Below are 144179 nucleotides of genomic sequence, written 5' to 3'. Positions count from 1 at the left end.
GGCAGCTAGCAAACTAGAACAGATTTTGGTACCAGAGAGTGGGGTGCTGCTGCTGCAGTTTGCAAATACCAAACATGTTGGAACAGCTTTTTAAATGGATAAGGGGAAGATTCTGGAAGAGTTGTGAGAAACTTGATAGAGAAGGCCTAAAATGCTTTGAAGAGACTGTCGGTAGAAATGTGGACTCTAAAGCTACCTGTGACGAAGCTCTAGACAGAAATGAGGCATGCAGTATTTCAGACTGGAAGGAAGGCGATCCTTGTTTTAGAATGGCAGATAATCTGGCAAAATTGACTAGTGGCTTTGGCTGGAAGCCTGATTTTAAAAGCCATGAACTTGGATATTTAGCAGAAGAGATCTCCAAATTAAATGTCAAAAGTGCAGCCTGGTTTCTCCTCACAGCTTATAGTGAAATGTGAACAAGAAAGAGATAAGCTGAGAACCGAACTCTTGGGTACAAAGAAACTAGAAACTGATATTCTGGAAAATTCTGGGCTTCCAGGAAGGGAGACCCTAGAGAACAGTGCCCCACATGAGGTCTTGACCAAATATGGAGCCAGTCAGCCATTTCAGAGAAAGCCAGGATTGGACGTGGAGTTATCCAGGAAGGATTTATGGAGACTCTCTATGTCAGATGGGCATGATCCAAGGCTACTGCATAGAAAGCCAATGAGAGTGCTGTGGGACCTGTATAAACAGAGCTGCTGCCAGTCTGGACTGGGGGGGATCAGAGAAGAGACATGTTGGAGGAAAAATAACTTCAGATGCAAAACCATGGAGGCTGAGGTCTGAAGTCAGGAAGGCTTGGGCCAGGAGAGCGGACCCACCCAAGCCCGTGGAGAGGGTGAGTTTGCCCCAAATGTAGAAGATGGGCCTTCCATCTCATTGCAATGGAAGAGTCATGCCGCCTCAGGCCTTGGAGAGGGTGTAGCACATTTCTTAGGGTTTGGGGAGAGCCTGGCTGCCACCGCATGGAGGGGTTGAGCATGTGCCCTGGATATGGCAGAGAGCCCGGGTGTGGCCCCGATGCTTGGAGAGGGTGGAGCCGAGAAAAAGGTGGTCTCCCCAATGTCACCCAAGGTTGCATTTGGAGAGTGACAGGCCTCTGTGTAGGCCCTTGGAAAGGGTGGGACTGCTGCTTTCTTAAGCCCTGAGGATAAATGATTCTCAGACTTTGAAATCTAATGGACTTTGCCCTGCGGGTTTTCAAAACTGCTTGAGTCCTGCAACCCCTGTGTTCTTTCCTCCCTGTGGAAATGGGTATATATATCCTATGACTGTTCCGCCTTTGTGTGTTGGCAGCAAATAACTTGTTCTGAGTTCTACAGGTCCAGAGCAAATGGAGAAAATTTTGCCTTAGGAGTGTCCATGCCTTTAATTAACTTTGATGAGACTTTGTACTGATTTTAATCTTGTATTTGAAATGTTACTGGAATGGTTTAAGGTTCTCTGATATTGTTATGGAATGAATGTGTTTTGTATATGGGGAAAACATGTGTTTTTTAGGGTCCAGAGGGTGGAATGTGCTGGTTTGAAAGGATGCACATACCCTAGAAGAGCCATGTTTTAATTCTAATCCCATTTTGTAAAGGCAGCCATTTCTTATGTGATTAAATCAAGAGTGGTTGTTAAGCTGGATTGGATGGAGGTGTGTCTCCACCCATTTGGGTGGGTCTTAATTGGTTTACTGGAGTCCTTTAAAAGAGGAAACATTTTGGAGACTGAGAGAGATTCAGAGAGAGCAGAGAATGCTGCAGCACCACGAAGCAGAGAGTCCACGAGCCAGTGGCCTTTGGTGATGAAGAAGGAAAACACCTCCCAGGGAGCTTCATGAAACCAGAAGCCAGGAGAGAAAGCTAGCAGATGATGCTGTGTTTGCCATGTGCACTTCCAGCTGAGAGAGAAACTCTGTCTGTGTTCACCATGTGCCCTTCTCACTTGAGAGAGAAACCATGAACTTCATCAGCCTCCTTGAACCAAGGTATCTTTCCCTGGATGCCTTAGATTGGACATTTCTATAGACCTGTTTTAATTGGAACATTTTCTCAGCCTTAGAACTTTAAACTAGCAAGTCATTAAATTCCCACTTTTAAAAGATATTCTGTTTCTGGTATATTGCATTCTGGCAGCTAGCAAACTAGAACCGTGATCTTCACCAGTCTCCCAGGTCTTTGAATTATCTTTCTGTGCCAGTTTTCCCAACATCAACTGCCAGATGGGTTCTAGTAAAATCCAGTGGGTAGACAAAGCACAGAGAAGTGACTTCAGCTGTCCTGCTGGAGGCCAGGTTGCTAGCAGAATACCTCAAGAACTGTGTATGTGTGTCTACACCACCCAGAAACACCTGCTTATGCTTAGTCTTAAAGGCAAAGTGGAGAGCTTGAGTGGGGAAGTAGCAGAAGACATTGGCCAAGTTACCTCTCCAGAAGGAGAGGATGCCCTGCTCCTTAGGAATGTGGATTAAAGTTCACAATGCCTTTGTATTGTTTTGGGTGGTGATTTGTTTACTGGCATGTTGTACTTGCAGCAGCATGATCCGCTCAATGGGAGCCATGGCCATCTTGGAGATGGTGCCAGCAATGCTGCCTATCAGGAAGTCCTTGGTGAAGGAGATGGTCTGTTCCATCATGGCAGAAGTGCAGGAAGCAGAGCAGATGCAGGGCCAGGTGGAAGCATTAAGAGCTTGAAGGGTCAGCCTCTGGTTCACACAGCTGCCACTTGCACTGAAAGACCCATTTGTTTTTTCAAGTTCTGCTTTATGGTCACCCAATGTCTTCTTTATATCCTTCACACCTTTTGCCACATCTTCCCTCAACTCACTGATTTCATTTTTTAATTGATTTGGCATGCTTGTTTGAACATTAGTTGTTTCAACTCCTGTATCTCATTTGGAGTGTTAGTTTGTTCCTTTGATTGGGCCATATCTTTGTTTTTCCTAATGTGACTCATAATTTTTTGTTGGTGTCTTAGCATCTGATTTCCTTGATTAGTTTATTCTGGAGATCATTTTCACTCTTTTACCTAGGTTTTTTTTGTTGTTGGCTGGTTTTGTTCTCTATCTATCCTTTGGCATTCAATTCAACTTATTCCAGTCCTCTAGCATAGTTTCTATTTAACTGATCAGAATTTTTAAGCTTTGTTTCTCTGGTTCTTGCCCTGTGTAAATGGAACCTTTTTACCCTGGGATGGGGGAGGGTGGTCCCAGATATGATCAACCACAATCAGATTTTCCCAGACAAGACAGGCCCAGGTCTCAGAAGAAGGGTGTAATCAGTGTCAAGTTTCCCTGAGGATGAAACCCAACAGCCTGTATGAGATTCCTGTGAAGCCTCTAGACTCTGTGCTTTTCATAACCCCCCTAGCAAGTGGTGTTCATCAGCCTGCAGCTCCCCACCCATATAAAGTGTCATGGTGCCTTTAATTCTCAGAAGACCCTGTCCCTGCCAGGGGTATAGCTGAGACAGAAGCTGAGGTAGAAGGAGGGCTTAGGGCTTAGCCCCTGGGGTCTGAATTCTCTGAAGGAGGGCCACCACTTGAGCTGGGCCCTCCTCTCCCCCCCTTACATGGGGAAGATAAGCTCTTTAGGGAATTATATCCTTCACTTGACTCATTACTTTGTCTCTCAGACCTATCTTAACTCCACCCTTGCTTGGGTCCAGGATGACCACTGAAAATGCCTGAGGCTTTCTCTAATGAACTACTTGGAATAGTTTTTTTAAAAAAGGAAAGAAAATGAAATCCCTTTTCAGAGCCAGTCCCCAGTCCCCAAGGTTTGCCTTTCAGGAGCTGGAGTTGATAGCTGGCTCTATGTACTGCTTTTTCTTGGGACACAGCCCTTTTCCAGTATTCTGGGCTTCACCAACTCCAAAAGTCTCATTTTTTGTTTATTTGTTTGTTTGTTTTTTTCAAATCTGACTCTTGTCTGCCAGGATAAATGTGAGAATTCCTTTCCTGCATTGTTCTCAGTTTATTTCTGCTTAGAGCTTGTATTCAGCAATCCAATTTGTTAATTAAAACCACAATTGAAGCTTGGCTGTTGCTGCCATCTCTTGCTCCCAGCATAGACTACTTCTTTTTCCCCATGGGGAACTGCTTCCAACTGAGTCTGCTGTGCCAGTGGGAAAGGGCACAAGCCTCCAGAATTTGGGAACTTTACTACAGTTCTGTGCTGTGACCTCAACCCTTCCACCATTCCAGACTGTGCATGATGTGTGTCCAGCACGGATGTCCCCCAAACAGTTGTTCCAGACAGTTCCTGGCTGTTTACTAGCTGCTCTAGAGGACTAGATAAATTCCACACCTCCCTATGCACCATCTTGTTCCTCTCATGTCCCTTAACAGTTAATGTAAAAATTGAGGAAAAGGAATTACTTCAACCATTTAGCTGTTTGTTTTCTGTATGTCTTATATGCTATTTTGTTCCTAAGTTACACCATTACTTCCTTTTTTTGTATTTAGTTGTTGTTTGTAGTATACCATTTTAATTCCCTTCTTCTTTCCTTTTCTCTATGTATTTTTAGTTGTTTTCTTAGTGGTTACCTTGTTAATTACCATTAACATCTTAAACTGATAACAACCCTGTCTGACCAGTACCAACCTAGCTGCAGTAGTTTACAGACTCTTTACTCTATATATCTTCATCCCCTTAATATTGTTATTGTTCCAGAATATACCTTTTGATATTGTATTCTAATTAACATAGATTTATAATATTGTTGTACATATTTGCCTAAGTCATACAGGGTAGAAAAAAGCAATTACAAACCCAGAGTACAATCACACAGGATTTTATATTTACCTATGTAGTTACCTTTACCAATGTTCTTTATTTCTTCTTATGGTTTTGAGTTACTATCTAGTGTCCTTTCATTTCAGCCTGAAGGACTCTCTTCAGCATTTCTTGTAAGGAAGATCTTCTGTTCAACTCCCCTTCAGCTTTTATCTATAAATGTATTAATTTCTCCTTTATTTTTAAAAGCTAATTTTTCCATAGAAAGAATTCTTCTTGCTTAACTTTTTTTTTTAACCTCTATGAGCTTTAAATATACCATCCTACTGCCTTCTGACCTCTATGGTTTCTTACGATAAATCTGCTATTAATCTTACTTAGAGCTCTGTTATGTGGCAAATATCTTCTCTCTTGCTGTCTTCAAAAGCCTTTCTTTAATTTTGGATTTTGACAATTTTGCTATAATGTGTCCTGGTGTAGCTGTCTTAGAGTCTGTTTTGCTTGTAGTTCATTAGGATTCCTGGATGTGTGTATTCATGTCTTTCATCAGATTTGGGGAAAATTTCTTGCTGTTAATTCTTCAAATAACTGCACCTTTCTCTCTCTGTGTTGTCCTTCTTAGACTCCAATGATGTGTATGTTGGTGTGCTTGATGGTGTCCCACAGGTTCTTCGGACTTTATTCATTTTTCTTTCTTCCTGTTCCTCACACTGGACAGTTCCAATTGTCTTGTCTTCTAGTTTGTTGATCTTTCTGCCTGTTCAAATCTGCTGTTGTTTTTCATTTTGATTACTGTAATTTGTTGTCAAAAATTTAGATTTGGTTCCTTTTTATAATTTCCATCTCTTTATTTTGGTCTGCAACATTTTCACAATTTCTGTTAGTTCTTTCTCATGGTTTCTCTTAGCTCATTGAGCATGTTTAAGACAGTTGAAAATTCTTTTTTTCTTGCAAATGGGCCATACTTTCCTGTTTCTTTATATGTTTTGTCATTTTGTATTGGGAACTGGGCATTCTGAGTACTAAGTTGTATAACTCTGGAAATCTGGTTCTCCCCCTCCTCTGAGATCACTAGAGTTTTATAGTAGTAGTTTTTGTTGTTCTTGAAGGCTGGAGCTCTCAGTCTGTGAGTTTTCCAAACTATTTTTACTCCCAAGTGGGGAACAGAAAGAGAAAAAAGAGAGAGAGAGAGAGAGAGAGAGAAAGGTACTGCTTCTTTAAGACTCCTCTGCTGCTTTTGTCTAAGGGAGGATGGAGCAATGGCTGCCCTCAGAGCCACTACCCACCCCCACCCATGCCGCCAATGATCTGAAAGAGCAAATAAAAAGTGTCATCATCAATGAGACCACACATTCCCAGATTTTGGAGGCCTGGGACCTTATAGCCCATTCTGGCAACAGCAAGCTGCACCCTGGTCCAGGGCTGCCATCCCCATTGCTGCCTTGCCATGAGGCTGGGGAATTGGGAATGGTAGCTGCTGCTGGAGGAGAAAGTTCCATGGTATTTATCACAGTTTAACAGCCTCTTCTTGCGCTCTTTCCTGGATGCTGCACAGTGTTCCACTAGACTCCAAAGTTTCAAAATAGTTGATTCAGACAATTCCTGCCAGTTCAATAGTTGTTTTAGTTTAGGGACTGATTCTTGGGGCTTCCTGCTCTGCCATCTTTCCACGGTTCTCCCCAGCAATAGTTTTTGATAGAGGATCTAATCAAACTAGTAAAATAAAAATGATAGCCTACAAAGTCCACCTGTTCTCCTATTGTTTGTTCATCATTTATTTCACTCCTACTTTGTGTATCTGGAGTTGAGATTATGGTGATTCCCTTGTAGAACCCACATTCTGGTAAGGGCAGAAAGACAATGATTTGTAAACTAACAGATGACTGAGATTTTTTCACATAGTAATGTGTTACGTAAAGAATAACAATTGGATATGGTTTAATCCACACTGTCCAGTACAGTAGCTGCTGACCATGTGGCCATTTAAATTAGTTAAAATTAAATAAAATTTAAAATTTAATTCCTCAAATAACACGAGCCATATTTCAGGTGTTAGACACCCATCTGTGACTAGTGGCTACTGCACTGGACAGTGCAGATACAGAACATTGTCATTGTCACAGAAAGTTCTATGGACAGTGCTGGGTTGAACTCTGTAGGATGCCTGGTAGGGGGGGTGGGACTCCTTTAGCTATGATGATTTGGAAAGGCTTGTCTGAGAAGGTAGAAGAGCCTGATGAGGGATTCCAGAGATTGGGAAAGAGCATTCCAGCTAAGGACCCGCTGGTTCAAAGGCCCTGAGGCATGACATTAGTTGGTAATGATGTTAATGAGCTGGAGAAGATGGGTGCCTACGGCAGTTAAAGAGGTGAGCTGGGCCAGGTCATAGGCCATAGTGAAGACTTTGACTTTTACTCAGAGTGGGATGGAAGACACTGGAAAGTTTTCACCTGGGGAGTGATGTGATCTAACTTAGGCTATAAAAGGATGGCTGCTGCTGATGGGTATAGGATGGATGTGTGTGAGTGAGGGGTAGGGTGGGGTGGGGTGGACAAAGGAAACCAGTTTGCTGCTTGGAAGCTTTCACAAGGGCCCTGGACAACCATGAAGCTGGCTGGGACTATTTTCTCCATTACAAATTGCAGCTTGTATTGACCTGAATAACTTCACATTTTTAATACTTTTGGGCTCATTCTGTTACTGAGATGATACTGACTGGCATAATAACACTTTTGGCATTTTGTTCTGTTTCAAATACTGCTGTTTGCATCAGCTTTAACATGGAAAGGAAGGACTTTTATTACAATGGTGTGCCCCCCACTTTCTTTTTTTTAAGATTTTAACTCATTTCAAAAGTTAAATATCAATGCAGAAATTTTAGCAAGCACAAGATGTGATGGTTGAGTTCATATGTCAGCTTGGCTAAGTTATGGTGTCCATTTGCTTGGCCAAGCAAATACTGGCTGATAAGTACTGTGAGAGTACAGTATTTCCTGAATTTAAATAGTCAAACTGGTTGTATCTATGGCTGATTACATCTATAATCAACAAAGAAGATTGCCTTCAGCAACAAGAGAAATCTCATCCAATCAGTTGGAGTTCTTAGAGGAAAAGCTGGTTATTTCAGTGATTAAAAAGAAGAATTTCTATCTCTACTTCAGCCAGCCAGCTTCTCCTGGGGAACTCATCATCTTTGTCAGAATTTTCAACTTGCAGCTTTCCTAGGAAATATATAGATATCCTGTCTATTCTGTTTTTCTGGAGTATCCTAATACAACAGACGTATAGGAGAAAGAAAAGTTTTACATTTCATAATCCCATCATCCAAAAACAATCATTGTTCTTGTTTGTGTGTATCTTCCAGTTTTTAATACCAATATATTTTCATTGATGTAAGTGTAATTATACTAATCTTGTGATTTTATAACATGATATGTCACTTAATTTTATGCTGTGAGCACATGTGTCAGCTCTGAACTTGCTCTGTGGATGTTCCTAGTGAGAAAATAGATTTTACTGCTTAATCTCTCTTTCTCCATTATAGTCAGTCTACCTTTTCCTTCCCCTGCCCTTGTTTGAGTTTTTGCCTGGATTCCTACCACCCTCTCCCATCACATTTCAGCTCTGTTTGTCTTCTGACTTTGTCCAGGGTCTGCCCTTTCTGGCTATGGACTGAAGGACATGGATTCCTTGACTTAGCTGTTGATGACCTCTGAGAGCCTTGCCTTGGACTCACCTTCAGTCTTTCCACCACTGGCTGCCTTGGGTAGGAACTTCTGCCCTTGTGCTGGCTTGAGGGACCCAAGCCCAAGCTTCCTTGGTCAGTGCCCTGGTTCGGTCCATCTTCTTCTCCCTAAGAAGGAGTTTGAACAGCGAAAGTCTTTTAGGTGGCCCCCAACTCCCTGGCAATTTCTTACCTCTCTGATCAATTCTGTCCACTGTTGTCAGTTACCTTCCTAAAACATGGCTGAATCACATCATGTCCCTGATCAGAGACCTTCAGTGGCACCAAGACAAATCTAAGGTCCTTGGCATGCCACTCAAGACCCTCCAAGGCCTTTCCTGTTTCCCTGGGTGTCCATGGGGCCTCCTGTCTTCCCAACCCTGACTCATCTGCTCCTGCCTCTGCTCTTTCCTCCACTTGCACTGTCTCCTCACCCATGCCCCTCACCTTCTACCTCTTTGCTAATTGAAATCCTCCTCATTTTTATCCTCAGCTCAAACACCACTCTTTCCTGATGCCCCACATTCTCCCCTTTGGAGTCACTCCCTCCCTGGGATCTATGGACATCCCCGAACACCTTGCTTGCATCCCAGCAGTTTACTCACCCCACCTGGTCCCCTCATTGTGGACCCGTGATGCTGGGACCACCACTCTAACCCAGTGTACAGGGCCCAGGCCAGGGCCACACCACATGTCCTCCAATTCCTAACCCAGACTCAGCAGAGTCAGAATCTGTCTGTGCTTCAGTTGCCACATCTACAAAGTGGGCGTAATAAGTGGGCCTCCTTCATATGTTGTTATGAGAATGTAAGAGAAACTGTGTGATTCTTCTACATCTCTCCCCCCCGTGAATCCCCTTGGGGGCAAGAACCACACCACACTCATCTTGGTGGCTCTACCCCTTCCACCCCCAACCTAGCATCGTGTCTGGATATAGTATCCACTCAATACACAATTGCAGAGCTGAACTGTCAGGCAAGACCATAAACCTCTTGTGTGAATAATCCTTCCTGAATTCCTATGGAACCTGGCCTATTTTAGGCACTCCCTAAATGTGTTTTGAATTGGATATGGAAACGTGGTCCTCAGGAACTTGAAAAAATGCACTCATTCATTTCCCCCTGGTCAGGACACTGTGGCCAGGTGCTAATTCATGCTGGTTTCTTTGGAGGAGCAAAGAAAAGTGGCATGAGGCAAAAACGGGCCATATGCCTAGCAGATTTTCACTGAGGCACTTGGCATCTATAATTATTCACTGTTTGCAGGGAAAAGATGGCATTGTAATTTATGCACTTGGCATTCTCACTCTCCTGGTGCCAAAAACCTTCTGCCCCAGTATCACATGATTTTTGCACATTGCAGGAATTGCTTTCATCTCAAATATGTTGCTCCCCCCCCCTTTTTTTAAAGAATAAAGCAGAGCTCTCAAAAGACTGTTGTAAAATGACCTATAAGGCTATTAGAAGTAGCAGGTTTCTGCATGGTGCTTCATGGAAATACCTTTTATCTGTAGCTCTCTACACCGGAAAATGTAACATCACTGAAAACACGACCCAAAGCCGTGAATGGCACACATACAAGGTGGAATGAGGTCACGCGTGCAAATGTGATACCGCTACCTCGGGTCCTCAGATCAGACGCCCCGCAGAACAGGGGAAGCCTGTCACAGTAGGAAACAAATGAGGCTATTTTAAATCCAAATCATGATTAGCTTTTTCTGGATGTTACTAAAGACAATGAAATATGCAGCATGCCCACGTACAGACTTGTACATCGAATAATTTGCAGCCACAAGGATCCATATTAAATTAATTCTGTGGGCATTTATTAAGTACTTACTCTGTGCTTACTGATGAGCTAGGAGGTGTGAGGACTGTAACTGTCTGAGATGGATTTCTCTTTGAAGTTATTCTGTGGCTGAGAGGGGGCGTCTCATGCAAACGAAGCAAAATGCTGGACTTTGTAGAGCTTGGGCCTCTGGACCTCTAGTTCTGAATGGTGCCTGGTCATACTGTATGTGTTCAGTGGTTGCTCTTGGTGTGAATGAATCGGTGGCACCTGCCCTTTTCACCACTTGGTTATCTTATTTGGCCCCTAAGGGCTGAGCATGGTGGGGGGAGGTTACCCTTGTGCCTGCAGGAAGCTGGAGCCTGAGAGAGTTAATGCGTGTCCAAAGACACATGACTAGGACAAGTCCACTCAGACTCTGTGCTTGTCCCATTGTTCCAGGAGGTCGCTCCATGCAGACTGAGCAAATGCACAGAGACCAGAGCAAAGATGGGGGCATGCCTGGATGGGACGGGAGCTGCGAAGAGAGGAGGTTGCCACGCAACACTCAAGGTCGCTTCCATAGGGCCCGTGTCAAAATTGTGGTTGCTAGGATGGCTTTAAAAAAATGTATCATGGTGTATATATAAAAATCATAAAATATACCATTTTAACCATCTTTAATGTATAGTTCTATGGCACTCATTGTGCAACTATTGCCATTCATCCTTCATCAAAATTTTTCATCACCCCAAACAGGAGCTCTGCAACAATTAAGTAGTAACTCCCCCTTCTGGACCCCAGTAGCCTTGAACCAACTTTCTGTTTCTATGAATTTGCATATTATAGCTATTTCATGCAAGTGGAAATGATATCATAGTTGTTCTTTTGTGTCTAGCCTGTTACTTAACATAATGCTTTCTAAGTGCATCCATGTAACAGCACTGTCAGAACTTCATTCCATTTATGGCTCCATAATATTCCATCATTGGGCATACCACGTTGTGCTTACCCTTTCCTTAGGTAATGAACTTTTGGGTTGATTCCACTTTTTAGCTCTAGTGAATAATGCTGCTATACACATGCACGTTCAAGTTTTTGTGTGAACATATGTTTTCATTTCACTTGGAGTCATGGGCTAACTCTGGGTTTAGCATTTTGGGTATTTGGGTTGTTTTCATGTTTTGGCTATTATGAATAATGCTGCTATGAATATTTGCTTATGTTTTTCTTTTAAGAGAGGAGTCATAGGGTTACAGAAAAATCATGCAGAAAGTACAGAGTTCCATATTTTCTCCTCACACATAGTTTCCCCTATTAACGTTTTGCTATTAACTTCATCGTAATTGATGAAAGACTAACTTCATAATTCTACTATTAACTATAGTCCATGGTTCCATGGTTGCTGTTGTTTTTGTTAATTTATTTATAGAAACATATATTTAACCTAAAATTTCCCATTTTCACCACTTTCAAATATACAATTCAGTGGTCCTAATTACATTCACCTTATTGTGCTCCCATCACCACCATCCATTACCAAAACTTTCCATCACCCCTAAGAGCATGTATAAATTTTTGTGTGGATAAATGCTTTCATTTCTCTTGGGTGTACATCTGAGAGTGGAAGAATCATGGTAATTCTATGTTTAACTTTTTAAGGAATGCCTCAAGCTGTGGAATGATCTCTTTTAATGATGAAATTCATTATAATAAAGTTCTTAAATGTATAATGGGGAGGGGTGGGGTGAGGGAGAAGAACTGGGAGTTAAAATGAGGAGAAATAAAGGGTGACGGATACGGGGTGGGGTGGGTGGAAAAATAGCACACTGAGAAAACAGGTCACTCCCTTAACCTCAAGGGCTGGAAGTTTCCGAAAAGTTCAATAAAGTTACAAATCCAGGCTGCTGAGGGAGGTTTTCTGGAGATGATAAACCAGGAGGCAGAAAGGACTTTTCATGCATGATGAAGGTTCTGAGGAGAAGCAAATCATGAGTTGTTTCTCTGGGAAGACAAGTCCCAGCTCCACGGCTCCACACCAGCAGGTGTGACCCTGGCAACCAGATCTGCTCTCCACCGGCCAGGAGGGCCCCCTGCCCTTTACAGCACGCGGCCGAGGCTTCTTGCATCTTTCCTCCCGCGCCTCCCATGCCCCGCAGGCACAGCCTGGGGAGTAGACACTGGGACAGCTTGTATCTTCTTGTTCGATTAGGAAAGCGAACACGTTCTAAAGACAGGCAGAGTTCTGAGCACCATGTGCTCACTAACCACCACCCCACCCCCGATTCTGCCCCTGCAACCATCCCCCCACCCCCGCCTCCAGCCTCCAGATCCAGTGAGATCACCACATCCCTTAAATTCTGTGGGCACCCTGCTCTGAGCTTCTTAGGGGCCTCCACCAACATCCAGCACCCGAAAGCACGTGTGTACAGGCTAATTGACAGCCACAGTGTGCCCAATGCATTAAAGAGTTAAATTTAGTATTATATAAAGCTTTCTTAGAAGCAATTGTTAGGTTAGATTTTCCTACCTTGAAAGGATTTGGGGGTCCCTGCTAGGGCGCTGTGCTTTAGAGGCTCCACTTTGACCGACCTCCAAAGGCGTATGCCTCCTCCAACCCCCCACCCCCCGCCAAAGTTCACATCCCATTCCCTTTAGACCTTGCCTTGGGTATCTGGGATTCTGGAATTCCTTGCCACAAAACTCTAAGCCTCTTTCCAAGGGCTGTATGGACTTCTTTCTGGGTTCCCCCAAAGATGGGCTGCTGGGGTGCACACCCCTAGGACTGAAGCAGGGCCAAAGGGCGACTGTTTAAAGGAAAGTAGTGTCTGAAGCTTGGGTCTGAGGCCTGCTTGGGAGGCTGACAAACATGTGTGCCAGGCCCTTCCAGAAGCGGGGTCACTGCTTCCTTGTATCCTGGCCCCTAAATAAGAGGAGTAGGCCTGCAGGTGTGTGCAACTGTTAAGAGGAAATTAAATTGTGCTGTTACAACCAAATAATTAAAAAAGTGAATACAAAATCTTTCAAATACATTTTATTGAATGGAAGAATTACATTTAAAGGGTAGATTTGGAGTATGTTTTAATATGCTGGATCTGATGTGGGCTGAGGCTTCTCAAACTACCAGTGTTGACAGCTCCTGACAGTCCCATTATGCCTTCCCCAGGATCACTCCTTTCTCTGCCAGTCCCACTGCATCCAGTAGCCAGAGCCACCCTTTAAGAACCCAGGTCTGATCAGGTTACTTCCCTATGGAAGCATCTCACCACGCTGCCTTCAGGATGACATCCACCCCTGGTTTGGCTTCCAAGGTGCTTGCCATCTGTCTTCCATTGCCTTCTGTAGCCTCATCTCTTACTGCCCTGCTCCAGCCTTAATAACTGACTTGCAGTCTCCTCGCTGGATTTCCACAAGACTCACCCTCTGCCAGGAGGGTCACTCAGCCCCCTTCCAGCCCCTGCCACCACCTCACCTCTGGGCTCCTTACCCCGATCTGGTTGACTCATGCTTGGGTATCTTCTTCATCATTCTGGTCAGGGGCCTTCCTTGGCCCCCTTAGCCCTTGTGCTTCCTTGTACAAGCCCTGTCACTGCCCATCACTGTGGCCTCTGTCGACCTGTCTCCCCTGACCTGTGAGCATGGAGGGTACAGTTGTGTTTGGATCACCTCCCTGTGCCCAGGCCCCAGCTTGGAGCTTGCCCAGAATGGATCCACAGTTTCACCCAATTCTGAACAAAACAAATGCATGCATTGTAACACAGCCTGGTTGCTAAAAGACTGAAAAACTAGCCTTAAAAAATGAGCTTAAAAGGGCTTCCTTGGGGAGTGAATGACCCTGGCGTATGAGCTGGTGCTGGGTCACAGGTTGTTCACCATCATACTGGGCCATGCTGGGCCAGCCAGACACACAGACATGACCCCAGGCCTGCAGGTGCCAGCACAGAACTGCCTCATTACCTGGAATTCTGCATTTCTGCTGGCTTCTTCTCAAACAGGCCTCGGCCCCTGGCTGCTGCATTTGAATTGCATCTCTGGTCTGTTTTTCAAGTTTAAGGCAGATGTGCAAAAATGAAGCTGAGGGTCTGGGGCAACCCTTTCTCATGTTGCAGGGGAGAACCCATTCAGACTCAGGGACACAAGGGTTATGTGGGGAATGGACCCATCCTGAGATAAGGTTAAACTGTGTTCACTGGGAAAATGGTGAAGAAGATGAATCTATTAAACAACAAAAAGTTGGAATTATGGGTCATTATTATTATTCAAGGAAATGCATGTTCATGGGGTTTAATGAACTAGAGCCATACAGGACCACTAACAGCCTACCTTGGAAGCTAGATTTAGGAAATCATAATGATTCACTTGTCCTTGGAAGGAACATGTGGCATGTTGTGCTTTCCAAGTGGGCCACATGAGGTCCACCAGCCTCAGGCTGTTTCGTCAATGTGGCTGTAATGTGCCTCCCATTGAGAAGTTGCGTTAACGTTCCCTTCTTCTGACACTGGACAGGTCTGAGACTGTGGCAGAAGTCACACCAGGTGCCGCCAAGCCCAGGGCCTGGAAGGCAGCACAGCTTCTGCCTGTCTCAGGACATTGGTGCTAGGAACCCAGCCACCATATTGGGAGGCAGCCCAGTCCACACGGAGAAGCCCATCAAGATTGGTGCCCATAGCCAGCATCAACACCAGCTGCATGTCCCAGGACACTTCTGAGACGGCTCTCATCTTAGTCGCTGAATGTATGAGAGGCCCTGAGCCCCACCTGCCAGGCTGAGCTCTGCCCAGCCCCAGAACTGGAAGAGAGAATAATACAATCCTTTGGTTAACTGCACGGAGTTGTTTGAAGTGACTGTGTTTTTTTTTTTTTTCAGTGTTTTGTATAGTGAAATATACTATATATGCAGAAAAGTGGTAGATTTCAAAGTACTTTTTAACAAGCAGTTATAGAACAAACTTCAAAGTATGGTTATGGGTTACATTTCACAATTTCAGGTGTTTTCTTCTAGCTGTTCTAAGACACTGGAGACTGAAAAGAAATATCTATATAATGATTTAGTACTCAAACTCATTTGTTAGATCCTATCTTCTCTAACTCTTCCCTCTCATTTGATCCTTCTCCAAATTTTTAGGGGTATTTGGGCAATGATCATTCTTCTCCATGTTGAAAATGGGCGTCAACATTATGGAGAAGGGGGATACAACTAGGTGATAATCTCGGAGAGGGTTGGTGCCTCTGGGTTTCAGGGTTTATCTGGCCTAGGAATAATCTGGAAGTTTTAAGTTTCTGAAAGATGAACTTAGTGAGTGAAATTTTTATAGAGTCTTAGATAGACCCCGGGGTATTCTTTAGGGTTTTCAGGGATACTGTTGTTTGGGGCTCGGCAAACTGTGATAATTGGCAGTATCTAGCTGAAGCTCGCATAAGAGTAGCCTCCAGAATAGCCTCTCAACTCTATTTGAACTCTCTTAGCCACTTATACCTTATGTTGTTACATTTCTTTTCCCCCTTTTGGTCAGGAAGTCATTGTTGATCCCACAGTGCCAGGGCCAGACTCATCCCTGAGAGTCATGTCCCTTATAGGGGGTAGATAATGAGTTTATTTGCAGAGTTGGGCTTAGAGAGAGCAGGGCCACATCTGAGCAACAAAAGAGGTTCTCTGGAAGTAATTCTCATGCATAATTATAGGTAGGCTTAGCTTCCCTGTTACAGAAATGAATTTCATAAGAACAAGCCTCAAGACCAAGGACTTGACCTATTAACTTGGGAATTCCTAATGTTTGAGAGAGCTACAGGAATTTCCCAGATGGGGAAATTTAATTATTCCATATTTTTTTTCTCCAGTCCTCAAGGGACTTTGCAAAATTTTTTTGTTATCTGTCCAACATACACTGGAATGCATCAGGGTATTACATTAAGCTATACAGAATTACAAGATTTCATTCCCTACTCTAGGCTTCATGTGTTTAGGGTGTATAAGTGAACTGGCCAGAAAGTTTAAGTTAGATTGTGTATGACAGAAATTTAAATTTTGAACAAAATTAACATCTCTTCCTTCAGTCTCACATAGAAGGTGAAGTTTTAGAATACAGAGACTGTAATCTTTTAGGGTATATTCTGATTTACCTAAGTGCCAACCAGATTAGCTTCATCCATAGCTCAAATTGAAGTCTGATCTCTTTTTTTTTGCTTCCTTAACAGTTAATGGATGGAGTAATGCTGACTTTCAGAGCTGCAGAACTCTAACTCTGAGTCTTAGTTGTCACACATGTACCCAAAGTTACCGGGAAATACCAGGTTATACACATTGAGCCAGCATCTTAGAATTTAGAAATAATGCTTAAAACTCAGGAACAAATGTGACTGCTGTAATGACTGTGTTTGGGGGTGATTCACTAGGCAGTAATAAACGACCAGCATCATGTAAAAGGTGCTTGTACAACATGAGCCTACCTTAGCAAACACAGTTGACTTAGCCCCAGTTGTCTAAATATGACATGCTTTAACACATATTAGATGCATATTAGATGCATGATTCCACCTGCCCCACTTCCTTATCAGAGAAATGCTTCAAGATGCCTGAGTGTAGAGCACTGGAGAAATTCAGGGCATCACCAGAGCTGAGGCCCCATGTTTGTTATTTAAGCAGATATTATTAGGCATGTTTACCTGGGAAGAACAATCTGAGAAATAACAAATCTGTGGTTTCTATTCTTCTCCCTTTGCAGATTGAGTCTTTATTATTTTGATCCCAGCACCAATCAGGAAAGTGCAGTGACTAAATATTGAAATGCTTGGCTTCCAAAAGTGGCTGAAATATACTGGCAAAGGGGGTTCATGATACAATTTTTATTTCCAGAGTCTCAAGTTATAAACAGAAATTCAGATGCCGCAGGCGTGCATGATGAGGACATATTGCTCTGGGAACAATTCCAGGCACCAGGTTGGGGTGCCTTCTGGGTACAGCACATTGTCCAGTCCCAGGAATCCCTGGAGCAGCCCTGCACGGCAGTTAGTATCTTCATGTTGGAGAGTGGGGTGAGGAGACTCAGAGGTGGATTCAGGTGTTGGGGGCCTGGAGCTCTTAAACTGCGAGGCCCCTCGAAGGAAAGTAATAGGAAAACGATACAAAATTATGAGTACAACATGAGGTCCCAGGGCCTTGGGAGGGGCTGTGTGAGCTAGGGCCCCCAAAGCCTGAGCTGGTTTAGTCAATTCACCTTTGAGCTCCTAAGTGATAAAGCTGGAATTCAAGTCTGCCAGATGTACAGTCTGAGGTCCTTCCGTGACATAGCCTAGCTTTCCTGCACAATGACGAGGAACACTCAGTCTGCTGACACCAAACAACGGACCTGTCACTCCCGGGGAGAGGTGGGCCTGTGGGATGCACGATGGGAAGTACCCTTTGCTGTAAGCGTGCCTAGTTGCAGGGTGGTTGGGCGCTACCAGGGTCTCACTCCTCCTGGGGGGACCATGCCGCATCTGGGAGAACCCTCCTGGTAGGTGGCTGTCATTTGGGGATCTGGGTTCCTAGCCAGTGTTTCTGCTCCACCCTCCTCCTCCCCACCAGCCCCAAGGCTGCTCCGGCTGCTCCACTTTTTTTCTCACAGGAGGGCAAAGGGTATTTGTTCCAGCCTCTAGTTCCTTCCTTCCATCTCTCCGAAACCATTGAAGTGAGAAAGGCGAGGAAAAATGTGAGCTCTGTGACGGATAGGTCGCCTCCTCTTCCCTCTGAAGGTAAAAATAGGTAGCTGCCGTGTCTGCTTCATCTCCAGGGCCCCCATCTGGCTTCGCTGAGCTATGCCCCGAGAGCGCTGGGAAGCTCACGTGGCTCCCACAGTTTCCCTGCCGCCCAGCTGGCCCAGGACTCAAATCCGAAATGCCTCCATGAAAGCAAGCCTTTCCGCTGCTGAGCGTGGCCCTCTCAGGTTCCTCTGGACCAGCCCTGGAGGGAGGTGGGAATCCGGGTGCCTCCTTCTGTAATGTCGGTCCAGGCACCCCGCCCTGGTCATTGTTTGGCTTCCGCAGATCCTGAGTAAGGAGTTTGTGAGAATCTCTTGGGGGGAGCATGTCAAAACGGAAATTCCCGAGTTCTGCTTGGAGCTTCCACCCCAGCAGGTCAGTGGGGAGGTCAGATGTGATCCCTCCCTACCACCTGCGATGCCATCATCAGAGTTTCAGAACCCCTGGTCTAAGCCTCAGCTAAAAGCACCAAGAAGCAGGCTTGGGTTCTTTTGGAATTATGACAAAACTAAGGCTCCTGGGACGTCACTGCTGAAAAACCCTCGCAGGGACCGTCAAGCCAGTGCTCGCTGGACCATAGCCTAGCCAGGCTGACACATGCACTTCACCATCACCATCTCCACAAGGAAGAGTGTGGGGCCAGCAGGTGCCCAGAAGAATGTACAGGAGGCAAAAGAGAAAGGAGACTGGCCTTCACCCATGGGCAGCCTCAGCCTCTGGCCTTTAGCAGTAAGTGACTCCAGTCTTCTAACCCGAACCGCAGCTGGACCCCATGCTGCACCCACCCCTGGAACCCAGAGCTTTCCGGAGGGGACACCATGCCTGGGGGCTCCAAGCATCAGCCCTTTAGTGATCCAGGAGCACAGCAGGTAGCAGGGGAAGCAGGGTCTGGACATCTTCGTGTCTGAGATTCTTCATCTTCCTTTTTAATACAGTTTAACTGAGGCTTAACTGACAGACATGATAAACTGCACACACTTGAAGCTTACAACATGATAAGTTTTGACATATATGCATTCCCAGCATCGGCATAGTTTAAGTATATATTGTGGGTTCTATTTGCTACACTTTTTTTTAAAATTTTTTTATTAATCAAAAAAAAGAAAAGAAATTAACACAACATTTAGAAATCATTCCATTCTACACATGCACTCAGTAATTCTTAGTATCATCACATAGATGTATGATCATCATTTCTTAGTACATTTGCATTGATTTAGGAAAAGAACTAGCAAAACAGCAGAAAAAGATATAGAATGTTAATATAGAGAAGAGAATTAAAATAATAATACTAATAAATATATATATATATATATATATATAAAGGAAAAAGAAAAAAACAAAAACAAAAGATACAAACACACAAACAAACAAACAAAAAACCATATTTCAGGTGCAGCTTCATTCAGTGTTCCAACCTAGTTACATTACACTTAGGTATTATTGTGCTGTCCATTTTTGAGTTTTTGTGTCTAGTCCTGTTGCACAGTCTGTATCCCTTCAGCTCCAATTACCCATTATCTTACCCTGTTTCTAACTCCTGCTGGTCTCTGTTACCAATGATATATTCCAAGCTGATTCTCGAATGTTGGTTCACATCAGTGGGACCATACAGTATTTGTCCTTTAGTTTTGGGCTAGACTCACTCAGCATAATGTTCTCTAGGTCCATCCACGTTATTACATGCTTCATAAATTTAGTCTGTCTTAAAGCTGCATAATATTCCATTGTAGGTATACGCCACAGTTTGTTTAGCCACTCGTCTGTTGATGGACATTTTGGCTGTTTCCATCTGTCTGCAATTGTAGATAATGCTGCTATAAACACTGGTGTGCAAATGTCTGTCTGTGTCTTTGCCCTTAAGTCCTTTGAGTAGATACCTAGCAGTGGTATTGCTGGGTCATAATCCATTCTGCCATTCTATGTCTTTTGATTGGGAAATTCAGTCCATTAACTTTTAGTGTTATTACTGTTTGGATAATATTTTCCTCTACCATTTTGGCTTTTGTATTATATATATCATATCTGATTTTCCTTCTTTCTACACTTTACTCCATACCTCTCTCTTCTGTCTTTTCGTATCTGACTCTAGTGCTCCCTTTAGTATTTCTTGCAGAGCTGATCTCTTGGTCACAAATTCTCTCAGTGACTTTTTGTCTATAAATGTTTTAATTTCTCCTTCATTTTTGAAGGACAATTTTGCTGGATATAGGAGTCTTGGTTGGCAGTTTTTCTCTTTTAGTAATTTAAATATATCATCCCACTGTCTTCTAGCTTCCATGGTTTCTGCTGAGAAATCTACACATAGTCTTATTGGGTTTCCCTTGTATGTGACAGATTGTTTTTCTCTTGCTGCTTTCAAGATCCTCTCTTTCTCTTTGACCTCTGACATTCTAACTAGTAAATGTCTTGGAGAACGCCTATTTGGGTCTATTCTCTTTGGGGTGCGCTGCACTTCTTGGATCTGTAAATTTAGGTCTTTCATAAGAGTTGGGAAATTTTCAGTGATAATTTCTTCCATTAGTTTTTCTCCTCCTTTTCCCTTCTCTTCTCCTTCTGGGACACCCACAACACGTATATTTGTGCGCTTCATATTGTCATTCAGTTCCCTGATTCCCTGCTCAAGTTTTTCCATTCTTTTCCCTATAGTTTCTGTTTCTTTTTGGAATTCAGATGTTCCATCCTCCAGTTCACTAATTCTAGCTTCTGTCTCTTTAGATCTACCATTGTAGGTATCCATTGTTTTTTCCATTTTTTCTTCTTTGTCCTTCACTCCCACAAGTTCTGTGATTTGTTTTTTCAGATTTTCTATTTCTTCTTTTTGTTCAGCCCATGTCTTCTTCATGTCCTCCCTCAATTTATTGATTTGGTTTTTGAAGAGTTTTTCCATTTCTGTTCGTATATTCAGCATTAGTTGTCTCAGCTCCTGTATCTCATTTGAACTATTGGTTTGTTCCTTTGACTGGGCCATATCTTCAATTTTCCGAGCATCATCCATTATTTTCTGCTGGTGTCTGGGCATTTGATCAGATTTCCCTGGGTGTGGGACCCAGCTGGTTGAAAGGTTTTTCTGTGGAATCTCTGGGCTCTGTTTTTCTTTTCCTGCCCAGTAGGTGGTGCTCGTGGCGGTCCTCTGTCTGCGGGGCAGTCAGCCCGGGAAACCGTGCGTGGAGGCGGGGGTCGCTGGCCGCGGCTTGGGGGAGTGCCGGTCGAATTGCCCAGCTGGCCCGAGACGCCAAGCGTGACGGGAGGGCCCCGCTATCCAACGTTCCCAGTCAGACCGGGGAGCCACGTGTGTGGAGGGGACCCCAGTCGCCAGCCGCCCCGCCCGGGAAAACGTGCGCCCCTCGGGTATCTCACCGCAGCAGATTCTCCCTGCCCGTTCAGCCGTTCCAGAATGGGGTATGCTGTCTTTTTGGTCTCTGTCGTGACTCCGGGAGCTGTTTCGTATTGTTTCTGTTTCTTTAGTTGCTTTTCTGGAGGAGGAACTAAGACCCACGCGTCTTACTAAGCCACCATCTTCTCCCGAAGTTCTATTTGCTACACTTTTGTCTGGAATTTTTATGTCTATACATGTGCTGGTTTGAAACTGTTGTGTACCCCAGAAAGCCAAGTGCTTCTAATCCTGATTCAACAGTGTAGGATGGAACATTTTGATTAAGTTGCTTCCATGGAGATGTGACACACCCAATTGTAGGTGTGACTTTTTTATTAAAAGGAGATGTGACTCTGCCCATTCAAGGTGGGTCTGGATTAGTTTACTAGAGTTCTTAAAAAAGCCGATACAGGGAATCATTTAGCATTTAGGAGAAAGCTTCGATGCAGACGTTTGGAAATGTAGAAGTTCGAGGAGATGCCAGGAACTGAGAGTGCTGAGAGGAGCCAGATAGAAACCAGAGCCCAGCAGATGTCTCCATGTGCCTTTCGTGGGATGCCAAGCTGAGAGATGAAACCCAGGGTTTTGCCCCTGAGGAGCTAAGTGAAGGCCCACAGACACTTAACCAGGAGGTGGAAACAACAGAACTGGGAACAAGAACAGTAGACACCAGCCACATGCCTTCCCATGCGACAGATAACGGCCTTTCTTTGGAGTCAAGATATCTTTCTCTGGATACCTTGGTTTGGACATTTTTAAGGCTTTAGAACTATAAACTTGTAATGAAATAAATCCCCTTTATAAAAGCTGATCCATTTCTCATATATTGCATTCCGGCAGCTTTAGCAAACCAAAATTATATGCATGAAGAATATTGGACCATAGTTTTCTCCCCTCCTCCCACCTATCTACTTCCTTCCTTTCTTTTTTGATGTCATTGTCTTGTTTTAATATCAGGGTGATACTGGCCTCATATAAGTTGGGAAAATTTTGCTCTCTTTCAATTTTCTGCAAGAATTTTTGTTGTAGAATTGGTACTATTTTTCTTGAAGGTTTAGTAGAATTCACCAGTGAAATCATATGGGCCTGGAGTTTCCTTTGTCGGAAGAATTTTGAACTACAATTGCTATACTAGGTATAGGGATATTCAGGTTTTCTGTTTCTTCCTGAAAGAGCTTTGGTAGTCTGTGTTTTTCAAGGAATTTGTCCACTTTATCTAGGTTGTCTAATTTATAGGCATAAAGTTATTCATAATATTCTCTCATTTTTTTGTTTTAATACTTGTAGAATCTATAGTGAATTCAGTGAAAACTTCAGTGGTGTTCTCAACTTGTGGCCTGTCCTATGGAATTCAGACTTGCCAATCCCCATGGTTGCTTGACCCAACTCCTATAACAAATCTCACAATATTTACATATTTATATGTACACATACATATGTACATATGTACACACACATACACACATGTATCTTGTTGGTTCTGTTTCTCTTCTATTGTATTAATTAATTTTTATTATTCCATTTTAACTCATTTGTTGACTTTTTAGCTATAAAAAGAGCCATTTCTTGTTTAGTGGTTGCTTTAAGGTTTATAGTATACTGTTTACCTTTATGTGATGTTATACCGCTTCACAAATGGTAAAGTACCTTAAAGTAAAACACCTCCAAGTCTTCTGTCTTGACCTTTATGCTATTGTTACCTATCCATATGTTAAGTGCCCTACAACACATCGTTACCATTCCTTGTTTAAAGAGTCAATTTTATATACATATATATTTGTATGCTGTATGGCAGGGGTCACATTTCATTCTTCTTTCATGTGAGTACCCTGTTATTGCAGCATCATTTGTTGAATTTTTGTTTGGTTGGTTTTGCTTGTTTGCTTGCTTGTTTGTTTGTTTTTTGAGGAAGTGCATGGGCCTGGATTGAACCCGGATCTCCAGCATGGCAGGCGAGAATCCTACCACTGAACTACCCTTGCACCCCCAAGAGTCAATTATATTTTAAAGAGATCTAAATAATAAGAAAAAAATCTTATCTATTAACCTGTATAGTTACCATTTCTAGTGCTCTTCATTCTTTTGTGTAGATCCATACTTCTACTTTGTATATGTGCCAGTTTGAAATTATTGAGTACCCCAAAAAGCCATATTCTTTAATCCTGATTCAATATTGCTGGGTGGGGCCTTTTTGATTAAGTTGTTTCCATGGAGATGTGACCCACCCAGTTGTAGGTGGGGTCTTTTCATTAGGTGGTTTCCATGGAGATGTCTCTCCACCCATTCGAAGTGGGGTCACTTACTTGAGTCCTTTAAGAGGGAACTATTTTGGAAAAAGCTTCAGAGCTCATACAGCCAGAGACTTTTAGAGATGCAGAAGGAAAATGCCCTCAGGGAAGCTATTTGAAGAAGCTGGGAGAGAAAGCTAGCAGACATTGCCATGTGCCTTCCCAGCTAGCAGAGAAACCCCAAATCCATCAGCCCTCCTTAAGTCAAGCTATCTTTCTCCGGATGCCTTAGTTTGGACATTTTTATAGCCTTAGAACTGTAAAACTTGCAACTTGATAAATTTCCTTGTTAAAAGCCATTCCATTTCTGGTAGATTGTATTCCAGCAGCTTTAGCAAACCAAAACAGTATATTTTCACTCTGCCTGAATGACTTCCTTTAATGTTTATTGTAGTGAAAGTTGGCTGGTGATGAATTCTTTAAGCTTTGGTATGTCTAAAATTGGTTTTGTTTTGCCTTCGTTTTTTTTTTTTGACTTTTTTTCTTTTATTGTGAAAAATAACATATATACAAAAAAGCAATAAATTTCAAATCACAGCCCCACAATTAGTTGTAGAACAGATTTCAGAGTTTGGTATGGGTTACAATTCCACAATTTTAGGTTTTACTTCTAGCTGCTCTAAGATGCTGGATACTAAAAGAAATATCAATTTTTAAAAATTGTTTTATTAATTTTTAAATTAAAAAATATGACAAGAAAGAAACACAAACATTCTTAACATATGATCATTTCATTCTACATATATAATCAGTAATTCACAATATCATCACATAGTTGCATATTCATCATCATGATCATTTCTTAGAACATTTGCATCAATTCAGAAAAAGAAATAAAAAGACAACAGAAAAAGAAATAAAACAAAAACAGAAAAAAAATTATACATACCTGTGTTAGTTAGATTCAGTTGTCAACTTGGCCAGGTGAGCATACCTAGTCTTGTTGCTGCGGACATAAGCCAACGGTATGTGAACCTCATCTGTTGCTAATTACATCTGCAGTCAGCTAGGAGGCGTGTCTGCTGCAATGAGTGACCTTTGACTTAATTGGCTTGTGCTTAAATGAGAGATTGCAATGTAGCACAGCTAAGCAGCTCGGCATTCCTCATCTCAGCACTAGCAGCTCAGCCCAGGCCTTTGGAGATGCAGAAAGAAGTCATCCTGGGGAAAGTTCTTGGAACCCAGGGGCCTGGAGAGAAGACCAGCAGAGACCGTCTTGTGCCTTCCATGTAAGAAAGAACCTTGGTGGAAAGTTAGCTGCCTTTCCTCTGAAGAACCAACAAAATAAATCCCCTTTTATTAAAAGCCAATCCGTCTCTGGTGTGTTGCATTCTGGCAGCTAGCAAACTAGAACAATACCATACCACTTTACCCCTCCCTTTCACTGATCACTAGCATTTCAAACTAAATTTATTTTAACATTTGTTCCCCCTATTATTTATTTTTATTCTATATGTTCTACTCATCTGTTGACAAGGTAGATAAAAGGAGCATTAGACACAGGTTTTCACAATCACACAGTCACATTGTGAAAGCTATATCATTATTCAATCATCATCAAGAAATATGGCTACTGGAACACAGCTCCACAGTTTTAAGTAGTTCCCTCCAGCCTCTCCATTACATCTTGAATAACAAGGTGATATCTACTTAATGCATAAGAATAACCTCCAGGATAATCTCTCAACTCTGGAATCTCTCAGCCATTGACACTTTGTCTCATTTCACTCTTCCCCATTTTGGTCGAGAAGGTATTCTCAATCCCTTGATGCTGGGTCTCAGCTCATTCTAGGATTTCTGTCCCACATTGCCAGGAAGGTCCACACCCCTGGGAGTCACATCCCATGTAGTCATGTCCCACGTAGACAGGAGGGTGGTGAGTTTGCTTGTTGTGTTGGCTGGAGAGAGAGGCCACATCTGAGTAACAAAAAAGGTTCTCTTGGGGGTGACTCTTCGGCTTAATTTTAAGTAGGCTTGACCTATCCTTTGTGGGGTTAAGTTTCATATGAACAAGCCCTAAGACTGGGGGCTCAGCCTATAGCTTTGGTTGTCCACACTGCTTGTGAAAATATCAAGAATTCAACTTGGGGAGGTTCCCTTCATTTTTGAAAAATATTTTTACTGGTTATAGAATTCTAGGTTGGCAGTTTTTTTTCTTTCAGTGCAGTATTTTAAAGATACTGCTCTATTGTCTTCTTGCATGCATTGTTTCTGTCTAGATAACTGCTGCTATTCTTATCTTTTTTTTCTCTATACATAATGTGTTTATTTACCTCTGACTGCTTTAAGATTTTCTCTTTATCACTGGGTTTGGACAATTTTATTATAATGTGTCTTAGTGTGGTTTCCATCCTGTTCTTTGTGCTTCGGGTTTGCTGAGATTCCTAGATTTGTGGTCTTCTGGTTTTCATCAAATTTTGAAAATTTTTGGTCATTTTTCCTCAAATATTTCTTCCAAACAACCCTTTCCTTTGGGGACTCCAAGTACATGTATGTTGGGCCACTTGAATTACTGGTGCTCTTTTCATAAAAAAAATATTTTTTCTTTCTGCATTTTATTTTGGGTAGTATCTATTGCTATGTCTGTCTTCAAATCCATTAATCTTTTCTTCTTCAACATCTAAGTTGCCATTAATTTCATACATTGTTCTTTCCATTTCCCACATTGTAGTTTTCATGTCTAGAAAATTTAGCATATACCATCAGTTCTGAATTGGTTTTAATTGATTATTTTCCTCTTTATGTTGTCCTGTTTCTTTGCATACCTGGAAATATTTTATTGGTTGCTAGACATTGTTCATTTTATCTTGTTGGATGCTGGACTTCTTGCATTCTTATAACTATATTTGACCTTTGCTCTGCAATATAGTTAAGTTACTCAGAAACAGTTTGATCCTTTCTAGACTTGCTTTTATGATGCTTTAAGTTGCTGCATGGTACCCTTTAGTGTAGGACTAATTGTTTCCCATTACTGAGGCAAGGTCCACCTGAGTACTTTACCCTATGCCTTGGGAATTATGAGTTTTTACAGTCTTGCTGGTGGGAATGCACTATTCCCAGCCCTCCATGAGTGTTGGGTGCTGTTACCTCCAATTCTTTCAGGTGGGTCTTTCCACAGCTTGGGTATTTCCCCATAGGGGAGCAGTACTCTGTTGAATACTTGAGGGGTACCCTCTGCAGATCTCAGAGGCTCTGTCTCTGTGCAGCACTCTCCTCTCTGCATCTTTGTCCTGACAGTTCTAACTCCTCAGTCTCTCTAGATTCTCAGCTCTGACTCCTAAACTCAAGGAGTCTGCCCTGTTCCACCTGGGCATCCCTTTCTGTGCCTTGTCCTGGAAACTCAATCGAAAAAATAAACTGGGTGATCACGGCACTTTCTTAATTTGTTTCCCATATCTCAGGGATCATTAGGCTTTGTTGCCTGATATTCAAAGTCTTGATAACTCTTGTTTCATATATTTGGTCCAGTTTATTTTTGTCATTCCAGACAGAAGGTAAATCCAGTCCCTATTACTCTAACTTGTTCAGAGGTGAAAGTTGTCATCTTCTTTTAAAATTGAAAATACCCTTCTTTTTTCAATGATACAATTTGTGAAAAAAAATCATGAAACTATAAAGAAGAGAATGAAAATCGCTGCTAATGCCTTCCCTCAGCCTTTGCCACTGTTAATATTTTGGTCTGTAGTCTGCCATCCTTTTTTCGTGTGTGTGCATATGTGTGCATGTAGCAGGGTCATAAAAATCACTCACAATACATCAGATGTGTAAAGAAAATAGAGCTTATTTATCTGCCTACTTAATTAATCTGATCTTTCTTGAGAGGCACCATCTGGTGTAATAAGGAAAAAAAAATTTCTAGTAATCTTAGTGTAATGCAATGATTTAAACAGTTACTTGAGAAATTTATGTGATTTAGGCAAAAATGCTTGACTGATCAGAGTTCTGCCTGCCCCCATCCTTTACCTCTCTGTTCAAGATTGTTCTGCGTGTATGAGGTTTGGCTGTAGGATTTCTGAATCCTCTTGGTAGCTGAGAGAAGGGATTCTCTGTCCTCACATATTCTCTGGATTCTCCCTGATTTTGGCCACAAAGCAGCTGGCCTGGGCTGCTCTGTGGAGTGGAGCCCGTGAGTGGCGACTGCCCATGGAGACCAGATCATGTAGGGTCTTGTGGGCATTGTAAAGACATGGGCTTTTATCACCAATGGAATAGGGAAGTCACTGGAGGGTGTCAGTGCAGTGGCAGGAGGCAGTAGCCTGGTTAAAATGAATTCAAGTGAAAACACAAAGGAAGGCATCAATGCTTTCAAAGAATCTTGCTGAAAGAGGTAGAGGAAGAAATGAGGATCAAGTTCCTTTAACAGAAAATAATGGAATGATCCAGTGGAGAGGGGGAATTCAACGATAGGGTGGTGGTGGAGAGCTGTCGAAGGAAGGGGAAGTGTATACCTAAATGCATGGTCAGCCTTGGGGCACAGCCAATGTTGACAGAGTTGGTGGCACTAATGTTCTCTTTAATTCCAATTAATAAAGGAAATAAGGTCATCAGTTGGGTGTGATGACTTGAAATGGGGGAAGAGTGGATCTGTAATAGGATTCCCAGACTACAGTAAAGGAGCGCTTGGGTTTGGGACTTGAGAATCAAAGCACCAGTCCCCAAGTCTGTGTGTTTTCCTTCAGCCTCTTTCAACTTAGCAGTTGTGGACACTGCTGTAATTAACTAGGACTGAGGTTTCTCTGGGTAAGTACAATGAAGTGAGAGAAAGACAAGGGAGCTGAAGAAGTATACAAGAGAGGAGTGCAATGATGGACCACGTAATCTAACTAGGAAGGGAAGTGAGGACGTTAATTAGATGAGGAACAATTAGCAATGGAAAGACTAAGTAATGGATTGTAGGTCTCAGTGGATTTGAAGGATCATCGACAGGAGGCTGTCTTAGATTCCCAGGCTGCTAAGACGAATACCACCCAATGGGTTGGCTTAGCAACAGGAATTTATTGTCTGAGTGTCTGCTTGGAGATTAGAAGGCTGGATTCCTCCCAGCGTCAGTAGCATTCTGGCTGGCCTGCAGTCCTTGGGCTCCTTGGTTTTCCCATCACATGCAACCTCCTTTCCTTTCTCTTCTGGCTTTTCCCTGTACTTTCCTTATAAGCCCTCCAGTAAAAGGATTAAGACCCTTCCTGATTCAGTTGGGCCCCATCTTAACTAAAAATACCCTCTTCAAAAAGTCGTATTTACAGTGGGTTTGCACCTCCAGCAATGGATCGAGATTAAGAAACTGTTTTTATCTGGGACACATCCTTCAGCCTCCCACAGGGCTCCCAGCAGCGGTGGGTTGGCAAGGGTGGTGCTCAGGAAGAGGCGCTGGAGGTTGGGGTGGGAGGAGCACAGACTGGGTGACATCAAGGCCTAGAGCAGCGCTGTCTGAGAGAAACCAACGCGAGCCGCAAACAGGAGCTGCGTATGTAATTCAAATTCTCCTTCTAACCATATTAAAAATAAAAAGAAACAGGCAAAATGAATTTTAATAATACAGTTCATTTAACCCAATATATCCTAAATATCACCTTTTCAAGTTGTAATCAATATTAAAAAATTATTAATGAGATAGTTACATTTTTTTTTTTGTGCTAAGCTTTGACATCCAGTGTGTATTTTACTCCTAGAACACATCTCATTTTGGACCAGACACATTACAAGTGGCTCGTGGCCCCTGAATTCGACAGCATGGGTCAGGAGAAATGGATCAGAGAGGGGGTGGCCGAGCAGGGGTGAGGACAGGGTCACAGGAGCCAAGTTTATGGAGCAGAGAGGTTCATCTCTGCAGATATGCAAATCCCCCCAAATTAGGACAGGACTGATTTAGAGAGTGACAAGGGACCAGGAGCAGAAGTTGTTTAAGAATAAGGGTGGGGGGCAGGGGTGTGTGTGTGTGTGTGTGTGTGTTGGTGGGTGTTGTTGCTGTTGGTGCGGTGTGTGTGTGTGGCGGACGGGGAAGTCAGGGCTCTGCAGATAACTGCAGCAAGTAGAGAGAGAGAGGGGCCTGTAGAACAGCCTGGCTCCAACAGTGGAGGACCTTGGGAACAAGGCAGGATAATGATTTGGAAGGAACCACAAGCAAGGAGGACGCTGCAGACCAGTGTATGACAGGAGACAGGGAAAACGGCAGTGGCTGGAGAGCTGCGGGGCAAGCAGGGGCCAGTCGGAGCAAGTGCAGGAGAGAGGTGAGGTCGCAGGCTTATGCTCATGGGCTCCAGTGTGGCAAAGGGCGAAGAGAAGGCCCTGCGGGGGGCGGAGGGAGGAGGTACAGCTTAATGGGGATTAGCCTCTGGCCCCGGAGGGATGGCTTTTTGCGGTGCGAGAGGAGAACAGGGCTGTGCAGCTGCGGCTGGCAAAAGCTCAGCCACTCTCCCTCGGGGTGTTAACATTCGCCATCAGGCTACCAGTGGTTTGACAACCGGCTTGCGGAATTCCCGAACATTTTAACAATCGAGTCTGGCACAGCTGCACCAGCCAGTTCCAGCGTGGCGGGGCAGGTCCTGGGGGGTCTCCAAAGCAGATGTTTTCAGTTCCAGCGTGGCGGGGCAGGTCCTGGGGGGTCTCCAAAGCAGATGTTTTGGGGGGACGTGAGCACTGGGGGAAGGGAAGGGAGGCATGTTAGCCTAGTGGGAGGGACTCGGAACTCCAAAGCCACTCTTAACCCTGTGGGTGATGCGAGGAGAAAACAGGCTGCCCCAACAATTGAGTTTTTTTTTTTTTTTTTTTTTTAAAGGAAAGACAGAGAGAAGGAAGGAAGGAAGGAAGAAAGGGAAACATCTTTTAAACATTTTCTTGTTTTATTGTATTTTGTTTTTCCGTTTTTTGTTACATGGGCTGGGGCCGGGAATCGAACCGAGGTCCTCCGGCATAGCAGGCAAGCACTTTGCCCGCTGAGCCACCGCGGCCCGCCCAACAATTGAGTTTTAATGCACACCCCTCTGTACCTTCTGGGCGACGAGCCACCCAGCCGCGGGGCTGCCCCTGAGGCACTGCTCTCTTCCCTAATGCCCTGCGGGCCCCTAGGCAACGAGTCTTCAAGCTCAGGATCTGAAGGCCCCCACTGCAGCCACTCAGGACGACTCTCAGGGTTCATGTCAGTTCTTGGGGTACCTGCCTGGGGGAGCATCCTGAATGCTTGCAATTTTCCTCCCCCTCTGCCCACTCCTCTTCCCTCCTGAATAACTTTCCTGGGCTGCTGGAACAAAGGACCCAACTGGGTGGCCGGAGACAGAAGAAATGTCTTCCCTCGCGGTGCTGCAGGCCAGCAGTCTGGAATCGAAGGGTCAGCAGGCAAGAGTTCCTTCTGGCCTCGTCCAGCTGCAGGTGGTGGCCGGCCGTCCCCACAGCACTGCAAGCCCTGCCTTCACCTCCCATGGCCATCTTCCCTCTGTGAGTGTCTCTGTGTCCAAGTCACTCTCTCTTTCCTCCAATGAAGAACCCAGGCACTGCCCACCTGAAATGAGCATGACCTCATTTTAACTTGATTCCGTCTGCATCTTTCCAAATGAGGTCCCATCTGCCAAACCCAGGCACTTGGGTTTGAGGATATCTTTTTTTGGGGGCAGCTCCCCACATCTCCCACCCTTCCACAGATGTTGGTCCCAAGACACAACCTGTTGGTGAAAGCCCATCTCAGAGTCTGCTTCTGGAAGAACCCAGCCTGCGACACATCACGAGATCACTCTTTTAAGTCTTAGCCAAAGGGACAGGGTAGGAAGGTGCCTCATTTTCACTCGCATCTGCTTTGAGAACCAGTGCAGTTGGGCTGAACTACTTTCTTTGTGAATTACTTCCTTTGCCTGTTTTTCTACTGAGGGATTTGCCTTATTCTTACTGGTAGGAGTTTATATATATGTGTAGTTACTGGTGCAAAGATGTTAGTCTTTGCTTTTCGTGTATCTTCCAAATGATTGCATATCCACTCAGGTTTGAACTTGTGCTACTCCGGCCCACCTCCATCCATACCGCACTTTTTGGTAGGACGTCACCATGTGGACGTGGTAAACCAAGACACTCAGGTACCTTCCTTAACCCCCTGGAGACATTATTTCTTTGCCTGTCATTGGAGATAAGATTAATACCTACTCCATAGGCTAGCTGTGGAGATTGAAAAGTTGATCAAATACTTTCAACAAGTGCTGATGATACAGTGAATGGGACATAAGTGTCTGCTACTATTACTTTTATTTATATTATTTTTTCTTATTGGCTAGGCAGAGTATTACATTTTATGCAGTTGTAGCTATTCTTTATGGGGTTTGCCGCTGGAGGGATGTTTAGAAACTTCATTTGTCTGAGATTATATAAATATTCACCTTCAATTTCTTTCAGCACTTACATGGTTATATTCAAAAATATATTTGAGGGGGTGAAAGGGTAGTTCAGTGGTAGAATTCTCACCTGCCATGCAGGACACCAGGTTTGATTCCTGGTCTATGTACTTCCCCCAAAACAAACACACACAGGCAAACCAAACAAGCACAAAAATTCAACAAATATTGTGGCAATAATGGGATACTCACATGGAAAAATAATGATATGTGGCCCCACCATACAGCATACAAAAAAAAACCCCTCAAATATATATATATATATTTGAATCTTACATCCATATGGAATGTATTCTGATGTGAGGTCAAAGGTTGTATAGTGGATGGATCTTTCTTGAGTGCCTAACATTCCATTAGGGATCTGACTGGTCTCTATTTTATTTATTTATTTAAATTTTATAAAGAAAATTTGTAAATAACCCTTTTATTTTTTTATATCATACGGTTTATTTTACTTTGTCCCTGCTGATGGATAATTCAATCTTTATTATTACAAACAATGCTACAGTGAAATTTTGTTTTGTGTGAATATGCAAATGTGCCTATAGGATAAATATTCAGAAGGAGTATGACTAGGTCAAAGGATATATACATTTTTCAATTTAATACATTTCTGATTTTATTTGCGTCCTCTCTCTCTTTTTCTTTGTTAGTCTTGCTAGTGGCCCATCAATTTTATCGATTTTCTCAAAAAACCAACTTTTGGTTTTATTGATTCTTTCTGTTGTTTTTTGTTCTCCCATTCATTTATCTCTGCTTTAATCTTTGTTGTTTCTCTACCTCCATTTGCTTTGGCGTTAGTTTGCTGTTCTTTCTCAAGTTCCTCCGAGTGTGCTGCTAAGTCCTTGACTTTTGCTTTTTCTTGTTTTTTAATATAGGCATTTCAGGCAATAAATTTCCCTCTCAGCACAGCCTTTGCCACATCCCATAAGCTCTGATAAGTTGTATTCTCACATTCATTTATCTCCAAATAGCTTTGGTTTTCTCTAGCAATTTCTTCTTTGATCCATGGACTGGTTGTTTAAGAGTGTGTTATTTAATCTCTCTATATTTGTGAATGTTCTCATTCTTTCAGAGAAAGTGCTTTGAATAATTTCAATGTTTTTAAATTTATAAAGATCTGTTTTGTGCCCCAGCGTATGATTTATCCTGGAGAATGTTTCATGAACACTAGAGAAGAATGTATATCCTTATGTTTTGGGGTGCAATGACCTGTATTATGTCTGTTAGGTCTAATTCATTTATAAAGTTATTTAACTTCTCTGTTTCCTTGTTGATTTTCTGTGTGGTTGTTCTACCTATGGAGGAGAGTGATGTATTGAAGTCTCCTACTATTATTGTTAAAACATCTATTCCTCCCTTCAGTTTTGCCAGTATTTGTCTCATCTACTTTCGAGCTCCTTGATTGGGAGCATAAACATTTATGATTGTTATATCTTCTTGGTGACTTGACCCTTTGATTAGTATATAGTGCCCTTCTTTGTCTCTTATGATGTCTTTACATTTAAAGTCTGTTTTGTCGGATACTAGTATAGCTACTCCTGCTTTCTTTTGGTTACAACTTGCATGGAAAATCTTTTTCCATCTTTTTGCTTTCAATCTATTTGTATACTTGTGTCTAAGATGAGTCTTTTGTAAGCAGCATATAGCTGGATTTAAGTTTCTTAATCATTCTGCCAATCTGTATCTTTTAATTGGTAAGTTTAGTCCGTTAACATTCAAAATTATTACTGAAAAGACACTTCTTGAATCCACTATCTTATCTTTTTAATTTTATTTGTCAGATCTATATATTCTTTTCCCTCTTTCTCTTTGTATTCATTAAATTACCCATAGTGGTACTCTTCAATTCTGTGCCCTCTTCCAGACCTCCCTCTCCTGTCTTTTATTTTAAGCCAGCAGAACTCTTTTTAGTATTTCTTGTAGGGCCAGTCCCTTATTGACAAATTCTTTCAGGACTTCTTTGTCTGTGAAAACTTTAATCTCTCCCTCAGTTTTGAAGGACAATTGGGCTGGGTACAGAATTCTTGGCTGGAAGTCTTTCTCTTTCAGGATCTTGAATACATCATATCACTGCCTTCTCGCCTCCAGGGTGCTAGATGAGTAGTCTGAACTCAGTTTTATTTGGTTTCCCTTGTAAGTAGTAGATTGTTTTTCTCTCACCACTTTCAGGATTTTCTGCTTCTCTTCAACATTTGACAGACTGATTAGTATGTGTCTTGGGGAAGGCCTTTTTGGATTTATTCTATTTGGAGTTCATTGGGCTTCTTTGACTTGTATATTTATGTCCTTTATGAGGGCTGGGAAGTTTTCCCCCATTGTATCCTCAACTACTCTTCCTAGCCCTTTACACCTCTCTTCTCCTTCTGGGGCACCAATGATTCTTATATTTGTGTGCTTTGTTTTGTCTGTCATTTCCCTGAGATCCAATTCAATTTTCTCCATCTTTTTTGTCCATTTGCTGTTTTGAGTCTTTTCTTCTGTCTCTTTAAATCTGGTGTTGTGTGCTTCTAGTATGTATTTTGTTTGGTCAACAGTCTTTAATCTCTGTGATATCCACTATTTTTATACTTATTCTTTCAAATTTCTCTTTATGCTCTTCTACTGTCTTCTTGATCTCCTATATGTCATTTGCTGTCCCACATAATTTATTAAGTAGAGTTGTATGAACATCTTTGATTAGTTGTTCCAACATCTGTGTCTCCTCTGGTGTTTTAATTTGGTCATTAGGCAGGGCTGTATCTGTCTGCATTGTGATATGCTTAGTGAGCTTCTGCTGTCTTCATGGCATGTAAATATCTTGATTGATTTACTTTGGGAGTTGATTACTTTCAGTAGTCCAAGGCCTTGTGTTTGTGGGGATGGATGTGCAGCAGGGAGCAGGGCACAGGGTGGGGCACTCAGTGCAGTGATATGTGTCAGGGCAGGTATAGGCGCAGGTTGGGATGTTAAGCTGATGCTCGTGAATGTGGGCACCCAGTGGCCAGGAAGTATGTAACTGTGCGGGTGCACTGGTCTTGGGGGCATAACCCTGGTGGGTACTGGTCTAAGGCATGGGGCCCTTGTGCATATGGGTAGAGCTGTGGTAGCAGATTGGTGTTATGCCTTCATGGATTGGGGGCAGATGCGACGCTGTTGCACTGCTCAGCACTTTGTCAGAGCTTGGAAGTGAGACTGAGGGCTGTGTGCATGCGCAGTTCTAGGATTGCTGTAAACGGAGATTTCCAGGGCTGAATGACGTGCTTGGGGGCTTGTGAGCATGCGCGGAGTGTGGTAAACTGATGCGCAGAGCTCAGGGGTGGCAGGGTGAGCCTGCAGAGAACAGGGAGGGGGAGGTAGTACTCAGAAGGTGTACAGGAGAGGTGGGTTGGGCTGCACTTGGGGTGGGGGTGGGGGCCAGGTACATGCACTGGGGGCTGGTGGGGTGGGGGCTCCTGGAGCACAGGGAATGGGAGCAGGTGATGGAGTTTGGGTGTGTGGGGTATGGAGTGAGTTGCTGGTTCAGGGCTGTGCTGGTGAGGGTAGCATGCCCAAGGAATGCGGCCTGGCTTACTTTCTAGTTCCCGGCTCCCATTGGTGCACTCCCGCCCACTCTGCACCTCCATGCCAGGCTCCAGCCTTCTGCCTCTCAGTTCTTCGGCCTCTGCAACCAGGGCTTCCCCATTAAGGCTCTCCAAGATCAGTTGCACTCCCGAATTGCTGCCTCAGTCACTCTCCTGTTCCTTCTCTAACTTTTCCATGGACCAGAGCTAATCTCAAGCTATTATATTGGGCCATCTTCCCAATAAATCTCTTTTTTTAAAAAAAATGCTTTTATATTTGCAGAATTATTGCAAAGTCAGTACAGAGAGTTCCCATATACCCCATCCCCACCCAGTTTCCCCTATTAACATCTTATATGGCTGCTTACTCTAAGATGCACTTGTCACAATTAATGAACCAATATTAATACATTGTTACTAATTAGAGTCCATACTTTATTCAGAGTCCCTAGATTTTTCCCTTATGTCCTCTGTCTGTCCCAAATCCCAGATCCCAACTCCATGTTACCTGTAGTCCTTACATCTCCTTAGCTTTTCTTGGTTATAATAGTTTCTTGGATTGCCCTGGGATTTGATGACTTGGTAGTTTTGAGGAGTCCTGGTCAGATATTTTGTAGAAGGTTCCTCAAGTGCTATTCGTCTGATGATTTTCTCACCGTCAGGCTGGGGATATGGGCTTTGAGGAGGAAGAGCCCAGAGGCAAAGTGCCTTTCCATCCATCCATCAAGGACATCTGGTGCCAGCATAGCATAGCCGGGGGATGTGGGCCTTGACCTCTGGCTGAGGTGACATTTGACACCAAAGAGTTACTCTTCCTACTGCCCCCCCATCCCTCCACCCCCCAACTTCCATACTGCACTGTTTCGGAAGGAAGTCACCTTGTGTAGAGTAGGCCCTGCCTCCTTGAGGGTGGAGAATCTGCATAAATTATTTGGAATTCTTCTGCATGGGAGATTTGTCTCTTCTTCCCCTATTTAGTTATTCATTCAATCATTTATATCAGTATGGACTCATAGATATTTACTTTATACTTTGGGTTATTATCCAATACTATGTTGTTTATTTATTTATTTTTTGCTCAAATTGTTTCAGCTTTTGCCTTGAAAGCTTATTCAGTTTTCAGGTTCTTCCTGTGTCCCTGTGCTGTACTCCATCATTGAGGCTAGTTTTTTCAACTGAGCTCCTGTTTTTTTAGTCCCTGTGTTTGGGTCTGTCTGACCACTCCTGCCCCTAGGTCTTACCAACCACAGTGAGCCATTGCTTTGGCTACTGGAATCCCCTCAACAACTGCGGCCTGGCCCCTACAGGAGTGGTGTTTTCTTTCCACTGAAGTTGCTGAGGGACACAGGACACCAGCCCAGAGCTGCAGCAACTGTCATAGCAGATGTATTAGTTGTTTTTTTTTTTTTTTTTTTGCACGGGCAGGCACCGGGAATCGAACCCAGTCTCCACATGGCAGGCAAGAACTCTGCCACTGAGCTACTGTGGCCTGCCCTTATTAGTTTTTAAAAGCTGCTAGAATATGATATACTAGTGTTCTGGTTTGCTCGCCGCCAGAATGCAATGTACCAGAATGGAATGACTTTTAAAAAGGGGAATTGATAAGTTGCAAGTTTATAGTTCTAAAGCTGAGAAAATGTCCCAATTAAGACAAGTCTATAGAAATGTCCAATCTAAGGCATCCAGGGAAAAATATCTTGGTTCAAGAAGGCTGATGAAGTTCAGGGTTTCTCTCTCAAGTGAGAAGCACATGGTGAACATGGTCAGGGTCTCTTTCATCTGGAAAGGCACATGGCAAACACAGCATCATCTGCTAGCTTTCTCTCCTGGCTTCCTTTTGTGAAGCTCCCTGGGAGGTGTTTTCTTTCTTTATTTCCAAAGGTCACTGACTGGTGGACTCTCTGCTTCTCATGGCTATGTCATTCTCTGCTCTCTCAGAATCTCCAGCTTTTTCCAAAATGTTTCCTCTTTTATAGATTCCAGTAAAGTAATCAAGACCCACCTAGAATGAGTAGAGACACATCTCCCCCTAATCCAGTTTAACAACCACTCTTGACTGAGTCACATCTCCAGGGAGATAATCTAATTAAAGTTTCAAACATACAGTACTGAATAGGGATTAGAAGAAATGGCTGCCTTTACAAAATGGGATTAGGATTAAAACATGGCTTTTCTAGGGTACATACATCCTTTCAAACCTGCACAACTAGAAACAGAATGGCTTTTAAAAAAGAGAATTTTTAAGTTGCAAGTTTACAAGTCTAAGGCTGTAAAAATGTCCAAATTAAGGCATCCAGGGAAAGGTACCTTGGTTCAAGAAGGCTGATGATGTTTGGGTTTTCTCTCTCAGCTGGGAGGGCACATGGAGTTGTTTGCTAGCTTTCTTTCCAGGCTTCTTCAACACCTTCCCCAGAGGCATTTCCTTTCTTCATTTCCAAAGATCTCTGGCTGTATGGGCTCTGTTGGTTCTGGTGGCTGTCAAGCTTTTTCCCAAATGCTTCTTTCTTAAAGGGCTCCAGTAAGCAACCCCACCTTGAATGGGTGGGGACACATCTCTACGGAAACCACCTAATCAAAGGTTACTATCCACAATTGTGTGGGTCACATCTCCATGGAAACAATAAAAAGACCCTTTACCCAGCAATATTGAATGAGGATTAAAGGACTTGGCTTTTCTGGGTTCCATCACAGATTCAAACTGTGAGGTGAGTTACCTGAGGACAGAGCCACCAGAGGCGAGAGGAACCAAAGGAGGCAGAGGCAGAAAAAGGAAGAGAACCAGAGGAACTCCTGCTATGGAGTGCTCAGTGATGGAGCAGATGCGTTTTCTTAGGTTTTGAGGTGGTTGGCATTGGATTTCTATCACTGGTAACCAAAAGAATTCTATTTAGTAGATAAGGTTCTAGATCTTTTATGTGTTCTATGTGCCAAGCCAGCTGTCCCAGCTCTGCTCAGTCTTAGCAACATCAACTGGCCCTGTCCTCAGCTCCAAGCAACCACCCAGCTGTAACCCTATTGTGATCGTCATTCCCTTCCTTTCCAGTGTCCCTCTCTCCATTCCCTCCATTCTCTGCACTCACCCAGGCTCTCCCACCTTCATGTCCATCCCATTTCTGTGTGCATCATCCCCACCCCTCCCTGCTTGGCTAGTTCAATCAGAAGAGAAGCATTTATTGAGCACACAGGGTGTTGGCAGTGGGTTTATAGTCTAGAAGCTAGACAATTAAGGAAGAGTTTACAACTGAGATGATTATGATTGTGGGTCGACACCACTCAGGCTCTACTCCCCATATCTGTGCACTGCCTTCCTGTGTCGCCTTTTCCTAATTTGCAAGGACCCCCCCACCCCCATCCTGGCTAGCCAAAGAGGTGGCATGGGGTGGAGCATTCTGGGAGTTGTAGTTGACCTCCCCAAGGACGCAGGGCTGAATATTGGTCAGATTCTCATTCTAGGGAGATGCTCATGGGCCTGCAGTTTGGAACACTGATGTGGACATTTGGGAAGGAGGAAAGGGTGGTGGAAGAACTGGGAGATATGGGAACAGGTCAGGGGACACCAGGAAAGGTGGGAGGATGGAGAGGAGATGCAGGTGTGGGAGGAAATGGGAGCCAAGGGTCCAGCAGAGTGCCTAGTTCCCTCCCATTGGTCAGTGGGCCTTCTGTGTTCACCTCGCAGCGAGGCCCTCCAAAGGGGACATGGACAGGACCAACGGCAACTATTGTACCGCAGTGGTCAGGGTTTCCCCCACAGACCACTGTAAGCACAAAATTTCATGAACATGAAAGAAGGAAAATGATCAAAGTAAATTTGCACATAAATGAAAAATTGCAAACAACAACTCTGTGAAGAAATGTAGCCCTTGTTTGCTATGGTAACTGGGGTGTGAGCACATTGTTTGTGTCCATTGCTGGGCCTGGGGAAAGAAGTGGCCTGATGCATTTTTCCCTCTGTGGATGCCTTGTGGGTGCTCTCCTGCTGAATGTTCTCACTGGCCCCAGCCTTCTCCTGCACAGCCAGGGAGGATAGAGGCTCAGAGATCCCAGCCCATCGTAGCCTCATGCGTCTTGCCCAGGACTGCTGCCTCTGGCCTGGGCTTTCCTCTCCCTGGCTGCCACCTTTGGTCACCTGTGGCCTGGGCACATGCATCCCTTGAGCTGAGCCAACAGCCTCCTTCAGGATGAATAGACCCTGTCACTGACCAGGACATGACCCCCCTAGCTCTGGTTGGGTCAGAGGGTGCCTTGGCCTCCAGCCTCCTCCTAGAGTCCTGGAAACTTCCCAGATTCAGACTGTGGAGAAGGAAATGATCTTGGGAAACTCGTCTGATCCTGCCAAGAAAAATGGGTGGCGAATAAGGGCCACCAACTCCCAGAGCTGGCTCCTTCTGCAACTGAGAAGTTAGGATTTAGCAAATAATTATGATTACTGAATCATTATTTAGATACTTCTTTTTACTTTCTGGTACATTAGACTAGACAAGTGAAAACCTGAAATTATTAAACTTTAACTCAGCTGACTTGATCTCTGATAATGACTATATAACTATTTAGCCTTTACCTTTTGACCTTGTGATTGTAGAAACTTTGTGACTGACACTCCCCTTATCTGTTTTTTCAACTTTAGAGTCTTATCATCACAAAGACAACCCACAAAGTAGATGTAGGATCTTGAGTCAACTCAGAACTAACGTTTGATTTGTTTTTGGAATGGTTAGCTGAGTTCTAGCACAGCTCCACTCCTTTGCATTTGTAAATTGTAGCTGCTTATACTTGTTGAAATAATATCAACCCCACCTCTCCTTGTCTGAATCTATGAAAACTTTGAACTCCTTAGACTCTAGGAGACAGACTTTTAGGCTGACAGGCTATCTGATCTCCTGCTTCATGCCTAGCAATGAACCCGTTCTCTCTTTGAAGCTCAGTGTCTCAGGAATAGGTCATTTGAGTCAATGAGCAGAATGATTGGTATCAATTTGGAGACTCATGTGGGTCAAAGGGCCCTAGGAAGCGAGGAGAACAACTGCCCGAGATTCTGGATCCCTGGCAAGACAGGTAAATGCAGTCATTGAGCCTCTTGAGGCCGCTGGACTCTTTTAGTTTGGAGGCTTGGAGTATTAGTTTGCTAATGCTGCCAGAAAGTAATACACCAGAAATGGACAGCTTTAATAAGGGAATTTAATAAGTTACAAGTTCACAGTTCTTGTGCTGAGAAAGTGTAAAAACTAAGGCACCAACAAGAGGTTACCTTCACTCAAGAAAGGCTGATGCCATCCAGAACACATCTGTCAGCTGGGAAGGCATGTGACTGGCATCTGCTGGTCCTTGTTCTTGGTTCTGTTACTTCCAGTTTCTGATGCCAATGGTTTCCTCTCTAAGCGTCTGTGGGCCTTCATGTAACTCCTTTGGGACACAACTCTGGGTTCTGGCTTGCTTAGCATCTCATGGGAAAGCATAAGGCAACGTCTGCTGGGCTCTACCTGTGTCAGCTCTTAAGCAACTTGTTCTCCAAGTGTCTGCAATGGCTCTGAGGTTTCTTCAAAATGTTTCCCCTTTTAAAGGACTCCAGCAAACTAATCAAGACACAACTTGAATGGGTGGAGTCACATTTCATCCAATCAAAGTACCACACCCACAATTGGGTGAGCCACATCTCCCTGGAGACAATCTAATCAGAAGTTTCTGCCCCTACAGTATTGAACTGGCTGAATGTGCAAGATTGGATCGGGAGTAGAACATGGCTTTTCTGGGGTACATAATAGCTTCAAATTATTATGGTTGAACCTGGTAACTGGGGTTTTCTCTGTTCTGCCAGCACTCCAGACCCTTGGTGCCTTAAAAAGCTTCAAAGAAAGAAATTGTTTCTAGTTCCAAGGCTGGATATCTGACTGGGTGAGTAAAAGTGTGTTGGGAAGTTAGTACACTGGTTTAAGTGCCCTGGGCCCTGCTTCGAGAATGATCCCTCTTGCTCTGACCTCTACACCTCTCTGTTTTCTGGATACCCTGCTGTAAGGGGTTTGAGGCCCTGACGTGTGTCTGTCTGTTGCATACACTCCTGGAAAATAAGTCATCCCACAATCAATGGAAATTTAATGAAATTAGGTAAGTGTATGATGTCTGCTTAACTGTTACCTTATGTGTAAGTGTTCAATGCCTATTTAATTGTTAACAAGTGTGTTTGGTCTAGTTATTAATTGTTAATTTAGTGTTATTAACACAAAGTGTTAAGCTTCTGTTTAAATTTGTTAGTTGGTGTGTGTCACTGCATTTGTATTATTCAAGTGTTTAAATGTTTATGTGATTACAGAAATTCTTTAAAGTGGAAAATTCAACTTTTAATAGCATTCCTGAATATAGACCTCTGAGCTATATTTTGAAAAATTGGAAAGATTTTAATTATGAGCCCTATGAAAAAAGAACAACAAAAATTGGTTTCTTTCTGAATTACAGTCTAGCCTCAATTCATTTAGAAGCAGGAAAGAAATGGCCTGAGAATGGTTCTATGCTAAAGGATACCGTCTTACAGTTAGAGTTCTTCTGAAAAAGATAACTGAAATGGATGAGATGATGTATACTCAATTCTTTATTGTTCTTCTCAAAAGTATTTTGTGTTTCTGTTTTTTGTTTGTGACTAACTTTCTATTTGTGTCTGTCTCTCTGTTCAGTGTGTATTTTCATGCCTCCAGATGGTAATACCAAATAAAGAAAAAATTCTTAAAGACTTCTATTCGAATTTCTTATGCACGCAAACACACACACACACACACTCTCTCTCTCTCTCTCTCTCTCTCTCTATATATATATATATATATATATATGTATTCCTGGAATCCAAGAGAAAAAGGAAAACAAAACAAAACACCCTCTAGGCACCAGGGTTCAAAACCTTAGTTTTCACAATTGTGTAAACTAACTTGGTCTTTGGAAAGAAAGGGCTGCCTGGAATTTCCCAAAGACAGTAGAGGGCTGCCTCAGGAAAGGGCAAAGAGTTTTCCAATTGTCTGGGTCACAACTTTAAGTAAATAGATTTAATAATTGGAAACAATTAAAAGAAAGGCATGGGAACTCTCATCCACACTAAGGCCATCTTAGGGGTCTTAAATTCTACTGGCCTCATTTGAAACTTAAAAACCAAGTTCACCAGACCAGGCCCCATTCTTTCTGTCCCACCCGTCCCTGCCTCCGGGGTCTAACCAGCTAAGGCAGCTATGGGGGAAGGGTTGGGTGTAAAAAGATAGGTGTGTGTGGGACTTAGTTTAGAATTCTTTCTACTGAGCCTGGAGATTAGAAATGGCAGGCACAGAAGAAATGCTGCAGAATAGGCCATGTTTGTTCTGAAAGAATTCCCCACTTAAAATTATTTTTTCCCGTTATGCCTTTGCAAAGGTAACCATAGAAAACAAATCATTACTAAAACATAAATAGCCTTGGGATAGGAGTAATTGAAAAGCTCAAACTGCCAAATTTCAGTAAGTAAATAAAATTTTCTTAAGAGCTATGAAAATATTTTCCTGGATTTATGCTTGGGATAAATTAGCAATTGTAGTATATTTTCCAGAGCTTGGTAGTCAATATGCTTTTTAGACTGCTCATAACTTTGGGATGTTATGAAAACAGAGATTTTTTTTTTCACCTCCAATAGAAGGAATAAAGAAAGCAAATACAGCTGGAAAAACAGAGTGACAAAGTCTAGTCTTATTCCTGTTTTTATGATTACTTTTTTTATTTTAGCATTTTTTATTGTGAAATATAACACATACAAAAAAGGGACAAATTTCAAAGTACATTTTAACAAGTAGTTTTAGAACAAATTTCAAAGTATGGCATGGGTTACAACTTGTACCATTTCAGGTGTTTCTTTCTAGCTGCTCTAAGACACTGAAAACTAAAAAGAAATCTCAATCTAATGATTCAGTAGTCATCCTCATTTGTTAAATCCTATCTTCTCTGATACAGCTTCTTTTTTTAAATAGTTTTTTTTATTGACACGTATTATATATTCACATACTATGTAATCATCCAAAGTGTACAATCGATGGTTCACAATATCATTATATAGCTGTCATTTATCAACACAATCAACTTTTTTTTGTGTGTGTGAAAAATAGCATGCAATTCAAAGCAACAATTAGTTGTAGAACAGGTTTCCGAGTTTGGTTTGGGTTACAATTTCATAATTTCAGATTGATAGTAGTAGCTGCTCCAAGACACTGGAGACTAAAAGAAATATCAACATAACGATTCAGCGATCATACTCATTTGTTAAACCCTACCTTCTCTGTATAACTCCACCATCACCTTTGATCTTTCTCCCATTGTTTAGGGGTATTTGGGCTATGCTCATTCTAACTTTGTCATGTTGGAAGGGGCTGTTGATAATATGGGGTAGGGGCATGGAGCTGGCTGATGTTCTGGAGAGGCTGGCCCTCTGCATTTCAAGACTTATCTGGTCCAGGGACCCATCTGGAGGTTGTGGGTTTCCGGAAAGTAACCCTAGGGCATGGAACCTTTGTAGAATCTTATATAATGCCCTAGGTACTCCTTAGGGTTGGCAGGAATGGTTTTGGTTGGGGTTTGACAAACTGTGGTAGGTAGCAATATCTAACTGAAACTTGCATAAGAGTAGCCTCCAGAGTAGCCTCTCAACTCTATTTGAACTCTCTCAGCCACTGATACCTTATTTGTTATACTTCTTTTCCCACTTTTGGTCAGGATGGCATCACTGACCTGACAGTGCCAGGGCCAGGCTCATCCCTGGGGGTCATCTCCCATGCCACAAGGGAGACTTTCACCCTTGGATGTCATGGCCCACAGAGAGGGGAGGGCAATGATTTTACTTGTAGAGTTGGGCTTAGAGAGAGAAAGGTCACATCTGTAATGTCAATAACACATTTTATCTAACCCAGTATATTCAAAACATTATTCTAACATGCAATTGAAAAAAAAATCATTTGTGAGCTATCTCTTGCATTCATTTTTTTTTTCATACTAAATCTTCAGATTCCATTGTGCGCTTTTATTTACAGCATACTTTGACTCAGACTGGCCGCATTTGAAATGCTCAGTGCTCAGTGCTACCTGCGTCTTGGGGGCACCTGGGAGAGGAAGAGTAGGCAGAGACCAGGCAGAAGCCAGAATCAGTTGCCTCAGTCCCTTGAGAGGCAACAGAGATCTCCAGCAATTTCTCACTAGCTTGTTCAAAGGAAGGAAATGCGAGGTGTGAGATGACAAAGAGGTGTCGATGGCAGTGAGTGGGAGCCTCTGTAGCTGGGAGGTGACAGTGCTTCAGCCACAGTGGAGGCTGGGAGATGCTGTCATACCAAAGGAGCCTCAGTTTCTGGTCCCCTGAGAGCCCCTGGCTGCCACCCTCTCCTCCCACACTAGAGTACATCTCGTCTGTGGCCTAGGGCGCCATGCCTGGGTGGACATTCTCTCATTTTTTGGCTCCTTTATCCATTCATGCACTCATGCATCCACTCATCTCATCATTCATCCATCCACTCATCCACTCATCTTCCATCCATTTATCCATTCTCAAATGGATTCATTCATCTACTCCCTCACTCACCCACTCATTTATTCATCCATTCACTCACTCACTCATCCACTCATTCATTCATTCAGGAATATTGAGTGAGGGCCCGACAGCTGGGGCACTTAGCAGTGAACAAAACACTCAGAAGTGTGTCTTTGTGGGCTTGTATTGGGTTGGGGGTGGGAGGCAACAAGATAAATAAGAATTGAGAAAGAGATCTGAATAAAGACCTTTGCCCCTTTATCACAGCCTGCCTACCTCACTGGCTGGCCTGGGGTCTCCACGGATAAGCAGGAGCTGGGCTATCTCTGTGTCTCAGAACTCAATGCACTGCATGGCTGAATGAGGGGACAGGGACAGGTGGGCAGCTGTACCTTCCACCTTCTGGCACTGCCTATGGGAATATTGTCTGCAGGTGGGGGTGGGGTATCCAGGGCAGAGAAATCTGGAGAAGGTCAGGGCATCTGGGTCCCCCTCTGAGTCAGCTAATGAAGATGTCACTAGGGGCATTTCCTGGGGGCTCCAGAGAGGGCTTTTCCTCCCTTTGCCAGGAGCTGCCCAGGACACAAGCCAGATCTGGCTTCCAGCTCAGCTTCCTTTGAGTTGCTGGCATCTGTTTGGTTGGCTGCATAAGGGTTTAGTTTAATTTATTTTATTTTACACCCATCTTGGGGGCCCAGGGACAGGTATTGTTTACAGAAACCAAACAAATGGATGGGCCATTAACAGGGGATGTGGCTGGTCAGCTGGGCAGCAATGGCAGGTGGGCACAGGAAGTGGCTCTAGGTTCCCGGGTGCTAAGACAATGATAATAATAAAAGACAAATAAGTAGATGGAACAAGTTCTGAGCCTCCCAGACAACGCAGTCTCTTCCTAAGGAGGAGCAGTTAGGACAACCGCGTAAAAGGCACTCCTTCTCCCATTCCCGCTGCTTGCATCCCCATCCCAGGGCCGGGCCCGTTCCTTCCACCCACGAGCACGCCTGGCTCTCCCCATGGCAGGTGACACTAGACTGGCCTAGCCCAATTAATAAATACCTCCTTGTCTTGTTCTGCACCCCATCTCCAGCCAAGGGGGCCCCACTGCCTCCACGAGCACCCCACATCCCACACTCCCAGCAGCTTTTCCCCAGCCTCCATCCTTGGTCTTTCACCTTTCTACACCCCACGCCCTTGGAGGCCTCAGAGACTCTCATATTGGCATCTCCCCTCGGCCTGTAGCTGCTCACCCAACATGGCCAAAATCGTCTCAGCCTTCATGTGTCCCCAACTCAGCCTCTCATCTGCCCAGCCCAGTTTCCCCTGCAGCCTCCTCATCCTCAGTCCTGAACGACAGCTCCAGCTTTCCATTCGCCGGGCCAAAATTTGAAGTAATCTTAATCACCCCATTCCTCTCTCATCCCATGTGCACTCCATCAGGACATCTCACTGGGTAGACTTTAAAAATACACCCAGAGGGTGGGCCACGGTGGCTCAGCAGGCAGAGTTCTTGCTGGTCATGCTGGAGACCCGAGTTTGGTTCCTGGTGCCCGTCCATGCAAAAAAAAAAAAAAAAAAAATATATATATATATATATATATATATATTTTATAAATAAAATAATTTTTATAAATAAAAAAAATATATATATAAAATAAATATATATATATATACACCCAGAATCTGGCCACTTCCCACCAGTTCTGTGACTTCTGCCCTCCCTGGCCTGCTGGTGACAACCCTTGTCCCTCTAGACCCTTAACCATGGGGCAGATCTGTAAAATGTGGGTCAGATTATATTCCTTTTATCCTCAAAACTCTTCAGTGACTTCTCTCTTCATTTCCAATAAAAGCAAAAGTCCTTTACATGACCCACAAATTTTGTACTGGTCTCGGCTGCTCTCCATGTCTTCTGAGTGCTGCCATTTGGCATCTGCTGTTCCGCTGCCTGGACTGCTGTTCCTGCCAACGCCCACCTATCTAGCTTCCTTGGAGTCAGGACTCAGTCATGCTGGTGCTGGCCCCTATTTAACCCCGCAACCCACCTCCACTGCACCCCCTTTCTTTGTACTTTAACTCCTTCTTAATATGTTAGAAAGTTTGCTGGTTTTTATGGGGGGTGTTTGTCACCTGTCCCTCCCAACTAGCCTGTTGGCTTCTTGCTGGCAAGACTTGATTTGCCTTTTTTAGGATGTGGCCGGGCACTGAGAACTGACCAGCACTGAGTAGGTTTGTTGAGCAAACAGTCACTTATTCTGGGGGTCCAGATCTGAGGATCTGGATTGTGGCATAGTTAGTGAAGGGTGGTGGATTTTTAAAAAAATTGCCTTCTGATGTAACGCAACAGGAAATACACAGCATCACCCACAGGGTGTTCTTGCCCCCAAATCTGAACACAGCATGATGAGTTCATAGAAAAGACAGGGCCAGACAAAGGTACAATCTGAAAAATCCAGAATAAGGAAGCTTCTTCAGGACAAATTGACAAGTTCCTTCAACAAATGAATCACATCCCCACATGCTCCCCAACACACATACAGAAAGAGGGATGGGGAGTCCATACATTAAAATAAATTTAAGAGATGTGTTACCCAAATTGATTGTTTTGGATCTTGTTTGGACCCTGCTTTGAAAAAAAAATATGAGAAATTATATTTATTAGATAATCAGCGAAATTTGAGTGCGATCTGTGCATTTGGTATTATTGAGGAATTATTGTTCTTTTTTGGAATGATCGCTCTCTATAAAGAGTTCTTTTTAAAAAAATTTGTATTTCAGTAACATATCTATAAAACACAAAATTTCCCATTTTAACCACTTGCACGTGTGCAATTCAGTGATAATATGTTCACCAGCATATTGCGCTACCAACACCATCATCCGTTACCCAAACTTCTTCATCCCCACAAAGAGAAACTCTCTAACCTTTAAGCAATAACTCCCTACGTCCCCTTTCCGTCAGCCCCTGAAACTCATACTCTTTCCGTCTCTGTGAATTTGTTGATTCTAGGTAGTTCATGTAAGTGGAATCATACAATGTTTGTCCTTTCATGTCTGGTTTACTTCACTCAGCATAATATTTGCAAGGTTCAACCTAGTTGCAGCATAGATCGGAACTCCGTTCCTTCTGATGGTTGAATAATATTCCCTGGTATGCTTAGACCACATTTCGTTTATCTATTTCTCCATCGAAGGACATCTGGGTTGCTTCCACCTTTGGCTGTTGTGAATAATGCTGCTACGAACATCGTGTGTGCAGATGTCTGTTTGGGTCCCCGCATGAAGTACTTTTGGGTATATACTGAAGAGTAGAATTGCTGGATCTTATGGTAAATATGTTTTACTTTTTGAGGAACTCATAGACTGTTTTCCACTGCTGCTGCACTATTTTACATTTCCACCAGCAATGCATGAAACTTCTTATTTTTGTACATTCTTGCCAATACTTATTTTCCATTATATGGTTATTTGCGTTTCCCTAATGACTTTTGATGTTGAGCATATTTTCATGGGCATACTGGCCATTTGTATATCTTCTTTGAAGAAGTAATCAATTCAGATTACCTTTTTTGTTGTTATTATTTGTTTGTTTTCATTTTGGCATGGGCAGTCTCCAGGAATTGAACCCAGGTCTCTGGCATGGCAGGTCAGAATTCTGCCACTGAGCCACCGTTGCACCGTCCTATCTTTGTAATATTAATTACAATTAATATAATTTAATTGTAAGTTTATATCATTTTTTAAATGATGGCTGTGCTAACAACCAGCTCACATGGCCCTTTGTTGTGTTTAGTCTCACCCTTCTCAGCCCTCGCTGGACTCCATGCCGGCCCCTCTGAACTACTTGCAGGGCCCCAGATTAGCCTTCGCATCTGCTATCCTCTGTCTGAGAATCCCCCATCCCCCTCCAGTGAGTGTTTATGGATCATGGTGCTTGTCAGCGTCTTGCATGTCAGGAGATGCAGACATGAACCCCTGCCCACTGGAGCTGGGGTCTTTTCAGAGCTGGGTCTCCAGGACTGTGTGAAGCTGCTATATTTTGGTGACCGAGGCAGGCCCTTTGGCCAGTATCCTCTTTGCTGATGGCCCTATAGCAGTTCCACCCTTTCCCCCACCTGGCCCAGGGCCTCCTCTATCACCTGGAAAACATTCTTGGGTATTTGCTGAGCCCCCTCTCTGGACACATGCTGGGATATGCTGTCAGCAGCTCAGGGGTGGAGTTCTTGGCAGACTCTGCCCTGGTGATGGATCACAAAGATGACTTGAGATGGTCTGGGATGGGTCGTCCTTGACTCAGGAGCCTGCAAGTACTAGGGGTGGGGGTGCTGGGGAGCCTGGGGAGGGGGTGTGCTGTGCACCCTAGGGCACAATAGATCTTCCACTGTATTGTACCATGTTAACCCCCAAGCATTCCAAGTTAAAGTTTAACATCTTAGATGGGACAGAATTTGCTAGAACAGGAGCTTGAATGCCTGAGAAACCATACAGGTAAATCAGGAAGCACTATGCAGAGTGCAGAACTGGAGACAGAGGGCCTGGGTTTGATCTCACCTTTGAGTCAGTGCTGTGTGACCTCAGGCAAGTTGCTCAGGCTCTCTGGGCTTCACTTGGCACCAATAACTTCTCAGAAAGTGGTTGTGAGGATTCAGTGAACTGATATAAGAAAAGCACTTGAATCAGTGTTTGGCATGCATTAAAGTTTCATTAAGAGTTAGCCTGTTATTTCTTCTGGAACAGGTGAAACTAAAAGCAAAGATGATCATTGCTCGCCCTCTAGTGGCAAGGGCTGTCATTACATCCCAGGTTGTGCCCTGCTGGGTTAATTTTTATGGGACTTCCCAGGACCCAGCTGGGGATCATTCTCCATGGCCCACCCCCCATTTCAGCCCCTTGCCCCCTGCAGTAGGCAGGAAAGAGGAGGATTTGACTGGACAGGTCTCCCCTCCCACCTGGACTCTCCAGGACTGGCTCCCATCCCTGATGCCTTGAGGATGTACCCCCGCGTGACGAAAAAAGCTGCGGCTGAGCTGAGGACGCAGGTGAAGGGGGTCTTGGAGACCAGGAGGTTCTGCTCAGACCCAGCTGCTCTGAACTTTCCTTTTCCCCAGGCTGCCTCTTAGTAACTGTCCTATAGGTTGCCAGGCCCCACATTGGGTGCTGGCGGTACAGCAGGGTTACAAGGGCACAGCTGGGTGTACAAGGGCACAGCTGGAGGAAGACATTCAGGGAGCTGCACAGACACTACCGCACTGTGACCCCTGGACAGCCGAGGCCCCCAGTCTCTGCCCTGCCCTGGGCCTTCCGCACGGCAGGCCTTCAGCACAGGTCAGGGAGGAGTGCAGGCACAGGCACCTGGACCCTGCGTTGAGCACCCAGATGCCGTGCAGAGCCCCAGTGCCTTGTTGCACCAGCCAGGCCTGCAATGGCACCTGGGCCCCCTCTGCCGTGTCCCTGCCACCGTGCATGCAGTTAGGCCCACACTTTCCCAGTTCTTGTCCTAAGTGCTTTACACAGGAAATGCTCCATGGAGTCCTGGGGGTCCTGGCAGTACAATCAGCTCAGTGTGCTGGAGGACGGATTAGACCCAGAGAAGTCAGGTCTGCAGGCCAGGGACACAAAGGCCAAGGGTGCAAACTGTGATTTGTAGGTCAGGAACTAGCTCAGGGCCCAGGGGAGGGAGTCAGGATCTGAGCTCAGATCCCAGGGGTGGGAGTCACAATCAGAACTAAGAATGTAGAGGCCAGGAATGAGGATCCAGCTCAGAGCCTAGTGGGTGGGATCCAGGACCAGATCTCAGAGCCCAAAGATGGGAGAGGATCAGGGAGAATTCCACTCCCACTCAGGGGTGGGAGAAAGGATCAGAGCTTAGAACCTCAGGGGTGGGCCCAAGACTGGGCTCCTCTTCTGCTTCTGCTGGGATGCACTGAGAGTTTTCTGAAACCTGTTTACATCCTTGGAGGACTCATTGCCTATATTTTGAAAGGAAAGTGTCATGGTCAGGTTCATGTGTCAACTTGGCCAGGTGGTGGTGCCTGGTTGCCTGGTTGGGCAAACGCTGGCCTGTCTGTTGCTATGAAGACATGTTATGCCAGCCTGAATCTGTGGTGGACCCCAGAAAAGCCATGCCTTTTGATCCTCATTTGATATTGCTGGGTGGGAGCATTTTGATTGTTTCCATGAAGATGTGACCCACCCAATTGTGGGTGGTAGCTTTTGATTAGATGATTTCCATGGAAGTGTGTCTCCACCCACTGAAGGTGGAGTTGCTTGCTGGAATCCTTTAAAAGAGGAAACATTTTGGAGAGAGTCCCTTTTGGTAGAGCCACGTGAAAGCCAGCAGACACCGCCATGTTCGCTGTGTGCCCTTCCAGCTGAGAGAGAAACGTTGAACGTCGTTGGCCTTCTTGAACCAAGGTATCTTTCCCTGGATGCCTTAGATCGGACATTTCTATACACTTAATTGGGGCATTTTCTCAGCCTTAGAACTGTAAACTAGCAACTTATTAATTATCCCTTTTTAAAAGCCATTCCATTCTTGGTATATTGCATTCCAGTATACAGCAAACTATAACACATGTCATGGACTTAAATCATGACCACACTGGCTGCATTCACAGCTGATGGCATTTGCAATCAGCTAAGGGGAGTGTCTTCTGCAATGAGTGATGCTTAATCTAATCATCAGAAGGCTGTTAAAGAGGATTCAGAAAAGACAGTCACTTCCTGCTTCAGCTGGCGAGCCTCCCCTGAGTGTTTGTTGAGGACCTTCCCTGGAGCTGCCAGCTCACGGCCTGCAGACCTTGGACTGTACATCCTCACCGTTACATGAGGCACTTTTATAAATTTTATATTTACAGATATCTCCTGCTGATTGTTTTTCTAGAGAACCCTAGCTAATACAGGAAGTCGATAAGATTGTAAAAGGAGAATCAGGAGTCAGAAGATAATGAAAGATAGAGACAATGAAAATAGAACTGTGTATTCATGTCTAACCTAATGCTTTTGCATCCAGGGGTGGGGTGGGGTGAAGGAGCATGTTTTCCTGATCCTTAGGATAGGACGGACGTTTTCTCGTTACATTACTGTTTTAAACTCTCCATATACCACGCATCCCCATTATGCTTGCCCTCTTGGGCGACTTTCCTGCCCCGCGCACCGACTTTGATGTCACCCCTGGCTCCCTGCTTCCCTGGCCGCCTGCAGGTTGCTCTGCAGCTGCCTCCCTGTGGAACCCCCATGGAACCCAAAGCAGTCCTTTCCAGGAGCTGAGCCTGTTCCCTCTCAGACCCCACCTCCTCCACTGTCTCCCACGCTCAGTCCCCTCCATGCTATGCTGGTCCCAAATGGGCCAAGTTGTTCTACAAAGTGGGGCGATGCCAGGGCTCTCTCCACCCCCACCTCCCAGAAAGGTGTTTGCAGGCTGGTGGCAGTGAACAGAGCAAGCCCTTTGTCTGGTGCCTGGCACGCAGCAACAACAAGGATAATAATCACCAGTTCTCTCCCACCTTGCAAAGCCTGGCTGGGTGCCACCTCCTCCAGGAAGGCTCCTGATCTCCTAACAGGGCAGCCCTCTGTCTGTGTCCTGTTCTGCCCCTCCCCTTCTGCTGCCGATTGACGTACTCTGGAGCAGCACTGGGTCTAACCATCCCCCACTGGATCCCTACTGCCCAGCCCAGGAGATGTCAGGGGACACATCTTGAGTGATTGGAGTGTCTGTGCTGCCCCCAGATTCACAAGTTTCCAGGGACCACTCCTCCCAGCCCATCCTCCCCACTCATCCTGCCCAGTCTGCTTTGGTCGAAGGAGTGCAAAGCTTATCAATTAGTTCAGGGGCAGGGACCGTTCCGTGGGAGGAGTGAGCAGGTTGAAATGTAAGTTCCCGGTGCAGGTGGAGGGGGGAGGTCAAGCGAGGGCTGCTGGAGGCTGGAAGGAGCTTCTGAATCCTGGGGTGGGGAGGGGGGACAGAGAGGGCTGAGGTTTTGGGGTCAGGGCCGTGAACCCCACACCTGGACAAGGGGCTACTGTATGAGGATGGGCTGGATGAGATGCCCACCCTCCAGTAGCTAACATGACTCTCCTTTTGTGCAGGGGGACTGGTCATACATACAGAAAGAAAATGCTTCATCTGCCACCCTGGCTGTCCCTAGGGCCTCTCTAGTTTACAGCATATTCCAGGTCACAGCACAGACCCCAATTGCCCACTGACTGGGTGCCTGAGGCATTGGCAGGGGCACATATTCCCTATGTTTTCCTCAGGGTGGGCCAGGGACTGTCTTCCTGGGGCATTCCCTTCAAAGATGCCCTCCAGATGCAAAAGGCCCCAAATCCCCTTGGCCTTTCCCTCTCAAGGGACCAGTCCTCCTCCAGAGATGCCTCCACTTCCCTGAATCCCCTTGGCAGATGTTTAGGTGTTGGGGATGCATTCATAGTCAAGGCTAGCAAAGCCCTGCCCTCTGGGAATTTGTGCTTTCATAGTACTGGTGTCTGTTACACTTGCTACTGTAAGTAACTCAACTTGATACACACAGTAAAAGGACTCTATTGGTGCAATACTAACTTCAGGTGTTCTAGTTTGCTAGCTGCCGGAATGCAACACACCAGAGACGGATTGGCTTTTAATAAAAGGGGATTTATTTTGTTGGTTCTTCAGAGGAAAGGCAGCTAACTTTCCACTGAGGTTCTTTCTTACGTGGAAGGCACAAGATGGTCTCTGCTGGTCTTCTCTCCAGGCCCCTGGGTTCCAACAACTTTCCCCGGGGTGACTTCTTTCTGCATCTCCAAAGGCCTGGGCTGAGCTGCTAGTGCTGAGATGAGGAATGCCGAGCTGCTTGAACTGTGCTACATTGTGTTCTCTCATTTAAGCACAAGCCAATTAAGTCAAATGTCACTCATTGCAGCAGACACGCCTCCTAGCCGACTGCAGATGTAATTAGCAACAGAAGAGATTCACCTACCATTGGCTCATGTCCACAGCAACAGAACTAGATGCCTTCACCTGGCCAAGTTGACAACTGAATCTAACTACCACATCAGGTGTGGCTTGATCCAGCACTCATGCCATTGTTCAGATGCTGGTTTCTTTCTCTCCTGTTGGCTCCCATCGGCAGGCATTTTCTATCTCTCTGTCATGGGTGCAAGACAGCTGCCAGAGGCTCACCATCTGCTCCTGGCTCCCCTCAGAGGAGGCGATTTTCCTGACCAAAGGGGAGAACTTCCAGCAAGATGGTGACACAATCTGAAGTTTGAAAGCATGAAACTGACTCTGTTGCAGTCTGGTGGGTTTGGATGGGGAGAGGAGGGGTGAGGGGGGCTGGATCAGAGGCTGTTTGTGGAGATAGGAGCTGGGATTGTCCCGGCAGAGGCAGGGGTGGGTGGGGTGAAGCCAGGTGGAGCTCCTGGGCCCCCCAGTTCCTTGGTCACAATCCCAAAAACTTCCCTCTGTGGCTGTCCCTTCCCTACCCAGTGTGTGACCTCCATCCTGAGCCTCCCTCTCAGGCTCATGGGTCACCAGTAGCAGGAGGGCCCTTGAATACTTCACTCAGGTCAGTTCACTGCTCTTCTCAGAAACTCCAGAGGCTCTCTGCCCACCTGGCCTGGACATGTTCTGTGCTGATTTGAAACTATTATGTACAGAACAGCCACACAGAAAAGCCATGTTTTAATCTTGAGCCAATCTTGTGGGATCAGACCTATTGTTTAGGGTGGGAAGCTTTAACTGGATTGTTTCCATGGAGACTGACTCATCCAATTGTGGGTGTGACTTGATTAGATGGAGATGTGACTCCACCCATTCAAGGTGGGTCTTGATTCATTCACTGGAGTCCTTTAAAATGGAGACATTTTGGGGGAAGCATAGATGTTTGGAGAGCAGACAGAGCCAACACGAGACCCAGAAGTTTGGAGTTGTCCAGAGAACACGCCCCCGGGGAAGCTGTTTGAAACCAGAAGCCAAAGGACTAGCAGACGCCAGCCACGTGCTTTCCCAGCCGACAAAGGTATTCCAGACCCACTGGCCTTTCTTGAGCGAGGGTATCTTTCCATGGCTGGTTGAGTTTGGACATTTTTATGACCTTAGAACTGTAAACTTGCAACTTAATAAATTCCCCTTATAAAAGCCATTCCACTTCTGGTATATTGTATTCTGGTAGCTTTAACAAACCCAGACACCCTCCAACTCATCTTTCCTGTCCAGCTGACCTTCCTGTTCCTAGAACAGGACTTACATGTTCTTGATTCAGAGACTTTGCATCTGTTGTTCACTTGCCCGGACTGTACTTTAATTTTTTTCTGCTTGGGCAGGCACTGGGAATCGAACCCTTGTCTCCGGCATGTCAGGTGAGAACTCTGCCACTGCGCCACCAATGCCTGCCTGTCAGGACTGTACTTTACCCCATAGATTATGCCCTCACTTCTTCCCTGGCCGCCCCATCCAAATAGCTTCTTGGCCCATTGCTGTTAACACCCTTATGCTGCTTTCATGTTTACAGAGCACTTAACTCCTGCTATTACATTATGTACATATGTGTGTGTGGGGTATAATTTGCAAAAAGGAAACTAGTCCCAATTGTTGAGTTTTGCCCAATTTGATAAGCTTTTAATAGATGTACATGGACATGAAACCTCCAGCTCAATCAAGAGAGAGCACATTTCCATCCCCCACCCCAACAAAGTTCCCTGGCCCCCCTTGCATCCCTCCCACATCCTCAGCTCCAGGCGAGCCCCCATTTGCTTCCCCCCCATCTGCTTATTGTCACTATAGGTGAGTTCCTATTTTATTTTAACCTCACTAATTAGTTATCATCACTTCTATCCATCCTCTTGCATTTAGGTTCAACCTCACTGGGTAGCCTTTCCCCTGTCTGTAGCATTTGTGTGCCTCTCGGTCCCCTATAGTCTATGGTGCATTCTCTGAGATTGCCTCTACCAGAGTAATAATAGCGAAATCATACAGTATCTGTCCTTTTGTGTCTTACTTATTTCATTCAGCATTATGTTCTTAAGGTTCATCCACATTGTCATATGCTTCAGGACCTTATTTCATCTTGCTGATGCATAATATTCCATCATATGTATATGCTGAATTTTATTTATCCACTCATTTTTTGATGGGCACTTGGGTTGTTTCCATCTTTTGGTGATTGTGAATAGTGACACTATGAACATCAGTGTGCAAAGGTCTGTCCATGCCACTGCTTCAGCTCTTCTGAGTATATATCAAATATTGGTATTGATGGGCTATATGGCAACTCAATATTTAGTTATCTGATGAATCACCATACGGTTTTCCACTAACAGTGAATAAGTGTTCCAATTTCTCCACGTCTCCAACATTTGTAGTTTCCTGTTTGTTTAATAGCAACCATTCTTATAGGTATGAGGTGATATTTCATTGTTGTCTTGATTTTCATTTCTTTTATAGCCAAAAGATGACTATCTCTTCAGGTGCTTCTTGGCTATCTGTATTTGCTCTTCAGAGAAGTGTCTATTCATAACCTCTGCCCATTTTATAGTTGGGTTGTTTGTTCTTTTGTTGTTGAGCTGCATAATTTCTTTACGTACACAGGATATCAAGCGTTTATCTGATATGTGGTTTCCATATATTTTCTTCCATTGATTTGGCTTCCTCTCCACTTTTCTGACAAAGTTTTTTGAGGTGCAGAAGCATTTGATTTTGAGAAGTTCCCATTAACTATATTTTCTTTTGCTGCTTGTGCTTTGAGTGTAAAGTTTAAGAAGCTATTTCCTATTACTAGATCTTGAAGATCCTTCACTACATTTTCTTATAGAAGTTTTATGGTGCTAGGTCTTATATTTAGGTATTTGATCCACTTTGAGTTAATTTTTATATAGGGTGTAAGGTAAGGGTCTGCTTTCATTCTTTTGGCTATTGAAATCCAGTTCTCCCATGCCTATTTATTGAAAAGACTATTTTGTCCCAGTTAAGTGGATTTGGGGGTCTTGTCAAAAATCGGTTGACCGCAGATTTGGTGGTCTATTTCTGTACTCTCAATTCAAATCCACTGGTCAATACTTTTATCTTTGTGCCAGTACCATGCTGTTTTGACCACTGTGGCTTTATAATAAGTTTTAAAGTCAGAAAGTGTTAATCTTCCCACTTCATTCTTCTTTTTTAGGATGTTTTTAGCTAATTGAGGTCTCTTTCCCTTCCAGATGAATTTGGTAACTAGCTTTTCTGAGTCTTCAAAGTAGGTTGTTGGAATTTTTATTGGTACTACATTGAATCTGTAGATCAATTTGGGTAGAATTGACATCTTAACTATATTTAACCTTCCTATCCATGAGCAGGGGATGTCTTTCCATGTATTTAGATCTTCTTTTAGCAATGTTATGTAGTTTTCTGTATACAAGTCCTTTACATCCCTAGTTAAGTTCATTCCTAGGTACTTGGAGAATTAGTTGCTATTTTGAATGGATTTTTTTCCTTAACTGACACTTCAGGTCATTGCCTGTGTATAGAAATATTTCTGATTTTTCCTCATTAATTTTATATCCTGCTACCTTGCTGAATTTATTAGTTCAAGTAACATTGTTGTAGATTTCTCAGGATTTTCCAAATATAGTATCATGTCATCTGCAAATAATGAAAAATTTACTTCTTCCTTTCCAATTTGGGTGCCTTTTATTTCTTGGTCCTGTCTGATTGCTTTAGCTAGAACTTCTAGTGCAATATTGAATAATAGTGGTGACAGAGGGCATCCTTCTCTTGTTCCTGTTCTTAGGGGGAAAACTTTCAGTCTCGCTCCGTTGAGTATGATGCTGGCTATTGGTTTTCATATCTCCCCTTTAACATATTGAGGATGTTACCTTTGATTCCTATCTTTTGAAGTGTTTTAATCAGAAAAGGATGTTGAATTTTGTTGAATGTACTTTCAGCATCAATCAAGATGATCATGTGATTTTTCCCTTTCAATTTGTTAATGTGCTGTATTATACTAATTGATTTTCTTGTGTTGAACCATCCTTGCATTCCTAGTATAAACCTCACTTGGTCGTGGTGTATAATTCTTTTAATGTGTCATTGGATTTGATTTGCTAGTATTTTGTTGATAATTTTGACATCTATGTTCCTTAGGGAGATTGACCTGTAGTTTTCTTTTCTTATAGCATCTTTACCTGGTTTTGGTATTAAAATGATATTAGCTTCATAAAATGATTTTGGTAGGGTTCCTTTTTCTTCAATTTTTTGGAAAAGTTTGAGAAGGATTGGTGTTAGTTCTTTTTGGAATATTTGATAAAATTCCCCAGGAAAGCCATCTGGCCTTGGGCTTTTGTTTGTAGGAAGATTCTGATGACTGATTGAATCTCTTTACTTGTGTTGGTTTGTTGAGATCTTCTATTTCTTTCTGAGTGAGTAGCTTGTTTGTGTGTTTCCAGGAATTTGCCCATTTCTCTACATTGTCTAGTTTGTTGGCATATAGTTGTTCTTAGTATCATCTAATGATTTCTTTTCTTTCTTCAGGCTCTGTGGCAATTAATGCACTCCTTCTCAGATTTTGTTTATTTGCATCCTCTCTCTTTTTCTCTTTGTCAGCCTTGCTGGTAGCCTGTCAATTTTATTGCTCTTTTCAAAGAACCAACTTTTTATTTATTAATTAAAAAATTTTAACAAACCAAATAAAACATTAATATATATAATCAGTAATTCACAATATCATCACTTAGTTGCATATTCATCATTTCTTAGAACATTTGCATCAATTCAGAAAAAGAAATAAAAAGACAATAAAAAAGGAAATAAAACAAAAACGGAAAAGAAAAAAAAAGATTATACTCACCATACCCCATACCCCTCACTTTCATTGATCACTAACATTTCAAACTAAATTTATTTTAGCATTTGTTCCCCCTATTATTTATTTTTATTCCATATGTTCTACTTGTTTGTTGACAAGCTACATAAAAGGAGTATCAGACACAAGTTTTTCACAATCACACAGTCACATTGTGAGAGCTATATCATTTTTCAATCATCCTCAAGAAACATGGCTACTGGAACACAGCTCTACATTTTCAGGCAGTTCCCTCCAGCCTCTCCATTACATCTTGAATAAAAGGTGATATCTACTCAATGCGTAAGAATAACCTCCAGGATAACCTCTTGAATCTGTTTGGAATCTCTCAGCCACTGCCACTTTGTCTCATTTCACTCTTCCCCCTTTTGGTCGAGAAGGTTTTCTCAATCCCTTGATGCTAAGTCTCAGCTCATTCCAGGGTTTTTCTCAATCCCTTGATGCCGAGTCTCAGCTCATTCTAGGATTTCTGTCCCACGTTGCCAGGAAGGTCCACACCCCTGGAAATGATGTCACACATAGACAGGGGGAGGGTGGTGAGATTGCTTGTTGTGTTAGCTGGAGAGAAAGGCCACATCTGAGCAGCAAAAGAGGCTCTCTTGAGGGTGACTCTTAGGCCTAAATTTTAAGTAGACTTGACCTACTTAAAATAAAATTTGCGGGGTTAAGTTTCATATGAACAAACCCCAAGACTGGGGGCTCAGCCTATAGCTTTGGTTGTCCACACTGCTGTGAGAATATCAAGAATTCAACTTGGGGAAGTTGAATTTCTCCCCGTTCTCACCACTCCCTGAAGGGGGCTTTGCAAATACTTTTCTACTCACTGATCGAATCACTCTGGGATTCATTGGGGCTTACTCTGGACAAACCAACAAATCTCATGTCCTACCTGAGATTCCAAGTACTTATAGTGTTCAATAAAACTATCTACATAAGTTATATTAGGAAATGCACTAGTCAAAATATAAATTTTATACCAAATGGACATTTTTGCTTTAGTCTCACACATAAGGTGACATTTTAAAATATGAATTACCATCTATTTTCAGCACCCTGCAATAATGACATTCCTTGTTCTTCCTCATGCAAAAACATTTTAAAAATTTGTACATTTAGTCACTATTATTATACACCCTAGGCATTCCTAGATTATACTGTCTCAATCTTTAACATCCATCTTTCTTTCTGATTTCATTTTTGCCCCCAGCCCTCCTCCCTCTATCATTCTCACATGCAGCTTCATTCAGTGTTAACATAATTGTATTATAGTTAGGCAGTAATGTGCTGTCCATTTCTGAGTTTTTGTATTCAGTCCTGTTGCACAGTCTGTATCCCTTCAGCTCCAGTTACCCAATATCTTACCCTATTTCTATCTCCTGATGGTCTCTGTTACCAACAAAATATTCCAGATTTATTCACTAATGTCAGTTCATATCAGTGAGACCAAACAGTATTTGTCCTTTTGTTTTTGGCTAGTCTCACTCAGCATAATGTTCTCAAGGTCCATCCATGTTGTTACATACTTCATAACTTTATTCTGTCTTAAAGCTGCATAATATTCCATCGTGTGTATATACCACAGTTTGTTTAGTCACTCATCTGTTGATGGGCATTTTGGCAGTTTCCATCTCTTTGCAATTGTAAATAATGCTGCTGTAAACATTGGTGTGCAAATGTCCATTTGTGTCTTTGCCCTTATGTCCTTTGAGTAGATACCTAGCAATGGTATTGCTGGGTCATATGGCAATTCTATATTCAGCTTTTTGAGGAACCGCCAAACTGCCTTCCACAGCAGTTGCATTATTTGACATTCCCACCAACAGTGAATAAGTGTGCCTCTTTCTCCACATCCTCTTCAGCACTTGTCATTTTCTGTTTTGTTGATAATGGCCATTCTGGTGGGTGTGAGATGATATCTCATTGTGGTTTTGATTTGCATTTCTCTAATGGTCAGGGACGTTGAGCATCTCTTCATGTGCCTTTTGGCCATTTGTATTTCCTCTTCTGAGAAGTGTCTGTTCAAGTCTTTTTCCCATTTTGTAATTGGGTTGGCTGTCTTTTTGTTGTTGAGTTGAAAATTCTCTTTATAAATTCTGGATACTAGACCTTTATCTGATATGTCATTTGCAAATATTGTCTCCCATTGTGTAGGCTGTCTTTTTACTTTCTTGATGAAGTTCTTTGATGCACAAAAGTGTTTAATTTTGAGGAGTTCCCATTTATTTATTTATTTCTTCAGTGCTCTTGCTTTGGGTGTAAGGTCTATAAAACCGCCTCCAATTATAAGATTTGTAAGATATTTCCCTACATTTTCCTCTAACTGCTTTATGGTCTTAGACCTAATGTTTAGATCTTTGATCCATTTTGAGTTAACTTTTGTATAGGGTGTGAGATACGGGTCCTCTTTCATTCTTTTGCATATGGATATCCAGTTCTCTAGGCACCATTTATTGAAGAGACTATTCTGTCCCAGGTGAGTTGGCTTGACTGCCTTATCAAAGATCAAATGTCCATAGATGAGAGGGTCTATATCTGAACACTCTATTCAATTCCATTGGTCGATATATCTATCTTTATGCCAATACCATGCTGTTTTGACCACTGTAGCTTCATAATATGCCTTAAAGTCAGGCAGAGTGAGACCTCCAGCTTCATTTTTTTTCCTCAAGATACTTTTAGCAATTAGGGGCACCCTGCCCTTCCAGATAAATTTGCTTTTTGGTTTTTCTATTTCTGAAAAGTAAGTTGTTGGGATTTTGATTGGTATTGCCTTGAATCTGGAAATCAATTTAGGTAGAATTGACATCTTAACTATATTTAGTCTTCCAATCCATGAACATGGTATACCCTTCCATCTATTTAGGTCTTCTGTGATTTCTTTTAACAATTTCTTGTAGTTTTCTTCGTATAGGTCTTTTGTCTCTTTAGTTAAATTTATTTCTAAATATTTTATTATTTTGGTTGCAATTGTAAATGGAATTCGTTTCTTGATTTCCCCCTCAGATTGTTCATTGCTAGTGTATAGAAACACTACAAATTTTTGAATGTTGATCTTGTAACCTGATACTTTGCTCTACTCATTTGTTAGCTCTAGTAGTTTTGCTGTGGATTTTTCCGGGTTTTTGATATATAGTATCATATCATCTGCAAACAGTGAAAGTTTTACTTCTTCCTTTCCAATTTTGATGCCTTGTATTTCTTTTTCTTGTCTAATTGCTCTGGCTAGAACTTCCAACACAATGTTGAATAACATGGTGATAGTGGACAACCTTGTTTCTTCCTGATATTAGGGGGAAAGTTTTCAGTTTTTGCCCATTGAGGATGGTATTAGCTGTGGGTTTTTCATATATTCCCTCTATCATTTTAAGGAAGTTCCCTTGTATTCCTATCCTTTGAAGTGTTTTCAACAGCAAAGGATGTTGAATCTTGTCAGATGCCTTCTCTGCATCAATCGAGATGATCATGTGATTTTTCTGCTTTCATTTGTTGATATGGTGTATTAGATTAATTGATTTTCTTATGTTGAACCATCCTTGCATACCTGGGATGAATCCTACTTGGTCATGATGTATAATTCTTTTAATGTGTTGCTGGATTCGATTTGCTACAATTTTGTTGAGGATTTTTGCATCTATATTCATTAGAGAGATCGGCCTGTAGTTTTCTTTTTTTGTAATATCTTTGTCTGGTTTTGGTATGAGGGTGATGTTGGCTTCATAGAATGAATTAGGTAGCTTTCCCTCCTCTTCAATTTTTTTGAAGAGTTTGAGCAGGATTGGAACTAATTCTTTCTGGAATGTTTGGTAGAATTCACGTGTGAATCCATCTGGTCCTGGGCTTTTCTTTTTGGGAAGCTTTTGAATGACTGATTCAATTTCTTTACTTGTGATTGGTTTGTTGAGATCGTCTATTTATTCTCTAGTCAAAGTTGGTTGTTCATGCCTTTCTAGGAAGTTGTCCATTTCATCTACATTTTTGTATTTATTAGCATAAAGTTGTTCATAGTATCCTGTTATTACCTTCTTTATTTCTGTGAGGTCAGTGGCTATGTCTCCTCTTCCATTTCTGATCTTATTTATTTGCTTCCTCTCTCTTCTTCTTTTTGTCAATCTTGCTAAGGGCCCATCAATCTTATTGATTTTCTCATAGAACCAGTTTCTGGTTTTATTGATTTTCTCTATTGTTTTCATGTTCTCAATTTTATTTATTTCTGCTCTAATCCTTGTTATTTCTTTCCTTTTGCTTGCTTTGGGGTTAGTTTGCTGTTCTTTCTCCAGTTCTTCCAAGTGGACAATTAATTCCTGAATTTTTGCCCTTTCTTCTTTTTTGATATAGGCATTTAGGGCAATAAGTTTCCCTCTTAGCACTGCCTTTGCTGCATCCCATAAGTTTTGATATGTTGCATTTTCATTTTTATTTGCCTCAAGATATTTACTGATTTCTCTTGTAATTTCTTCCTTGACCCACTGGTTGTTTAAGAGTGTGTTGTTGAGCCTCCACATATTTGTGAGTTTTCTGGTGCTCTGCCTATTACTGATTTCCAACTTCATTCCTTTATGATCTGAGAAAGTGTTTTGTATGATTACAACCTTTTAAAATTTATTGAGACTTGCTTTGTGACCCAGCATATGGTCTGTCTTTGAGAATGATCCATGCGCACTTGAGAAAAAGGTGTATCCTGCTGTTGTGGGGTGTAATGTTCTATAAATGTCTGTTAAGTCTAGCTCATTTATTGTATTATTGAAATTCTCTGTTTCTTTATTGATCCTCTCTCTAGATGTTCTGTCCATTGATGAGAGTGGGGAATTGAAATCTCCAACTATTATGGTAGATGTGTCTATTTCTCTTTTCTGTGTTTTCAGTGTTTGCCACATATATTTTGGAGCATTCTGGTTCAGTGAATAAATATTTATGATTGTTATGTCTTCATGCTGAATTGTTCCTTTTATTAATACATAGTGTCTTCCTTTATCTCTTTTAACTGTTTTACATTTGAAGTCTAATTTGTTGGATGTTAGTATAGCTACTCCTGCTCTTTTCTGTTTGTTGTTTGCATGAAATAACTTTTCCCAACCTTTCACTTTCAACCTATGTTTATCTTTGGGTCTAAGATTTGTTTTCTGTAGACAGCATATAGAAGAATCCTTTTTTTTAATAATCCATTCTGCCAGTTTATGTATTTTGATTGGGGAGTTCAATCCATTAACACAGTGATATTACTGTATGGGTAGTACTTTCTTCTACCATTTTGCCTTTTGGATTTTATATGTCATATCTAATTTTCCTTCTTTCTACACTCTTCTCCACACCTCTTTCTTTTGTGTTTTCTTATCTGTCTCCAGTGCTCCCTTTAGTATTTCTTGAAGAGCTGGTCTCTTGGTCACAAATTCTCTCAGTGATTTTTTGTCTGAAAATGTTTTAATTTCTCCCTCATTTTTGAAGGACAGTTTTGCTGGGTATAGAATTCTTTGTTGGCAGTTTTTCTCTTTTAGTAATTTAAATATATCATCCCACTGTCTTCTTGCCTCCATGGTTTCTGCTGAGAAATCTATGCATAGTCTTATTGGGTGTCCCTTGTATGTGATGGATTGCTTTTCTCTTGATGCTTTCAGGATCCTCTCTTTCTCTTTGACCTCTGACATTCTGATTAGTAAGTGTCTTGGAATACGTCTATTTGGATCTATTCTCTTTGGGGTATGCTGCACTTCTTGGATCTGTGATTTTAAGTCTTTCATAAGAGTTGGGAAATTTTCAGTGATAATTTCCTCCATTAGTTTTTCTCCTCCCTTTCCCTTCTCTTCTCCTTCAGCGACACCTACAACATGTATATTTGTGCGCTTCATATTATCACTCAATTCCCTGAGTCCCTGCTCATATTTTTCCCTATAGTTTCTGTTTCTTGTTGGATTTCAGATGTTCCATCCTCCAGTTCACTAATCCTATCCTCTGTCTCTCAAACTCTACCATTGTAGGTTTCCATTGTTTTTTCCATCTCTTCTACTGTGTCTTTCATTCCCATGAGTTCTGTGATTTGTTTTTTCAGACTTTCCATTTCTTCTTTTTGTTCATTCCTTGCCTTCTTCATATCCTCCCTCAATTCATTGATTTTGTTTTTGATGAGGTTTTCCATGTCTGTTATATATTCTGAATTAATTGTTTCAGCTCTCATATCTCATTTGAACTGGTGGTTTGTTCCTTTGACTGGGCCATGTGTTCAATTTTCCTGGTGTGATTTGTTATTTTTTTGCTGGCATCTAGACATTTAGTTACCTTAATTAGTTTATTCTGGAGATTGCTTTCACTTCTCTTACCTAGGGTTTTCTTGCTGGATGAATTTGTTATCTATCTGTTCTTTGACATTCAGTCCAGCTTTTTCTGGACCTCTAGCTTAGGTTTTGTTTAACAGATGAGAATTTTTCAGTTCTTGCTTTCTTGTTTCTTGCTCTGCTTATATGGTGCCTCCCCCCCCCACACACCTGTCGGAGGGTCTATGTAGGTATTATAGACTTCAGCCAGTTTTGCCAGACTAAATTGGCCTCCTCCCATGGGGAAGGAGTCACCTGCATCAGTTTTCCCTGAGGGTGAGACCCAGCAGGTTAAAAGACTTTCCTGTAAATTTTCTGGGCTCTGTTTTTCTTATCCTGCCCAGTATGTGGTGCTTGTCTTCCTGTGGATCCCACCAGCATAAGATGATGCAGCACCTTTAACTTTGGAAGACTCTCCCTGTTTTGGGCGTGGTGGAGACAGAAGAGAGGTTGTAGGCTGGTTTTAATGGTTTCAAATTACCAAGCCCTGGGGTCTGAATTCCTTGAGGGATGGATTCCATCTGAGTTGGGCTTCACCCCTCCCCTCGGGAAGGCACAGGCTTGAGACAAGCCCTGCCTGAAAGGAGCTTGTTTATGCCTATGCCTGGGGCAGTTGCAGCCTGAAAGTCCTGCTGCTGAATCCAGAGGCAGTCAAGACTTTGTAGAAACACAGCCACAAAAACCTCTGTTTCTTTTCTTTTCTTTTTTCTTTTTACGTTAGCCCAATGAGTGACCTCTGCTTTGACCAGGTTCACCTGAGCTGGGGGCCTATTTTTAGTAGTCAGAATTTGTTAATTAATGCCACAACTGGTGTTTGGCTGGACTCAGCCCCTGCTGCTGTTAAAGTCTCTTTCATTTCCCCTCTGGGAAGCAGCCTATGGGGGAGGGGTGCTGGCCACGGCGGCTTGGGGAACTCATGGTTCTGGGGAGGCTCACAGCCAGTCCAGCTGGTCCAGACTGGGGTACACTGTGTGTCCAGTCACTGACGTGGCTCCAGGAGCTGTTCTGTACTGTTTCTGGTTATTTAGTAGTTGTTCTGGAGGATGAACTAAAACGTGCACATTGCTAAGCTGCCATCTTGGCCCTCCCTCTGTCTCAAGGTCACAGAACCAACTTTTGGTTTTATTAATTCTTGATTGGGGAATTCAGCCCATTAACATTTAGTGTTATTACTGTTTGGATAATATTTTCCTCTAACATTTTGCCTTTTGTATTATATATATAATATCTGACTTTCCTTCTTTCTACACTCTTCTCCATACCTCGCTCTTCTGTCTTTTCGTATCTGACTCTAGTGCTCCCTTTAGTATTTCTTGCAGAGCTGGTCTCTTGGTCACAAATTCTCTCAGTGACTTTTTGTCTGAGAATATTTTATTTTCTCCCTCATTTTTGAAGGATAATTTTGCTGGATATAGGAGTCTTGGTTGGCAGTTTTTCTCTTTTAGTAATTTAAATATATCATCCCACTGTCTTCTAGCTTCCATGGTTTCTGCTGAGAAATCTACACATAGTCTTATTGGGTTTCCCTTGTATGTGATGGATTGTTTTTCTCTTGCTGCTTTTAAGTTCCTCTCTTTCTCTTTGACCTCTGACATTCCAACTAGTAAGTGTCTTGGAGAACGCCTATTTGGGTCTAATCTCTTTGGGGTGCGCTGCACTTCTTGGATCTGTAATTTTAGGTCTTTCATAAGAGTTGGGAAATTTTCAGTGATAATTTCTTCCATTAGTTTTTCTCCTCCTTTTCCCTTCTCTTGTCCTTCTGGGACACCCACAACACATATATTTGTGCGGTTCATATTGTCCTTGAGTTCCCTGATACCCTGTTCAAATTTTTCCATTCTTTTCCCGATAGTTTCTGTTTCTTTTTGGAATTCAGATGTTCCATCCTCCAAATCGCTAATTCTATCTTCTGTCTCTTTAAATCTATCATTGTAGGTATCCGTTGTTTTTTCCATCTTTTCTACTTTATCCTTCACTTCCATAAGTTCTGTGATTTGTTTTTTCAGTTTTTCTATTTCTTCTTTTTGTTCAGCCCATGTCTTCTTCATGTCCTCCCTCAATTTATCGATTTCATTTTTGAAGAGGTTTTCCATTTCTGTTCGTATATTCAGCATTAGTTGTCTCAGCTCTTGTATCTCATTTGAACTATTGGTTTGTTCCTTTGACTGGGCCATATTCTCAATCTTCTGAGCGTGGACCGTTATCTTCTGCTGGCATCTGGGCATTTAGTCAGATTTCCCTGGGTGTCGGGCTCAACAAGATTGTAAGATTTTTCTGTGAAATCTCTGGGATCTGTTTTTCTTACGCTGCCCAGTAGGTGGCGCTCGTGGCACACGTTTGTCTCACGTGTTTGGAAGGGATCCCCCCGGTCACCGATCTCTGTGGACTGGGGATTTCCGATACAATTCTCTCAGTTGGTTCAGGGGGCTGCGCGTGGTGGGGGCGTCAGCCGCCGCGGCTTGAGGGGGGACCCTGTGGCTCCTATTATTAATGCCCCTATTGGTGTTTGGTTGGACCCAGTCCCTGCCACTGTCGGAAATTCCCTCCTCTCCCTGGAGGGGCACCGGTCGCCGGCCGCCACGGCCTGGGGAACTCACCACTGGACCAGGAAGCCGCCCGCGGGGGAGGGGCGTCGATCATCGGCTGCCGCGGCCTGGGGAATTCGCCACCGGACAAGGAAGCCACCCGCGGGGGAGGGCCACTGCAGCTTGGGTAGCCCTCTGATCCGAGACTCATAGCCAGTCAAGGAAGCCGCCCGCAAAAGAGGGGCGCCGGCCGCCACGGCTTGGGAAGCTTGCCTCTCCGAGACTCTCAGCCAGCCCGGGAAGGAGGGAGGGAGGAGCTCCGGCCACCACAGCTGCCGCTGCTTGGGAAATCGCGCGCTGCTCAGGGATCTCACCGCAGCCGAGTCTTGCAGTCAGACTAGCCAGTCCAGACTGGGGTACGCTGTGTGTCCATTCCCTGCCGTGGCCCCGGGAGCTGTTCTGCACTGTTTCTGTTCACCTAGTAGTTGCTCTGGAGGAGGAACTAAGACGCACGTACCTTACTAAGCCGCCATCTTGGCCCCGCCCGGTTTTATTAATTCTTTCTATTATTCTTTTGTTTTCCCATTCATTTAACTCTTCTCTAATCTTTGTTATTTCTCTTCTATTTGCTTTGGGGTTAGTTTGCTGTTCTTTCTCAAGTTCCTTCAGGTGAGCAGTTAAGTCCTCAATTTTTGCTCTTTCTTGTTTTTTAATATAGGTATTTAGGGCAATAAATTTCCCTCTCAGTACAGCCTTTGCCACATCCCATAAGTTCTGATTTGTTGTAGTATTGTTTCCATTTGTCTCCAGATAGCTTCTGATTTCTCTAGCAATTTCTTCTTTGACCCACTGGTTGTTTAAGAGTGTGTTATTTAATCTCTATATATTTGTAAATGGTCTTCTTCTTTGGTGGTTGTTGATATTCAGCTTCATTCCATTGTGATCAGAGAAAGTTCTTTGAATAATTTCAATGTTTTTAAATTTATAAAGACCTCTTTTGTACTCTAGCATATGATCTATCCTGGAGGATGTTCCATGAGCTTTAGAGAAGAATGTATATTCTGGTGTTTTGGCGTGCAATGACCTATATATGTCTGTTAAGTCTAATTCACGTATCAAATTGTTTAACTTTTTTTTCTTTCATTTTTTTTTATTAATTAAAAAAATTAACTAACACAGCATTTAGAAATCATTCCATTCTACATATGCAATCAGTAATTCTTAATATCATCACATAGGTGTATGGTCATCATTTCTTAGTACATATGCATCGACTTAGAGAAAGAAATAGCAAGACAACAGAAAAAGAAATAAAATGATAATATAGAGAGAAAATAAAAATAAAAATAAAAAGTACAAAAATATATAAGAAAAAAACTATAGCTCAGATGCAGCTTCATTCAGTGTTTTAACATAATTACATTACAATTAGGTAGTATTGTGCTGACCATTTTTTTTTTTTTTTAGAAATCATACCATTCTACATATGCAATCAGTAATTCTTAACATCATCACATAGATACATGATCATCGTTTCTTAGTACATTTGCATCAGTTTAGAAGAACTAGCAATATAACCGAAAAAGATATAGAATGTTAATATAGAGAAAAAAAAAATAAAAGTAATAATAGTAAGAACAAAACAAAACAAAACCCTATAGCTCGGATGCAGCTTCATTCAGTGTTTTAACATGATTACTTTACAATTAGGTATTATTGTGCTGTCCATTTTTGAGTTTTTGTATCTAGTCCTATTGCACAGTCTGTATCCCATCAGCTCCAATTACCCATTATCTTACCCTGTTTCTAACTCCTGCTGAACTCTGTTACCAATGACATATTCCAAGTTTATTCTCGAGTGTCGATTCACATCATTGGGACCATGCACTATTTGTCTTTTAGTTTTTGGCTAGACTCACTCAGCATAATGTTCTCTAGGTCCATCCATGTTATTACATGCTTCATAAGTTTATCCTGTCTTAAAGCTGCATAATATTCCATGGTATGTATATACCACAGTTTGTTTAGCCACTCGTCTGTTGATGGACATTTTGGCTGTTTCCATCTCTTTGCAATTATAAATAACGCTGCTATAAACATTGGTGTGCAAATGTCCGTTTGAGTTTTTGCCCTTAATTCCTTTGAGTAGATTCCCAGCAATGGTATTGCTGGGTCGTATGGCAATTCTATATTCAGCTTTTTGAGGAACCGCCAAACTGCCTTCCACAGTGGTTGCACCATTTGACATTCCCACCAACAGTGGATAAGTGTGCCTCTTTCACCGCATCCTCTCCAGCACTTGTCATTTTCTGTTTTGTTGATAATGGCCATTCTGGTGGGTGTGAGATGATATCTCATTGTGGTTTTGATTTGCATTTCTCTAATGGCCAGGGACATTGAGCATCTCTTCATGTACCTTTTGGCCATTTGTATTTCCTCCTCTGAGAGGCGTCTATTCAAGTCTTTTTCCCATTTTGTAATTGGGTTGGCTGTCTTTTTGTTGTTGAGTTGAACAATCTGTTTATAAATTCTGGATACTAGACCTTTATCTGATATGTCGTTTCCAAATATTGATTCCCATTGTGTAGGCTGTCTTTCTACTTTCTTGATGAAGTTCTTTGATGCACAAAAGTGTTTAATTTTGAGGAGTTCCCATTTATTTATTTCCTTCTTCAGTGCTCTTGCTTTAGGTTTAAGGTCCATAAAACTGCCTCCAATTGTAAGATTCATAAGATATCTCCCTACATTTTCCTCTAACTGTTTTATGGTCTTAGACCTAATGTTTAGATCTTTGATCCATTTTGAGTTAACTTTTGTGTAGGGTGTGAGATATGGGTCTTCTTTCATTCTTTTGCATATGGATATCCAGTTCTCTAGGCACCATTTATTGAAGAGACTGTTCTGTCCCAGGTGAGTTGGCTTGACTGCCTATCAAAGATCAAATGTCCATAGATGAGAGGGTCTATATCTGAGCACTCTATTCGATTCCATTGGTCGATATATCTATCTTTATGCCAATACCATGCTGTTTTGGCCACTGTGGCTTCATAATATGCCTTAAAGTCAGGCAGTGCGAGACCTCCAGCTTCGTTTTTTTTCCTCAAGATGTTTTTAGCAATTCGGGGCACCCTGCCCTTCCAGATAAATTTGCTTATTGGTTTTTCTATTTCTGAAAAATAAGTTGTTGGGATTTTGATTGGTATTGCATTGAATCTGTAAATCAATTTAGGTAGAATTGACATCTTAACTATATTTAGTCTTCCAATCCATGAACACGGTATGCCCTTCCATCTATTTAGGTCTTCTGTGATTTCTTTTAGCAGTTTTTTGTAGTTTTTTTTATATAGGTTTTTTGTCTCTTTAGTTAAATTTAGTCCTAGGTATTTTATTCTTTTAGTTGCAATTGTAAATGGGATTCATTTCTTGATTTCCCCCTCAGCTTGTTCATTGCTAGTATATAGAAATCCTACAAAATTTTGAATGTTGATCTTGTAACCTGCTACTTTGCTGTACTCATTTATTAGCTCTAGTAGTTTTGTTGTGGATTTTTCTGGGTTTTCGACGTATAGTATCATATCGTCTGCAAACAGTGATAGTTTTACTTCTTCGTTTCCAGTTTTGATGCCTTGTATTTCTTTTTCTTCTCTAATTGCTCTGGCTAGAACCTCCAACACAATGTTGAATAATAGTGGTGATAGTGGACATCCTTGTCTTGTTCCTGATCTTAGGGGGAAAGTTTTCAATGTTTCCCCATTGAGGATGATATTAGCTGTGGATTTTTCATATATTCCCTCTATCATTTTAAGGAAGTTCCCTTGTATTCCTATCCTTTGAAGTGTTTTCAACAGCAAAGGATGTTGAATCTTGTCAGATGCCTTCTCTGCATCAATTGAGATGATCATGTGAATTTTCTGCTTTGATTTGTTGATATGGTGTATTAGATTAATTGATTTTCTTATGTTGAACCATCCTTGCATACCTGGGATGAATCCTACTTGGTCATGATGAATAATTCTTTTAATGTGTTGTTGGATACGATTTGCTAGAATTTAATGGAGGATTTTTGCATCTATATTCATTAGAGAGATCGGCCTGTAGTTTTCTTTTCTTGTAATATCTTTGCCTGATTTTGGTATGAGGGTAATATTGGCTTCATAGAATGAATTAGGTAGTTTTCCCTCCGCTTCGATTTTTTTGAAGAGTTTGAGGAGAGTTGGTACTAATTCTTTCTGGAATGTTTGATAGAATTCACATGTGAAGCCATCAGGTCCTGGACTTTTCTTTTTAGGAAGCTTTTGAATGACTGATTCAATTTCTTTACTTGTGATTGGTTTGTTGAGGTCATCTATGTCTTCTTGAGTCAAAGTTGGTTGTTCATGTCTTTCCAGGAACCCGTCCATTTCATCTAAATTGTTGTATTTATTAGCGTAAAGTTGTTCAGAGTATCCTGTTATTACCTCCTTTATTTCTGTGAGGTCAGTAGTTATGTCTCCTCTTCCATTTCTGATCTTATTTATTTGCATCCTCTCTCTTCTTCTTTTTGTCAATCTTGCTAAGGGCCCATAAATCTTATTGATTTTCTCATAGAACCAACTTCTGGCCTTATTGATTTTCTCTATTGTTTTCATGTTTTCAATTTCATTTATTTCTGCTCTAATCTTTGTTATTTCTTTCCTTTTGCTTGCTTTGGGATTAGCTTGCTGTTCTTTCTCCAGTTCTTCCAAATGGATAGTTAATTCCTGAATTTTTGCCCTTTCTTCTTTTCTGATATAGGCATTTAGAGCAATAAATTTCCCTCTTAGCACTGCCTTTGCTGCGTCCCATAAGTTTTGATATGTTGTGTTTTCATTTTCATTCGCCTTGAGGTATTTGCTAATTTCTCTAGCAATTTCTTCTTTGACCCACTCGTTGTTTAGTAGTGTGTTGTTGAGCCTCCACGTATTTGTGAATTTTCTGGCACTCCGCCTATTATTGATTTCCAACTTCATTCCTTTATGATCCGAGAAAGTGTTGTGTATGATTTCAATCTTTTTAAATTTGTTAAGACTTGCTTTGTGACCAAGCATATGGTCTATTTTTGAGAATGATCCCTGAGCACTTGAGAAAAAGGTGTATCCTGCTGTTATGGGATGTAATGTCCTATAAATGTCTGTTAAGTCTAGTTCATTTATAGTAATATTCAGATTCTCTATTTCTTTATTGATCCTCTGTCTAGATGTTCTGTCCATTGATGAGAGTGGTGAATTGAAGTCTCCAACTATTATGGTATATGAGTCTATTTCCCTTTTCAGTGTTTGCAGTGTGTTCCTCACGTATTTTGGGGCATTCTGGTTCAGTGCATAAATATTTATGATTGTTATGTCTTCTTGTTTAATTGTTCCTTTTATTAGTAGATAGTGTCCTTCTTTGTCTCTTTTAACTGTTTTACATTTGAAGTCTAATTTGTTGGATATTAGTATAGCCACTCCTGTTCTTTTCTGGTTGTTATTTGCATGAAATATCTTTTCCCAACCTTTCACTTTCAACCTATGTTTATCTTTGGGTCTAAGATGTGTTTCCTGTAGACAGCATATAGAAGGATCCTGTTTTTTAATCCATTCTGCCAATCTATGTCTTTTGATTGGGGAATTCAGTCCATTGACATTTAGTGTTATTACTGTTTGGATAATATTTTCCTCTACCATTTTGCCTTTTGTATTATATATATCATATCTGATTTTCCTTCTTTCTACACTCTTCTCCATACCTCTCTCTTCTGTCTTTTTGTATCTGACTTTAATGCTCCCTTTAGTATTTCTTGCAGAGCTGGTCTCTTGGTCACAAATTCTCTCAGTGACTTTTTGTCTGAGAATGTTTTAATTTCTCCCTCATTTTTGAAGGATAATTTTGCTGGATATAGGAGTCTTGGTTGGCAGTTTTTCTCTTTTAGTAATTTAAATATATCATCCCACTGTCTTCTAGCTTCCATGGTTTCTGCTGAGAAATCTACACATAGTCTTATTGGGTTTCCCTTGTATGTGATGGATTGTTTTTCTCTTCTGCTTTCAAGATCCTCTCTTTCTCTTTGACCTCTGACATTCCAACTAGTAAGTGTCTTGGAGAACGCCTATTTGGGTCTATTCTCTTTGGGGTGCGCTGCACTTCTTGGATCTGTAATTTTAGGTCTTTCATAAGAGTTGGGAAATTTTCAGTGATAATTTCTTCCATTAGTTTTTCTCCTCCTTTTCCCTTCTCTTGTCCTTCTGGGACACCCACAACACGTATATTTGAGCGGTTCATATTGTCCTTGAGTTCCCTGATACCCTGTTCAAATTTTTCCATTCTTTTCCCGATAGTTTCTGTTTGTTTTTGGAATTCAGATGTTCCATCCTCCAAATCGCTAATTCTATCTTCTGTCTCTGTAAATCTATCATTGTAGGTATCCATTATTTTTTCCATCTTTGCTACTTTATCCTTCACTTCCATAAGTTCTGTGATTTGTTTTTTCAAATTTTCTATTTCTTCTTTATGTTCAGCCCATGTCCTCTTCATGTCCTCCCTCAATTTATCGATTTTATTTTGAAGAGGTTTTCCATTTCTGTTCGTATATTCAGCATTAGTTGTCTCAGCTCTTGTATCTCATTTGAGCTATTGGTTTGTTCCTTTGACTGGGCCATATTCTCAATCTTTTGAGCGTGGACAGTTATCTTCTGCTGCTGGCGTCTGGGCATTTATTCAGATTTCTCAGGTGTCAGACCCAGCAAGGTTGTAAGATTTTTCTGTGAAATCTCTGGGATCTGTTTTTCTTATCTTTCCCAGTAGGTGGCGCAAGTGGCACACGTTTGTCTCAAGTGTTTGGAATGGGTCCCCCCCTGGTCACCAATCTCCGCGGCCTGGGGTTTTCCGATCCAATTCTCTCCGTTGGTTCAGGGGCCGCGTGTGGTGGGGGCGTCAGCTGCCGCGGCTTGATGGGACCCTGTGGCTGGTTGCCCGCCGCAGAGGGCCTGGGGAATTCCCCTCCGGACCAGGAAGCCTCCCGCCGGGGGGGGGGGGGCACCGCGGCCTGTATAGCCCTCTGATCCGAGACTTGTAGCTGTGGACTCGAAGCCGAGACTCGAAGCTGCCCGCAAAAGAGGGGCGCCGGCTGCCTCGGCTTGGGAAACTTGCCTCTCCGAGACTCTCAGCCGGCCCGGGAAGGAGGGAGGGTGTAGCTCCGACTGCCACAGCTGCCGCTGATCGGGAAATCGCGTGCCCCTTGGGGATCTCACCGCAGCCGAGTCTCGCAGTCAGACTAACCAGTCCAGACTTTGGATAGCCCTCTGATCCGAGACTCATAGCTGCGGACTCGAAGCCGAGACTCGAAGCCGCCCGCAAAAGAGGGGCGCTGGCTGCCTCAACTTGGGAAACTTGCCTCTCCGAGACTCTCAGCCAGCCCGGGAAGGAGGAAGGGAGTAGCTCCGACCACCACAGCTGCCGCTGCTCGGGAAATCGCGCGCCGCTCGGGGGTCTCACCGCAGCCAAGTCTCGCAGTCAGACTTGCCAGTCCAGACTTTGGATAGCCCTCTGATCCGAGACTCGTAGCCGCGGTCTCGAAGTCGAGACTCGAACCCGCCCGCAAAAGAGGGGCGCCGGCCGCCTCGGCTTGGGAAACTTGCCTCTCCAAGACTCTCAGCCGGCCTGGGAAGGAGGGAGATTGTAGCTCCAACCACTGCAGCTGCCACTGGTTGGGAAATCACGCGCCGCTCGGGGATCTCACCGCAGCCGAGTCTCGCAGTCAGACTAGCCAGTCCAGACTGGGTTACACTGTGTGTCCATTCCCTGCCATAGCCCTGGGAGCTGTTCTGCATTGTTTCTGTTCACCTATTAGTTGATTTGGAGTCGGAGGAACTAAGACGCACGTACTTTACTAAGCCACCATCTTGGAACCCAAATTGTTTAACTTCTCTATTTCCTTGTTGATCTTCTGCCTTGTTGTTCTATCTATAGAGGAGAGTGGTGTATTGAAGTGTCCTACGTTATTGTTGAAACATCTATCACTCTGTTCAGTTTTGCCAAGGTCTGTCTCATGCAGTTTGGAGCTTCTTGACTGGGAGCATAAATATTTATGATTGTTATTTCTTCTTGGTAAATTGTCCCTTTTACTAAAATATAATGCCCTTCTTTGTCTCTTATGATGTCTGTACATTTAAAGTCTGTTTCATCCAATATTAGTATAGCTACTCCTGATTTCTTTTGGTTACAACTTGCGTGGAACATCTTTTTTCCATCCTTTCACTTTCAATCTATTTGTATCCTTGATGAGTCTCTTGTAAGCAGCCTATAGCTGGATTATATTTCTTAATCCATTCTGCCAACCTGTATCTTTTAATTGGCAAGGTTAGTCTATTAACATTCATAGTTATTACTGAAAAGGCATTTATTGAGTCTACTATCTTATCTTTTGGATTTTATTTGTCAGATCTATATATTCATTTCCCTTTTTCTCTTTTTTATCCTTTAAGTTACCCTTATTGCTCTTCAATTCTGTGCCCTCCTCCAGACCTCCCTCTCCTGTCTTTTGTTTTTTCAACTGGCCGAACGTCCTATAGTATTTCTTGTAGGGCTGGTCTCTTGTTGAGAAATTCTTTCAAGATTTGTTTGTCTGTGAAAACCTTAATCTCTCCTTCAGTTTTGAAGGACAGTTTGTCTGGGTACAGAATTCTTGATTGGAAGTCTTTCTCTTTCAGGGTCTTAAATATATCATGCCACTGACTTCTTGCCTCCATGGTGCCAGTTGAGTAGTTTGAGCTCAGTCTTATGTGGTTACCCTTATATGTAGTAGATTGTTCTTCTCTTGCCACTTTCAGGATTTTCTGCTTCTCTTCAGTGTTTGACAGACTGATTAGTATGTGTCTTGGGGAAGGCCTTTTTGGATTTATTCTATTTGGAGTTTGTTGAACTTCTTGACTTGCATATTTGTGCCCTTTATAAGGTTGGGAAGTTTCTCCCCATATATCTTCAACTAATCTTCCTAGCCCTTTACTCTTCTCTTCCCCTTCTAGGACACCAATGATTCTTTTATTTGTGTGCTTTGTTTTATCCATCATTTCCCTGAGCTCTAATTCAAATTTTTCCATCTCTTTTGCCATTTGCTGCTTTTATTGTTTGAAATCAGTTGTCCTGTCCTCTAGTTCACTTATTCTTTCTTCTGCCTCTTCAAATCTGTTGTGTGTCTCTATTATGTTTTTTATTTGGTCTATGGCATCTTTAATCTCTGTGATATCTGTGATTTTTCTATTATTCTTTTAAACTCTTCTTTATGCTCTTCTAGTGTCTTCATCATCTCTTTTATGTCATTAGCCATCCCATTTCTTTTATTTAGTAGAGTTATATGAACATCTTTGATCAGTTGCTCCAATGTCTGTGTCTCCTCTGGTATTTTAATTTGGTCATTAGGCTGGGCTATATCTGACTGCATCATGATATGCTTAGTGATCTTCTGCTCTCTTTGTGGCATGTAAATATCTTGATTGGTTTGCTCTGGAAGTTGATTTCCTTCAGTAGTCTAAAGCCTTGTATTTGCCAGACAGATGTGGAGCAGGATGCAGTGTGCAAGGCAGGGCACAACAGTATGGTGATGGGTTGCAGCGCAGGTATAGGTGCAGGTTGGGGATGTTATGCTGGTGCTTGTAAGCATGGGTGCCCAGTGGTGGGGAGGATATGGCTGTGCTGATGCACAGGTCTGGGTGGTGGGGCCCTGGTTTGTGCTGGTCTAGGATGTGGAGCACCTTGTGTGCTTGTGCAGAGCTTAGGGCAGCGGGTCGACTTTGCGCCTGCATGGGCTGGGGGCCGATGTGGCCCAGCTGCGCAGGTCAGCACTTTTCTAGAGCTGGTGGTGGGGCATGATTGGTGGTCATGCGCATATGTAGATCTGGGAGTGTTATAAACGAATGTACACATGGGCAGAGCTCAGAGTGGGTGGGGTGGTCAGTATATCTATTCTTTATGCCAGTACCATGCTATTTTGACCACTGTAGCTTCATGATATGCCTTAAAGTCAGGTAGTATGAGACCTCCCACTTCATTTTTCCTTCTCAAGATATTTTTAGTTATTTGGGCACCCTGTCCTTCCAGATAAATTTGGTTATTGATTTTTTCTATTTCTGCAAAGTAAGTTTTTGGGATTTTAATTGGTATTGCATTGGATTTCTAAATCAATTTAGGTAGAATTGACTTCTTAACTGTATTTAGTCTTCCAATCCATGAACACGGTATGCTCTTCCATTTATTTAGGTTTTCTGTGACTTCTTTTAGCCATTTCTTGTAGTTCTCTTTGTATAGGTCTTTTGTATCCTTAGTTAAATTTATTCCTAAATATTTTATTCCTTGCTTGTAATTGTTAATGGAACTTTTTTCTTGAGTTCCCCTTCAGATTGCTCATTACTAATGTATAGAAACACTACAGATTTTTGAGTGTTGATCTTGTAACTTGCCACTTTGCTGTACTCATTTATTAGCTCTAGTAGCTTTGCTGTGGATTTTTCAGGTTTTTTTTGACATATAGTACCATATCATCTGCAAACAGTGAGAGTTTTACTTCTTCCTTTCCAAAGATAACTTGTATTTATTTTTCTTGTCTAATTGTTCTGGCTAGAACTTCAATACAATGTTGAATAACAATGGTGACAATGGACATCCTTGTTTTGTTCCTGATCTTAGGGGGAAAGCTTTCAGTGTTTCCCCATTGGGGACGATGTCAGCTGTGGGTTTTTCATATATTCCCTTTATTATGTTGAGGAAGTTCCCTTCTATTACTATCCTTTGAAGTGTTTTCAAAAAGAAAGGATGTTGAATTTTGTCAAATCTCTTTTCTGTATCAATCGAGATGATCATGTGGTTTTTGTGCTTTGATTTGTTGACATGGTATTACATTAAGTGATTTTCTTATGTTGAACCATCCTTGCATACCTGGGATGAATCCTACTTGGTCATGGTGTATAATTCTTTTAATGTGCTGCTGAATTTGATTTGCAATAATTTTGTTGAAGATTTTTGCATCTACATTCATTAGAGAGATTGGTCTGTAATTTTCTTTTCTTGTAGTATCTTTGTCTGGCTTTGGTATGAGGGTAATGTTGGCTTCATAGAATGAGTTAGGTAGCCTTCTCTCCTCTTTAATTTTTTTTGAAGAGTTTGAGCAGGATTGATACTAATTTTTTCTTGAATGTTTGGTAGAATTCACACGTGAAGCCATTTGTTCTAGTTTGCTAGCTGCTGGAATGCAACACACCAAAGACAGATTGGCTTTTAATAAAAGGGGATTTATTTCATTAGTTCTTCAGAGCAAAGGCAGCTAACTTTCATCTGAGGTTCTTTTTTACATGGGAAGGCACAGGATGATCTCTGCTGGCCTTCTCTCCAGGCTTCTGGGTTCCAACAACCTTCCCTGGGGTGATTCCTTTCTGCATCTCAGCTTGGGCTGAGCTGTGAATACTGAGATGAGATATGCTGATCTGCCTGGGCTGTGCTACATTGCACTCTCTCATTTAAGCACCAGCCAATTAAGTCAAACATCATTCATTGCAGCAGGCATGCCTCCTAGCCAACTGCAGATGTACTCAGCAACAAATGAGGTTCACGTACCATTGGCTCATGTCCACAGCAATAGAACTAGGTGCCTTCACCTGGCCAAGTTGACAACTGAATCTAACTACCATACCATCTGATCCTGGACTTTTATTTTTTGGGAGCTTTTTAATGACTAATTCAATTTCTTTACTTGTGATTGGTTTGTTGTGGTTGTCCATTTCTTCTCGAGTCAATGTTGGTTGTTCATGCCCTTGTAGGAAGTTGTTCATTTCATCTATGTTGTCTCATTTATTGACATAAGTATCCTCTCAATATCTCCTTCATTTCTGCGGGGTTAGTGGTTATGTCTCCTCTTCCATTTCTGATTTTATTCATTTGCATCCTCTCTCTTTTTCTTTTTGTCAACCTTGCTAAGGGTCTATCAATTTTATTGATTTTCTCAAAGAACCAACTTCTGGTTTTCTTTATTTTCTCGACTGTTTTCATGTCCTCAATTTCATTTATTTCTTCTCTAAGCTTCATTATTTCTTTCCTTTTGCTTGCTTTGGGGTTAGTTTGATATTCCTTCTCTAGTTCTTCCAAGTGAACAGTTAATTCCTTGATTTTTACTCTTCTTTTTTGATATAGGCATTTAAGGCAATACATTTCCCTTTTAGCACTACCTTTGCTGCATCCCATAAATTTTGATATGTTGTGCTTTCATTTTCATCTGCCTTGAGATATTTACTGATTTCTCTTGTAATTTCATCTTTGACCCACTGGTTGGCTAAGAGTGTGTTGTGAGTTTCCATATATTTGTGAATTTTCTGGCCCTCTACCTGTTTTTTATTTCCAACTTCATTCCTTCATAATCCAAGAAAATGTTTTGCATGATTTCAATCTTTTTAAATTTATTGAGACTTGCTTTGTGACCCAGCAAATGGTCTATCCTTAAGAATGATCCAAGAGCTCTTGAGAAAAAGGTGTATCCTGCTGTTGTCGGGTGTAATGTTCTATAAATGTCTGTTAAATCTAGTTCGTTTATTGCATTATTCAAATTCTCTGTTTCTTTATTGATCCTCTGTTCAGACGTTCTGTTCATTGATGAAAGTGGGGAATTGAAGTCTCCAACTATTATGGTATCTATTTCTCTTTTCAGTGTTTGCTTCATGTATTTTGGAGCACTCTGGCTCAGTGCATAAGTATTTATGATTGTTGTCTTCTTGTTGAATTGTTCTTTTTATTAATACACAGCGTCCTTCTTTGTCTCTTTTAATTGTTTTACATTTGAAGCCTAATTTGTTGGATATTAGTATAACTACTCTGGCTCTTTTCTGATGTTTGCATGAAGTATCTTTTCCCAACCTTTCACTTTCAACCTATGTTTGTCCTTGGGTCTAATATGCATCTCCTATAGACAGCATATAGATGGGTCCTGTTTTTCAATCCATTCTGCAGTCTGTCTTTTTGATTTGGTATTTAATCCATTAATATTTATGTTATTACTGTAAGGGGAGTACTTTCTTCTACCATTTTGTGTTTTGGATTTTACATGTCATATATAATTTTTCTTCTTTTTACCTTTACTAACAGTCTTCATTTCTATACCCTTCTCCATTCCTCTCTGCTGCCTTCTCCTATATGTCTCTAGTGCTCCCTTTAGTATTTCTTGCAGAGCCTGTCTCTTGGTCACAAATTCTCTCAGTGATTTTTTTGACTGAAAATATTTTAATTTCCCCCTTATTTTTGAAGGACAATTTTGCTGGATATAGAATTCTTGGTTAGCAGTTTTTCTCTTTTAGAATCTTAAATATATCATACCACTGCCTTCTCGCCTCTATGGTTTCTTCTGAGGAATCTACGTATAGTCTTATTGGGCTTCCCTTATATTTGATGGAGTGGTTTTCTCTTGCTGCTTTCAAAATTCTCTTTTTCTCTTTGACATCTGACATTCTGATTAGTAAGTGCTTTGGAGTACATCTATTTATATCTACTCCATTTGGGATATGCTCCACTTCTTGGATCTGTAATTTTAAGTCTTTCATAAGAGTTGGGAAATTTTCAGTGATAATTTCCTCCATTAGTTTTTCTCCTCCTTTTCCCTTCTCTTCTCCTTCTGGGACATCCACAGCACCTATATTCTTGTGCTTTATGCTGTCATTCAATTTCCTGAGACCCTGCTCATATTTTCCATTCTTCTCCCTATATTTTCTTTTGATTGTTGGATTTCAGATGTCCCATCCTCCAGTTCACTAATCCTTTCTTCTGCCTCTTGAAATCTAACCTTGTAGGTTTCCATTTTTTTTTCATTTCTTCTACTGTGCCTTTCATTCCCATAAGTTCTGTGATTTGCTTTTTCAGAGTTTTGATTTCTTCTTTTTGTTCATTCCTTGCCTTCTTTATATCCTCCCTCAATTCACTATTTTGATTTTTGATGAGATTTTCCATGTCTCTTAGAACATCCTGAATTAGTTGTTTCAACTCCTGTATCTCATTTGAATTGTTGGTTTGTTCCTTTGATTGGGCCATAATCTTCAATTTTCCTAGTATTTTTTGCTGGCATGTAGGCATTTAATTTCCTTCAGTAGTTTATTCTGGAAATTGCTTTCATTATTTTACCTAGGAATTTCTTGCTGAATGACTTTGTTGTCTATCTGTTCTTTGACATTCAGTTCAGCTTATTCTAGACCTCTAGCTTAGGTTTTGTTTAATGGATCAGAATTTTTCAGTTCTTGTTTTCTTGTCTCTTGCCCTGCCTGTATGGAACTTTTTTTTTCTTTTCTTTTTTTTTTTAAGAGGGTATACTTAGATGTTATAGACCCCAGTCAGATTTTCCAGACCAGACTGGCCTACTCTCAGAAGGAAAGTCACCTGCATCAATTTTCCCTGAGGGTGATACCCAGTAGGTTGACAGACTTTCCTATGAAGCCTCTAGAATCTGCTCTTTTTCCACCCTGCCCAGTATGTTGTGCTTGTCTGCTTGCTGGTCCCACCAGCATAAGGTGATGAAGTACCTTTAACTTCAGCAGACTGTCCCTGCTGGGGGCGTGCTCGAGACAGAAGTGAGGTTGTAAATGGTTTTAATCACTTCAGTATTCCAGACCCTGGGGTCTGAATTCCACCTGAGCTGGGCCCCACCTCTCTCCTGGGGAAGGCACAGCCTCCAGGGAATTACTTCTTTTCACTTGACCAGCCTCTTTGCCTCTCAGACTAGCTTAATTCTACCCTTGCCTGGGGCACTTGGAACCTGAGAAGCCTTGCAGTTGTATCTAATGAGCAGCTAAGCAGTAGAAACAAAGAAAAAAAAAAAGAAAAAATCCTTTCCAGAGAGAGAAAAAAACATCCTTTCCAGAGCGGGATCCCTGTTCCTCAGGATTTGCTGATCAAGGGCTTAAGATAGTACATTGCTCAATATACCTCTTGGTCCCATGTGCCCTGCCCTCCTTTTTTAGGGTCTAGACCTTTTGAAGTATTTTGTGCTGTTCGATCCAAAAAATCCCCCCCCCCCCCCCATCAGCCCTGCCTTCTCTGTGCCGGGGCAAAAGCTAGTAACTTTAGTTCTTATTTGAGGTTTATCTGAGCTGGGGGCATATTTTCAGTAGTCAGAATTTGTTGATTAATTCCACAATTGAAGCTTGGTTGTGCTCAGCCCCTGCTGCTAGTCAAGTCCCTTTCCTTTCCCCTCTGGGAAGCAGCCTGTGGGGGAGGGGCGCTGGCGACCGCGGCTTGGGGAGCTCATGGTTCTGGGGGGCTCGCAGCCAGTCCAGCTGGTCGAGACTGAGGTATGCTGTGTGTCCAGTCACTGACGTGGCCCCAGCTGTTGTTCTGTACTGTTCCTGATTGTTTACTAACTGCTCTGGAGGACGAACTAAATCCCACACCTCACTAAGCTGCCATCTTGGCTCAACCACAGCAATAATGCTTTTGAAAAAAGTCTCTCCTCACCAAGCCCAGATTTATTCTTTTTTTGATGCTTGGTTATGGAATTATTATTATTTTTTTTTCTTAGCCAGGGTCCCTAGAAAGCAGAGGCAGAGCTCTGTGCTACGATGTTATAGAAAGTGAGGAAGCAGGGGCATGAGACAGTGGATGACAGAGACAGGGAGCAGGTAAGTGCAATTCATTCTCCAAGGAGACGCCTAAAGAGGATACAATTAATCATGTGTCAGCGTGTTTCACTCAGGAGGAGGAAAGGGGAATCACTTATTTACCAGTGTCCAAATCCTGTTTACCAGAGGCTCACCCCATGAGGTATTAGTCCCCCTCCCCACTTCGGGGCTGTGCATGTGTGGGTACTAAGGGGTTCTATGGTGAAAGGCAAGCCTGGGGACTAAATCAAGTGGAATTCTGGATTTCAGAGCTGACCACTAGGGGGCAATAACAAGGAAGCTGCCGATCAGGGCTGCTGCTTTGCAGGTTTGCATGACAGGGGAAGGCCCTCCCAGCAGGGACCAGTGGCATGGGGGAAGCAGGGCAAGGGAGAGTCCCAAACTCCTGGGGTGGAGCAGAAAGGAAGGGGGCGTGGTGGGGTGTTGCACAGTCAGCACCATGAGGACTCTCCAGGGGTGAAACAGTATGGGGCCTTCTAAAGCTAGGGTCTTACCCTGTCAATCGAGAACAGATGCTGGCCAAAGCTGGGCAAAGTTTTGCAGGGTATGTCAAGCAAGTTAATTCCAAATGGCTAAAAGTTGTTTATTTGGGCTGTTTTAAAGACAGTTGGCCATTTGTATATATTTTTAGGAAAACATCTTTTCAAGTCATTTGCCCAATTTTTAATTGTATTGTCTTTTTGTTGTTGAGTTGTAGCAGTTCTTTATAAATTCTGGATACTAAACCCTTAACAGATATACAGTTCACAGTAATTTTCTCCCATTCTTTAGATTGTCTTTTTGCTTTTTTGATAGTAATGTTTGATGTACAAAAGTTTTTAATTTTGATGAAGCACATTTTATCTATTTTTTCTTTTGTTGCTTGTGCTTTTGGTGTCATATCTAAGAAATCAATACCAAATCCAAGTTTTTGTAGTTGTCCCCTATTTTTCCTTCTAGGAGTTTTATGGTTTTGGCTCTTATGTTTAGGTCCATGATCCATTTAGAGCTAATTTTTATATATGGTGTTAGGTAGGGGGTCCTACTTCATTATTTTCCGAGTGGAAATCCAGCTTTCCCAGAACCATATGTTGAAGAGACCATTGCTTCCCCAATTAGTGCACTTGACACTTTTGTCAAAAATCAGTTGGGCATATAGGTATGAGTCTATTTCTGAACTCTCAATCCATTGGTCTCAGCCCGTTGGTCCATATGTCTATGTTTATGCCAGTACCACACCATTTTGATTACTGAGGCATTGTAGTAAGTTCGGTAATTGGGAAGTGTGAGGCCTCTACCTTTGTTTTTCCTTTCAATATTGATTTGAAATCAATATTGATTTCCTTTCAATATTGATTTGAATCCTATTTAGGGTCCCATAGGATTCCATACAAATTTGAGGATCAGCTTTTCCATTTTTGCCAAAAATGCTCCTGGGATTTTGATAGAGATTGCATTGAGTCTATAGATCGCTTTGGGAAGTATTGACATCTTAATAATATTCTATCTATCCATGAGCACAGGGTGCCTTTCCATTTATTTAGGTCTTCTTTTATTTCTTTTCAGCAATGCTTTGAAGTTTTCAGTGTACAAATCCTTCAACTCCTTGAATAAATTTATTCTCAGACATTTTATTTTTTAGGAACTTTTGTGAATGGGATTAAAAAAATTCCATTTGAGAATATTCTTTGCTAGAAATAGTCGATAAGCACATGAAAATATGCTCTTTGGAATCAGGGAAATGCAAGTAAAAACTACAGTGAGATACTAGTTCACACCCATTGGGATGGCTATTACTGAAAAACAAAATAAGTGTGGACAAGGATGCAGAGAAGTAGGAGCCATTATACGTTGCTGTTCACACTGTAGGTTGGAGTAGCCTCTACACCATTGGTGGAAATCAGTTTGGCAGTTCCTCAGAAGGTTGAAAATAGAATTACCACGTGACCTGGCACTCCCACTTCTTGTCTATACCCAAAAGAATTGAAAGCAAGGACTTGAACAAATATTTTCACACCAATGTTTATAACAGCGTTATTCACAATTGCCAAAAATGGAAGCACCCAAGTGTCCATCAATAAACAAAATGTGGTATAAACAAACAACGGAACATCATTCAGCTGTAAAAAAGAATGAAGTTCTGATGCATATGTGACAACATGAGCAAATCTTGAAGACATCATGCTGAGAGAAATAAGCCAGACACAAAAGGATAATTATTGTATGATCTCACTGATATGAAACAGCTAAAAGAAGCAAATGGGTATCGATGATGGTCGTATGATAGTATGAATGTAATTAATGCTACTGAATTGTACCCTTAAATGTGACTAAAATGGCAAATTTTGAGCTATATATTTTCATAACCATCAACAAACAAACAAAAAAAAACCAAAAGAAGACCAAAAACAGTCGACGTGTAAGAAAATGAGTTGGGTGCCTGTGGGTTTTTCTGGGAGACCCAGACTTCTGTGAAGAGCTGAAGGAAACCTCCACAGAGCCCACCCAAGGCTCATTTATACACAGTGTGGCTGTGAGGTTAAAAGCTGTTGGGTTGCTTCTGCGTGGAATCGTGATGGCCACACAGAACTGGTTACCATGGTGACCGTGGAAGCCAAACACATGACTAACGACTCTGGGGACAGAGGAGGCCAAGAGTGGGTAGGGGCGCTTAAGAGGCGTATGATCCACTTCGTTTTTTTCCCTTTAAATTAGTTTCAGACCTCTGCCAAAATTCTCAACCTTGTCTTTTATGTTCTTAAAGGAAGAATGCGTATTTTGAGATCTATGTAGGCTCATATATGATAATTTTATCTGGGTACTCTGTAATCCTGCTACTCTTTTTGCTCACCCCCTGCCCCCCTCTGCATTTTGTAACGTCTCTTTGAACACCTACTGTGTGACAGACCCTGCGTTTGCCGCGTTTGAAGAACACTGCAAGACGCCGAAGGGAGTCTACCTCCGGCTAAGAGCTGGGTTTGCCTCTGCTAGCCACCAGGGGGCACCAGAGCTCTACGCTGGCCTTGATCCAGATTTAGGGCGTTATAATTCAAAGGTGAATTCGACTCTCCCACCTTCAAAGGCTGGAAAGCTTCTGGCTTATTCAGAGGTCAAGCCCACAGATCCCTAACCAAGAGAGGGGGGAGGCATCTTAGAGCCCAAACTTTGGTGGGCCTGGACTCCCCCTCCCTTCTCCTCTGGCCCTGGGGCACTGTCAAAGACAGAGCTGAATTTCAAGCGTAATCTGATTTTCAAGAGTAATTAAGGAAACCAAACGCATTGGACGATATCGTTAAAGCTTTGAAAGAAAAATCGCTGCCAAACTAGGATTTTCAATGCAATAAAATATCTTTCAAAACTTAAGGTAAAAACAAAAAAGGAGTTTTTAAGGACCGCAACAGAGAGTTTGTCACCAGCAGGACCACATTAAAGAAAGAGTAAAGAATATTCTTCAGGCAGAAGCGAAATGAACCCAGATAGAAGGTTAGGGATGCAAGAAAGGATAAAGATGAACAAAATCAGTAAATATATGAGTACATCTAAATTAATATTCATAGGATAGAATAGTAATAACATCTTGTTGGGTTAAAAATAGACATAGAATGCAAATGTATCACAATGTTGACCTAGAATTTATAAGAGAGTAGACAGGGTTAAAGTGTTCTAAGGTTTTTGCATTATTCATAAAAGTATCCAGGAAACATACTGAAAATTCTAGGGAATTACTAAAGGAATAATAAAAGATTATTTTTTATGAACTTCTAAGTTCATAGAGTAAAAAAGAAAGAAACAGAAATGATTATTCCAGTTAACCTTTCTGTTGCAGAAATAGAATAACCTACCCTAAAATTCTAATTAGGATATTTTAGGAAAATTTTAAGGGATGCCAAATGGTCAAAATCTTGGATAGGAGGAACAAAATTGGAGGGGGTCACATTACCTGATTTCAAAGTTTGCTACAAAGCTACAATAATCAAAACAGTGTGGTACTGACACATGGATATAGACTAAAAGAGTAGAATAGAGAACTCAGAAATAACCCCTCATGTTTATAGTCAGTTGATTTTTGATAAGGGTGCCAAGACCATTCAGTGGATAAAGGATAATCTTTTCAACAAATGGTGCTGAGAAAAATGGATATCCATATACAAAGAATAAATTTGGATCCTTACCTTACTCCATACATAAAAATTTACTCAAAACGGATCAAAGACCTAAATATAAGAGTTAAAACTATAGAAGTCTTAGAAGAAAGCACGGGAAAATCTTCAAGACTTTGGCAGTGGCAATGGATTCTTAGATTTTACACCAAAAGCATGACCAAAAAAAGCAAAGAAACAATAGATTGGTTGGGCTCCATCAAAATTAAAAATTTTTGTGCATCAAAGGACATTATAAAGAAAGTGAAAAGACAACACACAAAATGGGTGGAAATAATTGTAAATTATGGCTCTGATAAGGGATTACTATCCAGAATATATGAAGAACTCTTACAATTCAAGGACAACAACAAAACAACCCAGTTAAAAAATGGGCAAAGCACTTGAATAGGCATTTCTCCAAAGAAGATATATAATTAGCAAATAAGCCCAGGAAGAGACGCTCAACATCACAATAAGCCACCACTTCATGCTTAGTAGGATGCCTATTAATAAAAAAATGGAAAATTACAAGAGTTGGCAAGGATGCAGAGATACAGGAACCCTCGTACAGTGCTGGTGGGGATGTAAAAATGGTGCAGATGCTGTGGAAAACAGTTTGGTGGTTCCTCAGCAAGTTAAAAAGAATTAGCATATGACCTGGCAATTCCATTTCTAGGTGTATACTCAAAGGAATTGAAAACAGAGGCTTGAACAGATGTTTGTACACCAATGTTCATGGCAGCATTATTCTCAATTGCCAAAAGGTAGAAACAACTCAAAGGTGGTTGCAACCCAAGCAACCCCTTGTCCACCGACAATGAACAATATGTGGTCTATGCATCCAGTGGAATATACTCAGTTATAAATAGAAATGAAGTGCTGATACATGTTATAATGTGGATGCCCCTTGAAGATATCATGCTGAGTGTAGTAAACCAGAGACAAAAAGGACAAATATTTTATGATTTCACTTATATGAAATACCTGGAATTAGCAATACAAGTAGATTATACTTTACCAGGAATGGGGGTAGGTGATGGGGGGGAGTTGTTACCTAAGGGGTACAAAGTTCCTGTTTGGGGTGAAAAAAACTTTTGGTAAGGGGTGGTGGTGATAGTGGCACAATATTGCGAATGTAACTAATATCTCCAGATTGTACACATGAAAGTGGTTAAAATGGGAAATTTTGTGTTGTATGTGTTATCACAAATTAAAAAAAGTTTCAAAGAAAAACATCAATTATATTTCTATATGGTAGCAATGAACAATTGGAAACTGAAATTAAAAACATAACCATTTAAGGAGGGAGCTGAGCGGGAGGGACTATGGTTTATCCTTGAGAATGATCCATGAACACTTGAGAAAAATATGTATCCTGACTTCCGGAGAAGATGGCGGCTTAGTAAGACGCACGGGTCTTAGTTCCTCCTCCAGAAAAGCAACTAAAGAAACAGAAACAATACGAAACAGCTCCCAGAGTCACGACAGAGACCAAAAAGACAGCGTACCCCATTCTGGAACAGCTGAACGGGCAGGGAGAATCTGCTGCGGTGAGATACCCGAGGGGTGCGCGTTTTCCCCGCCGGGGCGGCTGGCGACTGGGGTCCCCTCCACGCACGTGGCTCCCCGGTCTGACTGGGAACGTTGGATAGCGGGGCCCTCCCATCACGCTTGGCGTTTCGGGCCAGCTGGGCAATTAGGACCGGCACTCTCCCAAGCCGCGGCGGCCAGCGACCCCCGCCTCCACGTGTGGTTTCCCGGGCCGACTGCCGTGCAGACAGACGAGCGCCACGAGCGCCACCTACTGGGCAGGAAAAGAAAAACAGAGCCCAGAGATTTCACAGAAAAAGCTTTCAACCAGCTGGGTCCCACACCCAGGGAAATCTGATCAAATGCCCAGACACCAGCAGAAAATAATGGATGACGCTCGGAAAATTGAAGATATGGCCCAGTCAAAGGAACAAACCAATAGTTCAAATGAGATACAGGAGCTGAGACAACTAATGCTGAATATACGAACAGAAATGGAAAAACTCTTCAAAAACCAAATCAATAAATTGAGGGAGGACATGAAGAAGACATGGGCTGAACAAAAAGAAGAAATAGAAAATCTGAAAAAATGAATCACAGAACTTATGGGAGTGAAGGACAAAGAAGAAAAAATGGAAAAAACAATGGATACCTACAATGGTAGATCTAAAGAGACAGAAGCTACAATTAGTGAACTGGAGGATGGAACATCTGAATTCCAAAAAGAAACAGAAACTATAGGGAAAAGAATGGAAAAACTTGAGCAGGGGATCAGGGAACTGAATGACAATATGAAGCGCACAAATATACGTGTTGTGGGTGTCCCAGAAGGAGAAGAGAAGGGAAAAGGAGGAGAAAAACTAATGGAAGAAATTATCACTGAAAATTTCCCAACTCTTATGAAAGACCTAAATTTGCAGATCCAAGAAGTGCAGCGCACCCCAAAGAGAATAGACCCAAATAGGTGTTCTCCAAGACACTTACTAGTTAGAATGTCAGAGGTCAAAGAGAAAGAGAGGATCTTGAAATCAGCAAGAGAAAAACAATCTGTCACATACAAGGGAAACCCAATAAGACTATGTGTAGATTTCTCAGCAGAAACCATGGAAGCTAGAAGACAGTGGGATGATATATTTAAATTACTAAAAGAGAAAAACTGCCAACCAAGACTCCTATATCCAGCAAAATTGTCCTTCAAAAATGAAGGAGAAATTTAAACATTTATAGACAAAAAGTCACTGAGAGAATTTGTGACCAAGAGACCAGCTCTGCAAGAAATACTAAAGGGAGCACTAGAGTCAGATATGAAAAGACAGAAGAGAGAGGTATGGAGTAAAGTGTAGAAAGAAGGAAAATCAGATATGATATATGTAATACAAAAGCCAAAATGTTAGAGGAAAATATTATCCAAACAGTAATAACACTAAAAGTTAATGGACTGAATTTCCCAATCAAAAGACATAGAATGGCAGAATGGATTACGACCCAGCAATACCACTGCTAGGTATCTACTCAAGGGACTTAAGGGCAAAGACACAGATGGACATTTGCACACCAGTGTTTATAGCAGCATTATCTACAATTGCAAAGAGATGGAAACAGCCAAAATGTCCATCAACAGACGAGTGGCTAAACAAACTGTGGCGTATACCTACGATGGAATATTATGCAGCTTTAAGACAGACTAAACTTATGAAGCATGTAATAACATGGATGGACCTAGAGAACATTATGCTGAGTGAGTCTAGCCCAAAACTAAAGGACAAATACTGTAAGGTCCCACTGATGTGAACCGACATTCGAGAATCAGCTTGGAATATATCATTGGTAACAGAGACCAGCAGGAGTTAGAAACAGGGTAAGATAATGGGTAATTGGAGCTGAAGGGATACAGACTGTGCAACAGGATTAGATACAAAAACTCAAAAATGGACAGCACAATAATACCTAAGTGTAATGTAACTATGTTGGAACACTGAATGAAGCTGCACCTGAAATATGGTTTTTTGTTTGTTTGTTTGTGTGTTTGTATCTTTTGTTTTTGTTTTTTTTCTTTTTCCTTTATATATATATATTGTTAGTATTATTATTTTAATTCTCTTCTCTATATTAACATTCTATATCTTTTTCTGCTGTTTTGCTAGTTCTTTTCCTAAATCGATGCAAATGTACTAAGAAATGATGATCATACATCTATGTGATGATACTAAGAATTACTGAGTGCATTTGTAGAATGGAATGATTTCTAAATGTTGTGTTAATTTCTTTTCTTTTTTTTGATTAATAAAAAAATTAAAAAGAAAACATAACCATTTACAATAGCTTATATTCATTTTACAAAATTACATGAAATAAGGGCTACATTTTACAAAATATGTGAAAGACCCATACCCTGAAAATTATAAAACATGACTGAAATTAAAAACCTAAATTAATGTAGAAATAAATCTTGTTCATAGGTCAAAGCCTCAATATTGTTAAGATGTTAATTTCCCCACAATTGTTTTATAGATTCAACCCAATCTCAATCAAAATCCCAGCAGCCTTTTTTCTTTTGGTGAAAGTTGGCAAACTGATTTTAAAACTCATATGTAAAATACCAATGACCTAGAATAGCCAAAACAACTTTGAAAACAGAACATAATTTGGAGACTATCACTACCTGATTTAGACTTATTTTACAAAGCTACAGCAATCAAGATAGTGTCTTATTGGTGTATAGACAGACAAATCAATCAGTGGAACCAGAGTTCAGAAATAGACTCCCACACATATGGGAACTGATGTTATCAAAAGTGCAAAAGAGAAAGGATAGGCTTTTCATGAAATGATGCTGGAACAGTTGGATATCTATGTAAAAAATGGATTTTAACGTATTTCTCACACCATGTACAAAAATGAACTCAAAATGGATCATACACATAAACATAAAATATAAAACCGAAAAACTATCAAACTTCCAGGAGAAAAACATTAATTAACTAGGATTAGGCAAAGATTTCTTAGCTATGACATCAAACGCACAATCCATAAAGAGCCAATGGATGTACTGTATTTCATTAATATTAAAAATTCTCTTCAAAAGACACTATAAAACAATGAAAAGACAAACCACAGACAGAGAGAAATAAATGTGCATTTACCTGAAAAATGACTCGTATCCAGAATATATAAATAATTCTCAAAACTCAATACTAAGTAAACAAACAATCTAATAAAAAAGCTTAAAAAATTTGGACAGACCATTCATTGGAGTAAATATACAGATGGCAAAGAAGTACATGAAAAGATTTGAACAGATCCTTCACCAAACAGATATATGCACAGAAGCACATGAAAAGTCATTAGGAAAATGCAAATTAAAACCATGATGAGATACCACTTACACATCTATTATAGTGGGTAAAGTATCAACAACAACAATAACAAAACTGACCACACAAAACGTTGGCAAGGATGTGTTGTGACTGGAATTTTCATATGCTTACTGCTGGTGGGAATGTAAAATGACATAACCACTTTGGAGACAATTTGGCAGTAGTGTCTTCAAAAGTTAAATATACGCCTACACATGAATTCCATTCCTAGGTAATTCTCCAAGGTAAAGGGAATTATATGTCCATACAAAGGCTTGCCCATGGATGTCCATACCAGTTTCATTGTTACAGCTAAAATGCAGGATCAACTCAAGTGTTTACCAAGTGGTGAATGGACACACTATATTCTATACAATGGAATGATGAGGAATGAACTACTGATACAAGCTGGAACATAGATGAACCTAAAAAATATTGTACAAAGTGAAAGAAGCCAGAGACAAAAGAATATACATATGAAATGTCCAGAAAAGCCAAACCTGTAGAAACAGAAAGTAGATGAGTAGTTGCCTGGGGCTGTGGGGCTGGGGGTGGCCTGGGGTGGAGGGCTGAGGATTATCTGCAAACAAGCATGAAGAATCTTACTGCAGTTATAACATTTTCTAAAACTGGTGACGTTTGCACAATTCAGTAAATCATTTACTTGTAACGTTAAAATGGGTGAATTTGATGGTATGTAAATTATGCATAAATAAAAACTTGTGGAAAAACTTATGATGTCATGTTTAGTGGGAGAATTTAGGGCTTGAAATGTACATATCATAAAAGAATTAAGATGGAAAATCACTAAGTTAAGGATTCTTAAGAAGTTGGTGAAAAGAACAACAAATTAAATGCAAAGAAATGAGAAGAAAGGAGATAATGAAGAAGAGAACACAATGAAGTAGAGAACTAGTAAAAAGGATCTGTAAAATCTATACTTTTGATCTTTAAGCAGGTTAATAAGATGGATGAGGCCATGAAAGAGTGGTAAAAGATATGGAGAAACATAGATAATGTCAGGATGAAAAAGTGGGAGTCACTAGGGAGCCTGCAGTTACATAAAAAATGAGGATATTATGAACAGCCAAATCCGGTCCCTTTGAAAATTTATATGCAGTGACTCCTAGAAAAATAAAACCTGTTAAGACCGACACAAGAAGGAATAGAAATTATGAATATTTCATCACTATTAAATAAATTGAATCCATAATTTAAAACCTACAAGGGAAAGTCCATTCATAGACTGCATTATTAGAAAGTTCTACCAAGCATTTAAAAAGACAAAGATTTGGTTTTCCATCATCTCTTCCAGTGAATTAAAAAATGTGGCATATTCTTTATCTTATTTTAGGAGGCTGGCATAATTTTTTTTTTTTTTTTACATGGGCAGGCACCGGGAATCGAACCCGGGTCCTCGGGCATGGCAGGCGAACATTCTTACCTGTTGAGCCACCGTGGCCCGCCCGTGACATAATTTTGATACCAAATCTGGGAATGATATTTTGAGCAAGAAATATATCAGTTCGTTCTTACCCGTGAACATGGACTCAAAAACCCTAAACAAAACATTAGCACACAGAACCTAGTACTGTATAAGGAAGATAATACAGCTCCAAAAATGTGGGTTTCTTCCCGGGATGTCAGTCAGGTTGGCTTGGCATTGGAAAATCAATGTAATTGACATTAATACAATAAAGGATAGATGTTATACGGTCCCCTCAACTCTGAAGAGAAAGCATTAAGCGAGATTCTATAGCCGTCCCTGAAACACAATTCCTCCTCTGAAGGAGGGTACCCCCAAAAGGAGGGTACCCCCAGAACCTGTGGTAGTCATCACCCTTAGGGGTGAACTGGGGAAAGCTTTCCTTCTGAGCGTGGAAACGAGAGAACAGTGTCTAATATCACTTCTCAGAAAAGAAAGAATAAAAAATAAAAGGAAAAGGAACAGCCGCACCGCATCTTTCCTTAAATGTAGATTATACACACATATACTCTATATGTGAAATAAAACCTGTAGATTCTGCCGCTTCCGCGGCGAGGATGATGATTGTTCTCAGGACCCAGATTGTCGACATTCCAGAAAACGTCCCCCCCCCCACACCGAGGGACACGAGGTCACTGCAGGAAGTTGTGGGGGGCACTCAGTGTCCTCGGGCAGAGAGGAAGGGGCTTGGCGGACAGCGATGAGGACACGTACAGGGGCCGCTAGGGGCTCACTCTCTGTGGTCATGAATAGAACATGACCGAGGGGTCCCCTGGGCTTCAGGACAAGAGGAGGCCGGTGTGAGACCCTCCTCCCCCCCCCCCGCCCCCCAACGGCGGTTTTGGGTAGTGGGTGTCCTGTTGAAGTTCGTGTCTCCTTGGGTGAAAAATACATCCGCAGGGTCTGGTGGAGGCCAGGCATGGCTTGTTCACCATCTCAAGCCAGAAAGATGGGTTAATTATCCAAGGAAAGGACATCGAGCTTGTATCAAATTCAGCTGCTTTGATTCAGCAAGCCACAGCAGTTCAAAGCAAGGGTATCAGAAAATTTTTGGATGGTCTTCATTTTTCAAAGAGAGCAGTTTGGCATGCTGGTGAATAAGATTCTGGAGTTGGTCAGCTGTGGAAGCAAGATGCCAGATAATTCCTAAGACCTAGTTCTAATATTTTAAAGATGCAATAAAATTCAGGTTGAAAAAAACATATAGAAAATTAAAATTAAATTAAAAAATAAATTAAAAAAATGAAAGTTACAGGTCAAGTCTTACAAGTAAGTGAGTTTATCAAACTTGCTGCACTCAGGGCAATATTCTGTATTGCAACTGCATTTCTATGTATGTATCAGCAATAAACACACAAAAATTGAAATAAAAAGATGACATTTCTAATAAACGTATTATGTACCAAGGAATAGATAGAGAAAAAGATAAAATCTCTGCACAGAAAACCATGAAATGCTACTGAGAGAAACTAAAGAATACCTAAATAAATGGCAAACTTTATCACGTTCATGAATTTGAAAAATCGATATTGTAAACATGTCAAGCTGAACTATAGGTTTGATGTAATCCCAATAGAAATCCTGACAGATGTTTTGTGGAAATTGTCAAGCTCACTCTGGAATTTACGTGGAAATACAAAGGGCCAGAATAACCAAGATACTCTTGCAGAAGAAAATAAGGTGGGAAACTTACTGTTCAGGTATCAACTGATTTTACATAATGTTTGACAAGAAATGGAAAAATAGAACAATGGAATAGAACAGACACCCCCGTGCTGTACCACCAAGGTGGCCTCACAAGACAGTTTCCTTAAATAAGAATAAGAATATTAATGATAAAATTGGCAATTTGGACCATTTTAAGTTAAGAACTTCTGTCATTTAAAAGATACTATGAAAGAATGCAAAGGGAAAAGATACTTGAAATACATATAGATGACAAGGGACTGGTATTCAGAACATGCAAAGAGCTGCTGTAAATTTGTCAGAAAGAGATTTCAACAGACAGTTCTCAAAATAAGATTTCAAATAGCAAATAAACATCTGAAAATGCCTCCAATTCATTAGTAATTAGTAAACTGCAAATTAAATCCATGAGAATAACCACTATGGTTATCAGAATGACTAAAATAGGAAAGACAAAACAAAGTATAGGCGAGACTGTGAAAAATGAATACGTATTTACTCATGGTTGCAGTTGATTTTGATGACCTAGAATTCCATGTTGAAAGAGCTTGGAATTATCTACTAATGTCAAAGATATCCAAATACTTTAAGACCCAGGAATTTTATTCATAGCTATATATCCAATAGAAAAGCATATGCATGGACACCAAAAGACCTGTATACATATATTGATGGCAACATTTTAATAGCTCTGAAGTGGGAACTAAGACAAAAGAGACAATAAAAACAAAGTTGATCTAGATACTGGAGTTAGCAGATATGGACTTTAAAGTAACCATAGTTAATACACTGAAGAAAATAGAAAAAAACATTGAGAAAGTTCATGAACAGGTAGAAAATTTCAAGAAAGAATTGGAATCCATAAAAAGAATAAAATGGGAATTGAGAATTGAAAAATACAGTATCTGTTTGCTACTTTATCCTTCACTTCCATAAGTTCTGCGATTTGTTTTTTCAGTTTTTCTATTTCTTCTTTATGTTCAGCCCATGTCCTCTTCATGTCCTCCCTCAATTTATCGATTTCATTTTTGAAGAGGTTTTCCATTTCTGTTCGTATATTCAGCATTAGTTGTCTCAGCTCTTGTGTCTCATTTGAGCTATTGGTTTGTTCCTTTGACTGAGCCATATTCTCAATCTTTTGAGCGTGGACAGTTATCTTCTGCTGCTGGCGTCTGGGCATTTATTCAGATTTCTCTTGGTGTTGGACCCAGCAAGGTTGTAATATTTTTCTGTGAAATCTCTGGGTTCTGTTTTTCTTATCCTGCCCAGTAGGTGGCGCTCGTGGCACACGTTTGTCTGCAGGTCCCACCAGTAAAAGGTGCTGTGGGACCTTAGACTTTGGAAAACTCTCGCCGTCCTGGGGGTTCGCTAGCCGAAGCGGCTTGAGCCGGCCCGGGGTCCGAACGCAGGGAGGGTTGCTGGTCGCCGCAGCCAGGGAAAGAGCCCGTCCGAATTTCCTAGTCGGCCCTGGGCAACAAGTGTGGCGGGAGGGCGCCAGCGGCAGCGGCCCGCCCGAGAGAGTGCACGTTCCCCGGGAGTCACGGGGTCACCGTTCTCCGCGGCCTGGGGGTTTCCGATCCAATTCTCTCAGTTGGTCCGGGGGCTGCGCGTGGTGTGGGCGCCAGTCGCCTTGGTTTCAGGGGACCACCTCTCCAATTCTCCCAGCCGGCCCGGGAAGGGGGAAGGGAGTAACTCCGGCCGCTTGCCACCCCGCCCGGTAAGGCCCGCGCACCTCGGCGATCTCACCCGAGCTGCTTCTCTCAGCCAGCCAGCCGTTCCAGGATGGGGTACGCTGTCTTTTTTATCTCTGTTGTGGCTTTGGGCGCTTTCTGTATCGTTTCTACTCCCCTAGTAGGTGTCCTGGAGAAGAAACTAAGATCCGCGCGTCTTACTAAGCCGCCATCTTCCAGGAAGTCCAAAATACAGTATCTGAAATAACATAATTCATTAGGCAGATTTAACAAAATATTAGACAAAGCAGAAGCCAGGATCAGTGAATCAGAAAAAATAATGGAAAATACAGAAAGGGGCATGTGAGATAAAATGAAAAATTATAACATTTTATTGAAGTCCCAGAAGAGAGAATGGAAAAAAGTAATATTTGAAGTGATAATGCTCAAGAATGTTTTCCAAGATTGTGAAAGACACAACTCGCAGGTTTAAGAAGCTCTGCAAATCTTGAAAGGGAGGAATATCACACCTAAGGAAATCATACTAAGACTGATAAAAGCCAAATACGAAGCAAAATTCTTAAACCAGAGAACAAAAGACAGATCCCCTCTGCTATGAATTGATTCGTACCCCCCACAAATACATGCTCAAATCCTAACCCGGGTCTTGTAGATGTGAACTCATTTGTAATAGGGTCTTTGAAGATACAGTCAATTAAGACGAGGCCAAACTGAAAAATGGTGGACCTTAATTCAATATGACTGGAGTCCTTAGAAGCAGAAGAAATTTGGGCATGGTAGTAGGAGACAGAAAGAGACAGACGGCCATGTGGCAGAGGCAGAGATTGCGTTTTGGACTACCAGCAGTCCACCACCATTTATGGAGCTACTGGACGTCCACATCAAAAATATGAGCTTTGATTCCCTACCTCAAACCACACACAAGAATTAATTAGAAATGGACCATAGACCTAAATGTGAAAGGTAAAGCAATGAAATTCTAGAAGAAGTTTAGCTCCAAAACCTCGGTAAAGCCCTTTACTTATTTTTAAAATTTGGTTTGTCTTTTTATTATTGATTTGTGAACGTTCTTTATGTATTTTAGATACCAGCCGTTTATTAGATAAATGATTGCAGACATTTTTACCATTACATGGTTTGCCTTTTCACTTTCTTGATAATGTTCTTTGATGCACAAAAGTTTTAAATTTTGGTGAAGTCCCATTTATTTTTCTTTTGTTGTAATTGTTAAGAAACTATTGCAAAATCCAAGGTCTGATAGATTTACCCGTATATTTACTTCTGGGAATTTTATTGCGTTGACTCTTAAATTTAGTTTTTTTTATGCATTTTGAATTATGTTTGTAAATAGCATGAGGTAGGGGTCTTCATCCATTTCTCTGCATATGGATATCCAGTTGAAAAGACTATTTTTTTTTCCATTAAATGGCCTTGGCACTTTTTTTTTTATTCATGGGCAGGCATTGGGAATTGAACCCGGGTCTCAGGCATGGCAGGCGAGAACTCTGCCTGCTGAGCCACCGTGGCCCGCCCTGGCCTTGGCACTTTTAATGAAAGGGATTTGACCAAATATGAGTTTATTTATGAACTCTCAATTCTATTCCATTGATTTATGTGCCTATCCTTAATGTCAGTACAACACTGTTTTGATTACTGTTGCTTTGCAGTAAGTTTTGAAATCAGGAAAGGTGAGCCTTCCACCTTTTTTAAAAACATTTTTTATTGTGAAATATAAAATATATGCAGTAAAGTGATATATTTCAAAGTACAGTTTAACAAGTAGCTATAGAGCAAACTCAAAGTATGATAGGCATTACAGTTTCACAATTTCATGTATTTCCTTCTAGCTGTTCTAATACACTAGAGAGTAACCATAAATATCAATATAGTGATCAGTAGTCACAATCGTTTGTTAAATCTTGTCTTCTCTGTGACAACTCTTCCCTCTCATTTGCTCATCCACCCAACCTTCAGGGATGTTTGGGTAATGACTGTTCTAACTTCTTCACGTTGAAAAGGGGTGTCGACATTATGGGGTAGGAGGATGCAACTGGTTGATCCTCTTGGAGAGACTGGTACCTCTGGGTTTCAGAGCTTATCTGGCCTAGAAACAATCTGGAGGCTTAAGGTTTCTGAAAAATAAAATTAGTGAGTGTGTTGATTGGGTTCAGGTGTCAATTTGGCCAACTGATGGTGCCCAGTTGTTTGGTCAGGCAAGCACCAGCCTAACCGTTACTGCAAGGACATTTTGTGGCTGGTTGAGAAGCCAGAAGGCTGTTTTTTTAAATCATCAGTCAGTTGATTGCTTCTGTGACTATTTAACTCTATGATCAATTAAGGATATGTCTTTCACAAACGAGAGAATCCAATCAATTGAAGACTTTGAAGGGATAAGAGAGAATTTTCACTGCTTCTATAGCTAGTGAGCCTCTCTTATGGGGTTCGTCTAGACACTTTGTTGGAGCTACCAGCCTTGCAGCCTGCCTCATGGATTTTGGACACTTGTGTCCCCATGGATATGTGAGACAGTTTTATAAATCTCATTGTATCAATATCTCCTGTTGCTTCTGTTTCTCTAGAGAACCCTGACTAATACAGTGAGTGAAACTTTTATACAGCCTCAGAGCCCTTGGTATTCTTTAGGGTTTTCAGGAATACTGTTGTTTGGTGTTTGTCATACCATGGCAAATAGCAATATCTAGCTGAAGTTTGCATAAGAATAGCCTCCAGAGTAGCCTTGCAACTCTATTTGAACTCTCTTAGCCACTGATACTTCATTGTGTTACGTTTCTTTCCCCCCTTTCGGTCAGGCAGGCACTGTCAGCCCCCAAATGCCAAGCTCTCCAACTTTGTTCTTTTTCAAGATTGTTTTGGCTGTTTTGGGCCCCTTGCATTTACAAGGGGGAATTTTACAAGGAATTTTAGAATCAGTGTGCTAATGTCTACAATGAGATTCTCATAGGCATGGCGTTGAGAATCTGTAGATCAATTTCAGCAGTATTGCCATCTTAACAATAAATGTTCAGAATCACAGTCCATGAGCATGGATTGCCTTACCATTTATTTAGAGCATCTTTAGTTTCTTTTAGTGATATTTGGTAGTTTTTTGAGTGTAAGTTTTGCACTTTTTGAGGGTCAAGTTTATCCCCAAGCATTTCATTCTTTGCAATGCCATTGTAAATAGAAGTGTTTTCTTAATATCGTTTTTGGATGATTCATTGCAAAACAATCATAGAAATACAATGTTTACTGCAATCTTACTGAACTCATTTATAGAAAAAGCTATACACATAGCTTTTTAGTGTATTCCTTAAGATTTTCTATATACAAGGTCATGTCATCTTCAAATAAAGTTAGTTTTACTTTTTCCTTTCTAATTCAGATGCCTCTTATTTCTTTTTCTTGCTTAGTTGCTCTGGCCAGAATCTCCAGTACGATGGTGAGTAGAAGTGGTGGGAGTGGATGGCCCTGCCTTAAGGGGGGGCACTCGATCTTTTATCATCAAGTTTGAAGTTTGCTGTGGTTTTTTCATAGATGCCCTTTATCAGGTTGAGGATGTTCCCTTTTATTCCTAGTTTGTTGAGTATTTTTATCATGAAAGGGTGTTGGATTTTATCTGTGCTTTTCTTTGTGGGTAGTTTTATGATTCCTAATTCAATCTCTTGTTATATAGCCTATTTTTTTTTCCTGGTGTCTGTTTTAGTAGTTATGTCTTTCTGGAAAAATTTGTATTATATCTAAGTTGTTGTATTAGTTTGTTAAAGCTGCCAGAATGCAATATGCCAGAATGCAATATATCAGAAATGGAATGGCTTTTAAAAAGGGAATTTATTAAGTTGCAAGTTTACAGTTCTAAGGCAATAAAATTGTCCAAACTAAGGCAACCAGAGAAAGATACCTTGACTCAAGAAAGGGCCAATAAAATTTGAGATTTCTCTTTCAGCTGGGAAGGCACTTGGCAATGTCTGCTAGCTTTTTCTCCTGGCTTCTTGTTTCAAAAGGCTTCCCTGGGGGCATTTTCCTTCTGCGTCTCCAAAGGTCTCTTGCTATGTGGGCTCTGAAACCTTTTCCATAATGTTTCTCTCTTAAAGGACTCTAGTAAGTGATCCACCTTGCATGGCTGAAGACACCTAATCAAAAGGTTCCACCTACAATTAAAGTGAGTCATGTCTCCATGGAAACAACTTAAAAAAGATCCCATTTAACACTATTGAATCAGGATCGAAGAACATGGCTTTTATGGGATATACAACAGTTTCAAACCAGCACATTCCACCCTCTGGACCCTCAGAAGACAAGTTCTTTCCATATACAAAATACATTCTTTCCATTACAATATCATAAAGCCTATAACCATTTTAGTAACAATACAAATAAAATACAAATTCAAAATCAGTACAAAATTTCATCAAAGCCAGTTACAGGCATGGTCTATCCTAGGGCAAAAAATTCTCCACTGGCTGTGGACCTGTGGAACTCAGAACAAGATATCTGCTTCCAGTATACAAAGGAGGGACAGTCATAGGATGCATATTTCTATTTCCATAGAGAGAAATTAGAAAGAACACAGGGGTCAATGGACCCAAACAGTTCTGAAAACTGGCAGGGCAAACTCCATTAGATTTCAAAGTCTGAGAGTCATTTATTTTCAGGGCTTTAGAAAGTGGCAGTCCCTCCCTTTCCAAGGGCTTACACTGCAGCCCTGCTCTCTGCAAATACTGGGGTGAAGGTTGCAAAACTGGGGATCATTGAGAGGACAACCTTTTTCTCAGTTCCACCTCTCCAAATATTGGAGAGCAACTGGACTCTCTGCCATCTCAGGGGCACATGCTGAACCCCTTCAGAACAGTGAGGTGATTGCCAGCTCCCCCCAATCCCTGGTTTATGCATTCCATACTTTCTGAGGCCTGGGGCAGCAAAACTCTTCCTGAGCATTGAGGTGGAAGGTCCACCCTCTGCCTTTGGGGAAAACGTACCCTCTCCAAGTGCATGGGTGAGTTCGCTTTCCTGGCCTGAAGTTTCTAAACCTTGGCTTCCATTGTTCTTTCTTTGAAGTTATTTTTCCTTCAATTTGTTCCTTTTCTGTCCCTTTTAGTCCAGACTGTCATGGTTCCATCTGTACAGATCCCACAACACTCTTGCTGGTTTTCTATTCAGTATACTGGGATCATAGCCATCAGACAATAGGACTTTCCACAAATCCTTTCTGGATAACACCATCTCTAATCCAGGCTTTTTATGAAATGGCTGACTGGTTCCATGTTTGCTTAAATCCTCATGTGGGGCCCTATTCAGGTGACTCACTTTCTGGAAGCCCAGAACTTTCTAGATCATCAATTTCTGTTTTCTTTGTACCCAAGAGTTCAGTTTTCTATTTATCTCTTTCCTGTAGCATTTTACTATAAGCTGAAAGGAGCACCCAGGCTGCCTTTTCCTTATTTAGTTTAGAAATTTCCTAGGCTAAGTATCCTGGGTCATCATCTTTAAATTCTAACTTCCATCCAACAACAGTACACAGTTATGCCAAATTCTTTGCCACTTTAAAATAAGGGTCACCTTCCTTTCAGTTTTCAGTAACACATGCATCAAGTCCGCATTTCTAACAATAGTCTCTTCAAAGCATTCTAGGCCTTCTCTATCAAGATCTTCATACAACTCTTCCAGAATCTTCCCCTTATCCATTTAAAATGGCATTCCAAACTGTTTGACATTTGCAAACTGCATCAGCACCCCACTTCTCTGGTACAAAAGTCTTTATTGGTTTGTTAAGGCTGCCAGAATGCAAAATACCAGAAATGGAACAGCTTTTAAAAAGGGAATGTATTAAGTTGCAAGTTTACAGTTCTAAGGCTGTAAAAATGTCCAAACTAAGGCATCCAGAGAAAGATACCTTAACTCAAGAAAGGGCTGATGAAATCTGGGGTTCCTCTTTCAGCTGGGAAGGCACATGGTAATGACTGCTACCTTCTCTCCAAGCTTCTCATTTCAAAAGACTTCCCTGGGGGCATTTTTCTTTTCTATCTCCAAAGGTCTCTTGATGTGTGGACTCTGAAGTTTTTCCAAAATGGTTCTCTCTTAAAGGACTCTAGTAAGTGAAATACCTTGCATGGGTGGGGACACATCTCCATAGAAACCACCTAATTAAAAGACCACACACACAATTGGTGAGTCACATCTCCATGGAAACAACTTAATAAAAAAGATCCCACCTAACACTATTGAATCAGGATTAAAGAATGTGACTTGTCTGGGGTACACAACAGTTTCAAACCAGCACAGTTGTCTAATTCATTGGCATACAATTACATTTAATGATATTTTGTAATTTTTTTTTAATTGCTGCAAAGTTGGTTGTAATGCCCCCTCTTTCATTTTTGATGTTGATAAATTAGTACCTTCTCTTTTTATCTTGGTCTGTCTAGCTAAAGATTTATTAGTTTTGTTGATTTTTTCTTAGAACCAACTCTTGGTTTTATTGATTTTCTTTATTATTTTTTCTACTCTCTATTTCATTAATTTCTTTTCTAATCTTTATTTTTTCCTTCCTTTTTCTTGCTTTAGGTTTAGTTTGCTCTTCTTTTTCCAGGGTTTTAAGATGGAAGGCTAAGTTATTTGACATCTTTCTTCTTCTTTTTTTTAAAATATAGATTTATAACTATAAATTTTCCTCTAAGTGCTCCGTTAGCTTCATCCCATAAGTTTGAGTATGTTATGTTTTCATTTATTTAGGAGTATGTTATTTAATTTCCACATTTCTTTCTGCCATTGATTTCTGCTACGATTCCACTGTGGTCAGAGAACAGTGTATTATTTTAACCCTTCCAATTTCCGTTAAGGTTTGTTTTATGGCCTACCATATGATCTATCTTGGAGAATGTTCCGTGTACACTTAAGAAGAATTTATATTTTGCTCCATGGTTGGAGCACTCTATGGGTTTCTGTTAGGTCTGGTTGGTTTATAGTCTTGCTCAAGCTTTCTATTTCCTTGTGGTTTTCTGTTCAGAAGTCAATGGTAACATCTTTGGATTAGGAGCCACAGTTTAACATTTGTATATCCTACTTCAACCTGTTATAAGCATCTAGTTTGATGAGGGGTTCACTGCCTGGGCTTTCCAGAATAATATCAAGTAGAAGTGGCAGTAGTGCACATTCAGGCCTTGTTTCCAGCCATAGGGAGAAAACTTGCAGTATTTTACAATTAAGTGTGATGTTAACTGTAGGTTTTTGTAGACATCAACCGAGGGAAATTCCCTTCTATTTCTAGTTTATTGAGAGTGTTTTCTAATCATGAAGAGGCATTTGATTTTATCAAATCTGTTTGTGTTTCAGTTGAGATAATCATAGGGTTTTCCACTTTACTTTGTTAATGCAATTAATTATATGACATTGTTTGATTTTTTAAAAATATTTTTATTGATAAAACTTAACATACAAACATTCCATACATGGTGTACAATTAATGGCTTATAATATCATCACATAATTGTTTATTCATCACCATGATCACTTTTTTTTTGAAAATTTGCATCACTCCAGAAAAAGAAAGAAAAAAAACTCATATATACTGTATCTGTGGTAGACCCGAGAAAAGCCATGTCCTTTAATCCTCATTCAATATTGCTAACTGGGAGCTTTTTGAATGTTCCCATGGAGCTGTGACCCATCCGATTGTGGGTGATAATTTTTGATTAGATGGTTTCCATGGAGTTGTGAGTCTACCCATTCCAGGTGGGTCTTGATTAGTTTACTAGAATCCTTTAAAAGAGGAGACATTTTGGAGAGAGGGTCTTTTAGAGCCATGAGAACCATGAGAGCCTACGGAGCCAGAGACCTTTGCAAAAGGAAAATGACCCCAGGGAAGCTTCATGAAGTAAACAGCTGGGAGGGAAAGCTAGCAGAGGCCACCATACTCACAATGTACCTTTCCAGTTGAGAGAGAAAGCCTGAACATCATTGACCTTCCTGAACCAAGGTATCTTTCTGTGGATGCCTTAGATTGGACATTTCTATAGCTTTACTTTAATTTGGACAGTTTCACAGCCTTAGAATTGTAATTCTGCAACTTAATAAATTCTCCTTTTTAAAAGCCATTCCACTTCTGGTATACTGCATTCTGGCAGCTGGCAAACTAGAACACATACCGTAACCCTTACCCCTCCTTCTCATTGACCACTAATATTTCTACATTCTCAATTCATTTTAACCTTTGTCCCCCTATTATTTGTTTATTTCTTATCCATAGTTTTTACTCATCTGTCCATACCATTGATAAAAGGAGCATCAGACACAATTTTTTCACAATCACACAGTCATATTGCAAAAGTCATTATACAATCATCTTCAAGAAACAAGGCTACTGTAACATAGCTCTACAGTTTCAGGTACCTCCCTCTAGCCATTCTAATACACCATAAACTAAAAAGGGATATCTGTATGATGTGTAAGAATAACCTCCAGGGTAACCTCTTGACTCTGTTTGAAATCTCTCAGCCATTGAAACTTTATTTATTTTTTTTCATTTCCTTCTCCCCTGCTTTGATCAAGAAGATTATCTCAGTCTCTTGATGCCAGGTCCCAGCTCATACTGGGAGTTCTGTCCCATGTTGTCAGGGAGATTTACACCCCTGGGAGTCATGTCCCACATAGTGGGGGAGGGCAGTGAGTTCACCTGCTGTGGCGGCTTAGAGAGAGAGGCCACATCTGAGCAATGAAAGAGGTTCTCTGGGGGTGACTCTTAGGACTAATTTTAAGTAGGCTTAGCCTATCCTTTGCAGAAATAAGTTTCATAAGGGTAACTCTAAGATTGAAGCCTCAGCCTTTTGATTCGGTTGTCCCCACTGCTTGCGAGAATATCAGAAATTCTCCAAATGGGGAAGTTGAATATTTCCCCCTTTCTCCCCATTCCCCCAAGGAGGCTTTGCAAATACTTCTTTATTCACTGTCCAAGTCATTCTGGAACTTATTAGGGCATCACACTAATCTGAACAAACCAACAAAATCTCACACCCTATTCAAGATTCCATGTACTTATGGTGTTCAACTAAACTGACCATACAAGTTAAATTAGGAAATGCACTGCCGAAAATATAAATTTTGTACCAAATAAGCATCTTTCCCTTTAGTCTCACACAGAAGTTGAAGTTTTGAAATATGGGTGATATCATCCTTTACCCAGTCTTCTGATATACTTTAGTCCTATCTAGATCAGCTTCATTCATATCTCTACTCGATGTCTGATCACTTTTTCAACTTTTTAAATAGTTCCTGTATGGGGTACTGTTGACTTTTCATAGCTTCAGAGCTCTAACTCTGAGTCTCAGGTGTTACATAAATACCCAAAGTTTCTAGAAAAAATCATGTTATATACAGTATCTCAGAGTTTAGAATGAACAGTTACACCTCTTGAATGTATGTGGCTGCTGTAAGAGTTTACAATCTAGGACCCTTTACAATAAGCCCCAACCTAATAACCCATGCTCTCAACTTTAGTTCACAAAATTTTTATATTGTAGTTAGTCCATATGATTGAGGAATGATAACATTTGTCTTTTTGTTCCTGATATTTCATTCAACATACAGCTCTCAAGTTTCATTCATCTAGTTGCATGCCTCACAACTTCATTCCTTCTTGCAGCTACTCAGTAGTCCATTGTATATATACACCATAGTTCCCTCTTTCATTCCTCAGTTGTTGCACCCTTAGGCCACCTCCATTGATTGTGGATCATGAACACTGCTGCCAGAAAGACCAGTGTGCAAATGTCCATTCAAGTCCCCACTCTCAGTTCCTCTAGGTATATACTGAGCAAAGGGGTTTCAGGATCATATGGCAGCCCCTTCCCTAGCCTCCTATGGAACTGCCTTCCAAGGGGCTGCATCTCTCATTACCTTATCAACAGTGAATAGGTAAACCTCTTTCTCCACATTTTCTCTAGCAATTTTTTCTCTCTGTTCATTGTTAAATAGTTTTATTCACACATCATACAATCCAACCGAAGTGTATAGACATGTTTTCTCCACCATACTCTATCTGAAAATATTTCCACAAAGAATCCATACCCCTTTCCCAATTCCCCCACCTGTTGATGTTTAGTTTTGGCATAATGCCTTTGTTACATTCAGTGGAAGCATATTACGATATTACTGTTGACTATAAACCCTAGAATACTTTGATTGTACTTTTTCCCATATTCTATCTATTTTTAACACCTGCAATACTGACATTCTTTTGTTCTTCCTCATGCAAGAACATTTTTTAACCTTTATGTTTAATCACCATCATTCTACACTCTAGGCATTTCTAAATTATACTGTCTCAGTCTTTATCCTCTATCTTTCCTTCTGGTTTCATAAGTGCCCCCAGACCTTCTCCCTCCATCATACTCACATTCAGCTTTATTCAGCGTACTCATATTGTTATGCTACAATCAAGTAGTATTGTGCTATCCATTTCTGAACTTTTATAATCAGTCCTGTTGCACACTCTGTATTCCTTTAGCACCAATTACCCAATCTCTACCCTATTACTAATTCCTGATAACCTGTATTCTTAACTGATATTCTCCAAGTTCACTCATTAATGTTAATTCATATCAGTAAGACCACACAGTATTTGTTCTTTTGCTTCTGACTAATTTCACTCAGCATAAAGTCCTCAAGATCCATCCGTGTTGTTACATGCTTTGTGACTATATTCTGTCTTGCAGCTGCATAATAGTCCATTGTCTGTATATACCACAGCTTGATTAGCCACACATCTGTTGATGGACATTTGAGCTGTTTCCATCTCTTGGCAATTGTAAATAATGCTGTTATAAACATTGGTGTGCAAATGTCCATTTGTGTCCTTGCCCTCATGTCCTCTGACTAGATACCTAGCAATGGGATTGCTGGATCATTTGGCAATTCTATACTTGCTTCCTAAGGAATCACAAAACTGCCTTCCACAGCAGCTGTACCATTTTATATTCCCACCAACAGTGGATAAGTGTGCCTCTTTTTCCACATTCTCTCTAGCACTTATCATTTTCTGTTTTATTGACAATGGCCATTCTGGTGGGTGTGAGGTGATATCTCATTGTGGTTTTGATTTGCATTTCCCTAAAAGCCAGGGAAGTTGACCATCTTTTCATGTGCCTTTTAGCCATTTGTATTTCCTGTTTTGAGAATTGTCTGTTCATGTTTTTTGCCCATTTTAAAATTGTGTTGTTTGTCTTTTTGTTGTTGAGTTGAAGAATCTCTTTATATGCTCTGAATGCTAAATCCTTATCTGATATATGGTTTCCAAATATTGTCTCCCATTGCATAGGTTGCCTTTTTACTTTCTTGACAAAGCTCTTTGATGCACAAAAATGTTTAATTTTGAGGAGTTCTCATTTATCTATTTATTCAATGCTCATGCTTTGGGTGTAAGATCTAAGAAAATGCCTCCTATTACAACTTTTATAAGTTATGTTCCTATACTTTCTTTTAAAAGTTTTATGGTCTTAGCTCTAATGTTTAGGTCTTTGATCCATTTTGAGTTGATTTTTATATAGGCGATGAGATATGGATCCTTTTTCATTCTTTTGCATATGGATATCCAGTTCTCCAAGCACCATTTATTGAAGAGGCTGCTCTGTTCCAGGTGAGCCTTATCAAAGATCAACTCTCTGTAGATGAGAGAGGGTCCATATCTGAACACTCTATTCAATTCCATTGGTCAGTATATCTGTCTTTATGCCAGTACCATGCTGTTTTGACCATGGAAACTTCATAATATGCTTTAACATCAGTTAGTGTGAGACCTCCCACTTCCTTTTTCTTTCTCAAGATGTTTTTAGCTATTCAGGGTACCCTGCCCTTCCAAATAAATTTGGTTATTGGTTTTTCTATTTCTGAAAAGTAAGTTTTTGGGATTTTAATTGGTATTGCATTGAATCTATAAATCAATTTGGGTAGAATTGACCTCTTACCTATATTTGGTCTTCTAATCCATGAACACAGTATACTCTTCTATTTATTTAGGTCTTCCATTATTTCTTTTAGCAATTTCTTGTAGTTTTCTGTGTATAGGTCTTTTGTAAACTTATATTTATTCCTAAGTTTAAAAATGGAATTTTTTCCTTGATTTCCTTCTCAGATTGCTCATTACTAGTGCTATAGAAACACTACTGATTTTTGGTTGTTGATCTTGTACCCTGCTACTTTGCTGTACTCATTTATTAGCTCTAGTAGCTTTGCTGTGGATTTTTCGGGGTTTTTAACATATAGTATCATATCATCTGCAAACAGTGAGAGTTTCACTTCTTCCTTTCCAATTTGGATGCCTTTATTTCTTTTTCTTGTTTAATTGCTCTGGCTAGAACTTCCAACACAATGTTGAATAACAATGGTGATAGTGGACATCCTTGTCTTATTCCTGATCTTAAGGGAAAAGCTTTCAGTCTTTCCCCATTGAGGATGATGTTAGCTGTAGGTTTTTCATATATTCCCTTTATCATGTTGAGGAACTTCCCTTCTATTCCTATAAGTGTTTTCAACAAGAAAGTGTTTTTCAACAAGAAAGGATGAAGTGTTTTTGAAGTGTTTTCAACAAGAAAGGATGTTGAGTTTTGTCAAATGCCTTTTCTGCATCAATTGAGATGATCATGTGGTTTTTCTGCTTTGATTTGTTGATATGGTGTGCTACATTAATTGATTTTCTTATGTTGAACCATCCTTGCATACCTGGAATAAGTCCCACTTGGTCATGTTGTATAATTCTTTTAATGTGCTGCTAGATACAATTCGTAAGAATTTTGTTGAGGATTTTTTTTTGCATCTATATACATTAGAGAGATTGGTCTGTAATTTTCTTTTCTTGTAGTCCCATTGTCTGTCTTGGGTATGAGGGTGATGTTGGCTTCATAGAATGAGTTAGCCTTTCCTCTTTTTCAATTTTTTTTGAAGAGTTTGAGCAGGATTGGTACTAATTATTTCTTGAATACTTGGTAGAATTCATATGTGAAGTCATCTGGTCCTGGACTTTTCTTTTTTGGGAGCTTCTTGATGATCAGTTCAATCTCTTTACTTGTGATTGGTTTGCTGAGGTTGTTTATTTCTTCTCCAGTCAGTATTGGTTGTTCATGCTTTTGTAGGAAGTTGTCCATTTCATCTATGATGTCTAGTTTATTAGTATATAGTTGCTCATAGTATCCTCTCATTATCTCCTTTATTTCTGTGGGGTCAGTGGTTTTGTTTTCTTTTTCTTTTCTGATTTTATTTATTTGCAGCCTCTCTCTTTTTATTTTTGTTAGCCTTGCTAAGGGTCCATCAATCTTATTGATTTTCTCTAAGAATCAATTTCTAGTTTTGTTGATTTTCTTGATTGTTTTCATGTTCTCAATTTCATTTATTTCTGCTCTAATCTTCATTATATCTTTCCTTTTGTTTGCTTTGGGGTTAGTTTGCTGTTTGTTTTAGTGCTTCCAGGTGAACAGTTAATTCCTCAATTTTTGCTCTTTCTTCTTTTTTGATATAGGCATGTAAGACAATAAATTTCCCTTTTAGCACTGCCTTTGCTGCATCCCATAAATTTTGATATGTTACATTTTCATTTTCATTTGCCTCAAGATATTTACTCATATTTCTTCCTTGACCCACTGGTTGTTTAAGAGTGTGTTGTTGAGACTCCATGTATTTGTGAATTTTCTGGCCCTCTGCCTGTTATTGATTTCCAACTTCATTCCTTTATGATCTGATAAAGTGTGTTGTATGATTTCAATCTTTTAAAATTTATTGAGACTTGCTTTGCTACCCAGCATATGGTCTATCCTTGAGAATGAGCACTTAAGAAAAATGTGTATCCTGCTTTTGTGGGGTGTAATGTTCTGTAAATGTCTGTTAAATCTGGTTCTTTTATTATATTATTTAAATTCTCTGTTTCTTTATTGACCCTTTGTCTAGATGTTCTATCCATTGATGAGAGCAGGAAATTGAAGTCTCCAACTATTATTGTCGAGGTGTCTATTTCTCCCTTCACTGTTTTCAGTGTTTGCCTCATGTACTTTGGACCTCTCTGGCTTGGTGCATAAATATTCATGATTGTTATGTCTTCTTGTTGAATTGTTCCTGTTCTTAATACATAGTATCATTCTTTGTCTCTTTTGTTTTACATTTGAAGTCTAATTTGTTGGATATTAGCATAGCTACTCCTGATTGTTGTTTGCATGATATATCTATTCCCAACCTTTCACTTTCAACTGATTTTTGTCCATGGGTCTAAAATGAGTCTCCTGTAGACAGCATTTAGGTGGATCCTGTTTTTCAATCCATTCTGCCAGTCTGTGTCTTTTGATTGGGGAGTTTGATCCATTAACATTTATGTTATTACTGTAAAGGCAGAATTTCTTCTACCATTTTGCCTTTTAGATTTAATATGTCATATCTATTCTTTTTTTCTCTTTTTACCTTTACTTATAGTCTACATTTTCTACTTTTCTCCACATCTCTCTCTCTCCTGCTTTTTCCTATCTGCCTATAGTGCTCCCTTTAGTATTTCTTGCAGAGCTGATCTCTTGGTCACAAATTCTCTCAGAGATTGTTTGACTGAAAATGTTTTAATCTCCCCCTCATATTTGAAGAACAATTTTGCTGGATGTAGAATTCTTGGTTGACAGTTTTTCTCTTTTAGAATCTTAAATATATCATACCACTGTCTTTTCACCTCCATGGTTTCTGCTGACAAATACACACACTGTCTTATTGGGCTTTCCTTGTATTTTCTCTTACTGCTTTAAAAATTCTCTTCTCTTTGACATCTGACACTCTGATTAGTAAGTGTCTTGATGTATGTTAATTTGGATATATTCTGTTTGGGGTATGCTGTACTTCTTGGATCTGTAATTTTATGTCCTTCATAAGAGTTGGGAAATTTTCAGTGATAATTTCCTCCATTAGTCTTTCTCCTCTGTTTCCCTTCTCTTCTCCTTCTGGGATGCCCACAACACATATATTCATGCTCTTCATATTGTCATTCAATTCCCTGAAACCATGGTCATATTTTTCCATTCTTTTCCCTATATTTTCTTTTGTGTGTTGGATTTCACATGTCCAGTCCACCAGCTCACTAATCCTTTCTTCTGCGTCTTTAAATTTATTATTTTAGGTTTTCATTTTTAAATCTCTTCTACTGTGTCTTTCATTCCCATACATTCTGTGATTTGTTTCTTCAAACTTTTGATTTCTTCTTTTTATTCACCCAATGCCTTCTTTATAATCTCCCTCAACTCATTGATTTGATTTTTGATGAGATTTTCTATATCTGCTCAAACATCCTGAATTAGTTGTTTCAATTCCTGCATCTCATTTGAATTGTTGGTTTGTTCCTTTGACTGGGTCATATCTTTGATTTTCCTAGTAGGATTTGGTGTTTTGCTAGCATCTAGGCATTTGATTTTCCTAGTTAGTTTATTCTGGTGGTGGTTTTCATTCTTTTACCTAGGATTTTTTTGCTGGATGCTTTGTTGCCTATCTGTTCTTTGACATTCAGTTTAGCTTATTCTAGGCCTCTAGCATAGATTCTGTTTAATTGATCAGAATTTTTCAGTTCTTGTTTTCTTGTTTCTTGCCCTGCCTATATGGAGCCTTTTTTGGGGGGGAAGGGGGTGAGAGAGACTACTTAGATGTTATAGATCCCAGTCAAACTTTCCCAGACCAGACTGGCCTCCTTTCAGGAGGAAAGAATTTCCTGCATCAGTTTTCCCTGAGGGTGAGACCCAGCAGGTTGATAGACTTTCCTATGAAGCCTCTAGACTCTGTGCTTTTCCTATCCTTCCCAGTATGTGGTGCTTGTCTGCCTGCAGTTTCCTGCAAGCATAAAGTGATGGGGTACCTTTAACTTCAGTGGACTCTCCCTGCCTGGGGCATGGTTGAGACAGAGGTGAGGTTGTAGGTTGGCATTAATTGTTTCAGTTTTCCAGTCCCTGGTGCCTGAATTCCTTGAGGGAGGGATTCTACTTGAGCTGGGCCCACCTTTCTCTTAGGGAAGGTACAGTCTTTAGGGAATTAACTCTTTTCACCTGACTAGTTACTTTTTCTCTCAGACAAGTTTAATTCTGCCCTTGCTTGGGGGCAGTTGGAGCCTGAGAAGCCTTGTAGTTCTGTCTAATGAGGAGTTAAGTAGTAGAAACAAAGCAAGAAAAAAAAAATCATTTTCAGAGCAAGACCCCGTTCCTCAGGTTTGTCAATTAAGAGCTTACATTGGTATGTTGCCCTACGTATCTCCAGGTTCTACGTGTCCCCCTTTTTTAGTGTCCAACCCTTTTCAAGTATTTTGTGCTGTCCAACTAAAAAAGCCTCTATTTTCCCCCCCATCAGCCCTGCACCCTTTCTGCTGGGGGAAGAACTCCTATTACCTTTAGCTCTTATTCCAGGTTTATCTGGGCTGGGGCCCTATTTTCAGTAGTCAGAATTTATTGATTAATTATGCAATTGGAGCTTGGTTGAGCTAAGTCCTTGCTGCTAGTAAAATCTGTTTTCTTTCTCCTTGGGGAACCAGGCTGCTGTGCCCATGGGAGAGGGGAGGTGCGGCTTGGGGGACTTACAGCTCTGTGTGGGGTCTCAGCCAGTCCAGCTTGTCCACATTGGTGTTCGCTGCATGTCTGGTCACTAATGTGACCCCAGCAGCTGTTCTGTACTGTTCCTGGCTATTTACTAGGTGCTCTGGAGGATGAATTAAATTCCACACCTCACTAAGCCACCATCTTGCCCCGATGCCATTGTTTGATTTTTGAAGGGTAAACTGACTTTTCTTTCCTGGAATAAAAAAATCCACCTGGCTTTTTTTTTTTTTTTAATCAAAACAGGTGTATTTCTATTGGACTACCTGATACAGAAGATAGTGTGGTATGGATGGATAGTATGAATGACAAATAATACATATATATTTTATTTGAAATTAAAATATTTATACATCTCAATGGGTTACTCAGAAACACTCTTGCTTGACTGTATTACTGAGCAAAAACAAAGCTGAAGCACAATCACCCTTGTTTTTTAAAAATATTTTTACTGAGAAATCTTCAAACACATACAGTCCATCCACCATATATAACCAATGACTCACAATATCATCACATAGTTGTCTATTCATCACCATGATCATTTTTAGAACATTTGCATCACTCCAGAAAAAGACATAAAAAGAAAAAAGAAAAGATTCATACATCCCATACTCCTCACCCCTCCCTCTCATTGACCACTAGTATTGTAATCTACCCGTTTTTAATGCCTTATCTCCCCTATTTTTAATCTATTTATTTTTCCTTATTTTTTTACTCATCTGCCCATAAACAGGATAAAAGGAGCACCAGACACAATGCATTCACAATCACATGATCGCATTGTACCAGCTGTATAGTTACACAATCTTCTTCAAGAATCAAGGCTACTGGGACACAGTTCAGCAGTTTCAGGTGCTTCCCTCTAGTCACTCCAATAAACCATAAGCTAAAAAGGGATATATAATGCATAAGAATAACCTCCAGAATAACCTCTCAACTGTGTTTGGAATCTCTCAGTCACTGAGACTTTATTTTGTCTCATTTCTCTCTTCCCCTTTTTGGTCAAGAAGTTTTTCTCAATCTTGTGATGCTGGATCCCAGCTCATCCTGGGATTTCTGTCCCATATTGCCAGGGAGATTTACACCCCCCAGGAGTTATGTTCCAGGTAGGGTGGGAGGGCAGTGAGTTCACCTGCTGAGTTAATCACCCTTTTTTTTCCTTTTTCAAGGCTCTACATTCCTTATTTAAATACTTTTTAAAAGACAGCTTGAATACAATCCTAGCTTATCAATATATATATGTATTTATATATTATTATATATATGTGTATATATATATATTTATGTCCCAGAAAATATTTAAGATAACTCAATTGTTGCTTATTATGTTGTGTCCTGATATAATTTGTAGACCTACAAATAAGTCTTTACTAGAGCAAATTAAAATATCACTAAGGTGAAATATTATTACCGAAGCAATACAAAGTGGTAAAAAATGAAAACTTCAGCATCCTATTGAATCATAATTCGGGACTACCTAAGATAGTTACTTGTGCATTCAAAAGAGGACTAATGTCAATTTTTACTAATATACAGTTATGTAGCTGATTGAAGGAAAACAGGGACTCACATAATTGATCCTTATTGAGTTAGCAATAAAGCTAAAGACACCTGGAAGAAATCTTCCTTCCCGAGTAGACCCTTTCATAAATGTCTCAATTTTCTTATGAAAGAAAACAGAAATAAGAAAAGCTGCTAATTAAAGGAGGGGAAAATAATAATACTACATGAATTACACGGACTTTTCACCTCCTTTTTTGATTCTCACAACCACCTTTGCAGGACGGATTTCAGTTATTCATTCCAATGGGGTATTTTCTCCATAAAACTGAAGGATACCAAGAAAAGTTTGCTCTTCGACCTATTTTTCATGTGTTCTAAGAATAAGTGAAAAATGTTCTTTTTCTGAACTTTGCTTTCAGAAATTACATTAGATATTTCTTATTTTCAAAATTCACCTTTCATAGAAAAGACAAGAAATTTCTGAAGTCCGCCTTTGAATTGTTTGGGGATTCTTTCAGACTAAGTAACATTTTTAGTTGAGAGAAGTGTTTCTTGGCTTTGCTCCCACTCTCTGAAGAGGCATTGGGCGTGGACTGCCCAGATGTGGGTGCTCTGAAAACCAGGGCTGGACACTTCCCTTTGGAACCAACCACATCGTGATTCCGGTTTTCAGAACGTTCAGTCTTTCTCCTGGTGTCACCGGGCTGGGTGTCGTTATAGGGATGGTAAGACTGTCTGTCCTTCAGAGCTGACAGACAGCCTCTACCTTTACGAGGACGTTTAACTGTTCTGTTGCATGTTTTACAAGTAATTAGCAATGCGCTTTTGGAGTCTGTACTTCTCACAACTTTTGCTTCTTTAAAATTGAGCATATAATTTTTTGCTTCTTGATGAAGAAGTTTCTGTATTTTGGGTGTCAGATAACTTGAGAATTACCCAGCATCAGTAACGTGTGAGAACTGTAGGCCAGGAAGAGATAGCGGGTCTGGCTGGGACAGTTGGCTTATAACTTCCATACCACAGTCCTAAGCTAGTGCTTCTGCCTCATCCTGGCAGCCACCGCTTCGTCGTTGTAGAGATCCCGTGAGAAAGGAAGACGCCAGAAGCTGGCTTCCATCACTCTGCTTTTTGACATGTATTTGGAAATAGGTAGGAAGATACTACTTGGTTTTTAAAATCTGACTTTCCTTTAAGGCCCGGTCATAGAAGTGTAAGCAATGTAAATGAGTCCCTCATTACCAACTGTCATTTCCTATCCATGTCACCTGTGTACTCTGAGTCAAACACACATACCTGCTGATATACCTGAGAAGGGTTGCTATATCACGCTTAGGTTTGTGTTCTTCGCAGGGAGAACTAAAGAAGAGTAATTCAGAGAAAGTTTTACATCCTATTAAGAACAAATTACTAGTATTCCCTTAAGTAACAGGTTACAATAGAAAGATACCGACTGGAAGTTGCCCTTCTCACTTTGGTTCATTTTTACTTTTTATTTGTGAGCTACATAGTTGTTTAATTTATTTGCTTATAGTACAATCCTGCCACAAAGCATTACAACACATGATACTTACTATTCCTTCAACATCTGCATTTTCCAAATTTTACATTTACTCTACTACAGCCACAGCACATCAGCAGTTCTTGAATGTTAAAAAAAAGTAATAAATGGGTAAAACTCTCTTCTAAAAATGCAGATGAATACAACTATAATGGTACTAAATGGGAAGGAACAATGAGGGAAGGGGAAATACAAGCACCCATGTTCACACGCAGGGAAGGTGGGTCAAGTCTTTGGATTTAAAAACAATTTCCCCAGAGAAGCTGGCTCTAATGGAATTTCCAGAAAACTTTCTTTGCCCCCCAAAAGAACCTGAAAGCCCTAATCCAAAATTTTGAAAACTGCAGTTATGAGATGCCGTAAATGATGATGAGAGCAGTTGGAGGGAGAGGATGACAGCGTCTTCCATTTAGCTCTAGTGGAGAACAGCCTCTTTGGCTGATGGTGGATAAGTAAAAACCAGTGAAGTCCCAGAGGTGCTTCGAAGGATGGGGTAGAAAAGTATGAACATATTACCTGTCTGTATGGGTAACAGGGCTTCATGGCTAGGAAAGTTTTCTAAGCAGTGAAATGACTCCTGGATAGAGCTCTCTCCCAACATCAAATGTGGCAAAATTAAAAAAAAAAAGATGTATAAGTAGATACAGCAGAACAGGAAATTACAAGGCAAAGAACACAAAAAAATCAAGACAATGCTAGAGCTTCAACAGAATTCCACAAGGCTAGAAAGCAGGTTAACTCTGAAAGCCCTAGCAAACATCACTCTCGTTTGTAAACCACCTGTTCATCACATGCCCACACGTTGACCGACTCCATTTCCCCCCAAGTACTGAAGGATCCTACATTAAGCCTTTTAAGCGTCCTGCATTTCTTTGCTAGTCTGGTAGCTGAGCATCTTGTTCCAGGCACTTGTGGTGCGGGTACCTGGAAGCTGCCAGCTCAATGCCCTGAATGTGGTGTCTGACGTTGTTTGATAGTTTCCACTAATTGCTGTCTGATGCATGTTTTCTGCATGCTCTATGATTTTAATAAACTCCTCGGCAGTTTGGGCTTCTCTGAAACAGATAATGAATCCTGTACATATTATGACTAAACAACCGAACACTGCCATCTTCATAACAGTGAACTGCCCCTTAAGCACCGCACCCACCTGGGCTGTAGGTGTGTGATGGCGAATTTCCATTCTGGTCTCCACTGACCATTCCAGAAGATTTTAGGCTGAGGCTGATGGTTTTCAATACATGCAGTAACAATCTGTTACCCATCTATAGTTTTAGTGTAAACAGTACAGAAGCTGTTGGAATAACACTTTCTCATAAGGCCCTTATTTACTGCTAGGAGAGTCTCTCCACGACTTCAGACCTCCACTACTTCCCCTGGTTGGGGGTCACTTGCTTCTTTCCATAAGGGATCAAACTTAAATGAAATTTTGTTTCTTGGATCTAGAAATCTGTTATTGCCCAGGTCGCCATATTCTGTGGTCAAGAGCTGGTCGTCTACACAGGTGTGAACTGATCCATGCTATAATGGGCAAACGCATGTGTTGCCCCTTCCCTGAGAAGACTGTCATTATTAAGTAGTAGCTGGACATCATTAAACACTTCATTACATTCCCCTGGGGTGCATGAGGGATGAATTCAACAGCTATGCATACTTCCTCCCCATCCCACATCTGATCCCCGAAGTTTGCCCTCTTGTGCGGCTCTCCCCATTTGATCCTAATGTACTGTCCTTTTAAAAATATACAAAACCTGATTTGAATCAATGATACTTCTTTTTAAATGGTTTCATCTATGAAAGTTATGGCCTCTTATTTTCTAGCTTGCAACGCCCCTCTCAGATATTTTAGTACAAAGGTAATTCTGGCTTTACAAAATGAGTTAGAAAATGTTCCCTTTTTCTCTCTAAAGTCTTCGAGAGTTTGTGTAAGATCACAGAACTTATTCCTTAAATGTTTGGAGAAATACTTGAGTGAAGCCTTCTTGACTAACATTTTCTTTATGAGAAGGTTTGTCCTTTATAACAGATACAATTTCTTTAATAGATATAAGATTATTGAACTTTTATATTTCTTCTTGGACCATTTTTGATAAGTTATGTTTTTTAAAATTGTGTAATTTTATTCATTTCTTCTGAATGGTAAGTTTCTTTGCATAGTTTTATCCCTAATATTTCCTTATTATCTGTAGTGATGTAGCTTCATTATTTGTGCTTTTCTCTGTCTTTTAAAAATTAGTCTTGCTAAGGGTTTGTTGATTTTTTAATGTTTTTAAGGAGCCAACTTTTGGCTTTTGATTCTCTGTGGTATGTCTGTTTTATATATATATTTTATTTCTGCTCTTAGATTTACAATTTCCTTTCTTATGTTTTCTTGATTTAACTTGTTATTCTTTTTAAATGTCTTGAGATGGAAGCTTGGATCATTTATTTTCAACCTTTCTTCTCTGAAATATGCGTTCAAAGCCTTTAAGCCCTGCTTTATCTGCATCCCAAAGTTTTGATGTGTTGCATCATCATTATTGTTCAGTTCAAAGTATTTTCTAATTTTCTTATTGATTTATTCTTTGACCTATGGTTTATTTAGAAGTGCATTGCTTAATTCCCAAACATTTGATAGTTTTCTAGTTATCTTTCTGTCATTGATTTCCAGTTTAATTCTACTGTTATCAAGCAACATACTTTCTATTACTTTAATAGAAATAAATAGAAATTTATTGAGATTTGATTTATGCCCCAGTGTACAGTTTATTTTGGTAAATGTTCCATGTACCCTTAAAAGGAATACGCATTTGGAAATTTCTAGAAGTGGTAACGTATAGATGTCAATTAGGTTAAACTACTTAATCATGTTTCTCAATCTCATATATTTTTTCTGCTTGTATCAATTTCTGAGAGAGGAATGTTAAAATCCTCAAACAGGTTTGTGGATACGTGTATTTCTCTTTTTATTTCTGTCCACTTTTGCTTTGTATGTTTTAAAGCTATGCCTTCAAATTTAGGATGCTTTGTTTTCCTGTTGAATTGACCCTCTAATCATTATGAAATATGGTTTGTTGCTTCTAGGAGTACCTCTGGCCTTGAAGTCTCCTTTACCTGGCTGAACTATTACCACTCCAGTGATGGCATGTGTGTCTTTGTCCATTCTTTCAACCTTTCAATGTCCTTCAACTGTCCTTGTATGTAAAGTGTGTGTCTCATAAACAGCATATTATTGGCTCTTGATTTTTATCCACTCTAACATTTTTACCTTTTAATTGGAGTGGTTATTCCATTACCCTTAACAAAATTAAGTTAAATGATATAGTTAAATGTAATGGAATAAACACTCCAAAGAAATAGTAGGATCTGTAGCATTTTTGTTCCCTGATTGACCTTTCCTACCTTCTTTACATTGCATTAGATCCATTAGATCTTTAGGAAGACATTCTTATATCTTTGTAGTGATTCCCATGGACTGGAGATTTTAGTATGCATTCCTGACTTATGATAATTTTACCTTAGGTCAGTACTTTTACCAAAAGGTGCCAGAATCTAACAAAATTGTAACTACATTTATCCCCTCCTGCCTTTGATGTTAATGTTTTTTGCATATTTTTATTTCTCTGTGTAATAGCACAAAACACTATTATTAATTTTGTCTTGAGTAGTCAATGGGCTTTCATAAAAATAATGTAATTTATATTTACCAGCTTATTTACTCTTTCCCATATTCTTCATTCTTTCTCATAATTCTGTGCACCCATCCGGGGCTATATACCTTTGACCTGAAAAAAACCCCACCTTACCTTGGCATTTCTTGTATTGTTGTTGGTAACGAATTCTCTTAGATTTTGTTTGTCTGAAAATGTTTTTATTTCACTTCCATCTTTTTGTTTTTTTAAAACTTTTTGTTCTGAAGAAATTACAGATTTAGAGTAAATAGCAAAAGTAGTACAGAGAGATCTCATGAACCATTTGTCCATTTTCCCCCAATGCTTGCATCTTATATAAATATACAGAATACCAAAACCAGGAAATTCACAGTGGGACACTGTATGTGCACAGTTCTATGCCATTTTATTACACGTGGATTTGTGTATCCGCGACTCCAATCAAGATACAGAAAACAAAAATCTATTGGTGCCAACAGTTTACCAGCTTGAGTGAAACGTGAAACCTAACTCCATTGAAACCCTCACTTCCCCCATCTAAAACAGAATTGCCTTAACCATTTCCTCTATAAACATTGAGATTCCAATCAGGCAATGTTATATTTTTTGCTTCAATTATCAAACGTAATTTTAAAAACGCAAGAGAAGAAAGAGACTCTATCGTATTTACCCATCTTTTTTTGCTCTCTCCATTGTTCCTTTTTCCTTCCCGATGTTTCAAATTTCCTTCATTTTTTCATTTCCTGTTTGTTTCAGAAAATTCTCTAGACAGATTCTCTTAGTTTAGCTGTGCCTTAGAATGTTTTTATTCCCCTTCATTCCTGAAGGACAGTTTTGCTTGATATGGGATTTGGGGTTGACAGTTCTTTTCTTTCAGCACTTGAAAAATGTTGTGTACTTCCCCACTAGAAATCCACTGTCATTCAAACTGGTGCTCCCCTGTAGCATCCAAGTCATTTCTTGCTGCTTTAGAGAATTTTTCTGCCATTAGTTTTCTGAAGTTTGATTATGAGCTGCTTTTGCATGAATGTCTTTGAATTTACACTGTTTTTTTTTTACATGGGCAGGCACCGGGAATCGAACCCGGGTCCTTTAGGCATGGCAGGCAAACATTCTTGCCTGCTGAGCCACTGTGGCCCGCCCAATTTACACTGTTCTCGAATCTGTAGGTTTATGTCCTTTGCCAGACTTGAGAAATTCTCAGCCATTATTTCTTTAAATACCTTTTCAGTTTCACTTCCTTTTTCCTCTGATGACATGATGTCAATCCTTTGTTTTCATCCCACATGCCCCTGAAATTCTGTTTATCTTTTTTTTTTCCAGTCTATTTTTTCTGTGCTCAGATTGAGTGATTTCTGTTTTTCTATCTTCAAGTTCATGGATTCTTTTCTATGTCCTCTCCATACACACTCAGATATTCTGTTTTTGTTTTTTTTGTTGCAGTTACTACGGATTTTAGTCCAAAAATTTCCATGCAATTCTTCCTTATATTTCCATTTCTATCTTTGTGTCTATTGTTTGTAATTGCTCATCAGGAGTTGCTTTAAAATCTTGTTAATTCCAACATTTGTGTCATCTTCTTGTCCACCTTTTACAGTTGTCAGTGAGAGAATCAGTTCTACAGAGCAGTCTGGCATGGCTGTCACAGTTTTTACATTTCTTCTTTTTTAAAATTCATCAAAAGGGTAGTTGCCATGCTGTTTGCTTCATAGGTATTTATAACTGTTAAATATTCATTGGCCTAGTAACGTGACATTTTGGTCACATCTACTGTCTTTCGGCCTGAATTGTACTTTGTCTGATATCAGAGTCAAACCTCGGGGTTTTTATTGTTTCCATTTGCCTGATATATCTTTGCCTGTCCCCTGATTTTCATCTTTCTAAATCACTCTGTTTAGAGTCATGTCTTGCTCTGTGAACCAGTTTGAAAGTCATTTTCTTTTAACAGGTGATATTTGCACCTTCGCTGCTGGGATGGATATACTGGTCTTGGCTTTACCATATTGCTACATACACTATTTCCTGTAAATACTGTGTTTTATTTATTATGTTTCTTATATGGTTGGGTTGTTTCGTTCTTATTTGTCCCTTTTAATTTTGTATTTATTTTTGGAAAATTGGGATTTTGTTTGAGTGACTAGCTTTATTCTAATATCTTTTATAATGTTTAGTTATTTGAACTGGCATTTTTTAGTCAGAATGGTCAATATCACATTTCAGATGGTGGAAATGAATCAAAACATTTCCTTTGGTTTGCCAGCATCAAATGCCTCCTACCTCTTATCTACATGACCATGAGCTTATTCTGTGCCCCCCTTTATCTCTTCCCTCTCCTCCTATGTTTTAGTTGCATTATTTCTCTTTTGCCAGAACATGTATTGTATATTCTTCCACTCTTCATCGTTACGTTAGTTTTAGTCTGCAATTAGATATATTGAATGCTCTCCTTGGAGGGGCTTGTGAGAGCATATTTTCTGGGTTCTTCCTGTGAACATTTGACACGTCTTTCATAGCCCTGTACTTGAAGACAGTTGGCTTCATGGACACAGAATGTTTCATTCAGGTTCTCATGGCTGGTTATACATTACTTTTTTAAGCCAAAGAGATCTGCAAAGTGAGAATCATCTGGATTCCCTCCACCTGCCATTTCTTCTCTTAGCTCTTTAAGTCTTGACAAGTCTCATTCTTTGGACAGCCATTTCACTCTGGAACAGCCGAGCCTGGGATTCTGTTGCCATTTTTTCAAATAGCATCGAAACAGACGGTGCTGTCACAGCTTGGATTTCATTCCATCCACCCGTCTGATCACATCATTTAATGTGGAGCTGCAGGCAAACTTTTTTATACAAGAGGTGATGAGTAATATCACGAATTACTTGAATCTCAGGATTTTCCAGAACAAACTTTGAAGTACAGCTGTCCCACCTTCCTTCACTATACCAACTTCTGTACACAACACGCGCGATCCCTCCAAAATGATATATGTGTGTATTCCAAAGTATTCACTTAGCCATTTGAATGCTTCATTCTGGTAATTTGTTTGGGGACAACTTTAAAGAGCAAACACTGTCCTCCTCTAAGCTTCTCGCCTTAGGGGTTCTAATTAAGGCTATTCGCTGAGCCCAATTAGTAAATGCATTAATATAAAGATGCATCAATCTGCAACGAAAACTTTTTTGACGCACTAAACCTTTGGATCAGTGTTGTCTTCGTCATCTGACATGTCACCAATTCGTTTACTAATAATATTATTTGAAAATGTCACCTTTTCCATTTCCTTTGCTTCATTAGTCTCAGACACAGTGTTGACGATTTCCAATCAGGCTGTTAAAATGAGCGATTCTGCAATTATGTGAGTCATTTTGGCTCTAGTTCTTAATTGCTCGACCTTGTAACTGGCTCCTTGAGCGCCATCGGATACTGGGGCAATCGATCTCGGAAAAGAACTTTGTTTCTTAATGCGTGGTTGTGGATGCTTATGAAAGGTCACGTCTTCCTTTTTCTGCACAAAATGAATGTTGCGTGGTGAGATGCTGGCTCGCTCTGCTTGGCTCTGTTGCCTTGCTAGATAACTCTTCCATCCAAATAAGACATTTAGGCTGGCGGGGGTGGGGGGGTAATTGTCAGGGCAAACGAATCCCAATGCGCTGCCATTCTCATTATGTTGCCTAATTAACGACTTAAACTTTTGGGGGGAATTTCTGCCTGTCTTGTGACTAGGATGACTTTCCAGCTTTAATTAAAAAGTTGTCAATTACGAAGGGAATATAAATATCTTTAAAAGTACATCCATGTAGATGTGAATTACTTAAAGAGAACTGAGGTCTCTACAGCTTCAGAAAATCAGTTGTTCGAGGATTTTGAAAAAAGATCATCTACATCATTAAATGCTTTTTAAAATATTAAGCAAGAGTTATTCAAAATAGGATGTATTAAAATATTGATTTACATTTACTCCAAGAATTAAAATTCTGAAAAATTCATATAACCATTATCTACACAAATGTGTGATAAAATTCATTTTGAAAAGAGATTTCATGATGCTATAAAAGCCTATAGTTCCCTTTAATGAATAATTTATTTAGGTATGTTAAATTGTTATTTTTTAAAGACTTGAGCACTGTTTTAAAATTTTCTAAACCAAATAATAATTCATTGTGAAATTTCATTAAAAAATCAGATTTTGGGTAATCAATAATATCAGCTTAAAAAAATAAGTTAAAAGAGAACTCAGGTGGGCCACAGGGGCTCAGCAGGCAGAGTTCTTGCTGCCATGCTCGAGACCAGGGTTCGATTTCCGGTACCTGCCTATGCAAAAAAAAAAAAAAAAAAAAAGAGAGAGAGAACTTAAGAAGAAGCAATCAGGAAAAATGAACAAAATCAATTGTTTTATTTGGAAGCACCCCACACTGGAGAATCATCACCACCATTGAGATAAAAAACAGCAACAAAACAACAATCACAGAACCTATGGTAGAATTAAAAATTGTGAAAAATCAGAGCAAATCAGAAGGAAATCAAAATATTTTACACCCTTTTGCACCACCAACAACTACATTGATAAACAATTGGTGACTTAAAATCAACTCATTGGTTGATTGATGGAAAGACCAGGTATGGTGCCATGGGGTAGCCTTGGGGGTTGCCCTCTGAAGTAGTGCTGCAAAAGCAATCCAAGGTGCCAGAATAATACAGACTGAATTCAGGAAGTTCATGGAGGAGCTGTCCAACCAATGTTCCTTCCAAAATGAAGGGTGTCAAGTCCAGGTGTGCAACTGGATTGGTGGCCGCCATCTTGATTCCAGGTGGCAGACCAAGCCCATGCTGGCTATGGCAGGGCAGATGTTGGAAGAGCCTGGGTCCTTGGTGATATCCTTGTGTTGTTAAACCCACCCACCCTGAAACCTGGGTGACCTCTGGGCTTCCTGTTATGAGATAATAGCCGGTCTCACTGTTGCAGCCTGAGTCAGAGTGGTTTTTGTTCCTTGCAGCCAAGGACATCTAGACTGAGGTGGTTCTGGGTTCAATAGACAGATGGGAAGTTGAATGAGAAGCTATGCATGGGGAGAAAAGGCTGGCGAACGCTTTCCCCATGGTTCTGGTGGGGTCTGGTGGCAAAGGTGCTGTGCCAGGCCGCCTCTTACCCCGAGGCATATCAGAAAGGGCCTCAACTGTCATCACAAGGGCTGGTGTGGGAACTAGCTCCTCTTGTAAGGTTTTATTATGATTCAGAGAGAAGTGACAGTGTTGGGAAGTGGGGGCAGGCGGGGGCGGAGTGATTACTCTCTGCTGAGACAGGCCATGAGTGATGGGTGGGTATTAAACGCTCACCTTTAAAGGTCACCCCAGCAGACAGGAGGGCCGCATGGGCCAGACATGTGCCTTGGGTAACCACGGCCGAATTCATTATCTTCACACAGCCACCCTGGAGCCTGTTGGATGTCCTTCCATGAGACATACATCCCCACTGACTTCCAACCTGGCCAGGCCAAAATATGACGCAGCAACACAAACTCAGTAAAGAGGGGTGGGGTGTGTGTGTGGCAGGGGTGGGGGTGGTGGTGGTTAAGGAAACCCTGGCCAGTTCTTAACTCAATTTTGTTCACTTCATTATAAAACCTTACTGCCAACAATAGTAGCTGGTGCAGTTTGAGGGTGTGCCGTGGCCTAGCACCCTGCAAGCCCTTGATGCCTTTTTGCCACGCTTTTTCCGAGGTGTGTGCTATGAGTCCCATCTGAAAGTAAAGGAGGCTTGGCTTGGGAGGTTAGATGATGTCCCAGGATGTGCTCGTGGCAGAGCTGGGTGTCACACCCTGACCTACAGGTCCAGAGGCCACACTTTCTGTTGCCGTCAGCCCCTCTCACCTGCCAGGTGACACTGTACTGGGCCTTGGGGTGATGAAGACAGAAGAGTCCGGGCCTTTTGTGCCCCAGTAAGGGGGTAGGGCTTGCATTTTCTGGGTGCAGGCCAGCTCCCATGTGCTTTAAGAAAGGGGCACCGTCTCACCTGTGAAGGTTCTGGGAATGGAAGGAGGATCTGTCCTTTCCTCCCCGAGGGCTGGAAAAGGCACGGGGACTGATGAGGATCCCCTCCCCCCCGCCCCACGCAGGCATCTCCTGCTCACCTGCACGCAGGGGGAAGGGCCCCACAGCCATCCCCAACTCCCCTAGCACAGTTAGGGCCTGGCTGGGGTCCCTCCTAGACGTCAGGGATGGGGTCCCAGCCCGGGCGCCTGCTCACAGATGATGGGCAACTCGTGTTCAAAACTTGAAAACAATGCATGACTCGGACAAATGCCAGTACACTGGACAGTGGGGAAAGGGCAAACATACAGGGAAGAACATAACATCACTCACGGTCCCTGAGAGACATAGTAGGTATCTTCTTCCTGCCACCCTCTTCCTCCATCTCCGTTCTCTCTGGTATCTACATCCATTTATTCCATGGCACCAGCCAGGCTGCTCACAGGCAAGCCTCTATCTTCTTGAAGTCGCCTCTCCGGGAGGGACGGGTGGCGGAAACATCAGGAGGCGTCCTGCAGAGGATGCTGAGGAAATGTCCCCCAAAAGGCAGCATTTCCCAGGGATGGGAATGAAGCAGGAGGGAGCCATGGGAGGCTCTGGGAGCAGAGGGTTCCAGGTGGAGAGGAATAGCCAGGGGCCCCAGTGGCTGGAGCTGGAGGTGGGGGACGACGAAGATGGAGAGGGGACAGGGCATGGGCTGAGCCCATTCGGGAGCAGCTGGCTGCCCTGAGATCACTTTGGTGGATGGGAAACCTGGAACCCCCAGGGGAGGGTTCCCAGGGCCATGGCTGCCTGTGTGCCTTCAGGCTTGGAGTCTCGGGGACCCCCAGAGCAAGGCCCCGGAGCGAAGCCCATTAAACCCAGCAGGGGGCCACCTGGGATGCGAACCTCACCACCTGCACACTGGGCGCCGTCCCTACCGCATAGGGGAGGCCCATCCGCGCCCCCCATCCTGCGCCCCCTCCTCACCTCCCAGGAGGGGCTCTGCCCAACCACTGGCCAGCTTTGAGTGGGGCTGGTTCATCGGAGCGCAGCCTCCAGAACCCGGGGTTTCTCCTCTTGGACTGCATTCCCCAGGCACCTCAAATGCTGGGAACTGAACATATTTTGCAGTTCCCCAGCCAGGTCCCCCCATGTGGCCCTCTATTCTAACCCACGTCCACGTGTTCATCAGGTGGGAAGCCTGGGGGTCACTCCGGACACCCCAGCCGTACCCAGGCGCCTCTCACGGAGCCCGAGCAGCCCTCAGACCCTGGCTCAGAATCCACAGCAGCCTCGTAAGAAGGGGCTTCCCGAGCCCTGCGGGTCCCCCTCTAGTCCACGGTGTGGACAACACGAGTTTTAAAACCATACAATTCTGATGTCACCACCCTGCTCAAAACTCCTCAATGCTGGGCTCCCAGAGCTCTTCAGATAATGTTCAAAATCCTCGAGCAGTTTTCCGTGACTTGTGCACTGTCTCGAAGGGCCCCCGACATGGCTACCGCATGTAATGAATTAATCATGCCGCAAGTGTTGGTTGAATGTCTGCTCTCCTGGGGAACGTAGGGTCACTGCAGTGTCCCCAGCACTGAGCCCTTAGCAGGGGCATGCTTATATACAGAAAAACAAAAACAAACAAAAAAACAAGCAAAAACTAAAAACAGGTTAATAGTTGGCACTGACTATCTTCTAGGCAATGAGCCAAGCATTTTTCATATATCAGCTTCAACCTCACAGCAACCCTTCAGTAGGTGCTTTTGCTGTCCCTATAACCCAGGTGAGGAAACTGAAGCACAGAGAGGTTAAGTAACTTGTCCAAGGGAGCACAGGACAAGCTGGAGCCAAGAAGTCTGTCTCCAAGGCCATGCTTCCAAATACACTAGAGAGACATCGTTAGCTCCTTGCGGAAAAAAAATCAGAAAATTCAGAGAGGCCAAAGAAGAGAAGTCACCCAGAAACAACCACCTTTAGTTAACATTTTGGTATATTTCTTTCTAGACTTTTTCTGATAGAATGCTATTTGACATAATTGGTGACATACCACGCATGTCTCTTTTCTCACTTGGCAGTTGGGTGGGAACATCCTTTCATGGTATCATCGACAACGATAATTTTATTCATATTTCAGGGCTTGGCTCAACCACAGTGTGCTCAACTCAGCTCATCTTGTGAACAGTAGGCAATTTCCAATCTATGGTTTTCAAAAATGGTGACTGTTATCATGCCAGGGGCTAAATCTTTACCAACTTCCCTGTGACAAATTCCTAGAAGTGGAGTTGCAAGGTCAAAGGGCACGCATGGTTTTAAGACTTTGGATCGTTGGTGTCAGATTGCCCTCTAGAAAGGGTGAGCCGGCATGCACACCTGCCCTGCTGCGACACGCATCACCTGTGAGGGTGGCAGTCAAAGTCAAGTCCACCCTGGGCACCCCCACTTGCCTGCCCGGATTGGGTCCTTGGCAAACACTTCTAAGTGCGACAGACCTGGACAAAGTGACCAGAACGACTCCCTCCCCTCCCTTAAGTCCTCCCTGCCCACCCGCTGTCCCCACCCCCATCTCGGGCTCACACCTGCTGAATCCCAGCCTCCCCAGAGCCAGACCCGGCAGTGCCATCCTTCGCAAATGAGTGTGGAGCATTTGCACAGAAGCACGGACTCTCTCCCACCCTTCTATCCCCCCCGCTCAAAATCTAGACTCCAGCTACAATTACGCATGTTCTGTCAGAAACCAGAGGTGGTGTTCTTATGATTATTTTTTCCTCCCTCCTCTTTTTTCAAGTTTGGAAAATTCCTGCAGCTGCTGCGTTAGGGCTATTAAGAAAACAAATTTTACTTTTTTCTAAGAAGAGGTTTTATGAATTTACAAATGATCTGGGCAGCTGAACAAACTTCGCACTGCAGTAGGCCTGAGGATGGGGTCTTGGAGTGGAAGCCCCAGGGCCTTGGAGATGAGTGATTTATCCAGGCCTAGAGGAGGGGAGGCTGCCTCTGCAATAAAAAAAGAATCCCTTGCCTCTGTAATAAAGAAGAATCCCTTTCCCTGAGGTCCTGTGTATCCAAACTAGAAAGAGCCAGGCGGGGTATTTGCTGGTCTTGAGAAAGCAAATACTGTGCAATGTTGTAGGTGAAAGCTGAGGGCCCTCCCAGGGAGAGAGACCTCGTAAGGTAGGGCGCCTTCCACAGACTTCTTGGGGTGTCTGCAGGAAAAGAGAGGGATGTTGTAGGACCAAGCTGACTGCATCAACTTTTATTGTTGTTTCTTTCCCAGAAAGGGGAAAAAAAAAGAAAAGGAAAAGAAAGAGAAACAAGCCCTCGCGCATGTGTGGAAGGCTTGTCACCCACCAGATTCCAGGCTGACCGGGTATCATCCCCATATTGTACAAAGAGGGAACTGAGACCAGAGAGGTGAAGGGTGGAGCCTGGCAGCACAGAGGCAGAACAGGGTAGGAATGGGTGTCTGCCAACTCCCATCTCCCCACGTGGCCTCCCCCCGCCACGCGGAGACCGAACATGTAGGAGGAAAATGCATGTCCTCATGGGGCGCACCTCTTGGCCAGCACTCTCCTTCTCCTCTATTCAAAACAGGGATGTTCTCTTCTGTGCACGGGGCTCCATGAGGCTCAGACTCCCTGGGAGACAAGTGGATGCCCACTTGGGGGTCTTCACTCCTCGATTAGCTGTCATACAGAGCAAAGCAGAGTAGGGGCCATTCCCTTGGAGACGCCCTTTTGGGGGCTCAGCGGGGGGCCGTAGGGCTTCTTCCAGGAGCAGCCACCATTTGTTGAAAACTTACTAAGTGCCCTGTACTTTAAATATGTTTCCTCTTATCTATCCAAAAACCTGGCAAAGCAAGATCATCGTTCCATTTTATGGCTGAGAATACTGAGGCTCAGAGAGGGAAACTAAGGTGTCAAAGCCTCCGGTGAGTCAGAGGAAGAAGCCAGAAGGGTCAGCTGAGGTCAGCTGACCTCAGAACCCGAGGGTCCCTGGGACATTGCTCCCAGCTGTCCCGGGGGCCCCGTGCTCCCCTCACCACAGAGTAAAGTTTCCTTCCTGGCTCAGTGACAGGCCTTGAACCTGATCCCTCGCCTGCTTCCCCTCCCAGATGTGCCAGGCAGCAGGGAGAAGGTGTCCTCGGCCTGCTTCCAGTCCTGGAGGCCCCAGGGGTCTGGGACAGGTCTGGCTGTGCAGAACAGGGGCACTGAGTCTTGGGGTTGGGCTCAGGGGTGGTCACCTGGGCAGATGAGAGCCCAGCTGCTCCAGCGATGACCCCCCCCCCCAGGCAGTATGTGGGACAGGAGTGGCCCTGCTTCCTGGAGGGTGTGAGCTGCTCCTTGGCTCCTCCTGCCATTTTCAGGCTGCCTGGACAGTGGTCAGTGGGGATCCTTTAAGCTGAGTTTATTTTTTAGTTGATAAGTAATACAAGCACGTGGTGAGACATTCAGCCAAGGGGTGTCCGGTGAAGAACAAGTCCTTCCATCTCAGACGCCCAGGGCAAACGTTGCTTACAGTTTCTCACCCAGAAAACTTTTCTGTACTTATGAGCTCATGGACTTTAAAGGAGTCTACCTCTCGCTGTGCATGCTTACTGTGACAAACACCCTCACGAGTATACCTGTAGGGAAATGACTTCACCATTGCTGGGTGGAAAGGTATAGAAGTTTTAAATTTTGATAATTTCTCTCAAAATACATAACAGTAATTCATACTTGCAGAAAGCAGTGTGTTTTTGTCTCCACATTGTTGCCTTATTTTGTAGCCAATCTGACAAGTGTTCCCTGACTTAAAAAAATATATATATATGTAACATATTATATATATATTTCCATTGAGAAGCAACACAGACTTTGGAAAATATAGGAAGTAGAAGTAACTGCTGTACTTCCAGTATCAAACGAGGCCAGTCCCATACATGGGTGCTCATATCTACTGAATATGTAAATAAGGAAAAAAATAATAACCACGGCCCAACAAACCAAAAACAGCTGTCAGTATTTCAGTGTGTGTATTATCTCTGGATGTTTTCTCCTGACATAGTTTCAGCTTGTTTTGCATTCCTTATGATCACCCCCGCAGACACAATTTTTATCCTGTTTCTTTCACTTTCCATGATTCCGGATGCATTTCTCCCTCTTCTAGGTGGCCTTTCAAATGTCTGTGTAATATCCCAGCAGGTGTATGAACCAGGGTTTATTTGAATCTTCTGTTCTTGAACTTGTAGTCTGTTTTCAGCTGTCCAGTTTATAAGTGAAGCGGCTGATATCTTCATGCAGAGAACTGCTTCCATATTTCAGCTCGATTCTTAAGGAGAGCCTTGGAAGAAAGATAACTTGGTCAAAGGTTTTTTTTTTTAAATATGATTTCATATTTCTTGAGAGTGGTGCACTGTATGAAACAAGTTTATATCTGTTGAGAAACCTGGTTAAGGTCTATTTTTTGATATTGTTTTTCAAAATGACTTGTTCAGAACACTATCTCGTGTCTTTCAGAAAACAGCCACAGATCTGAAAGGAGATGTGCTCCCACCGAGCTCTCAGGAGGGCTCTGACCAGGAAGCGGGCGCATCAGATCTGTGCCGTATCTGGCGGTTGCTATGGGAACGAGTCATTTAACACCACACTGGGCTAAAGCATTGATCAATAAGGAAGGAGGTGAGATTGAAACAAATTAGTCGGTGTCTGAGCAGCCTGGGGAGATGGCAGCAGTAAGGGGGAGAGCCTGGGCAGGACGGGGAGCGAGGCAGGAGGGCAGAGAGGCAGACACTGGGCAGGAGAGCCTGCGGCAAGACTGGAGCCCAGCCTGGGAAGGGGGTGCAGAAGCACCCGTGCGGAGGGGCTGGGACGGACCCGGCTTCCCTCTGTCCCTGCAGCGTGCTTGGGGGACCTCTTGCCGCACCCCTCATTGCTTGGGCAGGGGCCCCGAGGCAGGCGGGGAGCTGTGACTCGCTCCAGGCACACAGCAGCCTCTGACCCCAGACCGGACTCCCCATGAGCTGGCAGGGGTGGGGACGGGGGTGTGGGGCTGACTGTGTATCCACCGGGATGGACGGACATCGAACCCAGCTCCACCTTCCCTCAGGTCGCTCCCAGCCTGGCAGGCCAGAGAGGTGGTGACACATGATGCAAGTCTTTTCTGTCCACGGGTATATGCGCCCACGACTGTTTTCTGAGCTTTCCCAAGGTGACAGAGACCCTTGTGGATAGAAGGTCGGTGCTAGGGCCGTGGGCGGCTGCGTTGATCGTGGTGGGGCCACCTGGTGGGTGACAGGGGCAGTGATTTTCTTAAGAAGGATGATAGAAAGCCGTAAGGACTGTGTCTGGAGTCTACTCAGTGTCCAACGCATGTGGCCATCACCATGAGCCTGAGTGTGATGGGCAAGCTGCCCTTCCTTATGCACCCACTAAGGCTTTGTCCACTGCAGCAGGTTGCCACAGGGTGGTGCCGGGCCACCCTGGGAGCCAGGGCTGCAGCAATGAGATGCTCTGGGACCACCCCTGGCCGTGCCAGCCGATCACTGACTCTGCCGGGACTGGGGGTGGGTGGGACTGGTTCAAGGGTCAGCCCCTGTCCCGACAGGCTTGGGACAAATAGCCAAGAAGTTAGGTCATAGACAACAGGGTTTTCCCACCACAGCAGCCTGGGAGTAAAAGGGGGAGGGGGCTCTGCAGCTGTCTAGGTGCTTTTGGGTGCTCTTGGGTTTTGGGGGGTTGGGCAAGGGCCCTGCTCTTTCACGTCCCTCCCCCAAGGAGTGCACACTGGGACATACTTATTAGTAAGGCAATTGAGCAACATGCATCCCAGCCTTTTATTTCAGTGGTTTGACATTTGGAAATCTGCCAAGGAAATAACCTTATATCCAAAGACGTCCATGGCGGCATTATTCAGAATAATAATTGGAAATGACCTATATGTCCAAAATCACGGATTGGTTAAGTAAATAAGGATTCATTTTCTTGCTATAACTCAGGCATCCGTCAAAGATGCATGCCAGGAACCCGAAGTTGCCATTGTTTTCCCAGTGTGGGGGTGGGGGTGGGGATGGGATGGGGCCGCAGAGTGGGGAGCCCCTCCTGCTCCTTCTGGAAACTAGAAGAAAATTGTCTGGCCTTGGAGTGGACTGGGAAAGACCCAGTTCCTCACTGTGTGACCTGGCAACCTCCAGAAGCCTCTGCCTGGGTCTGCTCACCTGTGGGATGGGGCTAGGGAATTGCACCTGCCTCGTTTGGGGTCACCGTGAGCAGCATCTTTCTTGGTGCCTGGTGCAGGACATGCTGACCCTGTCACCACCACATACGTTGGCCCCAAGAAGCTCTGGGGACCAGCCTGGGGACCCAGCCTCGGTGACTGCACAGAAAAACCTGAAGAGAATGAACACCTTGGCCCACACGTAGGATGGATTCCAGTCCCACAAGGTACTGGCTGTGTGACCTCCGCCGGTCAGTCAACCTCTCTGGGCTCTGCTTTCTTGCATGCAAAATGGAGACAAAGCGCCCTCCTCTCGGGCAGGCTGCCAGCGGCTTGAGTGCTAAGATCGAAGGGGCCTGGGGGAGCCTGCGCGGGGGATCTGCGTCCGCCCCCAGGGCCTAACACCCCGCTCCCCATCGAACCGTGGAGGGAACTCTTGCCGTCGCGTCCCCAGGGCCTAACACCCCGCTCCCCATCGAATCGTGGAGGGAACTCTTGCGGTCGCGGGACGCCGGCGAACGAGAAGCCGCCCCGGCGCGGGAGCGATCCCGCGGCCTGCCCCGTACGACCGGCAGGGGGCAGCGTGTCCCCGCGGGTGGGCCCGTGTCCTCGCTTTACCCGGGCCGCCCCAGCCGCCTCGCCTCCTTAAAGGGCCAAGCGGCTCCTTCTGCAAAGAGCGCGGAGCGGCCGCTCCCCGGGGAGCCCTCGCAATCAACCCCGGGCCTCCTAATTTACATTTAATTTGTTAGCGGTTTAATGTTTAATTTTGAAAGCTGAATGATTCATTACCATATTAATAAATAATAACATTTATTGTTCTCTTAACGAGTGTCCAAAATACAAAAAAGCAATTGTATGTCATATATTTTATCATAAATTGAGACAGAAGAGCCTTAATTACAGGGACCCAGGCAAGGACTGTGTTCTGATTTGGGTAGGATCCCACTTTTGTTTCTCCCTCTGAACTGCTGCCCTCTCAGCTTCTACAGCCCCAGGCATCAGTGGAGGGAAGGCTGGACCCCCTGGCTCTGCCCCAGTTTCCGCAGGACCCCCTGGGTGTTACCACCCAGCCACAAGAACCCAATCCCCTCCTGCTGACTTCCATCTTCTCAGCAGGGTGGGCTGTGCAATGGGCCTCCCGTCCCAGGTCTGGGAGGTGCTTTCCTTAGTTCACTCTTCACCCGTTCATTCATTTACTCCTTCCATAAATATCCGCTGAGTGCCCGGGATGCAATTATACTCATTTCACAGAGGAGGAAATCGAGTCCCAGAGAAAGGAACCCCAGTGCCCTTCAGCAAGTGAGGGCAGGGCTGGGAGCCAGCTGCCCTCCCCCTGTCAAGCACCGGTTCTGGCTTCTGCTCCAAAGCAGGTTGAAGCAGGCCCTGACCGGCTGGTGGGTGGGGTCTGGACAAATCCAGAGGTGGTCCAGGCCTCCGCCTGCTTTCTATGGCTTCGCTTCTCCCCTGATTAGCAAAGTTTTTCTTACTCACTGTGGAAAATGTGGAAGGTTAAAAATAGGCAGAGTCAGGAAGAAAGCAAGAGAGCCAGCAAGCAAGAAAGCAAGATTCCTTAATTCTGTTCCCCAGGGGTACGCAGGGAGGGCCTGCCACATCTGCACCCCAATGTGTTAGAGGTTGAGACCCCCATTTAAAGGGTCTCAGTGGGATGGGACTTTAGTCCCCACTCTGAGAAGGCAGGGCGGGGTTCCTGCTTGGCACCCAGAGAAAGAAGATCAGGAGAACAGGGCCCAGCCAGGCCTGCACCCCCAAAATGCAATTTGGACAACATGGAAAATCACAAAGAAGAAAAAGAAAAAGAATCATGACCGCTCACCCCAGGATAACCAGGCGCTGGTGAATGTCCATCTCAACTCTTTCCATGCAATATTCAAAAAGAGACTTTCCCTCACTAGACATGAGATCTTATTGCACATGCAGTGTCCTCTCTCGATCTGTTTTCACTAACGTTCTCTCTCACGTGTTTCCCCATGTCATCAAGTCAGTCTTCAAAACCTGACTTAAGGCACTGCGTGCCACTCCAGAGCCATGTCTGGCTTTATTTTGGCGTCTCTGCTATTGCCCTCGCCTTCCCCGTGGCACCCAGTACTCCAGTGGCCATCCTCTCAGCTCAGTGTTGGTGGGGGTCCTTGCTGGCTTCCTCAGGGCCCACTCCCAGAAGTGGAGTGCTGTCAGGGAGCACAGGGGCCTGGAAGCTGCTGACTCCCTCTGCACCCCCGAGCAGGTTTGGCAGGGCCAGTTTTGCCACTGGGCTCTTTGGCAGCCTCATCAACGTTGCCATTATCTTCCCACAGGCACTATACTGTTTTCAAGGCGCCGCAGGACCTCTCCTTTCACAGGGTCATCTGAAAGTCCTGAGACATGGGCAGGCTGGGAGCATTCTCCCTGCTCCATGTATTGGAGAGTTGGTCAAGTGACTTTGGCTTCTTAGATTTTAAAGTCTCTTTTAGATCCCAGGGGCTGTTGATTAAACTTCCTTGTGTTTCAGGTGTTGGGGAAAAGTTCAGTGAGCTGTCACAGGGATAACACTGTGCTGGAGTCTACTCATCCATCCACCCACCCACCCATCACCCATCCGTTCATCCTTTCAACCACCCACCCACCCACCCATCCATCCATCCACCCATCCATCCATCTACCCACCCATCACCCATCCGTTCATCTTTTCAACCATCCACCCACCCACCCATCCATCCACCCACCCATCCGTTCATCCACCCACCCATCTATCCATCCATCCACCCATCACCCATCTGTCCATCCATTCAACAATCCACCCACCCACCATCCATTAAATAAGTATTCACTGAGAACCAGCTGTGTGTCAGGCCCAGGTGTAGGGGATTTAGCATGAACCAATTGACTTTGACCTTCTAGAGTTCCAGCTCTTTCAGGAAATGAAGGCCCTAAAGAAACAACCACAGGCACAATGACGCATCCCCCAAGGTGAAGGTTAGGATGTAATTAGAGTCTGTGCCAGGGAGGCCAGAGCTGGTTGGGGGAGAGGCCATGGAAGCCTCCCCAAGGATGGGTAGAGTTGAGAACTGGCCCCCACTGAAACTCTCACTTCCTATTCTGAGGCGTGGAGGAGACAGCTGTATTTACCTGTCGACTGGAAGGCTGGGTTGGTTGTGACAGCAAGGATGAAGAGGCAGGCCAGGGAATGTATAGGCCGTGTAGGTGATGGTCTTTTTTAGGAGTTATGCTCAGGAGTTAGTGAGGTTGGGCACATTGGCCAGTGCCAGGTGCCATCTTGCTCCATCCTCAAAGAGCCTTGTACTCTCTACCATCACTCCTGCTGACACCCACCAAGTTTTCACCAGGGACCAGGCATCTCGCTAAGCACATTTGATCTGTCAACTCATTGAATCCTCCACCAGCCCAGTGGGAGGAAGGAGTCACCCATTACACAGGTGAGAGCACTTGTTACCTTATCTCACAAGGAAGTAGGTGGAGGATCTGGGGATTGAGTCAGGCAGTCTGGCCCACACCCAGGGGCTGAAACCCTACACGGGGATGCAGGCTGTTCTTGTCAGTACGGCAGGCCCTCCATTGTATGGATGAAGAAACCAGGGCACTCCAGAAAACCTGCTTTGTGCAAGAGCCCAGTGAATAATCCAGGCCTGTGGGATGCTCCCCTTGGCCCCACCTGCCTGGGGTACCTGGAATGGCCGGCATCTCTCCACCCCCTGCAGTGTGAGATGTTGTTTCCCCAGCCCCCATTGGCCCTGTGAATTGATAAACACACCTTGAGTTCCAGTTGGGGAGGAGGGTCAGTCTGGGACAGGCAGTTCTGCGTCAAAGTTCGAGCTGTTTGGCCTTGCATGAGCCCCTCACCCTCTCTGTGCCTCCCTTTCCTGAGAAGGGCTTCAGGGAAACCAAGGCTGTATAAGAATGCTGTGACCAGGAAAGCACCATGAACATTGGCTGAAGTTATCATTCATTTACTCAGTCAATATATATATTCATTATCTATTCTGAATATTTGCTTTCCAGGCCCCTTTCAGGCCCAGGCATCCTGACTGTGAACAAGTAGCCAGAACTCTGACCTCAGGGTGCTGACAGTCTAGAGGTGGAGGCAGACAGCAAACAGACAAACACATACTTGCCTAGTGAAGGTTAAGTGCTACAAAGAGAAATTCTGGGGAGAGGGACTCATGGAGGGAGGGGAGGATCTTGGAGGAGCTGAGGAGATATTTAAGCAGAATGGATAGAGGGCAAGTCACATGACTGCCTCTGGAAAGAACATTCTAAGCAAGAAACAGCAGGTGCAAAGGCCCTAAGATAGGTGTGGCTCAGTGAGCTCAAGGAACTTCAGGGAAGCCAGTGAAGGGTGGGGAGCAGCTGGCAAGTGGTAAGCAATGAGATGGGGCTGTTAAGGGCTGGAGAGGGGCCAGATAGAGTGTGGAGGTGTAATAGAGTGGACTGTAAGGTGAGCAAGAACGCCCCTGCTTTTGAACAGAGCAGCGATGTGCTACCATGTGAGATCTCAGGATGCTTCTGGCTGCAGTGGGAGGAACAGGTTGTGGGGGGTGAGGGCAGAGCAGAGCTTCCAGCTGAGAGTCACATGCAGCGAGAGACAGTGATGGTTCTGACCAGGGAAGCCATGGAGGTGGGCAGTGGTTGGATTTTGGATGAAGTGTGGAAAATGGAGGAGCCAACAGAATTGTATGATGGATAGGATGTTAGGTGAAAGACGGAAGTCAGAGGTGACACCAAAGTTTGGGTCTGAGCCCTGGGAGGGGGAGGTGCTATTGGTTGAGAAAGGAGGAAAGATGGAGCAGGATGGGGTGAGATGAGCCGGGTGGTGCTGGGCTGAGAGTGAGTACCCACTCTCCATCCCATGGGAGCGACAGGCAGGCAGGTGACCACCTGTGTCTGGAGCTGAGCCATGGTGCTGGCCTACAGATGGAAAAAGGAAGCTTTTCCCAGGCCTAGGAACAGAGAAAACCTCCTCACTCCTCTGTCCTCATTCTGAGAGCCAGAAGTGACCACTGGGCTCCAGACCACCTTACCTTGTACTGCTTCCTACCTTTTTGCCCTATACCCGCTTCTCCACCTCTTCTGAGCTTTGCCCTCTAAGCTTCAGAACCATCTTTCTGAACCACCAATCTTACCATGGCCCTCCTGCTGGCACCTTCTGTGGCTCCTCAGTTCCCCCAAGGGTGTTGGCCTTTAGGTATTGCCCCACAGATCCCTGAAGCTCTGTTCATTTCTTTTCAATCCTATTCCTCTCTGTCTTTTCTATTGAAATATTTTGATGTTCACTGGCCATTTCGTCTTTCATTCCATTCTGTGGTAGCCCATTTAGTGAATTTTAAATTTCAGATATTGTACTTTTCAGTTCTAGAATTTCTATTTGGTTCTCTCTCTATCTTTTAAAGAAGCAGAGTTTATCTTTTAGAACAATTTTAGATTTACAAGAAAATTGAGAAGAAAGTACAGAGTGTTCCCATATGCCTTCTTGCCCAGTTTCCCCTGTCATTAACACCGTACATTAGTTTGGTACATTTGTTACAATTAATGAACCACTGATTATGGACTCGAGGGGCTCATGAGAGATGCTGATGAGTGAGAGCTCTGAGGACTGCCAAGAGGGGCAGGCGGGGGGAGTCAGTGCTCCCTGGATTAATAAGGGGCAGCTGCCACCTCCCCTCTGCCCCCCATTCCCCACCCCATGCTCCCTGAACACTTCCTAGCTCCCACTGTCACAGGTATTTTAAGTATCTATTTAAATATCTGTCTCCCCTCCCCTCCTCCTCTCAAAATTTTACTTCCATGTGATCTTTCCCTTCAATCAGATTACATTCTCTGGGTCGCGATTCAAAATTGCATAATGAGGAAGTAAAATACCTTTAGCTTGAAAGACTAGAGTCCATAATTTACTCATATTTCCTTAGTTTTTAGGTTGTATGTTTTTCTGTCCCTGATCCCATCCAACACCCCACATCACATTTGGTCATCACGTCTCCTAAGCCTCCTCTGGGCTGTGACAGTTTCTCAGATTTTCTCTGTTTTTGATGACTTTAACAGTTTTGAGGATACTGATTGGTTGTTTTGGAAGATGCTCCTCCATTGGAGTTTTCTTGATATATATATATATATATATTTGTATGCTGTATAGTGGGGGGCCACATTTCATTCTTTTTCCATGTGAGTATCCCTTTATCGCAGCACCATTTGTTGAATTTTTGTTTGTTTGTTTGCTTTTGTTTTGGGGAAGTGCATGGGCCAGGAATCAAACCTGGGTCTCCCTCATGGCAGGTGAGAATTCTACCACTGAACCATCCTTGCACCTGCTTCTTGACGTTTTTTTATGATTGACTTGGGTTATGGGTTTTGGGGAGGCACGGAGGAAGAGTGCCATTTTCATCACATCGTTTCAAGGGTACACACTATCACCATGGCTTGCGCTGTTAATATTGGTCTTGATCACCTGGCTGAGGTAGTGTTTGTCAGGTTTCCCTCTATAAAGTTGCTCTATTATTTCCCTTTCCACCCTGTACTGTTTGGAGAGAAGTTGCTGTGCACAGCCCACATTTAACGAGTGGTGATTTATGCTCCCTTCCTGAGGATGGAGTATTTATAGAAATTATTTGGATCTTTACTTCATAAGAGATTTGTTCCTCTATCCCATTTATTATTTATTCAATAATTTATTTATAGCAGAATAGACTCCTCAGTATTTATTTTATACTTTGGGTTATAATCAAATACTGTGTTATTTATTTGCTTGCTCAAGTCATTCCAGATTTGGCCATTGAGAGCTCTTTTTTTGGCCTGTATCTTTTGACCTACCCCATCAATGTAGGGTTGTTTTATTTTTTTCTAGAACTTCCTTACTTTCTGGCACTATGAGATGCTCCAAGTTCATCTTGTATGTTTTCTGCTGCAGTCCAATATTAGCCATTTCTCTAAGAAACGTTGGTTCTTTTTATTGGAAAATGGTATGTATTGTAATTGTTAGAGTCTATATACATGTATAACACTATTAGAATTGCTAGCCCCTACCCCCATGCATACAGAGGTCTGTATTTCTAAGGGCAAAAGCACTTGCACACACACACACACACACACACACACACACACAAAAAAAGAAGAACTGCGCATAAGCCCTGTACTCTAGGTGAGGAAGTTGCTTCCCATGGGGATATGGTACAAATAAAAAGTCTTCTTTCTGACTGCTAAAATCCTCAGTTCTCACTTTAAGGCCTTCAACTGGATGAGGAGATTCCTCTCATTGCTGAAGACGACCTCCCCTGTTGATTGTAGATGCAATCAGCCATAGATGCAACCGACTAATGATTCAAATCCATCTATGAATACCCTCATAGTAACAAATCAGGCCAGTGTTTACTTGACCAAGCAAATGGACATCATTACCTAGCCAAATTGATGTGTGAAATTAACCATCACACCATCTAATTGGAGTCATAGCATATTTCAGACTGTTAGTATTATGAATTTAAGTTTCCTTCATGTCTTTTCATGGCTTGCTAGCTCATTTATTTTTATTGCTGAATAATATTCCATTGTATGGATGTAGCACAGTTATCCATTTATCTATGGAAGGACATCACGGTTACTTTTAACTTTTGTTGATTATGAAGATAGCTGCCATAAACATGCACATACAGGTTTTGTTGATTATGAAGAAAGCTGCTATAAACATGTGCGTACAGGTTTTGTGTAGACATAAGTTTTCAAATTTTGGGTGAATACACAGGACTGCAATTGCTGAATCATATGGTAAGACTATGTTTAGTTTCATAAGAAACTGCCAAACTGTCTTCCAAAGTGGCTGCACCATTTTGCATTCTCACTAGCAATGAATGAGACTTCCTGTTGCTCACACATTCTTGTCAGCATTTGGTGTTGTCAGATATTTGGATTTTAGACATTCTAATTGGGGCATAGTGGATTCTCATTCTTTTAATTTGCAATTCCCTCATGACATGATGTTGAGCATCTTTTCAAATGTTTGTCATTTTTGGTCAGGTGTCTGTTAGCTCATTTGCCCATTTTTAAATTGGGTTATTTGCTTCCTTATTGTTTAGTTTTAAGAGTTCTTGGTATATTTTGGACACAAGTCTTTTAGCTGATATGTGTTTTGTAAATATTTTCTCCTAGTCTGTGGCTTGTCTTTTCTTTCCCTTAGAAGTATCCTTTACGGAAGAGAAGTTTTAAAATTTAATAAAAGCCCAACATATTTGTTTTCTTTCATGGATAATGCTTTTGGTAGTCTAAAAACTTACCACCAAAACCATGGTTACTTAGATGTTATCCTGTTTTCTCCTAGAATTTTTCATAGTTTTCTGTTTTAAGTTTGTGACCCCTTTTGAGTTAATTTTTGTGGAAGGTATAAAATGTCTTTCTTTCTTCTAGAGGTTTTTTTTTTTTTTTTTTTTTTTTTCCATGGGCAGGCACTGGGAATCGAACCCGGGTCTCTGGCATGGCAGGCAATAACTCTGCCTGTGGAGCCACCATGGCCTGCCCTTTTTCTTTTTTCTTTTTTTGCACATGGATATCCAGTTGCTCCAGCATGCTTTGTTGAAAAAACTACCCATTTGCCATTGAATTGCTTTTGCCCTTTTTGTCACAGATCAGCTGAGTGTATTTTTGTGGGTCTATTTGAGGTCTCTGTTCTGTTCCATTGATTTATTTGTTTATTCTTCCACCAGCTCCATATATCAACAATTCCTTGCATTGTGCTATAGGGAATTCTCTTGGAATTGAATTGTATTTATAGATGGAAAGAATTGACATCTTAAAATATTGATGTCAATATTCAATAAAATATTGAATCAATATTATTGATTCTAACCATAAGCACAGACTATTCCTCCATTTATTTAGATCTTCCTTGATTTCTTTCATCAGATTTTTCTACCTTTATGCATATAGATTCTGTACATATAATATTAGACATATACTCAAGTATTTCATTTGTTGGTGCTATTGTAACTGATGTGTTTTGAATTTCAAATTCCAGTTGCTTATTGCTGGTACATAGGAAAACAACTGACTTTTGTATATTAATCTTGAATCATGTGACCTCATTATAATAGATTACAATTCCAGGAGTATTTTGGTCATTTCTTTGGGATTTCTGTAAAGAAAATTATGTCATCTGCAAATGATAGTTTTATTTCTTCCTTGCCGATAGTTACACCTGTTATTTCCTTTTCTTGCCTTACTGTACTAGCCAGAACTGCAAGTATGATGTTGAATAGGAGTGGTGAGCAATTATTTTCTTATCTTGTTCCTAATTTTAGGGGATTTTGACAATTTCTCACCATTAATTATCATGTTATCTGTAGGCTTTTTGTATATGTTCTTTATCACGTTGAGGAAGCTCCCCTCTATTCCTAGCTTTACGGAGAGTTTTTCTTTTTATCACGAGCAAGTGTTGGATTTTGTAAAATGCTTTTTCTGCCTCAATTGGAATGATCTTATGATTTTTCTTCTTTAGCTTGTGGATGTGATGAATTACATTAATTGGCTTTCAAATGTTGAACCAGCCTTGCATGCCTGGGCTAGATCCCACTTAGTGGTGGTATATAATTCTTTTTATTTATTGTTGGATTTAATCTGCAGATATGTTGTTATAATTTTTACATCTATATTCACGAGAGATATTGATCTGTAGTTTTCCTTCTTATAATATTTTTGTCTGATTGTGGTATTAGGATAATGCTAGCTGCATAGGATGAGTTTGAAGTATTCTCTGTGTTTCTACTTCCTGGAAGAGAATGTAGTGAATTGGTGTCATTTCTTACTCAAATGTTTATATAATTTACCAATGAAATGATCTGAGCCTGGTGCTCTCTTTTTTGTAAGGTTATTAGTTATTCACTCAATTTCTTTAACAGACTCAGATGATCTATTTCCCCTTATGTGAGTTTTGTGGGTTTTTGTCTTTCAAGGAATTTGTCCATTTTACCTATATCATCGAATTTGTGGTGCAGGGTCATTCATAGTATTCATTTATTATCCTTTTAATGCCTAAGTGATCACTAGTGATTCTCTTTCATATTTTATATCAGCAGTTTGTGTCTTCTCTTTTTTTCTTGGTTAGCTTGAGTAGAGGTTTATCAGTTTTATCCGTTTTTTAAAAATCAGCTTTTATTTTTGTTGATTTTCTCTACTGTTTCCCTGTTTTTAATTTCATTGATTTCTGCTCTAATTTTTATTATTTATTTTCTTTTGCTTCTTGTAGGCTTAAATTTCTCTACTATCTCTTGTTTCCTAATGTATAAACTTAAATTATTAATTTTAACTTTAATTAAGAAATGAATCCATTTAATACTACAAATTTCCTTCTAAGTGCTGTTTTTGCTGCATCCCATAAAGTTTGAATAGTTGTCTTTTCATTTTCTTTTGGTTCAAATTATTTTAAATTTCTCTTGAGATTTTTTCACCTATGTGCTGTTTAGAGGTGTGTTGGGAAATTTCTACTGATACATCTTCAAGCTCATTGATTCCCT

General features: G+C 41.9%; 1 long non-coding RNA gene and 2 pseudogenes across 1 annotated transcript; 1 reads left to right on the top strand and 2 right to left on the bottom strand.

Moving 5' to 3' along the window:
* The first annotated feature begins 38132 nt into the window (after window positions 1-38132).
* Window positions 38133-132132, top strand: LOC143651554 (uncharacterized). Its single transcript, XR_013160037.1, has 3 exons — window positions 38133-38237; window positions 41345-41421; window positions 131979-132132. It is a non-coding gene; the product is annotated as an uncharacterized LOC143651554 (long non-coding RNA).
* LOC143651553 (UPF0711 protein C18orf21 homolog pseudogene) lies at window positions 115734-116323 on the bottom strand (annotated as a pseudogene).
* Window positions 117687-127531, bottom strand: LOC143652683 (F-actin-capping protein subunit alpha-1-like; annotated as a pseudogene).
* Window positions 132133-144179: the final 12047 nt, after the last annotated feature.

The sequence above is a fragment of the Tamandua tetradactyla genome, chromosome 12 (genome assembly GCF_023851605.1).
Source record: "Tamandua tetradactyla isolate mTamTet1 chromosome 12, mTamTet1.pri, whole genome shotgun sequence".
Taxonomy (NCBI): domain Eukaryota; kingdom Metazoa; phylum Chordata; class Mammalia; order Pilosa; family Myrmecophagidae; genus Tamandua; species Tamandua tetradactyla.
The sequence above is the reverse complement of the archived record's forward strand: the minus strand, read 5'-3'. Positions and strand labels throughout refer to the sequence as shown.